Here is a 144,179-nt window from a genome sequence, read left to right as displayed (position 1 = left end):
TCATTTGCCGATGACCTCACAGGTCATTGTGTGTGTGTGTATATAGAGATGTTGGGTTTTGTAAATTCATGCTCATTTTTTGTGTATAACATTTTTGCAATCAACAGACATAATAACATGTCATGTGTACAAGTATCACACCTGCCTGTCTGTGTAATTACATAATGTGACAGAGATCGAACTCGGATGCAAGAGCCATAAATCAATGCGTTTTGTTTATGGTGTATAGCCTGATTGGTGTTAAGTTCAAATTGCATGTGGTCAGTGATCGAAGTTGTGTATTGCATATTGTCATTAGCAGACAGGCAGGCAGACACATAAGTGTCAATAAAACAGGCAATGAGTTTTGTCTGAGACAAAGACATATCTATATCACAGTTAGACATTCTGTCAATGCTAAATAATGACATTGCTTTTAAGTATCGAACTGAGAAAGTGACTCGGTAAGAAGCACGTGTGGTGAAATAGACAAATGAAATTATATAGACACTTGTGTAGTGTGGATGTTCAAATTTACACAAATGAACTACATTGGTTCAAAGCAATTCCTGAGAGGAAAATATATCCACGAGTCCCATATTTTCAGGTATTTACTAATAGCCCCCAAATTGGACAAAACGGTAAATGAAACATATATGGAGATATTATATTTCAAGTTTCATTGTCTAGACTAAAATTGTGGATCAGGTATACATCAAAACATATTTGAAGCATACAAATATACTGGTAACTTATTTTGACGGAGGCGGATGCACCTGATACAAACTGTCTGTAATATCGCTGTCAATGTTTGTTGATGGTTACATTGACTCAGAGGCAAAATAGAGAGACATTTGAAATCGAAAATGTAATTTACCGTTTTTATGTCTGTGATATTTATTCTTCTTTTCTGCTGATCAGCTTAGATTTTTGCTGTGTACAAGTTAGGGGCAAAATCAGGTCTAGACGTCATATGATATCTGTGTGTTGAGAATAGGTCACGTTTTAAATCCCAAGCCTTTCTGTCAGTTTAGCACTGACGTCATGCCAAGTAATCCATTGTCTTCAGTAAATGTACAGCTGCTGAGTGTCTACATCCAGTCCCTTTGACGTCGTTTTCTTTGTGAACGTATTTCTGAAAGACCCACCTGTATGATTTCCTAATGCCAGTTGATACAGGGGCACGGTTGTTCCATCAAATTTGCATTATTTGGTTTGAAAGTCAGATGCACCTGGAAGAACCATGTGTATAGTGTCGACAAAGTGGTCAACATCTATCATTTCTTCCTCCCACTAAAAACTGCCCTCAAGTACGCGTCAACGTATTCATTTTTTCGTTCGTTCTTTCAATCTTAAGCTTTTATCCGTGGAATCATTTTCCTTTTGGTGCAGAGAGGAAAATAACTGAGAATTTTATAAATGGACCATTGAAAATAACTTATGACACCAGGTGGAAGCCCTACCGGAAGCACATTCCGTTCAGACTATTTACCTTAAAATTAAATAATTACAGAGCTTTTAGTAGTTGAGTTTAATTTCAAGTCAAAAGTGGGTGATTTATACTGTGCGGGCACGTGGTGGCTAACAAATCCAGTCAAGTCAAGCAGCGCTGACGGCGGACCGAAAGCGGCACTTTGCAAGTTGAGACCGGATATTTTCTTAGGGTTCATCCTTGCCCTTAGCTGTAGCCATGTAGCAATACCATATGCAAGTGACTTTGCACGAAATGAACCACTGTCTGCCTATTATCAATTGAATAAGCAGAAGAGAGAACTGAAACCTTTGTTTATACCTAACCGACAGCTAGGGTTGAATGCTCCCTAGTGAGATTAGAATGTAAACTAATTGCACACTGCTCGAATGGCGCCTTAAAAAGCACTTGGACAAAAATATGGAATTATTGCATTCACTTCTGCGGTTGTTAACAATCTGAAAATACTCCATCTTACCTTCTAAGCTTCTTATTAAGAGTGAGACGTAACAGTAACGGTTTTCTAAGTGTAATTCAACAGTTACCTATATACCAGCAACTACTGGTGGTCTGTAACAAACTAAGCCTGGACCAGACACACCTGTGACGACTACACAGATTTACTCATGAGGGAAGTCAGAGTGTAAGAAAAATTAGTTACACAGTTTAAATGAAATAACGGGAGGCATGATGCTTTCAAAATAACACCTATGGGGCCTAATGTTTGAATGTCGTCACTGATATCTACTTTGACATCTCACAATATCTTCTTTTAAACCGGTCATAAATGTAATCATTGTTCATACATGAATTAACATGATTCCGATTAAAATGGATTTAATGTAGTAATTTGATAGTGCAGCGGAGGGTCACATTGTATATTCAAGAAAGCGCCATTATCAATTAATAATAGTCAACACAATGAGACTTCACTTTCATTTGGCCACCCCACAATGGCTAAAATCATAGGTAAGTCTAGATACTCAGATAGTTGAGACAGATAAACGATGGCGTGGACACGTATTCTGATGTATCAACTGGAACAATCTCTAAGGGCCCCAGAGCCATATACAGGATAATCACTTATTACACACATGCCTTCATGTATGTACGTTGACTCAGAAACATCACGAAGAACGACAAATCTTAAAAACGAGATGCATTTTAAATTGGAATGTATGTTCAGAAATAGATTCACTTGATTACGTAGCTAATGCAGAGGCCTCATCTCAGTAATCTACTTAATTTTATGTATAAAAAGTATCCTTGATTTTCATTCCACGACTGTTTACATCTTACGCCTAAAGGGAAGGTAATGTAGGCACATTCTCATGAAATTTGAATAGGAACATACTACACCATGTGAAAGAAAGAGGTTTTTTGTATACGTTTTTCTACTTTTACAATACTTAACACTACAGTCCTGTTTCACTACTTGATGACTACCTAAACTGAGCATTTTCTGTAAAAATTTGTTTCATCTGTTTTTTGGCCATTAAGTCAGCTGTTTAAAACAGAGGTGGTTGTTATATCTGAGATTTCATTTTCTCAGTTTTGTGTATTCAGATGTGGTTACAAGGAACTAAAACCTCAAATACACCAGTAAGAAACAAGAGTTTACCAAAGATCAAATTCCCTGTACACTGTATTAAACCTTTCTAAATACAATTGTCCAGAAATCGGGGTAATTGTCCTTAAGGCCCGTACAAACGTTGTGTGAATGTAAAGATGTAAGTTATCCATTTGACTTGAGTCTTTAGAACGGGGATTCATCTGTGAGGTTACACGATTGTGTCCGAGAGTACAAGCAACTGTTCATTATGCAAGACATTGTTGTCATCCACGTCACAGTAGAGGTTGTACCTGGCCAAACTGGAAAATATTAACTCAGGTCTCATTGTTTTGAATATTTCATTTTCAAATATTAACAACGCATTGTCTTTGCTGTGTCACGCTGGTATTCAGTCTAAATGCATGGTTGTGTGGTAAGTGATTTAGCAAGAGCACCTATCAATCCCACAACTTTACATCTGAAACATTGATTGCTGAATTCTTCACTAATTGTTGCTCTGAAATAGAACTAAGGACATATGGAACTAATACCATGTAAAGTTATTTGTTTGGTAAATATTGGTTTCCCTTTGTTGGGTAACCCAGCCGTTGGAATTGTCCTGAAATATTAATGGCGATATTTGTTTGGATATATTCTTTGGTCAACAATACAGCTTAGGGTTGGGATAATGAAGGAATTACTATTCCATCTTGTAGTTAAAGCTTTCAATTAGATTGGAGGGAGCGTTACGTTGATGTATGGTGGAACATATTTTATTCAAGGATTCTAACTAGGCTTTTCTTTGAAGCTATTGTCAGAGTACGGTAAAAGTGTATGTCTTTAATTAAATCTCCCTTCGTCCCGATGTAGAAAACCAAATTAACTTTGTGATCAAATGAGTAAGGTTTGATTTTCTGAAGTAACAAACAAGATAAAGAATGTTTTAATTACCTTGAAGCTCTTTATTGGCAGGTGTACTTTTAAAGCGAAGTTGTTCTACAAACTCGTTTACCTTGATAACAACTATGCTACTTTTGGTATGCTACTATTACAACTGCTACTACTTATTATCCGTGAAGATCCGGGTGACAATTGATCTTCAGCAACCCATGCTTCTCGTAAAAGGCGACTAACGGGATCGGGTGGGCAGGCTCGCACACTTGGTTGAAACATGTCATCGTATTCCAATTGTGTAGATCGATGTTCATACTCTTGATCACTAGATTGCTTGGTCCAGACTCGATTATTTGCAGACCCCCTCCATAAGGCTGGAATATTGCTGAGCACTTACATCACCCAAACAATCTGATGGTACATTTCACATTCTTCATCACAAAAGCAGTTTTGTTCAATTGCAATATGCATTGAAGCTGCCACGTTACGTTTCGTTTTCTTCATGAGTATATTTATTCCGGATGAATATATAGAAACGTGCATCATTTTGTCATAGTATTTCTAAAACCCAATGTGTTACAGTTGATCTGGAATTCCATTTATATCTTACAATCAGAAAATGTTCGACTGTCTAGTTGTCGTGTATTTGCTTCAAACTGCAATATTTTGGGAATTTTTTAGTACCTTGTTGTAGGGATGGCTTAACCTCAGGTTCAGATTTATACCAGATTTTCTTTTGTTCTTTTTCCTTTTCGAGAATATTGAACTCGTATGTAGTATTTTCATTATTCCATTTCCGTCTGAGGTCAACTTGATGGCTTTTTTGCATATGGCCTACGGTTCGAACTATCAATTTGATTCAGATAGGAGCAAATTGACGAGGATGACATTGTTTTAAAGTGGTTAAGCTAACTTCTAAACAGCTTTTAGAACGCCAAGGGTGACTCGAAGTGAGGGACAATAGAAATGGGTGAACCCGAATTGAGAATCGAACCTGAGTCGTGGTCGGGATAAATGAATGCTTTAAACATCAGGCTACATTACCCTATTTGGTGCCCCATCAAATAATGGCGATTTTTTTCAAATTCGAGCTCTTGGATCACGAAACAAATGTAGAAATATTTTCTATAACAAACAAATAAGATTTGTCTTAAGTGTACACACCAATAGACAGACAGATCCTTGTGATGACCTTGTAGATTTAATTTGTCTAGACATGAATGGTGAATAGAACCCTGCTTACCATGAAATGCCTTGGATCCTATAACCATGTATTTTATATCAAACCACCTGTCCGGTGAACATATCCGTCACAGGTAATTGTTTATTAAACATAGCTTTCTTCCCTTCATTATGACACTGGGAATTTTTTGGGTTGCATTTGAAGCTGCATGTCTGAGTGTGATATTTGTGGCCAGATCTTCAAGGACAAAATATGAAAGCGATTGGCCTTAAAAAAGCATCCACAAAAGAGCACGATAGACATGTGTATGTAGGGTTCGGGGGACCAGGCATGTGCGTGGGTGTGTAACCTTGTGTCTGGTAGGTCTTACCCCACAGGCACGGGCATTGATGGGACAGACAAAGAACCTATGACTTGGTTTCAGTATACTTTGTGGAGTATCCATATCCACCTGCTTGTATCTCATTTGGCTGGCACTATAAAATCGGAATTAATACGGATTCGTACAAGCACATACACACACGTGCTCACGCACACAAACACTAAAGGCACTATTCAGTTATATTGAACGCGATATTTCAATCCATTTCAATTGATAAGTGACATTTAAGTTTGAAATTACCCAACTGATTGTCGTCGGGCAATACGTGTTTAACAAAACCGTTAGGACAGTCTGGTTATCATTGTTGGTCCCGACAACACGTGTCCTCTCTCCAGACGCACGCTCTGAAACCCACTAATCATACTGAACAACTAAAGACGGTGTACCGAGTTGACACAAGACAATATTTGCCATGTCTATAAAGAGCAGGGTAAACGTGAAGGGAGGGAAATGCGATGCAGAGGAATCTTATAATACGTGGAGGGGGAACACCCCCTCAGTACATGCCTGTATCACTGTGACCTTTACACAGGAAGCAAAGTTACCTTATGTGGTATGCACTGGTTATTAAGGTTTCGTTTCATATTCTCTAAAGGCCTGATTTTGATACCCTTCTTGGGTGCAATACATGAGGTCCTATATCGCTGTCCGCAATATCCCGCATTGTCTTAAGGTTCTTTAAAAGCTCAGTCACTCTTCTTCTTTCTATAATGTTTATACACTTGTCTTATGGACAGAACGTATTCATCTAGTTTGAACACTGCTCAGTGCAGGGTTACCAACAAGCCAAACGTTTGTCGCTCACCGACTCGCACACTGGGGCATCTGATCCACAAAGGATTCGTTCGTTCGATCGAGTGAGTAGAGTTTGAATTTCCTCATCTCTTGCTATGTTTAAATGATAAAGTGTTTTTTAGCTTTTCATATTTATAGAGCCCGAATTGAATCAGGTGTTTGACACTAATCTTTTGGTGATACCTGTGAGGACTGGTATGTGTTGATGACCAATAGCAAGAGCAAATTTGTTATTTAAGTCTGTGATCAACCCATCCTGCTACGGTTTGGAACTTATTTTCCGCTCGCCGACGATTATCGTCCTCTACCAATCTCTCTCTTCAGTATGTAGGACGAACGCACTGTCGATTGTGTTTGCCAACCAGCAGAAAAAAATGCCATTGAAAACACCTTCACATGATTACAAAATAAAACGTGGTTATTTGAACCCCTTGTCAAAGTCGAAACGGAAGGTTTGAGATGGTTGGGTTTTTTTCCATCCCAGCTTGTAACAAAGGTATCGACTAATGACGGAGGAAACTGTACGTAGAAGCGAACATACCTATATCAAAAACACATGAATCATCTCTGTGAGACATGATTGCAATAATGGTGTCGTTTCCTCAAAGGACAGCTTTGATGTGTGGTTCAGTTAAAGCACAGTTTGGCTATAATGATTTAGCATGCTCGTTCGACTCAGGTTTTTACTTCATGTGTTAGTGTTACTTCAGCTCACGCCGGAGTGTAAATGTTGACAGCTTCTTCTTTGTCTTAACGAACGTGCAGGTAATAGGGTATCGCGTTCACAAAAGAAAAGATCACGAATGTCAAGTCATCATTTACAGACAACAGGAAACCAATTACCATTCGAAAGGACATTTAATTCTTGAAATCTAAAGTCTTGCTAAATGATATTACTATAAAAATGGAAAGACCCCAGGAACAAATCCCCCTCACACTTCTTTAATTATGGAACCTGATCAGTCTCTTTTCGTTCTGTGAAATAAGGTCGCACCTGAGAAATGTCAAGATTATTTATGCTGGCAGTGGTGTACTTTTGTTGTAAAAACAAATTGTAGCTTTTTTCAAACAACTGCATCTTCACTTTTATTGTGCTTGATTTGTTCCTAACGATTGGAAATCAGAATGGTTCTGGTGATATTTGTCATATTAATTTGTTTAGCTTCAAAGAGACTTTTAAGATGGCAGGAGATAGATAATGTAACTATTTTCTCAGAGTTGGATGTTATTATTTTGTCATCATTTCCTGAATGAGGATTGTTGTTGCGGTATTTCAGTTTCATTTTGACGTACTCAAGTAATATTGGAGGCAAACCATATCTGATTTTGCTGTAATATTTATCCTAGAGTAAGGGTAATGGTCCTTAAAAAGAACAAAGAAATAAGACTCCAAAAGTCAAAGCGCTGTCTCCACTGTCCTATGTGTTTATTAAATATGCAGCTGTTTTCCCGTCCTGCTCTGGCTTCTCCTGTGTTTAATTCCATTTAGGGTATTTCGTTCACTCCAGTTTTTCCTGTGTCCCAACATACCTTTGCCCCAGTTATTGGCCAGTCTCCCTATTCCGTCGCTCAAGATATTTCTGCCTCACCAATCGTTCTTTTCAGCATTATCTATGTCTCCCTATTCATTCGTTTCAACCGTCTCTCTGTCTCCCTATTCGTTCACTCTGTCTATCGCTCAATCCAGCTGTCTCATTTCCTTCAAACACGACCATTTCTTCCATCAGCAGATAACGTCCACCCGTCCAGGTCAACTCCAAGATGTAAACATGTTCCGAAAAATATATTTTTCAGTATTTACAACGATTGTATCAATAAAAAGCAAACTATCATGAATAACAGGAAGCAATTATGTTTAAGAAGGCACAATCTGAAATAGCTTAAAATACATGTTTGTGCATAATATTATATCGTTTATATTCTCCAGGTTGACACTGATTAAAGATTTCACGCCGGATAACCGCAGTAAACTGCACTGAAACCTTGCGTGTGCAATGCAATTGGAAAATCGAGGAAGCCATTCTACTACGTCAAAGATCTCTATCAGACCGACCAGACAGTTGGGGATATAATGCATGTCATTTTGTTATTAACAGACCATTGGCGGCACCGGTTGTCTGATAGCAATCATAAACACACTATTGTGGCAGTAATATAGGCATGGTTACAATGGGACCTACTGATATATTCATTTATACTTGTATAAGTTTAAGCAGCAAAATACTTAAAGCAGTAAAGCATTAGTGAAAGGAGTAAAAGCTCGTAGCGTGATCATGTTAAAATACAGTAGTTATTGTTTGTATAGTATGGGGCGCTTGAGAACATTTCGAACCAAGGGAAAATGAATGTATCACTTTATTATAATATTACGGGAAGAGTAGAGTGTGCAATAAGAATAATGTCATTATAATACAATAGATGCATTTTTCAGCAACATATGCTTGTCGGAAGAAGGGCTTGTCGGAATCGTGAGGTCTAGTTCCCAGATGATGTTAATGTATGTCATCCTATTTGACTTGCATGTATTGATGCTCAGGATATCACTGGATTGTCAGGTGTCGACATGATTATTTCCAGGTCACTTGAAGCATTACTTGAAGCAAGCATTACTTATATACTTAGGTTCAAAAGAAACGCGAATCTCGCAAAACTGTGATACTGTGGTTAATAAAGATACTGATGTTCTCTTATGAACAGATACAAAGAAGACACAAATTATGTTAATTCATAACTGAATGTGTTTTGTGATGATGGCAATCAATAAGACGTCTTTAGAATGCGCCATTTCGTGATATCACCTTAGAGTCATTTGAAATGGCATCACATTGTGTTGGGTTCGTTATGGCCAGAACACACAGCCGATGACAATGACTAAGCATCGCACACTCACCACCTTGATTTATGCTTCACTTCATCTAATTTCAGACATTTGTAATAGTTATGTTTCATCAGGAATCCAGTATATCCTATCACCGAGAAAGCGCTATCAAATTAAGGCATACTTCCCGACGTGTGAGAGATACACTCTCTCAAAAAAGAAACGCAACCCTTGTTTTTTTTGGTAATGTTTATATCAATTTTAACTGGTTATTACATTTGTATTGTTAAAGATAATGCCATGAAATTTGACATGGTGAACCTTAGGTCAGCACGGTATAAGGTAACAGTTAATGCAGGTCAGTATCGAACTCTCAATTTACGCTAGGGGGCGTTGTCTTCAGTATCTCGTTGTAGAGCCACGAGCTCTAATCACAGCAGTGCACCTCCTCGGAACAGAACGAATCAGACGGCGGATGTTTTCCTGGGGGATTGCTCTCCACTCTTCCTGGAGTGCTGCGGCCAGTTCAACCAACGTGTGCGGTTGTGGTGTACGTGCACGAACACGACAATCCAGCTGGTCCCACAGATGTTCGATAGGATTGATGTCTGGCGATCTGGAGGGCCACGGCATCACGTTGACGTTTGAATTCTGTAGGAATGCCACTGTTGCACGAGCTGTATGAGGGCGGGCATTGTCATGTTGAAACAACTCCCTCTGTTGGGCGATTATCGGCAGAAGATGTGGCTGTAAGACGTCATCAATGTACCGTTGTGCCGTCAAATTGCCACGAATGATGACCAAGTCTGACCGTTGGTTGTAAGACATGGTTCCCCATACCATGATGCTTCCTCCTCCAAATCTGTCGACCTGTCGAACGCAGTTCGGTGCAAAACGTTCATTTGCTCGTCTATAGACACGTTGTCTACCGTCACGTCGTTGAAGAAGAAAACGAGACTCGTCACTAAACCAGACTCTTCTCCAGTTTCTTAGGGTCCATCTCCTTACGTTAGTACACCACCTGAGACGTTGGCGTCGATGTTGGCGTTTCAAGACGGGCCCAACAACTGGTCTTCTTGCACGTAAATTTGCCTCATGTAAACGGTTCCTGATGGTTTGGGCCGATACTCTCCTCAAACCTGGCACCTGTGTTGCAGTGATGGTGGGTGTGGCATGCCGATTACGTAGGTGGCTGAGTCGAATAAAGCGATCCTGAGCCGGTGTGGTGATCCTAGGTCTACCGCTCCTGGGACGATCTTCAATTGCATGGAACTGTGTGTAACGATTCCAAAGTCGTGAGATTGTTGTTTTGTGTACGTTTAGATGACGGGCAACTGTTCCAAAGCTTTCCCCGGCCTCAATGCGACCAATGGCAATATTTCGATTTGCTGTACTCAAACGGGGCATTTTCGAACTTGATTTGCAGAGCAAATTATGACATAAAAATTACAAACTACGCGTGCTTTGAAAACCCTCTACATGAACTGTGTTTTCAACGATTTGCACGTGCAACAGGCTTTTAGCATTTTGTACATGACAATTTCGCACTTTCTCAAATAACACGGATACAAAGGTCATCATGTGTGAAAATGGTTCCGTTTGGGAGCTTATACTGATCAGATGGGAACGTATTAACAGTATTTTGAAGAAAATTCTCATTTACATTCACCATCTTTATTCTAGAAATGATGTCAGATATTTAGATAGGGGTTGCGTTTCTTTTTTGAGAGAGTGTATGTTCTGTTCCCTCAAAACAAAACCAATGCTTAAATACAGTATATGTGACATAATCTTCCAATTCAAACATGTACATTTATATCATTCCCGAAAGTACAGTACGACAATTATATAATTCAGCAGCTTTATAAGACCTATATCGAAATAGTATCTGCTAATACTAGTATTACCTAATTATAACTATTTTAGGATCGTCGTATTAGATTTATAAACTATACGTACAAATATTGACAGGTTAAAACGATTCATATGCTCTTAAAATATCTAAATTATATGCAACCTAAATATACGTTCGTAATATGTGCCGTCTTTATATTAGTTAACATGGTTCCCTAAATCATCCATCGTTTGAATAATCAAATAGTAATTCTGATAACAGCAATCTCAAAATTAGGTTGCATAATCAGGGATTTTCTCTTTTATACATTTTTAGCAATACAGTTTTGTCTTTCCTTGAATAACGAAGGAAAGCTTTGGTTGTGAATGAAATTCTTTGTGGACTTTAATTTAACCCACAAAGCTAATCACAATTTTCAGAAATAGTATTGCAATACGTATCGTTTAAAAAAACGTACTGCGATATACCTATATGCCGGTAATACCGCACTGTCCTACCATTTGTAGGTATTGGACGCGTAACAACACTACAATCTACAGATATATTGCAAGGCCATGTTGGGGAGATTACGGTTTTGAGGGTTTATTTACAATCATTCAAACATGAGCAAGTCTTTTGCGAAAGCTGATATTCTTAATGTTTTTTTTCGACATCTTCCATAACTTTCAAATTTGGCATCTCGATGGGATAAAAAAATCCCCATCCAAATCCTACCTCGACCGATCAGTCTAGACACCAGTGTCAACTATAATAGAATGTGTTTGTGTCCAGTGATCTTGCCGACTTGAACAGATAACGTTTGACGTACACACGGCAATAGTGTAATACATAGTCCCATTAACAGGTTATTTGTTTTTATAGATACAGAAATGCGATGGCATGTAACGCTACACAGCCAAGATGAGGGTAATCGATTGTTGACGTCTATCCCGTCACAAAGTCATTGCTTTGTCAATACTAACTTTGATTCCAAACAGTTTCCTATAAAAAATACATGAAAATGTTCGAAAATGATTTTTTAAGTCAGACTGGGAGCAGTTGATTGATGAACTTTAAAACGAAGTTCTATCGATTTGAAATACACAAAGTCAAATTCAATCAAGAATGTCAATCAAATCGCTATTCAAGTCTTGTTGAGTCGGAAGTCTTGATGATAGGTAATAAATGGATAAATTCCCACAGCTGCCTTTGATCTTGCACGATCTGCTGGACAGGAATCATTCCTTTTGTCCAATATTTCACCTAGAGTATTCTAAATGCATATATCCAGTCGCAATTCCTCAAAGAACCAAAGCTATTTGAGCCGGTTCTGTATTTTCATAATTCAGTGTTCTCTCTGATGATGCAAAGGGAATATGCGGTATAGCGCTTCAGTCTCATTCTTGACATTCGGTGGATGAGTGGAATCTATCAGTGAACTGTTTCTAGTATTTCTGATGAGTGAAGATAAATGGTAACCTTCCTTTCAGGAAAGGATAATAATGTAGAAAATGTCGAAACTCTCTCGAAACGTTCGAGTTGTTGTCCAATGCAGTGACGTTATACAAATAACATGGATGAGTCATATGGTATCGTTCAGATTATATTATATTGGAGTGAGTGAGCGAGTATGGTTTTCTGCCACTTTTATCAATATACCTGCGATCACACGACGGATTACCCAGTTTCATACATTGTACCTATGTGGGGAATCAAACCCGGGTCTTCAGTGTGACGAGCGGACACTTTAACCATTAGGCTACCCCACCCTTCCTTTATTATATTTGAACCTTTACAAATACAACATGCATGAGAAATAACCGAGTCATACCTTTTCAAGAAAAACACTTTTTCCAATGTCGACAAATAAAATTATAAATGTATGCTTACATCATACTTGTAGCTATGTCATCAAAGAATGGGTGACATCATTGCTGTGAACATGATGCAGTTACGTGTAGATGGAGAAATAGCCTTGACATCAGCGTTTGATGTGTTTTTTGTCAATATTTTCATCTAGTTTGTGAATCTACTCAAAGGTGAAATGTTGACATATCATTATGATGTATATATTCGTATGTGTGTATATGTATATATGTGTATATGGTCGTCGAGGTCAGTAACTAGGTGACCACCTCCGTGGTGTAGTGGTTTGAGTGTCCGCCCGGAGGGCGGAAGGTCGCGGGTTCGATCGTCGGCCACGTCATACCAAAAGACGTTAAAACATGGTACTTGGCGCTCGGCAGTAATGGGTAAAACAAGGACTGGTCGGCTCGGAGTCAGTATAATGTGTCTGAGTGGGATATTCATGCTTAACTGCGGCACGTGGTCATATGAGCAAAATATTCTCAAGTACGACGTTAAACCCAATTTCACCTCACCTCACCTCAGTAACTACGTCTTCGAGGTTCCTTGTTTACGTCCTGTCAGGATGAAACTGTTGCATGTACATATCTACGCCATTAGCATCATCAGCACAGTTAGGATGATGTCATCATTTTTGGATCCATCTTTCCGCTCTCTTATTAACATGAAGTTTAAAGTACCCTGTCTGTTCAGCAGGTTGCGCATTTGTCTTTTATATGTACGACATCTGTCTTATCGGGGTGTCACTGTTTCCCACATAATGTGTGTTTGGTTTGTCTGTTGTTTAACGTCTCACTCAGCAGAATCCCAACTTTATGGCGGCGGTCCGTAAATAATCGAGACTGGACCAGACAATCCAGTGATTAATAGCATTAGCATCGATCTACGCTATTTGGATATGATATCATCTGTCAACCAAGTCAGCGAGCCTGACCACCCAAACCTGTTAGTCGCCCTTTCGAGCAGGCATTGGTTCTTCACGGGTCCTTCCTACATAAACCTCTGCTGGTGCCAAAATTACAGATTCGTGTAAGACGTCTGTCTAGAAAACGTCACAACTGTCTATGACGTGTGCACCTGTGTAGGAGCCACAACTGTCTATGACGTGTGCATCTGTGTAGGAGCCACAACTGTCTATGACGTGTGCATCTGTGTAGGAGCCACAACTGTCTATGACGGCATGTGCATCTGTGTAGGAGCCACAACTGTCTAGGACGTGTGCATCTGTGTAGGTGCGACAACTGTCTAGGACGTGTGCATCTGTGTAGGAGCCACAACTGTCTAGGACGTGTGCATCTGTGTAGCAGCCACAACTGTCTAGGACGTGTGCATCTGTGTAGGTGCCACAACTGTCTAGGACGTGTGCATCTGTGTAGGAGCCACAACTGTCTAGGACGTGTGCATCTGTGTAGGAGCCACAACTGTCTAGGACGTGTGCGTTTTTCTAGGAGCCACAAATGTCTCGGACGTGCGCGTCTGTAGGAGGTCACAACCATCTACGACGTGCACCTCAATCCAGAAGGGAACACTACTGTCTACGACGTGCGCGTCTGTGTAGAAGGGGCCACAATTGCCTACGACGTGTGCGATAACTGTCTCAGACGTGTGTGTCTGTCTCAAGTGGGTGTTTCTAAAACTGCCTACGGCGTGAGGATCTGTCTAGGAGCCTCAATTGTCTACGACATGTGCGTCCCTCCAGAAGAGGCCACAGCCCACTAGGACGTGCGCATCCTTCTAGAAGGGGACCACTACTGTCTACGATGTACGCGTCTGACTAGTAATGATCATAACTGTCTCCCACGTGTGTTTATGTCTAGAAGGGGCGACGTCTACGACGTGCGCATCTGTCTACAAGATACCAAAACTATCTCCTACATGTTCGACGTTATTTCGACGGAAACAAGATTGTCACCTTTATCTACGACGTCTAGCTAATAGGGTTCACGAATGTATCCGTTTACCACATGCATGTACCCCGTCTGCCAAACAGAGGCCATACTCTTTAGCTACAATGCACATGTTCCCCGTCTGTAAGGCATATGTACCCAGTGTTGTCGAGTACATGACCCGTCTGTCTGGCAGGAGCTATGGATGGCACCTTCTTGTACCCGTCTACCAAGCATGAAACATTGATCTCCCTACACTATTTGTCCATTGAAGGTTCACCCGTGCTGTCTTCACCATTATTGCTCTCCACAACCAGTGGATACCGATACTCTAAACACATTATTTCTGACTGAAACCCAAATTAGCCTGTGTTTAAGAATAACCTACATCGTACAGCCACGACTCTAAATCACCTCCAGAGGCAGACGCATGCCGCCTACACCCAGTTCAAAAAGAGATGGAGAGACTGGCCATTTTACGTCGAAATAATTATCATGACCTTCAGACCTATCAGGCACTTCCGTGGGAGATGGGAAAATTGATCAGTTTTATAGAACACCTGGTGTCGATGCTTTCATTACTGTGTGTGTGATAGCAGTGGCTGCCTACTAGTTGTCCCGCTGATTATGTTACAGGTGATCTATTTGTGACTGTAGTATAGTAAGATATATCTGTGTGATGATCAAAGCACTGACGTTGACCCCAGGGCAGCCTATTTGTCCACAGGTCCGTCTGTCTAGAAAGAGTCATAGCAGTTCACTGTCGAGTATGATAAGCTCTATTCTATACCGCCAGACTAAAAAAGGGCATAGCACTCACGCCATGCCCCAAAAGTAGGAAAATGGCTCCTATTCCATCTTACTATGAGAGCCATATTTACCTCTTGGAGACATATACCGTCTGTGGTGGGGATATAGTATTTTCCTATTCCATTTGACTAGAAGAGGCACACCTACTTCTTAGAGGTATAAACAGTCTGTCTTGTTGGCTTATAGGTTTTTTCAATTTAATCTGTCTGCAAGAGTCATATTTACCTCTTGTAGACTTAAGCTGTCTGTCTAGTCGGGACATAAATTGTTTTATTTCTATTTCATCAGAGTCACATTGCCTCACATATATAGATATAGACTGCCGTATGGACATAGCAGACATCTTTTTAATCTGACTAGTAAAGGGGTAAACTACCTCTTGGAAATTATGACAATCTGTCATTTGAATAAATAATTGTGATTGTAAGTGGCTGTACCTTCAAAGGTGGTTGAAGTACCGTCAGATAATTGTCCCCCTGAGAGGGTACGAAAGACCCATTTCATTCAAAGTATTTTTTATTTTCCGAAATTTAATAGCAGAATATTTTTACTTGTAATGTATGGCTAATTTGCTACTCAATCACCAACACCTGAAGGCAAGCTGTAAATCCAGCTAGGGTGCCTGCAGGTAGCAAATGTACTGTAAATCCCCATGGGCATTAGTATGGTGATCTACCTTAAGTTGCTGGCGATCCATAGCCCGGTTGTTTAATCTCTTTAATGATATCATTGTATGACAATATGCTAGCTTTACCTTAATATCTGTGATCCTTTAGTAGTTTTACTGTTCATCGACAACAGGTTCTTAATTTCTAATGTTATTCATCTTAAATATAATAATGAATTATTTTCGTCACGATAATTCTGCAATAATGCTGATGTGACGATAGATGTTAAACCACTCACTCTATTTAATCCAAATTTTGTGGTTTTGAAAGTAATTGCTTATTGACTCTTTTACATACAGAAAATTAAGGTCAACAGTGGCAATCTTATCTCAGTGATCTCGCGTACGGAAAAAGGCGGAAATACGAGTACTTTTTTGTGTTTCTGTTGCTATTTTACAAACTTTTGTTCAATTTCAATCACGGAAGGTGACTTTTAGAATATCCTTTACAATATATCAAAAGTTTTGTTTTCGTTCGGATTCTCCTTTAACAATCTCAAAATACTTCTTCTTACCTTCTAAGCTTCTTATTAAGAGTGAGACGTAACAGTAACGGTTTTCTAAGTGTAATTCAACAGTTACCTATACACCAGCAACTACTGGTGGTCTGTAACAAACTAAGCCTTGACCAGACAAACTTGTGACGACTACACAGATTTACTCATGAGGGAAGTCGGAAGGTATAACAAAATAGTTACACAGTTCAAATGAAATAACAGGGGGCATGATGCTTTCAAAATAACACCTATGGGTCCTAATGTGTAAATGTCTACTTTGACATCTCCCAATATCTTCTTTTAAACCGGTCATAAATGAAATCATTTTTCATACATGAAATAACATGATTCCGATTAAAATGGATTTAATGTAGTGTAATTTGATTGTGCAGCGAAGGGTCATATTGTATATTCAAGAAAGCGCCATTATCAATTATTAATAGTCAACACAATGAAACTTCACTTTCATTTGGCCACCCCACAATGAGTAACAGGGGTAAGTCTAGATACTCAGATAGTTGAGACAGATAAACGATGGCGTGGACACGTATTCTGATGTATCAACTGGAACAATCTCAAAGTGCCCCAGAGCCATATACAGGATAATCACTTATTAGACACATGCATTTATGTATGTACGATGACTCAGAAACATCACAAAGCACGACAAATGTTAAAAACGAGATGAATTTTAAATTGGAATGTATGTTCAGAAATAGATTCACTTGATTACGTAGCTAATGTAGAGGTCTCATAGTAATCTACTTAATTTTATGTATAAAAAATATCCTTGATTTTCATTCCACGACTGTTTACATTTTACGCCCAAAGGGCAGGTAATGTACGCGCATTCTCATGAAATTTTAGTAGGAACATACTACACTATGTGAAGGAAAGAGGTATTTGTATACGTTTTCTACTTTTACAATACTTAACACTACAGTCCTGTTTCAAGATGAGTATTTTCTATAAAAAATTGTTTCATCTGTTTTTTGGCCATTAAGTCAGTTGTTTAAAACAGAGGTGGTTGTTATATCTGAGATTTCATTTTCTCAGTTTTGTGTATTCAGATGTGGTTACAAGGAACTAAAACCTCAAATACACCAGTAAGAAACAAGAGTTTACCAAAGATCAAATTCCTCGTACACTGTATTAAACCGTTCTCAATACAATTGTCCAGAAATCGGGGTAGTTGCCCTTAAGGCCCGTACAAACGTTGTGTGAATGTAAAGATGTAAGTTATCCATTTGACTTGAGTCTTTAGAACGGGGATTCATCTGTGAGGTTACACGATTGTGTCCGAGAGTACAAGCAACTGTTCATTATGCAAGACATTGTTGTCATCCACGTCACAGTAGAGGTTGTACCTGGCCAAACTGGAAAATATTAACTCAGGTCTCATTGTTTTGAATATTTCATTTTCAAATATTAACAACGCATTGTCTTTGCTGTGTCACGCTGGTATTCAATCTAAATGCATGGTTGTGTGGTAAGTGATTTAGCAAGAGCACCCATCAATCCCACATCTTTACATCTGAAACATTGATTGCTGAATGCTTCACTAATTGTTGCTCTGAAATAGAACTAAGGACATATGGAACCAAAACCACGTACAGTTATTTTGTTTTGCAAATATTGGTTTCCCTTTGTTGGGTAACCCAGCCGTTGGAATTGTCCTGAAATATTAATGGCGATATTTGTTTGGATATTCTTTGGTCAACAATACAGCTTAGGGTTGGGATAATGAAGGAATTACTATTCCATCTTGTAGTTAAAGCTTTCAATTAATTTGTAGGGAGCGTTACGTTGATGTATGGTGGAACATATTTTATTCATGGATTCTAACTAGGGTTGTTTAAGCTTTTGTCAGAGTACGGCAAAAGTGTATGTCTTTAATTAAATCTCCCTCGTCCCGATGTAGAAAACCAAATTAACTTTGTGATCAAATGAGTTAGGTTTGATTTTCGGAAGTAACAAACAAGATAAAGACTGTTTTAATTACATTGAAGCTCTTTATTGGCAGGAGTACTTTTAAAGCGAGGTTGTTCTACAAACTCGTTTACCTTGATAACGACTATGCTACTTTTGGTATGTTACTATTACCACTGCTACTAGTTATTATCCGTGAAGATCCGGGTGAGAATTGATCTTCAGCAACCCATGCTTCTCGTAAAAGGCGACTAACGGGATCGGGTGGGCAGGCTCGCACACTTGGTTGAAACATGTCATCCTTATCCAATTGCGTAGATCGATGTTCATACTCTTATGTTTGGTCCAGACTAGATTATTTACAGACCCCCTCCATATAGCTAAAATATTGCTGAGTACTTCATCACCCAAACAATCTGATGGTACATTTCACATTCTTCATCACAAAAGCAGTTTTGTTAAATTGCAATATGCATTGAAGTTGCCACGTAACGTTTCGTTTTCTTCATGAGTATATTTATTCCGGATGAATATATAGAAACGTGCACCATTTTCTAATAGTATTTCTAAAACCGAGTGTGTTACACTTGATCTGGAATTCCATTTATATCTTACAATCAGAAATGTTCGACTCTCTATTTGTCGTGTATTTGCTTCACACTGCAATATTTTGGAAATGTTTAGAACCTTGTTATAGGGATGGCTTAACCTCAGGTTCAGATTTATACCAGATTTTCTTTTGTTCTTTTTCCTTTTTGAGAATTTTGAACTCGTATGTAGTATTTTCATAATTCTATTTCCGTCTGAGGTCAACTTGATGGCTTTTTTGCATATGGCCTACGGTTCGAACTATCAATTTGATTCAGATAGGAGCAACTTGACGAGGATGACATTGTTTTAAAGTAGTTAAGGTAACTTCTAAACAGCTTTCAGAACGCCAAGGGTGATTCGAAGTGAGGGACAATGGAAAAGGGTGAACCCGAATTGAGAATCGAACCTGAGTCGTGGTCGGTATAAATGAATGCTTTTTAAACATCAGGCTACATTACCCTATTTGGTATGCTATCACATAATGAATTCTTTTCAAATTCGAGCTCTTGGATCACGAAACAAATGTAGAAATATTTTCTATAACAAACAAATAAGATTTGTCTTAAGTGTACACACCAATAGACACACAGATTCTTGTGATGACCTTGTAGATTTCATTTGTCTAGACATGGATGGTGAATAGACCCCTGCTTACCATGAAATGCCTTGCATCCTATTACCATGTATTATATATCAAACCACTTGTCCGGTGAACATATCCGTCACAGGTAATTGTTAATCAAACATAGCTTCCTTCCCTTCATTATGGCACTGTGAATTTTTTGGGTTGCATTTGAAGCTGCATGTCTGAGTGTGATATTTGTGGTCAGATCTTCAAAGACAAAATATGAAAGCGATTGGCCTTAAAAAGCATCCACAAAAGAGCACGATAGACATGTGTGTGTAGGGTTCGGGGGACCAGGCACTTGCGTGGGTGTGTAACCTTGTGTCTGGTAATTCTTACCCTACAGGCGCGGGCATTAATGGGACAGACAAAGAACTAGTTGACTTGGTTTCAGTATACTTTGTGGAGTATCCATATCCACCTGCTTGTATCTCATTTCGCTGGCACTATAAAATTGGAATTAGTACGGATTCGTACAAGCACATACACACACGTGCTCACGCACACAAACACTAAAGGCACTATTCAATTATACTGAACGCGACGTTTAAATCCATTTCAATTTATAAGTGACATTTAAGTTTGAAATTACCCAGCTAATTGTCGTCGGGCAATACGTGTTTAACAAAACCGTTAGGACAGTCTGGTTATCATTGTTGGTCCCGACAACACGTGTCCTCTCTCCAGACGCACGCTCTGAAACCCACTAATCATACTGAACAACTAAAGACGGTGTACCGAGTTGACACAAGACAATATTTGCCCTGTCTATAAAGAGCAGGGTAAACGTGAAGGGAGGGAAATGCGATGCAGAGGAATCTTATAATACGTGGATGGGGAACACCCCCTCAGTACATGCCTGTATCACTGTGACCTTTACACAGGAAGCAAAGTTACCTTATGTGGTATGCACTGGTTATTAAGGTTTCGTTTCATATTCTCTGAAGGCCTGATTTTGATACCCTTCTTGAGTGGAATACATGAGGTCCTATATCGCTGTCCGCATTGTCCCGCTTTGTCTTAAGGTTCTTTAAAAGCTCAGTCACTCTTCTTCTTTCTATAATGTTTATACACTTGTCTTATGGACAGAACGTATTCATCTAGTTTGAACACTCCTCAGTGCAGGGTTTCACAACAAGCAAAACGTTTGTCGCTCACCGACTCGCACACTGGGGCATCTGATCCACAAATGATTCGTTCGTTCGATCGAGTGAGTAGAGTTTGGATTTCCTCATCTCTTGCTATGTTTAAATGATAAAGTGTTTTCTAGCTTCTCGTATTTATAGAGCCCGAATTGAATCAGGTGTTTGACACTAATCTTTTTGGTGATACCTGTGAGGACTGGTATGTGTTGATGACCAATAGCAAGAGCAAATTTGTGATGTAAGTCTGTGATCAACCCATCCTGCTACGGTTTGGAACTTATTTTCCGCTCGCCGACGATTATCGTCCTCCACCAATCTCTCTCTTCAGTATGTAGGACGAACACACTGTCGATTGTGTTTGCCAACCAGCAGAAAAAAATGCCATTGAAAACACCTTCACATGATTACAAAACAAAACGTTGTTATTTGAACCCGTTGGCAAAGTCGAAGCCATACCTATATCAGAAACACATGAATCATCTCTGTGAGACAAGATTGCAATAATGGTGTCGTTTGCTCAAAGGACTGCTTTGATGTGTGGTTCAGTTAAAGCACAGTTTGGCTATAATGATTTAGCATGCTCGTTCGACTCAGGTTTTTATTTCATGTGTTAGTGTTACTTCAGCTCACGCCGGAGTGTAAATGTTGACAGCTTCTTCTTTGTCTTAACGAACGTGCAGGTAATAGGGTATCGCGTTCACAAAAGAAAAGATCACCAATGTCAAGTCATCATTTACAGACAACAGGAAACCAATTACCCTTCGAAAGGACATTTCATTCTTGAAATCCAAAGTCTTGCTAAATGATATTGCTATAAAAATGGAAAGACCCACAGGAACAAATCCCCCTGACACTTCTTTAATTATGGAACCTGATCAGTCTCTTTTCGTTCTGTGAAATAAGGTCGCACCTGAGAAATGTCAAGATTATATATGCTGGCAGTGGTGTACTTCTGCTGTAAAAACAAATTGTAGCTTGTTTCAAACAACTGCATCTTCACTTTTATTGTGCTTGATTTGTTCCTAACGATTGGAAATCAGAATGGTTCTGGTGATATTTGTCGTATTAATTTGTTTAGCTTCGAAGAGACTTTTAAGATGGCAGGAGATAGATAATGTAACTATTTTCTCAGAGTTGGATGTTATTATTTTGTCATCATTTCCTGAATGAGGATTGTTGTTGCGGTATTTCAGGTTCATTTTGACGTACTCAAGTAATATTGGAGGCATGCCATATCTGATTTTGCTGTAATATTTATCCTAGAGTAAGGGTAATGGTCCTTAAAAAGAACAAAGAAATAAGACTCCAAAAGTCAAAGCGCTGTCTCCACTGTCCTATGTGTTTATTAAATATGCAGCTGTTTTCCCGTCCTGCTCTGGCTTCTCCTGTGTTGAATTCCATTTAGGGTATTTCGTTCACTCCAGTTTTTCCTGTGTCCCAACATACCTTTGCCCCAGTTATTGCCCAGTCTCCCTATTCCGTCGCTCCAGATATCTCTGCCTCACCAATCGTTCTTTTCAGCATTATCTATGTCTCCCTATTCATTCGTTTCAACCGACTCTCTGTCTCCCTATTCGTTCACTCTGTCTATCGCTCAATCCAGCTGTCTCATTTCCTTCAAACACGACCATTTCTTCCATCAGCAGATAACGTCCACCCGTCCAGGTCAACTCCGAGATGTAAACATGTTCCGAAAAATATATTTTTCAGTATTTACAACGATTGTATCAATAAAAAGCAAACTATCATGAATAACAGGAAGCAATTGTGTTTAAGAAGACACAATCTGAAATAGCATAAAATACATGTTTGTGCATAATATTATATCGTTTATATTCTCCAGGTTGACACTGATTAAAGATTTAACGGCGGATAACCGCAGTAAACTGCACTGAAACCTTGCTTTTGCCATGCAATTTGAAAATCGAGGAAGCCATTCTACTACGTCAAAGATCTCTATCAGAACGACCAGACAGTTGGGGATATAATGCATGTCATTTTGTTATAAACAGACCATAAGCGGCACCGGTTGTCTGATAGCAATCATAAACACACTATTGTGGCAGTAATATAGGCACGGTTACAATGGGACCTACTGATATATTCATTTATACTTGTATAAGTTAAAGCACCAAAATACTTAAAGCAGTAAAGCATTAGTTAAAGGAGTGAAAGCTCGTACCGTGAACATGTTAAAATATAGTAGTTTTTTCTTGTATAGTATGGGGCGCTTGAGAACATTTCGAACCAGGGATTCCCAAGGGAAAATGAATGTATCACTGTATTATAATATTATGGGAAGAGTAGAGTGTGCAATAAGAATAATGTCATTATAATACAAGAGATGCATTTTTCAGCAACATATGCTTGTCGGAAGAAGGACTTGTCGGAATCGTGAGGTCTAGTTCCCAGATGCTGTTAATGTATGTCATCCAATTTGACTTGCATGTATTGATGCTCAAGATATCACTGGATTGTCAGGTGTCGACTTGATTATTTCCAGGTCACAGTTATTTACTTGAAGCATTACTTATATACTTAGGTTCAAAAGAAACGCGAATCTCGCAAAACTGTGATACTGTGGTTAATAAAGACACTGATGTTTTCTTATGAACAGATAAAAAGAAGACACAAATTATGTTAATTCATAACCGAATGTGTTTTGTGATGATGACAATCAATAAGACGTCTTTAGATTGCGTCAATTGGTAATATCACCTTAGAGTCATTTGAAATGACATCACATTCTGTTGGGTTCGTTATGGCCAGAACACACAACTGATGACAATGACTAAGCATCGCACACTCACCACCTTGGTTTATGCTTCATTTCATCTAATTTCAGACATTTGTAATATTTATGTTTCTTCAGGAATTCAGTATATCCTATCACATAAAAAGTGTTCTCGCTGTTTTATGACAAAGTCACTATTTGCATTCATGCTGCCACAAATTGACCCAAACTATGCACGTTTCAAGTTGTCGTCGGTTAGGGGGCCATATAAAAACTAATAAGACAATGTCTGCATGCGGAACCGAGAAAGCGTTATCAAATTAAGGCATACTTCCCGACGTGTGAGAGGTATATTCTGTTCCCTCAAAACAAAACCAATGCTTAAATACAGTGTATGTGACATAATCTTCCAATTCAAACGGGTACATATATATCATTCCAGAAAGTACATTTCGACAATTATATAATTCAGCAGCTTTATAAGGCCTATATCGAAATAGTATCTGCTAATACTAGTATTACCTAATTCTAACTATTTTAGGATCGTCGTATTAGATTTATAAACTATAGTACAAATACTGACTGGTTCAAACGATCCATATGCTCTTAAAATATCTAATTATATGCGACCTAAATATACGTTCGTAATTTATGCCGTCTTTATATTAGTTAACATGGTTCACTAAATAATCCATCATTTGAATAATCAAATAGTAATTCTGAAAACAGCAATCTCAAAATTAGGTTGCATAATCAAGGATTTTCTCTTTTATACATTTTTAGCATTACAGTTTTGTCTTTCCTTGAATAACGAAGGAAAGCATTGGTTGTGAATGGAATTCTTTGTGGACTTTAATTTAAACCATAAAGCTAATCACAAAAACTTCATTTTTGGTCTTTGAACAATATACCGGTTCTCAGAAATAATATTGCAATACGTATCGTTTGAAAAACGTACTGCGATATACCTATATGCCAGTAAAACCGCACTGTCCTACCATTTGTAGGTATTGCAACACTACAGTCTACAGATATATTGCAAGGCCATATTGGGGAGATTACGGTTTTGAGGGTATATTTACAATCATTCAAACATGAGCAAGTCTTTTGCGAAAGCTGATATTCTTAATATTTTTTTTTTCGACATCTTCCATAACTTTCAAATTTGGCATCTCGATGGGATAAAAAAATCCCCAGCTAAATCCTACCTCGACCGATCAGTCTAGACACCAGTGTCAACTATAATGGAATGTGTTTGTGTCCAGTGATCTTGCCGACTTGAACAGATAACGTTTGACGTACACACGGCAATAGTGGAATACATAGTTCCATTAACAGGTTATTTGTTTTTATAGATACAGAAATGCGATGGCATGTAACGCTACACAGCCAAGATGAGGGTAATCGATTGTTGACGTCTATCCCGTCACAAAGTCATTGCTTTGTCAATACTAACTTTGATTCCAAACAGTTTCCTATAAAAAATACATGAGAATGTTCGAAAATGATTTTTTAAGTCAGGTTGGGAGCAGGTGATTGATGAACTTTAAAACGAAGTTCTATCGATTTGAAATACACAAAGTCAAATTCAATCAAGAATGTCAATCAAATCGCTATTCAAGTCTTGTTGAGTCGGAAGTCTTGATGATAGGTAATAAATGGATAAATTCCCACAGCTGCCTTTGATCTTGCACGATCTGCTGGACAGGAATCATTTCTTTTGTCCAATATTTCACCTAGAGTATTCTAAATGCATATATCCAGTCGCAATTCCTCAAAGAACCAAAGCTATTTGAGCCGGTTCTGTATTTCCATAATTCAGTGTTCTCTCTGATGATGCAAAGGGAATATGCGGTATAGCGCTTCAGTCTCATTCTTGACATTCGGTGGATGAGTGGAATCTATCAGTGAACTGTTTCTAGTATTTCTGATGAGTGAAGATAAATGGTAACCTTCCTTTCAGGAAAGGATAATAATGTAGAATATGTCGAAACTCTCTCTAAACGTTCGAGTTGTTGTCCAATGCAGTGACGTTATACAAATAACATGGATGAGTCATATGGTATCGTTCAGATTATATTATATTGGAGTGAGTGAGCGAGTATGGTTTTCTGCCACTTTTATCAATATACCTGCGATCACACGACGGATTACCCAGTTTCATACATTGTACCTATGTGGGGAATCAAACCCGGGTCTTCAGTGTGACGAGCGGACACTTTAACCATTAGGCTACCCCACCCTTCCTTTATTATATTTGAACCTTACAAATACAACATGCATGAGAAATAACCGAGTCATACCTTTTCAAGAAAAACACTTTTTCCAATGTCGACAAATCAAATTATAAATGTATGCTTACATCATACTTGTAGCTATGTCATCAAAGAATGGGTGACATCATTGCTGTGAACATGATGCAGTTACGTGTAGATGGAGAAATAGCCTTGACATCAGCGTTTGATAGAACATGTGTTTTTTGTCAATATTTTCATCTAGTTTGTGAATGTACTCAAAGGTGAAATGTTGACATATCATTATGATGTATATATTCGTATGTGTGTATATGTATATACTTAAACCTCTGCTGGTGCCAAAATTACAGATTCGTGTAAGACGTCTGTCTAGAAAACGTCACAACTGTCTATGACGTGTGCACCTGTGTAGGAGCCACAACTGTCTATGACGTGTGCATCTGTGTAGGAGTCACAACTGTCTAGGACGTGTGCATCTGTGTAGAAGCCACAACTACCTATGACCTGTGCATCTGTGTAGGAGCCACAACTGTCTAGGACGTGTGCATCTGTGTAGGTGCGACAACTGTCTAGGACGTGTGCATCTGTGTAGGAGCCACAATGTCTAGGACGTGTGCATCTGTGTAGGTGCGACAACTGTCTAGGACGTGTGTGTGCATCTAGCAGCCACAACTGTCTAGTGTGCTAGGATCTGTGTAGCAGCCACAACTGTCTAGGCACGTGTGCATCTGTGTAGGAGCCACAACTGTCATCTAGGAGCCACAACTGTCTAGTACGTGTGCATCTGTGTAGGAGCCACAACTGTCTAGGACGTGTGCGTTTTTCTAGGACCCACAAATGTCTCGGACGTGCGCGTCTGTAGGAGGTCACAACCATCTACGACGTGCACCTCTATCCAGAAGGGAACACTACTGTCTACGACGTGCGCGTCTGTGTAGAAGGGGCCACAATTGCCTACGACGTGTGCGATAACTGTCTCAGACGTGTGTGTCTGTCTCAAGTGGGTGTTTCTAAAACTGCCTACGGCGTGAGGATCTGTCTAGGAGCCTCAATTGTCTACGACATGTGCGTCTCTCCAGAAGAGGCCACAGCCCACTAGGACGTGCGCATCCTTCTAGAAGGGGACCACTACTGTCTACGATGTACGCGTCTGACTAGTAATGATCATAACTGTCTCCCACGTGTGTTTATGTCTAGAAGGGGCGACGTCTACGACGTGCGCATCTGTCTACAAGATACCAAAACTATCTCCTACATGTTCGACGTTATTTCGACGGAAACAAGATTGTCACCTTTATCTACGACGTCTAGCTAATAGGGTTCACGAATGTATCCGTTTACCACATGCATGTACCCCGTCTGCCAAACAGAGGCCATACTCTTTAGCTACAATGCACATGTTCCCCGTCTGTAAGGCATATGTACCCAGTGTTGTCGAGTACATGACCCGTCTGTCTGGCAGGAGCTATGGATGGCACCTTCTTGTACCCGTCTACCAAGCATGAAACATTGATCTCCCTACACTATTTGTCCATTGAAGGTTCACCCGTGCTGTCTTCACCATTATTGCTCTCCACAACCAGTGGATACCGATACTCTAAACACATTATTTCTGACTGAAACCCAAATTAGCCTGTGTTTAAGAATAACCTACATCGTAAAGCCACGACTCTAAATCACCTCCAGAGGCAGACGCATGCCGCCTACACCCAGTTCAAAAAGAGATGGAGAGACTGGCCATTTTACGTCGAAATAATTATCATGACCTTCAGACCTATCAGGCACTTCCGTGGGAGATGGGAAAATTGATCCGTTTTATAGAACACCTGGTGTCGATGCTTTCATTACTGTGTGTGTGATAGCAGTGGCTGCCTGCTAGTTGTCCCGCTGATTATGTTACAGGTGATCTATTTGTGACTGTAGTATAGTAAGATATATCTGTGTGATGATCAAAGCACTGACGTTGACCCCAGGGCAGCCTATTTGTCCACAGGTCCGTCTGTCTAGAAAGAGTCATAGCAGTTCACTGTCGAGTATGATAAGCTCTATTCTATACCACCAGACTAAAAAGGGCATAGCACTCACGCAATGCCCCAAAAGTAGGAAAATGGCTCCTATTCCATCTTACTATGAGAGCAATATTTACCTCTTGGAGACATATACCGTCTGTGGTGGGGATATAGTATTTTCCTATTCCATTTGACTAGAAGAGGCACACCTACTTCTTAGAGGTATAAACTGTCTGTCTTGTTGGCTTATAGTTTTTTTTCAATTTAATCTGTCTGCAAGAGTCATATTTACCTCTTGTAGACTTAAGCTGTCTGTCTAGTCGGGGCATAGTTTGTTTTATTTCTATTTCATCAGAGTCACATTGCCTCACATATAGATATAGACTGCCGTATGGACATAGCAGACATCTTTTTAATCTGACTAGTAAAGGGATAAACTACCTCTTGGAAATTATGACAATCTGTCATTTGAATACATAATTGTGATTGTAAGTGGCTGTACCTTCAAAGGTGGTTGAAGTACCGTCAGATAATTGTCCCCCTGAGAGGTTACAAAGTATTTTTCATTTCCCCCCTGAGAGGTTTCAAAGTATTTTTTATTTTCCGAAATTTAATTTGTTCTTGTAATGTATGGCTAATTTGCTACACAATCACCAACACCTGAAGGCAAGCTGTAAATCCAGCTAGGGTGCATGCAGGTAGGAAAAGTACTGTAAATCCCCATGGACATTAGTATGGTGATCTACGAAATGTAATATATATTCCGATGTAAGGTCAGTTTTATGGCAAAAGGCACGCTCTCTTAATCCTCTGTTTAGCTTGATGACTCCTGTCGACCAGACTATTTTTATTATGGAATGTGATAACCTAGTATATTCCTTAGCTGCTTCAGTGTTACTTATTATGTTTAAAAGAAGAAAATTATTATAACATATGATATTACACCATCCATCTTATCTCATTGTTTTATGGATTTTATGTTTCTCGTAGGCCTGTAAAGGCCGGGCAGATGTTTCATATGTGATACAGAAGATTTTATATATTATGTAAATATCTGCATGACACAATAATAAAATACTCGGGGTTTGAAATAGAAAATACGATGTGCACTTGAGTATGTATGTGGACTAGGCGTACACCACAGTACGCTGTAGTACGATACGCTATGGAGTGTTGTGTTTCTTAACCGTTATATGATCTGCCGTGGATTACCAGCTTTCCAGGATATATATGAGTAAAGAGAGAACTTATGTCATATAATTGTTTTGCATTGAATTCAAGTTGGCCTTGACATTGACTTTTCACGGCAAAGACTGGAAAGAGCAATGTTGGGATTAAAAAGGCCGAGAATAGGTAAGAATTGAACAAATCTCTTTTGTTGATCTAAAAAATGTGTGCACTGCAACAAGAGTGTCTATTCATTACCGATAAATTGATAATATAAACTCAAAACACTCTTCGTAACACATCAACATTGTGTGCTGTTGTAAATTCAAATGTAGATTAGGCGAGTTATTTTGCTTGACAACATCAAAACTGGTGAACAAACAAGAACCACACTATGTTGACTTCCACTAAGATAGACTTCTGACAAGTCAGAACCTATCATACTATTTGCCCTAAGTTAGGATATCCTAGCGCTGGTATACTTTTCGAGAATAAGGTAGAACACCTATCCTAGACCCTAGGATCAGAGTTATGATATCCTTTGGAGAATGGGGGCCTAGTTTCTCATCTGAGGAAGAAATCTGCCCAAACCACGCATCGTGATTATCAACTTGTGGTTGACTCTGAATCCAGCACAATTCTGTTTTTGCGCCGGGTTCCTAAGCTGTAAAAGTCCGCACAAAGAGCTGTTTGTATTACAGATTGACAGGGAAAAGCTTCATATTAACACAACGTATATGAGGCTGGTGGAATTAATTCCATGTAGATTCTCAAAACTCAATTATCTCAATACAACTGATGTTTCAGCTGTATTCTCTACTATCCGACAAACTTAACAGAGTTTTGAGATAAGTCAACCATTTACAATTTGTGTCAAATAATGGTGAGATAAATATATTGCAACAAAATATCTTAACGTTATATTGCATGCGTCACTTTTCTACCTCGTCTATTACAAAGTGAAGAAACGAATTTAGCAATCCATTCTTTATTATCCCGTCCAAATCCTTCTTTCATGGGATATGAGTTGACCATACATCACAATCCTATTTTCAGTGATCGACCAAAAACTTAGATGTCATCGGAATGTTTTTCACACTTGCTTGATTTAAGGATACTCCGTAATGATTTTGGTTTGGGTTTCAAGCACTTAAAGGATTCATTTTCCTTCAACGGTCGTCGTAGTCGTTAAAATTAAATGAACTATTATTTTGACCTTTATTTATTGATCGAGCTGGTGGCTGTTTCATTCTTTTTGCCATAACGTTGGTGTTGTGTTGTAATTCATCATTAAATGGTGATCATGTATGTTTGAATCTGTGTCATTTGCCATGAAGATCCCTAAATGAACACCCTGAGAAGGTTTGTATTTATTCGTGCCATCTTAGAATATATGTTCTTTTTGGTTATATTTTCCGAAGGGAGGGTGTAAATCCACCTAGGATGGATGCAGGTAGCAAAAGCACTGTAAGTCCCCGTGACCCCTAGTATGGTGATCTACCTTCAGTTGCTGGAGATCTTTTGCCCATTTGTACAATGTGTTGTTCTTTACCATTTAATCGTTTAAATGTTATCAATGCTTTTCACCAGTTTGATGCATGATCCTCGTGCAATTCATCCACATGAGGTTTGCAGTTGGTTCCCCCAGGTTAGTGGAAAAATTCATCTTCGATGTAACCATATTTATGTACATAACATATAGTGACTGCTTTAAGTCAGTCTAAACTTTTGAAGGGTAGCATAGTTTTATATACGGTCACATTGTGGATGAATATCTCGATTACCAATTGAGTTTCGTTTCATACCGCTTTCAGAAATATTACAGCAATATCCAGAAATGGGCTTCATACATTGTACTCATGTGGGTTATCGAACCCGGGTCTTCGGCGTGACGAGTGAACGCTTAACCACCGCCCCTTTTACCAATTGAACATTTATAACATTGTCACCAAATACGACGTTTTAGTTCTTGTGAAAACTAGCACCTTTCTTCAAAGATGAGACGAAAGGTCTTGCTAGACCATTTTATACAAACAGTTTACTGTTGGACAAATACCAAATTGTATCGCCAAACATCCAGTGACCTTTTGGAAACTCTTGTGATGGTACTTATAACAGAATGCCTGTACCAAACGGGATGGAAATGTGATGTTTAGTGTCAGCCTATATTGCAATGACTTTCAATGATATTTCAGTTGGTTCGGTCGCCTTTTGTAATATTACCTCGTCAACAATTAAGCAATAATTTGTGGTTGGCTGGTGTTTGTGGTATATGCTTGTAGACGTCGTGAACGATGGAACTCTTGCCACATTCCATGCTGACTATTTTCAGATCCCTATCGGATTTATGTATATCGGAGTTATGCTATATTGTAATCGGAGTCGGAATAAATTTCAGTCTGATGCATGGGATTTTTTTCCATTTGGGACAAACACTGATATGAAAAGCGAAATACAAATCACATTAACATTTAGGTTTCTTTGTAAAACAAAACGGCTATCACACCTAGTAGCCGTAAACATGTACGGCAAGAAACATGTATTTTGGAAAATGTTTGAATGGTGATTGGTGCAGGTGGGGACATGCTGGTACATTTGTGAGAATGCTTGTTGTCATATCAATATCAATCTTTATTCATACTGAAGGCCACAGGCCCATAGTATACAAGAACATAGTACACAATATCATAGAAACAAATAATATAGTTACATCACAATATGTCATATCACATCAAAATGTATCACATCATATAACATCGCATTACACATACTTTGTCGTATCACATCATATCATAACACACCAAATTACATCATATCATATCATACCATGTATCATATTACATCATATCATATCATATATCATATCGCACCACATCATATCATATCAAATCAAATAACAATATAAGTACATACATTCTATGATTATTATGTTTATATCTTAGAGACAATGTCTGATAGATAAAGGTTGACAACTGATAAGAACAGTGTCATCAGTACACATTAACAAAGAAAATTTCACCCTATCGGGATATACAGAATAATATGTTGGGACATTTTTTTTTCTTAACTCACAATAGAATGGGCAAATTAAGAGGAAGTGATATTCATCTTCTACACAATTAAGATGACAAAATGTACAAATTCTACTTTCCCTCTCTATTTCATGATATCTCCTTGTTTCAATTGCCAAGTCATGTGAGGAACACCTAAACCGAGCAAATGCCTTTCGAAATTTCTTGATATTTAGTGAAAGCAGATAATTATCTCTGTATATATGGGATTTAAACATTCTATGATAAAAACATTTACTTGACAATGACAGTGCTACAACCCATTCTTGTGTGTGTGTATGTATATATATATATATATATATATATATATATATCTTTGAGCCTATGAGTAACATTATTCACAACATTTGTCAACATTTTGCCTTTGCCATACCTCCCCAAAACCTATTGTATTTAACAATTCTCGAATGTTAGTCACCCAGTTAGTCGTCCCGTTGTTATCGTACATAAACATCATATCATAACACTGTCTAGGGTATCTATCAGATGGCATATATAACAGACGTATCCAATATTTTATTATTCTAGCTTTTGCAAATATGTGTATGGGAAATCTTCCACAATCTCCATATACCATGGCATTAGGTGTACTTGCTTTCACTCCTTGCAAGTATATAAATGTATTTTCTCAATTACGTCAAAATGATTGAAACCCCATACCTCTGAACCATACAATAGAATAGGGAGGATTTTTGTATCAAATATTTTGAAAAAGGAATGATAATCAATACTTACGAGTTTGTGAATGCTTTTGGGAACCCCAATAAGTACAGTTTTGGCTTGCGTGGAACAATAGTTAGCATGTGCTGAAAAGCCAAGACGATTAGTGAAGTAGACTCCAAGGTATTTATATGATTGTGTGACTTGGAGCGGCTCTCCTTTATAATACCTTTTTTACGTTTTAGATAGTTTGCCCCCATTTTTGAATACAGCTGTTCTAGTATTCTCAATATTAACAGTTAATCCTGCCTCATTGCAATAATGTTCCAACTCATGTATATGCCTTTGTAATCCAACAACAGTAGTCGCAAACAAAATCATATCATCGGCAAACAACAATAAAAACAAATGTGTCAAATAGGGATGTAACTGGATACCATGAGTACCATTCTGTTGTATTATCGAAGCAAATTCATTAATGAACATTGAGAACAGGAATGGACTCAAAATACAGCCTTGTCTGAGCCCAACATTGCAATTAAAGTTATCTGATATGTCATGATTATTTCTGATGCAAACTGTAACATTATCATATATCTTCTGTAGCAATCTATTCATCTTAGAGCTAATACCATGTTTTTGCATTACCCCAAAAAACAATTTATCTCTGTATTGAATCAAACGCTTTCTTAAAATCGACCAACAAAGCATACATTTTCTTTCCCTTTGTATTTAGACACTTTGAACAATTGAATTTAGTATAAAGATGTTATCAACAGTGCTGTATCCTGCCCTAAAGCCGGCTTGATATTCATCTATTTTATTCAAGTATTTGTGCAAAAAGTCAATATCTTGTTGATGATATAGACGAAAACCTTTCCCAATATACTTAACATATTTACACCTCTATAATTATCAACATTATTAATGTTCCCGCTTTTATGAATTGGAATAATAATTCCAATAGTCCAAGACAATGGAAAATTACCGCTCTCTAAAATAACATTGAAAATCAAATCAATGTAAGGTAATAAGATATCTTCAGAATATTTAATAAATTCAGGTAAAATATCATCAACACCCGCTGCTTTATTGACCTTTAAGTGTCTTATACTATCTATAATTTCTTGTCTGGTAATAGGTGGATCTAGAATATCATTAGTCAATAGGTCAAAGTCAGTTGGTGTGCTTGTACGTACATTAGTACTCTCGTTGCCAGCACTTACATCCTCCGTTACATCATTGCTAGTTGATGTAAACAATTGTTTGAAATGTTCAAACCACTCACGGGTACTGATATCATGTTTAGTAGACTGTTTACCATTCAAGCCTTGAAGGATTGACCAAAACTCTTTAGAATTGATATGGTTTTCTAGTTTTATCTGTTTTTGTTTATAGTACGCTGTTCTTTTCTGCTTACACTTAGCGTTATATAGGTTTCTAACTAAATGATGCTCATCTAAGTGTTGTGTGTCTTTATAAATTCTGAACTGATTTAATTTCCGGCAACGCTCAGCTTTCAAACGCCTACATTCATTATCAAACCATAGGCTGTTCTTACTAAAATATCTATGTGTCAATTTTCGTTTCATACCCATTGCAGCTAAGCACAAAGCCTCTGCAATATATTCTATACCCTGATTGATATCACAAAGGCTGTATCTAAACATTTATCGAGTAAGTCCTGCACACTATCTGAGAACATATTTTGTCTAAACTCGTCATATTTTTCTTCATTCCAAACAGACTTATAACTATGATTCAAATCATCTCTTATTACATCATATTCCCGCTTGTGTGTTTTAATCAATTTCATCGTGACTGGGAGGTGCGTGGAATCTGTGCTTGTTGTCAACTCTGATTATCAGGGGCGGTGGGGTAGCCAAATGGTTAAAGCGTTCGCTCGTCACGCTGAAGACCCGGGTTCGATTCCCCACATTGGTACAATTTGTGAAGCCCATTTCTGGTCTCCACCGCCGCTGGAATATTTCTAAAAGCGGCGTAAAACTAAACTCACTCACTCACTCTGATTATCAGTGATCCATTCATATTCGCTGCCAAAGACGTAATATATTTCCAGTCAAATACATGTATCGAATATTGATGCGCCCAACTAGCAGTTGTCTCGAAGTAAAAATTTGGTCAATGCGTATTGCTTCATTAATCATCAGCATTGTGTTTGTGTCGAATATAACTCAAAGTATTTCCGTAGGTACCTTGAATTTCGTCCCTTGTATCTGTGAATGTCAAAATATAAATTTAGCTTGGTCACACGACCGCGTTTAGGCTTAGGACAAAACGATTCCCGTAGGTTTCATCGGCGTTTTGGTTGGTTTAATTGGTTTGTTGTTTTACGCCGCACTCAAAATTCTAGCTCTATGGCGGCGGTCTGTAAATAATCGAGTCCGGACCAGACAATCAAGTGAGCAACAGCATGAGCATCAATCTACGCAACTGGGATACGATGACATGTGTTAACCACGTCAGCGAGCCTGACTATCCGATCCCGTTAGTCGCCTCAAGCATGCATAGATTTCAGGCGTTGGTTTTAAAATGGTCACTGATGGCAAGGTTGGCAACATAAGGGCTAAAGTTATTAACCAAAGCAAAGTGATTCAATTCTGAATCGTGGTTTGTTTAACAGTAAATTACCTCTAACCACTTTTAATCCACTTGGAATGCAGCGACGTCATCAAATGATGAATAGCTTTATCTAACAATGGATAACTTAATATTTCCATAACTACCGAGGCGCCTGTTTGGCTGAAAATAATGTCAAACCTGACCAAAAAATCATCTGACTGAACAATTCCAGCTATACTTGTAACCAATTATAGTATTTCACAACTATATAATTTTCATGCTGTAAAGGCGAGTATGATTTTTTTGCAAAATTCAAAGAACATAATTCAAAAACTTCTAATCACGTTGCACAATTATGTACCGTATCTATTGCAGGGGAAATATCAAAGTGTGTTTATTCCAGATCATTAGAGAGTTCATATACATTTCAGGGATTAATATTTAATTGGTCTGATCAATATACAGATATCAAACGAAGAAATTCGAGAATTATAAAATGTTTGTTCTTTCGCAGTGTTTGTGTTCACAGGTATAACACGACATGAAAAGCACGTGTTAATTGATTCTATTTGCTGTATGGTGTGACGGGAAGATGAGTTGTATGTCCTTGGCCTGAGAAAGATGATAGCTTGGAGTCCAGAGTGCATAACAGAATGGATTGAGCACGTCAACGATATGGACAACGCCAGTCACTGTGGTATCTGTCACGACTGCGGTGTTCCTCGTCACACGTGATTCTTGGGGTAAGTGGTTATACACGCCAGAGGCAACTGTGAATAATGAATGCTGTGCATTATCCAGAATAGGGTCGAAATATTGACACACTGCAAGAACACAGCCTGTGCAAAGGTTGTCTGTCACCTTCTTTTCAATTTGTCGTCATAGTTTGAAATTGTAAAAGGTTATTTGTGTCAAACACGATGGGCAATGAATAATGGTATTTGAAAGATGTCTCCAGAAGATGGCAGAACTCAAAGAGTGTATCCAATTAGTTCACTTGTGCATGAATATGATAGCCCTGATGTTTCCGACAATGCAGAATGTTTTGTCACATGTGCTGCAAACGACCTCATTGAAATGAGCTGATCTGTTTCTAGATTAATTCTGGCGCCTTTGGCTCAGTCTCTTCATTTTCATCGTTTTGAGACAGTGCCTTCTGTCCTTCCGTACCTGACGTATCTGATGATAGTGACAGCTAATCATGTTGCCTATGCCCTGACAATTCACAGTGCAGAACCGCCATAAGGCTGGAATATGGCTGAGTGCGGCGTAAAACTTAACATAACTCACAGTGCAAGAATATAATGGCATTAGGTTCAAACCCACGATTCGTTCAGATTACTATATTTGCGTTAGAATTTAAGTTTCCTTCCACAATAAGCTGTGGCTTTGTGGTGTTTGTGCTATACTAAGGCATTCTAGACGGCCCTAAACCAGTCACTTGTTGGTTCTTACGTTTAATGTCCCCGGCCTGGTGATCGAGCGTAGGCCCCAGAGCGTAAGGTTGATCAGCAGCCGATCAAAACTAAAACATGGCACTGGCGCCCTACATGAAGGTATGTGTAAACTTGGTCTGTCACTATATTGACTAATCAAAGAAGCTGTGATGTACAATCTCAACTCACTCACCCAACTCACTCTGCATGACAGGGAGAAACAATAGTGTTCGGCTGGAAGTAAGTTTATTTGGTCACATGCCGCGGTCATACGTAAAATACAGAAGCTGTCGTACAAGATGGGATAATGTTCTTCAAGCTCAATACAATACATTGTATAGTCTGTTTGCAGTGAAAACGTACAGATTTATTTCACTCTATACAAAAAAGTAAATCGATTAAAGCGAAATTAAGATTGCGAATCCTCATAATTTTACCTTGCCAATTGAACATTCAAATCTCAGAATTTTATTTAACTTAGGATAAAAGTTGTTTAACAAACGATCATAGTTTCCAATCGCTGTTATTGGTTTGTATTACAAGGGGGTAAGAACATTAGATGAAACACCGAGAACAAGTAGGGCTGGTCTAAGTTAACGCTCATCACCTACCGCGCGTGCATTTGTTTCACTGTTCCATCTACTGCAAACAGACTATAATTGAGCCGTACTTGTTGACGACTCAGCTACATGTAGATAAGATCTACACTTGGATACAACTCCCAAACGTCTTATTATATACTACCAATCTAAAGTTTAGACTCACTTAAAACACTCACTATATGTTATGTATATATGTATGGTTACATCGGAGATGAATTTCTCCACTAAGTTGGGGGAACCAACTGCAAACCTTATGAGGATGGATTGCACGAGGATCATACTGTAAAGCATCTGCAAATATCGTGCACGTGGACAGCTGCGTTTTGGTGTGAAGTTTTGTTACGAATTCGAATTCGTCAATTTTCAATGGGTTTCATGCTTTATTGAACTCATGACAATAATCTTTACAACGTTACAAAAAAAATTTACAATACATCAGTTCATGTGTAAACAGTACCTTTAAACAGCAAGGAAAATTTTGCTACATTTATTTTAGAACAGTTGACTTAAATAAATGGCTACATTTACACTAGTGAGTCTAATCTTTTGATTGGGAGTATATCTTATTTTATCTCATAAGCCGTATCTAAAAGAAAACTATATCATGTATATAACGGACGTCAGCTGTCTGTTTCCAGTGATCGTATCCATTTTACACCAATGTGTAGTCAATCCTGGGTTACTGGGTGTCAGATGGCTGACGAGGTATGTCTTGATGGGCAGAATGAATGGGTGATTTCATCCGCCAGCAGCTTTTAGAGGCACAACTGGAAGTTGTCCGGACAGCCCCTGTCACCAGGTTAGTTTGGCATTCAATCACTTTCAGTCACGGCGTTCATTACGGAAACAGTGACGTCAGTTCTTGTCGTGGTACGTCAAACGTCGTTCGGGTAACCCGGTTGTTTGTAAAGAACACTAGTTCTGGCGTGTAAACCTTTTAACTCAGAAAAAGGCTGGTATGGCTAGCGATAGCTAGAAACATTATGCTTGGTGGCCACGTCTGTTTTTAATGTCGCGCTCGGAAATAATCCAGTCCTAGGTTAATAATCGAGATTGGACCAGGTATCCCAGTGATTGACGTCATGAACAACGCGTTACAAATTCATGCTTGTTAATTAATAGAATGTATACATTGTTGCGAGATTTATAAATAGAAACGTTAAGGTTAAATCAGGAATAAAAGCAGTTTAAATTAACTCACAAGATCAACAATCCATAAAATTACCATTTACAAGATTAGCATGGAAAGTATATCAGTAAATAAACACATCGGATCAGTGAATAGTCAATGACTTACAGTTAATGGGGCAAAACACTGAAATCCGGTGGGTGGTAACCTTGTAATTAGTGATAGTTAGTGTTGGGAATTGGTTGAAATCTCACAATTGATGATTGCTTCATTACCAACGAACAATCATCGAAAGAAATTGGTTAGCGTCATTTTTCAGATTTTCCTACCAAGGTTGTTATTGTAGATATGCATAACATGATGCAACTTGTTACTTTAAAGTGATGAGTAATATATCATGAACATAAACTTTCTGGAGTCTTCAAGAAATATTCAGTCATGACTTTTCAGTTAGTGAAGTGAGTTTTCTAAGAATTAAACAAGTTTTCAGGCCCTGACAACTTCGAAGATATGTTCCATCGTCAAGTGTTTCAAACACTAAAACAGCAGTTCCAAAATCGTTTGTGTTCGATTATGAGAAAATGTGATCGATTGCTTGATCCTTTTGTCACTTCGACCAATCTTCGATTATTTCAATTAATCCGAACACCACTAGTGATAGTACACTCACGAGTGTCAACAAGTGTGTCACTTTCGAATGTCTTGAAACGGGTATTCCTTCTGTTGAAACCAGGATAGTGTTAACGCAGAGAAGAATGTGATGTTTATTAATACGTATCCAAACCACTTAGTAAGTACATAAGACATCTCGTCCAAAAGAACGACATTCGCCTTTATAAGGACATAGCCAGCATTCCATAAACTGTCCAGCTCTGAAACTTCTCCAGAGATCACGTTTGCTGCGTCCATGTTCGCAAAAAGGGGCAGATAAGTCAATTTATGTACTGTGAATAAATGTAATTATTAAAAGCTACTCTAAATTGTGTATGTGATTTGTGATATTGTGTGGGTCCCAGCTCATGTGGGTCTGCATGATAATGAGTTTGAAGATAAGTTGGCCAAGATTGCTCTACCCACAAACATCATACAGTTTAGGGGCGGTGGGGTAGCCTAGTGGTTAAAGCGTTGGCTCGTCACGCCGAAGACCCGGGTTCGAATCCCCACATGGGTACATTGTGTGAAGCCCATTTCTGGTGTTCCCCGCCGTGATGTTGTTGGAATATTGCTAAAAGCGGCGTAAAACTAAACTCAGTCAGTCAGTCATACAGTTTACGCCATATCCAAGAGATTCGAACAGTACTATTACGCAGCTTCGCTTTGGAGCTTCATGTGCACAAGTTAATTATTGGCAAGTGTGTGATTTTCGCCCAATTTATTCAGATTGTAAAGAAACCATTCATGAAAGATTATTCATTATTTTGCTTTTGAGGGTAGTTTAGACGTACAATTTTGAAGTTTGAAAAAACGTTTTTTATTGACATGGGGTTTGGACCTTGTGCTTTACGAGAAATTCTCGACGTTAACACTGTATTTACCAATTATGAAATTAGTAAGCACTGAATCACTGTCATATATACTGAGTCAAAAAAGCAATATTCCAGCAATATCACGGCGGGGGACACCAGAAATGGGCTTCACTCATTGTACCCATGTGGGGATTCGAACCCGGGTCTTCGGCGTGACGAGCCGACGCTTTAACCACTAGGCTACCCCACCGCCCACTTTCTTCAGGGCACTATAAAAGAACAAGAGATGGTAAGATGGTTAAATTGTTACTATTTCATTGCTGAGATCTGTGTGATGTACTCGATACACTGACAGTGCCATAATCAGTTCCATTAGGCTACACCGCCGTTCCAAAACATGGGTATACAGAATGTCAAGTCACAAGAATAAAAATGCGAAATTTCTCAGTTCAATATCGTGTATGGCCGCCCCGCGCATTCACCACTGCCAAACACCGTCTCGTCATCGACTGCCTGATGCTTGTGAACACGTGGTTGGGGATTCTGCGCCATTGCTCTTGCAAGGCAGCGCCAAGTTCCTGCAAATTCTGAGATTGGTTCCTTAGACCACGAAGCCTCCTCCCAAGTGTATCCCAAACGTGCTCTATTGGATTAAGGTCAGGGGACCTCGATGGCCAGTCCATGACGTTGATTCCAGCGTTTTGAAGGAAATTTCGTGTCAACATCGCGGTATGCGGCCGAGCATTATCATGCTGGAACTGTAGACCTGGGCCATGAGCCGCCATGAAAGGAACGAGCTCAGGGGGTGAGCACCTGGTCGCGGTGAGCAGCAGCTGTGAGGTTTCCACGGATGACCAGAAGTCGGGAACGGTTGTTCCCACAGAAAGCACCCCACACCATGCAACTTCCGCCCCCGAATCTGTCGACTTCCTGTACACAACATTGGGCATACCGTTCACGACGTCGTCTCCAGACTCTATGCCTGCCGTCCGCGAATCTGAGGGTAAACCTGGATTCATCGCTAAAGACGACTCGATTCCAGTCTCTCTGGGTCCATCGGCCCACAGCAGACGTTGACGTTGATGAAACGGCGTCAATATTGGCCCACGATATGGACGTCGAGAATGGAGATTGGCAGTCCGCAACCGATTTCGAATGGTCTGTGAGGACAGTCGACCTCTAAACATCTCAGCCCTGGCTCGTGTAGCCGGCAGAAATCTGTCACGTAGGTGACGTAGGACGATTTGACGGTCTTCTGCTCGTGACGTCACACGTGGACGACCCGACCTTGGGCGATCAGAAGTGGTGCCAGTTTGTCGTAGACGACCTCGCAAGTCATACACAGTACGATGCCTGCATCCCATTGCTCTTGCGACGTCAATAACTGATCTTCCCGCTTGCAACATGCCAACGGCACGTTCACGTTGCACATTTGACAATCGTGGCATTTCAAGTACCGTTAGAACTGTGGTTTAAAAGTGTTTTTTCAATTCTTGAGGCCAATGCAAACACGTTCATATGAAGAAAACTTCGATGCGAAGATCACATGATCGACTGTACGTGCAAAACCTGATTTGGCACTAACATCATTTGCACGACGAATGGATGGGTTTGAGTGGGTTTTGCTAACGTTTTTCTAGAGTCGAAAGATAGGGATCCCATTTCGGATACATAGATGTATCCTCAGAGAAAAATTATTCATTATTTTTCACAAATTACATTTTGTGAAGTTTCTTTTTTGACTCAGTATATGTCAACGGGCAAATGAAATCAGTCGATAACTATATTACAAAATAATTTAGGTTTACAATAATTAAGGTAAACACAATAGGTTAACACATAGGCTGCAACGAGAGTGAGTATAGTTTTACGACGCTTTTAGCAATATTTCAGCAATATCACGGCGGGGGACACCAGAAACGGGCTTCACACATTTTAACCATGTGGGGAATCGAACCCGGGTCTTCAGTGTGACGAGCGAACGCTTTAGCCACAAGGCTTCCCCACCGCCCCTGGCTGCAGCGATAAGTAACAACCCCACGATTTAATGATATGCATTCACAGATAATCAATTTGAATGAAGATTGTCTTAATTCTTACATCAGGAATAGTGTTGGGAACTGACAGGACTTTACAAATAAGTGTCAAAACTGAAAAGTACCAAGCTAGTTGAAGCCTGTTTACGTTCACCAGGATCATGTCAGTTGCATCAGTGGAAGGCTTAAATGTTTTTTCAATAAAATGTCAAAGATATTTGTACTTGTTGGCCCCTACATTAATTCGTGGGGCCCTTACGTTAGAGAATTGCCTTTGTTACCATGAATCTTATATAGGTTCTTTTCTGTTTGACGACAATGTCTAGACCGCAATAGGCTCAACTCCTGCATTGATCGACCGACGTTGAGTTTGATCTGAGAACACACTATGTTTCCGAGCAAATCCACACTTGTTTTTTCAGGTGAAAATTTCAGGTGATCACTAATATATCTGAAGGTTAAGGGCCAAATTGACTTGTTTATGTTTTGCTAATCCGAAATTCTTACTCATACGAACAAAGAAACAGATCCGGGAAAAATAGCGCACAATTACTGCCCGTGGGGATATCGCCTTTGTGCCTGGATGTTTTATAGCTACGTTTTGCAGCAATGTTATAAATGAAGGTGAGGTGAGGTGAAATTGGGTTTAACGTCGTGCTTGAGAATATTTCGCTCATATGACGACGTGCATGCGTGTGTATGTGTGTGTGCGGCTGCTTGTACTAGCCCTGGTTTTATAGTGCTAGCCCACTGAGATACCATGCCGCAGTGAAGCATGAATACCCCACTCAGACACATTATACTGACTCCGAGCCGACCAGTCCTTGTTGTACCCATTAATGCCGAGCGCCAGGCAGGGACCAACAATTACCATATTTTAACGTCTCTTGGTATGACGCGGTCGGGGATCCAACCCGCGACCTTCCGCTCTCCGGGCGGACGCTCTAACCACTACACCACGGAGGCGGTTTATAAATGAAGTAGTCCATTATGAAAATATAGTTCTCCGGGTAAAATGCTAATGACATATGCTTTCAGTTGTGAAGATTTGTCTTGAACCTTGAAATTTTCTCATCTTGCACAGTTGAAACAAAGCTTTTGACATCGTGGTGATTCCACTTTCTCCAAGGTCAGTCTTTAAGACAGTAATTCGTGGGTACATTTGCTGAATATATGTATCAATAGCAAGATGTTGCTTTCTGAGAAGGATCACATGGAGCTTAGGGATCCAATATAACAGACTGGATTCATTCTGGTTATGGCTTCACGTATCATTTACAAAAACGCAGGTTCAAAAAGTCGAAAAGTGTCCATGATCGTCCACACGAACTGGCTGCTATCACATTCACGCGATCGATTCTTACGTGGAACCAAAAACTGTATAAATGTCGTATGGGACTCACATTAGAACCTTCAGTTCTAGTAAAACAGTTCTGTGTAGGTCTTATGAGGAACACAACGTTTCGGAGTATATCCTTACTCCTTCGTCATTCACTTCTGTTTCTTTTCCTTTTCTTAATGACGTTCATTCATTTGCGCTTGGGTTCTCACCCGTGATCTCTCGAAAACACGTCCGTACCCGACGAAGCCCAAGCCAAGTTGGAGAACAAAAGATGTTTCTTGTGATTACAAGCATCTTGGGTCTGCAGTAATAAAAATACACTGGTCCCATACTTGGTTGCAGATTTGCAAACCAAGCTTTCAAGATTTCAAGTGTAGCATTAGAAATACTAATTTCATTGTTAAAAATTGCTCAGCTTGAAAACTGAAATGTTTTAATACATGTCTATGGAAACATAGAAAATAATGTTGATTGTGATAAGCAGCTACAACTGAGTTCTGTATCTGTCACATTATGTAATTACACAGACAGGCAGGTATGATGCTGGTACACATGACATATGTGATTATGTCTGTGGCTTGCAAGCAAACTGCATCCAATTTTATTGGATGACTGGATTGGACGGAAACCGGTGCAAACTCAGATTGTCAGTTTCAAGTTCTGCTTTGTACTTGGACTAACGACAGTTTCACCATCTCAGTATTTGTTGATTGGATCAGGGATAATCCAACAGGGATAGGTCATGCTCCAACACACAGTGACTTGGTCCATTCTCAGTGCAATGTCGGCTGCGTTTAACAGCCAGTTTATTGTATCAGTCGGAATTTTACAATGATAAATGAAGAGCAAGAATTATATGTGAATGAATGAAAGAAATAAAGAAAAAGAACAATAGAAAGAAATACATATGTGAATGAATGAAAGAATAAATGATACACCATGGCCATCCCTCCCCAAACATGTTAAAGAACGCAAAACTATTGCTAGAACACATGTGTTAACATCACCTGTCTTTTGTTTTAAAAAACCACTTTGAGACATTTTTTAAATTACTAATTAATTCAGATATCTTATTGCATGTGTGGAAAGGCATGGGCATTGACAGAATGTTAACTGACACTGCCACAGACCCCTCAAAAACAGAAAGTTTAGAACTATCACAAAGCGTTGTAAACACCTTTCCAGTTTTGTCAAATACTGACATCAACAAGAAAGAAAGAATTTTTAGAACTATAACACTCAAGCATCACAAGCATCAATGGCGGATCAGAACAGATCGGCGATCAGACACATTTTTCACACACCTCAAATACACCCTAACAATTTTTAAAATTATAAAACTATCACTATTACTTGCAAACACCTTTCACCAGATGGTACATTCCCCTCATAAAAATTAAAGGTGTATGTGAAAGATGTTTTAGAACAATAACTAGAAACACTCAAACAACGCCCTGTAGTATTTCAATGGCAGATCGGCGATATGTCATATTTTTCACACACCTGAATTACACCCTAACGATTTTTTTAGTTATAAAACTATCACTATTACTTGCAAACACCTTTCAACTAAAGGAATATTTCCCTTCTAAAAATTAAACGAATATGTGAAAGAAGTTTTAGCGATGGAATTTAGTCTTTCTTCGCTGTGTACCGAGAATTGAAGCCAGTGAGCTACAACATGCCGACTTGAAACTTTACTACAAATCTGCTGTACTAATACTGACACTAATAACAATTATTTGACTTAAAATGAAGTGACAGAATAGGTAACTTATCTTCTACATGTAGGTTTTCAGTTGTCACAACACTCAGCGAATGTAATCAGCTGTTGAAAATAAACCGGGCTCAATCTTAATACCTACGCTTCCGCCATATTGGCTACACTGGTCACGTGACGAGCCGAGGCATACGGTAAGGGGCTTTTCGAGGAGTGACCACTCCCCGTTATATAGTCTCCCTGATTGGATCGAACGCAAATGCAGAGAGCATGTATTTACAAAACGCAACATTATATACATTCTTTATGGATAGCAACTTCTTCTGTTGTTACAATGTATATGATGCGACGTTTCGGTATGGATTCTTATACAAGAAGTTGTTATCCATAAAGAATCTTACTTTCTTATTACTCACCATACTTCTAAAATGCCAATCAAACAGATCATCTCTATATACACACACACACAATGAGCCCTCAGAGTATCGGCAAATGAACCAGCCAATGAAAAGACTTCGTTACCCTTGAGTGCACACCCACCCGCTCTGACTAGGTTCGGTCTCCCGGGTGCTTCGTTTCGAGGGAAGTACACCCAAGTACAAAATATTGATCTTTTGATTCGCGATTGTACGCTTATAAGTTTGTTTATTTGTTTTGTCACAATCAGCAATGTATATTAAATGTCATGAATAAGTGATAATTGTGTTTTAATTATGTTTGTTGTTTTGGTTGCATGTGACCTTTAAGATTAGTCTTCAGGGGCCGGATTCACTAAACTTCTAAGAATTTTCTTAGTTTTTATGCTTAAGTTTCCTTAAGAATTCTTAGCTGAGAATTTATTTTAAGTAGCAATCCACCATGCAACTAAGCATAAATCTTACCTGAGATATTTTTAAATTCTAAGAAGTTTCTTAGTGAGAAACGCATGGGATTATGGGATACAAATTTATGCTAAGAATTTTCTTAGATGACGTATTGGAAATCCCCGTATCTATTAATAGCATAGTTGAACTCTCCTCGCGTGGAGATAGAAAAAAAGTTATGCAGAATGTTCTATCGGTGAATGCATTGGCGGCCATCTTTGTTTACTTTAAGAAAATTCTTAGTGCTTAAGTAACCTATGTAGGATTCTTAAGTTAGGAAAAAATCTTAAGCACTAAGAGGTTTGATGAATATTACTTAAGCAAAAATCTTAGTTTTAGATAGGTTGCTATGGAAACTAAAACGTCTTACCAGACTTAAGAATTCTTTAGGCTTAAGAATATTCCAAGAAATTTAGTGAATCCGGCCCCTGAGCCTAGACTCGAGGTCACGGCCTTGGCCTACGTCAGCCCAAAAGGACCTCAGCTAAGGCCCTGGTGGCGGGGTAGCCAAGTTGTTAAAGCGTTCGACCGGCACGACGAAGATCCGGCTTCGACTCCCTTGTGCTTATATATTGTCCCCGGACTTGATATTGTTGGAATATTGCGAACAGTGGCATAAAACCACACTCAGCAAGGGCCCAAGTAACTCAAGAGTGATTTGAGACGCGGATTGTGTTGAGCTGCCTTCACCTCCAGTTAACTTCCTTCCTGACAATGACAGTGACAGACGCGTCAAATGAAGTTCCATTTCATCATAAATCTTTTTTACTCAAATCCAAGACGATGTACAGCAGTACTGCAAGAAAACCCAAGTCACATCCGTTGTTAAATGTGATTCAAAAGACAAAATGTATCCTTTTAAACATCCTGTATCAATCCTGCTTGACGTTAACGAAATGCTGACATAAAATGAAATGTGTAACTCGGGGCTTGTTTCTATAGAAACATTTCTGTTTTATATCAAGGTGTTTATAACACTTCAAATTCACGAAACAGTCTTCACTTTTCTTTGGGAATTGAATGTTTGTATTCAGTTGATATCATCACTTGTGTCTAAATTACTAATCATGTACATAAGTCATATGTATGGAAATGAAGGTAACTTACATAATGAGTCAGTACATTTCATTTATACGATTTGTTACTTTTGTGTTTAAATGTGATAAGAATTCATCGCCCACAGAAGCATGCCGACTTCAAGTTAGACATACGAGCACCAGCTATTTATTGATTGCTGGTATAGCGGAAGGTCGGGCTATCTTCACACAGAGAGTGTCTAATTCAAGTCCATACATTTATTGTAAATGAGTGAGTGAGTCAGTTTAGTTTTACTCCGCACTCAGCATTATTCCAGCTACATGGCGGCGGTCTGTAAATAATCGAGTCTGGACCAGACAATCCAGTGTTCAACAGCAGGAGCATCGATCTGCGCAATTTGGAACTGATGACAAGCGTCAACCATGTCAGCGAGCCTAACCACCCGATCCCGTTGGTCGCCACTTACAACAAGCATGGGTTACTGAAGATCAATATTCTAACCCGGACCTTCACGGGTGACTTATTTTAAAGGTTTGAAAAGCCTGTGTATGAGTGTATTAATACACATGTCCTAGTACCTCATTCAAGTCTCATTTAAGTCATTTGTTGTTAACAGTTTGTTATACGCGTGGCATCTCTCAACTAAATTGACAGATACATCTTTGGGCGGACAGTCATTAACGGAAGAGCGGGTGTCAGTGAACATTTATTTTGCACTCTTTTTACTGCCTATACAAAGAAAGCGGCGATGCTGCAAATGCCCCGACCATCACAAATATTGTCCATGTACCTTTGGAACAATCATGTTCCTTTAAGTATGGATCTTGTGGCTGAAGAAAGATTATGACATTTAACTTTTGTTAGTTGGTGTAAAAGAGAGTTGGCTTTTTCCAGAGGTAAACACAAGTATCATACATTATACCAAGTGCAAGATATTTTATATTACATACAGTAAACAGTGCTTTGCGTGAAATGTGCGCCGGACGAAATCGACGCTGGCTTGTTCCTCATGGGAATCCAGTGAGCGAAATAGCCACTGGCCCGCTAGCCCGTGTCTAGTAAAAATCCAGTCGGGCCAGTAAATCTCTATAGTGACTGGCTCAATGAAAACTCAACTCACTCACCCACTCTGAGGCAGATATTTTAAATCTCAAACAGCTTCCGTGGTGTAGTTGATAGAGAACGTCTGCATAAGGAACAGAGCCAGGTGGTTCGATCCTTCCAGAAAGATGACATCATGAAACTTGTTGCTACCGCGCCTGAATCTGACTCCCGATATCCAGGACTAACATCAGGACTGGACCTCTGTACAGTATCTGAGTCGGATGTCTATGTTAAATTCCCGTATGGTATTACAGTAGGCTGGCAATGTATACAAAGCATGTGTCAGAACCTGTCAGAGTAGCTACACACACATGTGCATGCACGTCGGTATATAAGAGAAATTATTTGAAGCCCATTTCACCTCATCTCATTACATTGCTGAAAATGCATTAATGTAATTATATGTAACTGGGCTGAGCTCCCCTAATGCTTTATAAATTGCAAATGCTTAACCATTTCAAACTCTATCTGAAGAATGCACTGCCTATTTGACGCCAATCTGGGTATATGGCTGCTGTCTTTACCCATTATGGGGCGGTGGGGTAGTCTACTGGTTAAAGCGTTCGCTCGTCATGTTGAAGACCCGGGTTCAATTCCCCACATGGGTACAATGTGTCAAGCTCATTTCTGGTGTCCCCCGCCATGACATTGCTGGAATATTGCTTTAAAACGGCGTACGATCATACTCACTCACTCACTCACTCACTTATTCACTCCCACCTTACACATGATCACAATGGCGTCTGGACTTTGTTAGGACGGTCTCGAAGTTCATATCACCATGATAATTATGAATTTCCAGTATCAGTAAAATGATATGATCAGAAATTATTTTGTATTTGATGTAACATACATGTATTTACACTAAGATGTCAGATTTGGGCTCACAACTAGCTTCAGAGTCTACAATGACAGCTACTTTGAGACTGTAATCTTAGTTTCGGTGCTCGACGTAACTGGTGGTAGAATCTACAATAAATGGTACCTTGAGTCAGAGATCTATTCCTGGAACACACCGGCGGGAGCTTTAATTAAGTAGAGTATAATGTTGCAGGACACCAGACACCTGATACCATGTCCACGGTAACAATGAACCAAGCAACATGCAGTGCATATGAACAAATTTACATGGTAATGAAACGGTTTCAAGTGACAGTCATTAACTCCTTCGGTTCCGCATTCGGTGTGTTCTTGAAGTAAACTTACTGAACTCACACCAACGAGCTCTCATCTTCAAAGGAATGGAAGCATTAGGTTAAATCATCAAGCTAATTAGGCATAGAGTGTCATCATTTTGTAAACAATCCTAACAGCGTCTTCCCCGTTTCTTTCCTGTAATCTAATACCTGTTTTGTAGATACTCCTTGGAACTTGTTTTCAGAAACCCATACATCGAAGGGGGTTAAAGTATTATAAAATTATTGTGCTACTGAGAGGGTACGTAAGTCCCAAAACATTCAAAGTTAATATAAACCTACTACTATTTTTAATCGTAGCATATGTGTTATTTCAATTATCTAAAATTGCTAATAGCTGTAGGGATGGTGTAAATCCAGTTTGCTAGGGTCCATGCAGGAAGCAAATGTACTGTAAGTCCCAATGATCCCTAGTATGGTGATCTACCTTCTGTTGTTGGCAGTCTGTAGCCTGTTTTTATATTGTATTGTCTTATATAGTTAAAATGTTTTAAATTTAATTACTAGTTTTTAAATTTACTACTGTGATAAACTTTTGTTTTACTGTCCGTTGACAGGTTTTTATAATTTACCTATAATTATTATAAATATATAACTTGATATAGTCACGATATGACTGAAATACTGCCAATGTGACTTCAAACTTTAACTCTCACTCAGAACCGCGTGGTTCATGCATGGAATCATACCCCGATTGCGTAGAACGATACTCGTGATATCAATCAGTAGATTCACTAGCTCAGACTCGTCTGTTTACATGCTGCCGTCGTATAGATAGAATATTGCTGTGTGTGGCTTCAACAACAAACAAACGTATTCCTGATGTCTTGCAGTTCGTCTTTGCCATGGTCCTGAGAAGAGAGGTGGGGTAGCCTGGTGATTAAAGAGTTCGCTCGTCACGCTGAAGACCCGGGTTCGATTCGCCACATGGGTACAATATGTGAAGTTCATTTCTGGTGTCCCCCGCCGTGATATTGCTGGAATATTGCTAAAACGCCGTAAAACCAAACTCGCTCACTGACTCATCTGCAGTGCAGCAGGAATGGCGACGGAATTGTCTACTGAGAAAAATATGAGAGAACCGCCCCCACTCGCACAACACGATGGGAACTACTATGGTCATCACCAGCACAACGATCTTAATGTTAATATGGTCATCACCAGCACACATCGCTCTTAATGCTAATATGGTCATCACTCGCACACAGCGATCATAATCCTACTATGGTCATCACCAGCACACAGCGATCTTAATGCTATTATAGTCATCACCAGCACACATCGATCTTAATGCTACTATGGTCATCACCAGCAAACAGCGATCTTAATGCTACTATATGGTCATCACCAGCACACAGCGATCTTAATGTTACTATGGTCATCACCAGCACACAGCGATCTTAATGCTACTATGGTCATCACCAGCACACAGCAATCTTAATGCTACTATGGTCATCACCAGCACACAGCGATCTTAATGCTACTATGGTCATCACCAGCACACAGCGATCTTAATGCTAATATGGTCATCACCAGCACACAGCTATCTTAATGCTAATATGGCTATCATCACCAGCACACAGCGATCTTAATGTTAACATGGTCATCACCAGCACACAGCGATCTTAATGCTACTATGGTCATCACCAGCACACAGCGATCTTAATGCTACTATATGGTCATCACCAGCACACATCGATCTTAATGCTACTATGGTCATCACCAGCACACAGCGATCTTAATGCTACTATTGTCATCACCAGCACACAGCGATCTTAATGCTAATATGGTCATCACCAGCACACAGCGATCTTAATGCTACTATGGTCATCACCAGCACACAGCGATCGTAATGCTAATATGGTCATCACAAGCACACAGCGATCTTAATGCTAATATGGTTATCACCAGCACACAGCGATCTTAATACTAACATGGTCATCACCAACACACAGCGATCTTAATGCTAACATGGTCATCACCAGCACACAGCGATCTTAATGCTAATATGGTCATCACCAGCACACAGCGATCTTAATGCTAATATGGTCATCACCAGCACACAGCGATCGTAATGCTAATATGGTCATCACCAGCACACAGCGATCTTAATGCTAACATGGTCATCACCAGCACACAGCGATCTTAATGCTAACATGGTCATCACCAGCACACAGCGATCTATGGTCATGCGATCTAATATGGTCATCACCAGCACACAGCGATCTTAATGCTAACATGGTCATCACCAGCACACAGCGATCTTAATGCTAATATGGTCATCACCAGCACACAGCGATCTTAATGCTAACATGGTCATCACCAGCACACAGCGATCAGCAATCTCAATGCTAATATGGTCATCACCAGCACACAGCGATCTTAATGCTAACATGGTCATCACCAGCACACAGCGATCTTAATGCTAACATGGTCATCACCAGCACACAGCGATCTTAATGCTAACATGGTCATCACCAACACACAGCGATCTTATATGTATGACAGCAATCTCAATGCTAATATGGTCATCACCAGCACACAGCGATCTTAATGCTAATATGGTCATCACCAGCACACAGCGATCTTAATGCTAATATGGTCATCACCAGCACACAGCGATCTTAATGCCTAATATGGTCATCACCAGCACACAGCGATCTTAATGCCATATATGGTCATCACCAGCACACAGCGATCTTAATGCTACTATATGGTCATCACCAGCACACATCGATCTTAATGCTACTATATGGTCATCACCAGCACACATCGATCTTAATGCTACTATGATCATATCTTCCAAACTCTCACATTGACTTACGAATAGTCGTAGCTCTGATAAGATCGCTTTGTGCAAGCCAGCACAGGACATTCCTATTTCGATAAAGGAGAGAATTTTATTGATCTCAACTTTCTATTATAAGGAACACGACGGGTTTTTTTAAATCGTATTCCTTCATCAGGTGAAAATGAATGTTAACTTTATTTATTTCGAGGAACAATCGGAATCGTCGTGTTCCACAAAATAAAGAAGTTGAGAATCATATATTCTCGCCTTTGTGTGCATCACTTCTTAATGCCGTTCAACGAGCCTTATTTTGGATTTAGTCAAGATTCGAGTGGCAAGAATTAAGAAACGATAAACAACAAACAAAATCAGTGCCCGTCCACGTAGAAGAACTGTTTGCTAAAAGAAGGGATTCGTATGAGACATTTTGTATTTCCAAAAATATATAGGTTTTGGCATCATATTCTTGTGTTCTGGTTCTGAGAGTTACTGGAATTATATGGATGACTGGTGGCGTGTCCTGTTACCATCATTCGTCACGTGGAAGACCCAGGATCGATTCCCAACACGTGTACAATGTACGAAGAATATTTCTGGTTCCCCGCCGTGATATTGCTAGAATATCGCTAAAGGCGGCGTAAAACCCAACTCACTCACTCACTCCCATAGTCTGCCTTAAATATTCACCAGCTATCAGTAATTATTACCAGATGATGCTGACTTTGGCCACTTACATAACGTAGACAGGCAGAAGTTCTATTATTGTCATACCGAAGACCTGAGATCACTTCCCCGTAGGCACACAACTCGTGTATAATTCTTCTGACTGACACATTACTTCCGTAGTTAAAGGTACCCGTGAAGATTCGGACAAATGGGATGCTTGATGGGCATTTAGAAGTTGGATGGTAACACAGCAACGTATGGTATGGATTTACAACTTCTTTATTATGTACAACAAGACGTTTCTGGGCTACGTCTTGCCCCTTCATCGGGTGAATGAGGTAGGCCAGAAACGTTGTGTTGTAAATAATAAAGAAGTTGTAAATCCATACCATACGTTGTGTCGGACAAATGGGATCGTGTGGTCAGATGAGTGAGTGAGTGAGTTTTAGTTTTACGCCGCTTTTAGCACTATTCCAGCAAGGGCCTTCACACATTGTACCCATATGGGGAATCGAACCCAGGTCTTCGGTACGAGCGAACTCTTTAACCACTAGGCTACCCCACCGCCTCCCGTGTGGTCAGGCTTGTTGACATTATCTTCCCATTTGCACAGATCGATCCACATAATGTCAGTTATTGAATTGTCTGGTCCAAACTCGATTATTTACAAACAGCTGTTACATAACTGGAAACTTGAAATATAAAGCAATCAAACACATAAGCAAACAAACAAAAGAAGTTCAAGACGAGATGGCTCGAGTTCGTGATACGTGGGTGGGTAGTATCATATAACGAGGTATTATCAATGGCCAATTTGGAACTCATGATGATCAAGTTTCCTGTGCCCAGGGTATTGGAGATAATTAAACTTGCGTGTCAAGGCTGACAAGATATTGGCAGGTGATCCACAGGCTAATTATAGTCACCTCCAACGCATTGATCTGGGGACATATATGTGAGCATACCATTACACGTATCTATTACAAAAAGGTACAGGTGAAAAAAACGATGCTCATGATATCAGTCACTGGATTGTCTTGTCCGGACGTGATTACTTACAGACCACCGTCATATAGCTGGAATATTGTTGGGTGCGTAGTTAAACAAACAAATCTATGTAAGACTTTTACGTCAAACCCCATCCTTATAAAATATTAAACGATTGTTGATCCTGTTGATCTTGTGTTTAAGAGTACTTTTGACAAAACTACTTTTAAACTTTTATAAACGCCTTTATTTTTCTTATGCCTTTATAGATGTGTTATAACAATGACTTATAATATCGGCATCTATATCCATGATTACTGTCAGGGCTTAAAGGTTCAACTTTTGTAGACCGCCTCCGTGGTGTAGTGGTTAGAGCGTCCGCCCGGAGAGCGGAAGGTCGCGGGTTCGATCCCAGACCGCGTCATACCAAACGAGGTTAAAATATATCTTACTTGTTGGTACCTGCCTGGCGCTCGGCACTCATGGGTACAACAAGGACTGGTCGGCTCGGAGTCAGTATAACTTGTCCGAGTGGGGTATTCATGCTTCACTGCGGCATGGTATCTCAGTGGGCTAGCACTATAAAAACAGCTTCAGTCTGGGCTAGTACAAGCCTCCGCACATACACATACACACGTCGCATGCACGTCGTCGTATGAGCGAAATATTCTCAAGCACGACGTTAAACCCACTTTCACCTCACCTCACCTCACCTCACCTCACCTCACCTCAACCTTGGTAATTGCATTTTTTCATTTTAGATGAAAATTCTGTATTAAGCACCTGCTGCGTGATCTACTCAATTGGGATACGATGACATGTGTCGTCCAAACATATTGTTGGTTGAATTGTATTTTGGGGCGGAACCATAATGTATACAGGTCAATTCCATTTAAGGTAATTGGCATCATGTCAACCAAGAATACCAATACCTTGACACAGCACAATGACACACTGGCCCTAAATAGGTATAGGTATTGGTTGCAGCGACACGGTGATATTCGTTTAAGTAGTACTTTATATTTAGTCATCCATAGTCATTTACCCAACTTATGTTCATAGTGCATTATGCCTTCTCTTACATATTAATTCAAAACAGATTGTTTTATTAATACACAATAAGTATGCAGCTGATTGTCTTATTGCATATATAATAGGTTTAGTTGATGAAGACTTCGTGGTGGCTATACTATTTTCATGTTATGCATACTCACTTTGTGGTGGCAATTTTGTGTACGTTCTAAGTACATTCTTCGTGATGACGTTACTATTTTTTTTCTGGGTTAGCGATATGCTTCTATGTCAATTAATTGATGTTTCGGTGTACATTGGCTCATTGTGACACAACAATTACATCTACATGTAACAATTGAAAATGAAAATGAATCATTTTATATAACATTCAACTAAAAGTATGCAATATTACTTAGCACTTCATACATAAAACCAGTTGTAGTTCTTCTTTAGTTTATCAAAGACGGTTATTTGAATCAACTTTCAACATCAACTGACATTTACAAAAAATCATTCTTGACATCTTAATTTCTAAAGCTCACAAGACTAACTTGCTAAAATAAATCTCATTGTGAAGTACAAAGACTAGACAGCTGACATTGACTTCTGTCTAAAACGTATGTAACTTACGTGCAACGAAGCAACTTTTATACAAGGACTTAATCGAAAGCTTCCTTGAGAGTCCCGGAGATTAATTAAACAGAGTTAGTGTTTCAAGATGACAGCCAGTTGTCCTGAGTCTTCGGCTCAGGTACCACATATACGCATTGTTAATTTTTGCCTCGGGGGCTCCAGGGGCAAGCAAGGACTTTCATATCAAAGACTAGACGCATCAAAGACAGTATATCTGTTCTCTTCCACACTGAATGCTTAAAGGTCTTCCAGTTGCCCATTCTGATATATCGGTATGCTTTATATACTCTCTCACACAGACATAATGAGAGAGAGAGAGAGAGAGAGAGAGAGAGAGAGAGAGAGAGAGACAGAGACACTAACATTAAAGCACTAGTAGTCTTTTTTATTGATATTTTACTTATATTGAGAATTCGAATTTACCTCTTGAAAGTATGAAAATAAGTATGTTACAGTAACACATATTACTGTGCATACTGTCTCTCAGAAGATAAGACGGAATCATGTGGAATATTACATGTCGTGTTATTTAATTTTAAGGTAAGAGGCGACTGATGGGATCGGGAGGCCAGGCTCTCTGTCTTGGTTGACGCCTGTCAACGTATCCAAACTGCGTAGATCGATGTTCATGATGTTGATCACTGGTTTGTCTGGTCCGGACTCGATTATTTATCCCCCTTATAGTCGGCAAAGTGTTGAGTGCAGCGATAAACAACAAACAAAATAAGAATTTGATTGTTCTGAACATTGTGTCGCAAAATCCGATACTTGCACCGATGCTAGAGACTACCAAACGCATTTCCATAATAAAGCATAGCCTATTTTGTGTTGTCCCAATTCACCATATAACGGAGAGCTTCATTAAGTGAGTGAGTTTAGTTTTACGTCGCTCCAGCAATAATTCCAGAAATATAACGGAATGTGTAGTCACCTTATACCACAGGATTGCTTGTTATTGTTATGTAGGTGTATTCTGAAAGCAAGGAATTAATAAAATTATAGTTAAATATATAAGGAAAGTTACTAATCTGTGACAAGAACGAAACACGTTCAATTTTGCATTATGAACGAACACATTATTCATTGTTGTTAATTCGTTCATGAATAACGTGTATCAAACGCGTTGAGAAGGATAATATAAGAACGCATTTCTTCCTTGAGTGGCATGTCTAGAAGTTGGAGACTCAGATGAGGACAAAACTTTATGGATGAACAACTTCTTTATTTGGATCATCCGAATAAAGAAGTTGTTCATCCATAAAGGTTTGTCCTCATACGAACGCATTTGTAAAGAAGATAAACGCATATGAACGCACCGTCACGCACTGTAGATGAGCCCCGAATCTATGTCTAGACTATTCCTGTTCCTGTACATCTTCGTAAAAACGCAGAAAATGATTAAAATATTATGTGCTGAGAGAACGAATCTAGTGATTATACAAGCTTACATTGTGGTCATTTGTAGATTTGTTGCCTGTTTTCATCAGTTTAAAGGTCGAATATTTTTATATACTACCTTAAGAATTGTTGTTAGGGCAGATCGATATTGACACCTTAAAGAGGAAAGGTCACGATTATAGAATCTGAATGGATGAGATGTGGTTTAAACCCTATTGGTTACCTATTACTCAAATCTGACACCTCTTGACAAATGCCCTTATCATTCTGTAAATGGCGGACACGATATACACTATTAATGGCAATATAATGAGGATTGAAATCTTTACAAGGCAGCGACATTAATTAAAGGTCGTCCAGATCCAATTATGTGCTCTTTATTCATATTAGAAAGCCCCAGATTGCAAGGGATTGATTCGACATTGGCAGAATTGCATTTTTTTCTTTCATTTTTTTCAAAGACCTTTATATTGAGCTCTTTGGAGATATGACTCACATGAACGTGTTTTTGTTTTTCCAAAAGTTCAAGTACCCTCGATGTGCATCTGAGAAATGAAGACACGCAAACCAAAGAGCCATCAACGATTTAATGTCGCCTCAGTCGAGAGCGTTTAAAGCTACATTAACATGACATGAGTGTATCGGGTGATTCAGTTCCTACGGAAGTGGTGAAACAGGCATTACCATTTCTTGTGTCAAAGAATACTCCAGTGTCATCCTTGGACAAGCCCATCTGATATTGCCGGCGGGTTGAGGCAGGCTAGGACAACGGGCAGTAATTAGTGTAGGGTTCCAAACACATATACCACTGACCCCGAGGTCATGCGTCATGCCCCTCAATCGATAGTCGAGAGTTTACATAGAAAATACCGTTGTTAATTGGTTCATGTTATTATGGTCATTATTTGATCATGGTGAAGAAATAATGTAAATAATACATAAATGTATAATTGGAAGAATTATGGCGTTGTTATATTTCTGCAAATGAAATTATATATGAAAGTATGGAATATATTAGTGTTAATGGTTTTGTGATAGTATTTCCATAATCACCCAACCGAAGGGGATTTTTTAAGTCAATGATGTGAGCGATCCATCATCGTGAGGGCTTTGGGCAGGTTGTGTCCTTCTGGGGTGATCAGTGTGTAACTGAACGCTCTTTGTCGCTTTGTGAAATAAAAGAATCCTTCGTTCCTGATATATTTTTAGTTTGCCCTTATCCTTCAGATGACACTATTTATACGTTTCGTTTCAAGAATCCATGACAAAGGTGCTGACATCGGACATGCTGATGTCCAGCCTCAACAACCGTGGACAATATTGACCGAGTAGCGGAAGGGTTCAGCTATTTGATATCCGGGAGATCGGAGATATTTCCGTAAAATCAATGTTTCAAAATACATGTAATAACTTTACCAAATAAAATTAACTATTTTTAGACACCATGGCTTTTCTGGAAATTGATGTTTTGTGGATTTGCACAGATGCCTCGGACCTGCTTTTGGACAAACAGGTGGTATGAATGCACAATAGCAATTAAACAGTGGTAGATTTTGAAGATCTGATGGACCCAAAAATAGTTCTGCCTCTAACAAGAAAACCGGTCTTGTATGAATGCAATAGTGTTATTGCTATTGATAGCTTTTGCTTTGCCAGTTAATGTCCATTGAAAGTGTACATAATTTGTTATCAACAATCGAAAATGTAATCATAAAATATTTATACAAATGTTTTTATAAGATGTCATGATTTGATTTTATCTATCGGAATCAATGTTGAAACCATACCATATGTATTTGTGTGAACCTCATCTCTGATAACATGATCCATCAGAAAGACGATAGAAATTATGTGATTTCAGTGAGTGAGTGTAGTTTTACACGGCTTTTTAGCAATATTCCAGCAATATCACGGCGGGGACACCATAAATGGGCTTCACACAGTATACCTATGTGAGGAGTCGAACCCGGGCCGTCAGCGTAACATGCGAACACTTTAACCACTGGGCTGCCCCCACCGCCCCACGTGATTTGAAGTACAAATGCGCTTACAGTTTCTTTCAAAAATTGTACCAATAAAAAGAAATAAATACCTCAAACCTAGAATGAATGAGCACATGTTAAACTGCCCGTGCGCTCACGACAGTGTGAAAAACCCTCCTTTGTGGGGTTTAGATCGATATGAAGACATTAGTATATACGCGAGACCCCGTTTTCAATAGTATGGTGTGAGCGTGTTAACAATGAATAAGAACTACTTTTGTGACTTAAAGCTTACTGTACAAATCAATGAAGAGCCCGCAATATAAAACATCAAACGTTATGAAGTGTTTCGTTGAGTGACTAAAGAAGAACGCCTAAGTGTTTGTGACTTTTATTCCTTTCAGAAAAATAAAACATTTTCTATTCATTTATTATCATAATAGTCCGATTCCTATTCAAAGGCCAAGATGCGACATGCATGTTGCATTACAGCAAATTAACTTCATCGTAATCTGATAATTATGTATCGGTACTTCCGACACGCCACGACATAATGACGATTTCTCTACAATAGGCTTACGCTTTATTGCTCGCAGTTGTTTTTGAAATCAGAAATAACAGCACATTTACAAAGAACAGACTGATATAGTGAACTCTTTATGAGAGAACCGTGGTCTAGGCAGTATCACAGGTGAATCACAGTGGCAATGATTAAGTCAGATGACGTCACGAGCGGCTGATCAGACTGTGTTTGATTGGACCATATAAACATTAGAGTCTTTGCAGCAATGATTAGACTCGCTAGAGTCCGTGCACTGAGATAGAGTTCACTTCTATAGAGGACTGACGCAACGAGATCGTTAGGGACTGTTTTTCAGCAATGGCTGGCTGACGAGACTCTCGCAAGTTTCACTAAGTCTCGCGAGACTGGTTCATGGATGTGCTGCCATGTTGTTGAGTGAACTCATCCAAGCCAGAAAGTTCCCGAGTTCTTTGGTGTCAAGAAAGCCATCGCCTGGAACAGAAAAAAAATAATGTATAACCAGGAGTTGACAGACCGGGAAATTGAGATCTACGTAGGCAAAGCAACTCAGATTGCATAAATAAACCTGGTTAATATTCCAGTCATCTACAACGGCTTATAAAACAAGGCTTGGCTATTTTACATATGGGACACATTTGGTGTAAAATGAATACATGGCACGTTTGATGGATAACAACTTCTATTTATACTTTATCAAAGGAATTAAAAGAAGTCGTTATCCATAAAATGTGTCATGCATTCTTGTTCGTCCAACTTCTAAATGCCTTTGAAGAACTTGGTGTAGAATGGTCAATATTTTCAATGTTTTGTTTAACATCTAGACGTACATGTAGATCAACAAGAAAGGTGAGGTGAGGTAAGGTGAAATTCGGGTTTACGTCGTACTTGAGAATATTTCGCTCATATGACGACGTGCATCCATGTGTATGTGTATATGCGGCTGCTTGTACTAGCCCAGACTGAAGCTGGTTTTATAGTGCCCACTGAGATACCATGCCGCAGTGAAGCATGAATACCCCACTCAGACACATTATACTGACTCAAAGCCGACCAGTCCGTGTTGTACCCATGAGTGCCGAGCGCTATACAGGGACCAACAAGTACCATATTTTAACGTCTTTTTGGTATGACGCGGTCGGGGAACTCAACAAGAAAGAGGTAAGTTTATATTGATTTTAAAGTAAGTTCATTTCTCTGAACCGAGTCAGCTTCTAGATAACTTAGGACGAAGAGGCACCGGTGTCATCTGTTTCCCTTATCGGCTAATACGCTGTTCATGCTCTGCCTCGAACCGTGCCCCTGTCTTAGGAAACATTGTGGCTCTCGTTCATACGCCAAACTGGACCCGAAAAATATTTGGTGTTTGGTTTTTCAATGGACTATACTTCCTTTTTCACAACATTTAGTTTTTTCGCTCTTTGAATTGGAAAATATTTCTTCGAGGAGATTCCGTTCAACATTGAAGCGTTATGTCGATATTCCGATATGCATGCATAAGGCTGAATGAGGAGACCGTAGGCTATTGAGTAGGACAATGAGACGGAAGGAGAACCGGAAATAACTGCTGCCTCGGCGCTCTATTAGTATTATATCATATCCGTGAGTGAGGTGAGGCAGCTGTATCTACGAATCAAGAAACATCATTCGCAAACTTGATCTTGTGGAAGAATGATGCTATTGGTTTTACGCTTAATAAACAATTCCATTGTTTTAACACTCGAATGTACTGACTGTCGCAGAATCATACCGTCCATTGCTGCCTAACTACATGTGACAAATGTAACCCTGGGATATGCAGCAACTGGGAAACAATCACACCGTCTGGTATATACGCTACAAGGAGTCAGTAACTCAGGACAAAGTCCGGAATTTATCGTTCAAACCTCTGTTTCACTGGATATATTGCTTGTTTGAGATGAAACGATATCTCCTTGGATGTATGGTTTAGACAGTAGAGTTTGTACAATGCCCTGACGTCATCAATTACATGTCTCACAATGCTATGACGTCATTAACTTGATGACGTTACAATGTTATCACATCGCTGCACTGCAAGTCTAATGGCAGTACCGTGTTCAGTGTTTTACATGTTTCATTGAAAACTAATGAAGGTGATTTTGTATGATAAATAGAATCTCACCCTCGTGTCTTCTGATTTCAAATATATCCACATTCGTTGACAAAGTTAAAAATATCGTCGGCAAGCCTCGGATATTATTAACTTTACCAACTCGGGCCGATATAACTGATATCAGTAGACACTTGGGTGAAATTCTCTATATACAACACAATAGGTTTGAAGCCCACTATAACGCCTGTGTAACGCCGAGCATATTCCATGAGATGTTGATAATTCACAACGTCGTCTGGGTTATACTCCTAAAATATGTTGGTCACTCTCTATACATCGTCTGGAATGAGTATACTCCATAAAATCTTAGCGACTGCCATCGATGTATCGGGTTTCCCAGTAAGATTTTAGTGACTCCCTATTTCGTTTGGAGTATACTCCAGAAAGATGTTGTGACTAACTACATCATCTGGAGTATACTCCATAAGATCTTGGTGACTCCCTTCATCGTCTAGAATATACTCAAGAAGTATATTGATCACCCACTTCGTTGTCTGTAGCATACTCTATAGTGAGTGAGTGAGTGAGTGAGTTAAAAATTAAAGTCACATCGGCAATATTTCAGCCATATCTTGATATACTCTATAGTGAGTAAGTGAGTTTGGTTTTACGTCGCTTTTAGAAATATTCCAGTAATATCACGGCGGGGGACATGTGAGGAATCGAACCCGGATCTTCGGCGTGAAGAGCGAACGCTTTAACCATTAGGATACCCCACCGCCCCAGATTATATTAGGAATTGTGACATAATACGTTGGGTGGAGTAAATTTCGTGTGCCAAGGTAACACTGATTGGACCTGAAGAAGGTTCTCTCAAATTTTATTTTCCGTCTCCCAGACATGTTATTGTATCACCACAATCTTCGTCTAAAAGGGAACATGCATCGATTACAGGAAGTGATTGATCATCCTCATCGTAACGTTGAGGAGGAAGTTCCTACGGCAGGATAAGACATTCTTTTTCTCAAGCAACCCATTCATCTATATTTACCTTGGCAAGGCTTTAAAGTTTCAAAATATGAACATTTATAAACTTTTTGGTGTTTGTAACTCTCTTTCACATTTATGATGTCACTGCCTTCCGGGAAATCAACTATATCATTTGAAAGGGGGTTAACAACTGTTATGAGAGTGGGTTTTTTGGAATTTGTAATATCACATTGATTGAGTAATAGTTGTTATGGGTCACAATGTTTAGAGTTTTGGGTGTGGGTTTTGTCTCGCATCTCGCACCATATATGTTCAATGGCAACAGTATTCTTAGCGGTACGCCTTTTGAGATAGCGCTTCAGAGTTGCCTCCCTTGGCAATCTTGTTTATTTACGCTTTCATCATGCCGTGGAGTTTTCCACCGATTTCGACAACATTCTGAGTGGATAATGGTGCTGCCTAGCTTTGCTAGAATGCTCGAGAACTGTGTAAGAGCTATATAAAGGCTGGTTGTTGTGTTGTGCGACGGACTTTTCATATCACTGGATTTATGTACATCTGTCTGCCATCGTCAACATCGTCAAGACCGATCGTTCTTGCCTATTCGTCTACTGTCATTGTAAACTACCTTCAGTTAGTATATCTGCTCTCACTGTGAATGTCAAGACTCTGGTGAGTTGATATCTAATATTTGTGACCCAATATTTTAGATTTGTGACTCAATTGCATTGTACTAGAAATATATATTGTCATTCATTGTAGTTTGCTCATTGTTCAATACATTATTGAATATTTTAGACTTGTCTGTGTTCTAATTTGCTTGTTCAAAGGGGACTTTTAAACCTTTTGTCACGGCAAATTGTTAACCATAACACAATATACTGAGGATGGACAGCGAAAACAAAATAACACGCTGCACGTCGTAAACATTGACAAAAAATATAAATCTCATCTTAACATTACAACGCCTGAGATAACAAGCCGAAACACTTCAAACTAAAGGTCCAAAACATAACTGTGACACCCGTGTCAAATTCATCATCATCGAAAAAATATTTCTTGTTTCATTGATTTCCAGCGACCATGACGTATCTGTACTTTCATTTGTTGAGCTGTTTACAGTTTTTTGGGTCGATAGTGAAATAATACGGTCTAACTGTAACAAACATGAAAACCTAAAAACCTAAAATGTACCAGAAAGAGTGGTGAAAACAAAATACATAGCATTCCAAGTGCTGCCTTGTGAGACAGCTTGTCAGGAAAACGGTCAGCCATCTCATTTTTCTTTTTACATCTGGTTTCTGTTGGAGTTTAACGATTTAACCTTTGCTGATTTCTGTTCGAACATGTTACTGAGGTTTGATAACGATCCATGTCTTAGACTGTCCACATGGACGCCAGGGACGACATGATGCCTCTTCACGGGGGTATAGTTTGACCTGTTAGAGTCTCCATGTCAGCTGGTGTTGTCAGGCGCTTTGAGATGATCAGTGTACAATGGAATACCATAGGTTAGCAGTGTTTGAGGGATCGGTGGATGGCTTTCAAGTAACGCATGGTGTTTCATCGACCCGGGGTTTGTTTTACACCTTTGGTCTTTCAAGAAATAATGAAGGTAATTTTACTAAAACACCTTCAGCCGGAGATAATCTGTGACGCCCAACCATAACTTGCCTGTGTTAGACGTCTGTTCAACACATACTATCCGTGTTAGAAGGTTGTTCAACCATAGATTATCCGTCTTAAGACAACCAACTGTATCTTTCCTGTGTTAGATGTATGTTTAACCATAGATTATTCCTCCTAGACGTATGTTCAACCTAGATTATCCGTGGTAGAAAGCTGTTCAACCATAGATTATCCATCCTAGACGTATGTTAAACCTAGATTATCCGTGTCAGAAGTTTGTTCAACCAGAGATTATCCTTCTCAGGACAACCAACTATATCTTTCCTGGCTTAGATGTATGTTCAACCATAGATCATCCATCCTAGACGTATGTTCAACCAGAGATTATCCGGGATAGAAAGTTTTTCAACTATAGATTATCCGTCTTAGAAGGACAATCAACTACATATACCTTCCTGGAAGATGTATATTATCCGTCCTAGACGTATATTCAACAACATAACTTTAACAGAATAATGTAGGGCCCGATCACCGAGGAAAAACCGAAAACGTATTACCTGTTAGGGATGTAAGAGAAGAATGCCAGAGAAAAGATTATCTGTGAGACAAAAATATCTGATATTTTGGTGACAACAGGTTTCCTTTCTGGAGAAATTGGTAATTCACTGTTTTCGGTTTTTGTTTTGCCGTAATTACGCAATCTCGAATTATATATTAGAATAGAATACTTCTTTCTGCTATGATGCATTTCGTCTTGTTTTACATGCGACAAAACCTGTTAGTATCAAATTTCATTGTTAACATCAAAGAATACTTATATTATAAATTGTCATTTCATGATGTTGTACGGTGCACTTATGATTTTATTTTTTGTACACCTGATGTATAACGGACATGTGGCCCCTTTACTGAATAAAGTTCTCCCTATTTACTGGAATGCAATAATTGCAAATTAGAATTGATGGACTAAAGAAAAACGTTTAAACGTAAAAATATATAAAATCAAAAGGTTATTTGTTAAGCATATCATGTATTTGAAGGAGGGCTTAAAGACATCATGGCTTTTGAGATTCATGTCAGCTTCCTACGATAACCTTGGCAACAATAAACATCATTAATATTTATCCCTTGATTAATAACTATCATCATTGCCTCCCATGCTTCATTGATTTCCTTTTGTTAAGTTTCACACCGTTGTGGCCATGGAACTGCTTTGCGTAAACTCATATAGAAGACAATATTTAACCTTCATGTATGCATTTTTGTCAATATTCCCAGCTTATCTGAGAATACAAGCCTTGCGTTTATTTTTCACCTAGGCTCCCATCGTGGACACGGATTTTCTATTGTTGAACGGACCAAGATGCTTTTTTTGTCTTGGCCCAGGGGAACACTTCTTGCTTGGGAGGCGGGAGAACGACTCAATTGGGCATTATTAATTTAAATAGACTGCTTCAAGACACATGTGAACCCAGCTATGAAAAGATGCTGTTAAGGGTAAAAAAATATCTTATCGATTTAGCTGAATATTTAAGGAAAAGCATTATCCTAACATAATATACAAGTTAGTAGGTATTCTTGGTATGGGGTCCATCATTTCCGCACACCCAGGACAAGTAATTGCGTCGATCAATTGAATTCTTGGGAATAAAAAATCTAAAAAGCTCATGATAAAATTACCCCGGGCAGTTATAAATACCGCCAAATAGTTCATTCACACATGTTGGTAGCTGCAGCATGAATCTTGATCAATCGTTCTTTTCATGGTTATGAAGTATGCGCCTTTAGTAATGCCTAAAGTGGGTAAACATTCTCTGAATCGCATTAAGATGCATGTTCAGCTTGGTGATAAGTATTTTCCTGGAATATTTTATCTTAGAATTTCAATGCCTGTCCGATTTTTCAGATGTCCATTTGAGATGCAAGTTCCTTCCGATACAATCCATGTGACTAACAAAATTTAGGAAAGTTTTGCTTTAATCTAATGTGTCTATATTTCACAAGTTTGAAAGTACAAAGGAACATGCTCTTCCTTCGAAGAAATCAGAGAGCGTTACACGACTCTTGTTCAAAAGTTGTTTGATTAGGATTACAGTAAAGCTTACTAAAAGTTACCAATGGTTTCATGGTAGACATGTTAAGAAAACTCTATATTTGGCGTATAAGTAACCAGTTCCCTAGTTTGACATCTCTATTTGCAGCGACGGTATTTCAAGGCCTGTCCAACAGCTTGAACTCGGAATTTCATGACCTTTAATACTCACTGAGACTTTGATGTTTGATAACACAAAGAGGAACAAAATCACAATGTTTGAGTCTTAAAAACGTCCTGAAAATTAACCTGACGTTGAGTGGGTTCTTTCGTCTATAGCGTTCCTTGACACGTAAGAATGTCTGGAAACTGAAACAAAGTGTCGCCTCTGTCATATTGTCCTTGCATGTGTGCATATAAAGGCCCATCGATGACGTCAAAACTTTGACAGGTGAGCCAGCATCGATGGTGCATGTTCAAAAGACCGTCGCGTCAATCAGTCAGTTCTGATTATATTCGTGCAGAACAGGGTGAATGAACTACAACACAAAGACTAAAAACTGGAAAACAATCAACTTCGACGTTAGTAAAATCTTATAACAAGAATCACACAACAAAAGTCGTTGTTATTTCGCTACATGCCCTTTCTGGTATGAAACAGGACCATCAAACTTGCACTCGAAATCGGAAAGAGCAAAGAAGTTGTAATCGAATAAGAACAAAAAATATAACCATTAATCTGTATGATGAAGAAATTGCGCTGGAAGTTTATCCTTTCCTCCTTTCAATTACAATTTCCCAACAGTGGATTACCTAGATAAAGGAACCACTAGTGGTATGCATCTAGATATACTGGATACATAATTACAGCTTGAAAGGCTGCTCGACCTTACGTCTCGAATGTCGAATTAATGTGAACGTGGTCCACAAATTCCTATTTTGTTCATTCAATTACTTGCGCGAGGAAATGGAGACAAACAAGTAGCAGATAACACGAGCAAGTGGAGTTGATCTCTCATAACCCTCACAACGACCCTCTCAACACAGAGGGAGAGAAGACAAGCCTGCCCATTGACTTTATGTTACCGTCAGTCTTGCAAACGCCATTGTAACCGCGTTACCGTTAAGCACAGCAATTGAATTAGACCGCTAACAACATGAGCAAAGGAAACTCCATTACTTGAAGGAAATGAGCATATTTTGTGTGTCAGACTTGACTCTGAGTATTGTCATCTAACCAGCACTGCCGCGTTGTGGGAATTCCCACACGTGGCCTAGCATCACGATACACTTGGATGGGACGTGCGATAGACCCCTGGTGGCCAGCTCTCGGATTCACTTACTAAGATCACGGAAATGGCTAATCTCTGGGACAGAGACCCATCTCCACGAATTACTTAATCAAACATTTCTTCATCTCTAGATGTGGCGGGTATTTGTTACTAGAGGCATAGAGAGAAACCAAACAGAACGGGAGACTTTCTCAGAATTACGTTTGAACTGAGATTTCCTTCGAACGAGTCCATTTTTCTTCCACCAAATGCCATTTTAACCACTGCCTTTTATTATACCTCAGATAAGGTTTCTGTTTGATCAATATTTAATTTGTGTTTAAAAGATAAAATTCTTCTAATACTTCAAAATTAAATGTTTGAAATCAAGCTCATGCGATGCAGTTACTTTGCACTGATTGTGTTCAGCATTCGGGAATTGCTGTCATTATATCTGTTTTTGACAGCTCGCTGAACAGGCTCCAGCGCTTCACCTTCAGAACGATCACGGCCTGCAATTGAGTCCTGCCATCAACGCAAATGACATCTTCTAATGTGCAATACCATTCGCGAGTTGTGATACATTACCAGCTGATACAGATATAAAGGGGACCCAGGCTTGGGACAACTATCAGTCAAAGCAAACTTAATTCAGTTGCTTCAGTCACCTCTCTTTGTCCCTTATCTCAAATCCTGTGATAAATAAGAAATTAGCATTGGAAAATTTATGTATAACGTATCGTCTTATTAAAGTGAATTAAAATGTTCAGCGTCACAAATACCATACATTTATACCAAGGTTGAATGGAAAATATTTCCTCTAAATATTTCTCGCTCCATTAATTGACAAGAAGACTGAGGCCACATAACATACATCTATACATAGGTTTAAAATGGAAATAAAGTACTTCATCTAATTCTTCTCCCCATTAATTAACACTTACATTTATACATTTATACAGCATACATTTATACTTGGAATGGATAACACATGAATATCTTTGAGAACATAGCTGGGTAAAAACCCTTTTCAATAGTTTTCTTTAGAAGAACTGTTTATATTCAATTTCAAATTATCAAAACATGCTTTTATCAAACGCTTAATTGAAAGTTTCTTAAAGAAACAACCATGAATAATTCATTGAATACAAAGTAAGCGCGTGTCAAATTTCCCTCGTGATGATTATGAAATGATGGATATTTGTTTTATAGGATGATAAATCTGAACAACACAACATAACTTTAGATCTTGCCATTAAGTGCGCGGTATTAGTAGATCATCTCCACCGTTGCAGAAATGCCCTTAAGAGGTCCAATATGGATCCAATCTTTATTAATGGACCGCGCTCTTTGCATGTGCTCATGGGCCCACAAAATGGCTCCAGAAATTGATTTTAACAAATGAAATGACGTTTCCATCTCCACAAACCGAGAAGCGTGCCGCAGACAGATATTGCGCAATGGTTAGGTCGGAGGAACTATGGTATTGGTTGAGCTGAAAACCTCTCTACTTCACCATCCGGGTTCTCAATGTCGGCTGTTCAAATACTTGAGCCGCCTATTGGGCTTATGCACGCCTTGCCCGTGCTTCTGCTGTCAAAAGGTGACAGGTGCCCGAACTCAGTAAATATAATGAGTGAACGGAGCAAGGCTAATAACACACAAAAACACCCTTAATATCAGACTATTTGATCACACGACACGGCTCGAAATGAAAAAAGTTAATTCCAATAACAACTGCGTTGGTATTAGCCACACGTCAAGAATGGCATTGTAAACTAAAAACGTGATTTGTGAACAGGTCGTTTTGATCACTGAAGGCTATATTACCATATTAAAGCAGTTATATAAAAATGATTTTACTTCATATTGTAAAGTAGAATATATTGATTCATTTTTTCTCATAGCAATAAGTAAGTACATTTTGTCCAGTCAGCATGTTGTACATTCGTATTTTAGACGTTAATGTTATCAGAACGGACATACATTTTACCATCTATGCATTCGGTTAGCGGGAGAAAAATCTGCCTCTTTCTTAACAATATTCAGCATCATATTCAATCTTAAATCATCATGCGCGTGTTGTCTAATCATTAAATGTTCATTGCTATTTTGCCTTTTTGCAAAATGGAATCTGTTTTGGGCATAATCGAAGTTTTGGAAGTGAATATATATTTCTGTATGATTTTTATGTTTGGAAAAATGCTGGTTAACTCTTGTCTTCTTTTGACACAACGTGCAACTGGTGCAAACTTATCTCAAACAGTCATCCACTTTAGCGCTGCTAACAAATACACGATACATTGTCTATCTCCACTCACGAACATCTGGCACCACTCTTCAAGTTCAAGCCTGGCTAACATGACTTTGGTTTTTCATTTTTTTCATTGCAGACATTTTATTGCTTCTGGGGAACATCGAAAACTTGGAAATAGTGTGTATTTTGCCGATATTATTCAGCGTTGTGCACTGGAGGATCAGCGTATTGGGAGCACTGACCACCAGTAACTAACAGACAGACGCCCCAAATCCCATCACGCCCTTTCATCGCTCGCAAGGTGGCAGTAAATTTAATTCATCAAAAGAATGGCCATCAAATCAGGTTTCCTCCAGTAAGTGGGAGAATAAACGGGAGTCTTCAGTGTAGACAACGAACCACGTCAGATCAGCAGGGTCATCTACAAAACAATGGCGTCTTAGATCTGAGGCGTCACGCTTACCACAGGACCCTCGCGACAAATATTAACATTTACGTTTCTGTTTTAGTCCTTGGAGATAACAAAATCGCTTTATGTCTACATCACTGTATTTGTTACCTGTTATGGAATTCCAGAAGCGCTCAGTGACGAAATGAAAATGATTCTGTGAGTAATAGCTCTTGACTTGGGTTCAACTAATTAATTTCCAGCGTTCTAGAGCATATTGAGGTGCCCTTGCATGTGTTCGTCACTTTTTCATGAATACAAGATATTTGATAATGATTCATAAACACATGTTCATGAAGTTATCGGAATGGTACAATTACTCTGCTTTACAGAGATATTAATTATGATTATGGAAAAGGTTCTCTTGTGTACACCTTAAGATTAAAAAATAGGCTCCATGCATGATATTTGGATGTCCCTACAAGAAACGTCTCAGCTTCGTTTGACATACATCACATGGATACACAACTACCAATTCAAGATTCATGACACACCTTTCTTCTCAAAAAATCCGTGGGCGACATCGAATAGAAGTAGCCCCTTAAATAGAGTAATTGTATGTGTAGCTTGTCACATAGTACTAACGATTGCAATAGAATGACTGCGGACAAGGATACTATTAGGAGTGGTTAGTCGTTGTGAGTAACGATTAATCGAACTAACGATGGATTCTAATACCAAATAAGACAATATATCAGAATATAAACGAAGGTCGTATTAACAATAATCATAATTGTGCTTCTTCATATCACCCAAGAGATGAAGATAGACATATTGTGATGGAGAACGCAAGTCAATAACGTACTTACAGTAGTCCAAGCATCTTCGAATTAGACAATTATACATATCCATAATACGGAAAGCAGAATGCGAATTTGTCCAGCTGATAACTATCCTTCAGTAAGAGCTCCTTGGAAACGTGTCATACTGGTCGTCCGTCTCAACCCCGAAACAAAAACAGTATGATAAAGCGTCAGGTTGAACAGCTAAATGCAATATGTAAATGCCACACGACCAGTATTGGGACAAGGAACAGTTTGCCTCAGTATTATCTAGGTGCAGACCAAGACATGTGTTGTTCTCGAAACAACAAAATGGTAACCTGTCATGGCTATGTAATTTTGATGCCAAGATTCAGTGTCTTCCCAAGTGTAATCCTTGAAGCTATTACATTTGAATGCAAACCCATACAGTATTACAGTATCAAAGGTTTGACCTATATAGCACGTACATTTTATAGACCTTCTTGAATGTTCTAAATGTTTTGCTATGAATACATTCCATTGAAGATATTTTATATATTTTTCATTTGCTTAATTTCTGACACATCCACACAATTAAATGAACATATTATGCCACAGAAATTATTTCCGTTTGCGTATTTCATCTTTGCTTACATTTGTTCTACGGTTCCAATGTTAGTTGTCGAAATTCTACGGAGAGCTATCGATACGTTCACTTGTGTGAAGTATCGTTTTACCTTTCTTATTCTGTCATAGTGGTAGATGTGTATATGTATGTGAAGAACACCGAAAGGCGTGTATCTGAGTTAGCGTGTTTGTTTACAAAGTCCAGTCAACTGCCATGCAAATAAGCCTGTGGTAGTAGTGTAGTATTTAAGTCGTCACTACGGATTGTGTGTTGCTGCATGACAATAATTAGAACTTAAATATTAATAGTTAACACCGATGTCACGACAGTTCGTCAATACGTGTGTACTCTCGAAAGATACAGCTATACCAACATGCTCTTTTCAATATATAGATTTTCAGCCAGAATATCCAGTTTTCGGTTATTCGCCAAATGATTCATTTGAGCGAAAAAGGTAATAGCGATAAATCAATGATGGCATATCGAGAAATATCGAGCTCTACCGGATGCATCTTCAAATCAGGCAATTGGCATAAAAGAAATTGTTTGTTGCCTTAAGCAGCACATATACTCAGGCTACATTTCAATGTATTTCGTTGGTGTATGAGTACCATAAATTTCCCATTGTCTTCTCATTATGCCACGTAACGATGGCTACGTGGAAATCAAATATCTCTTCCTGATAATCGGATCTTTTAATGAACACGAAAGAATAATCACATAATTCATAACGAACCATAATTTCAAATTTGATGTAAAAATCAACGTCTAATTATTTACATACATGAATGTGTGTAATCTATCACCTCATTTATGAGATCTACTTCTTTTAACAGCCACGTTTTATCTTAATGTATCCACGCAGTGTGATTAATTTCGGGCTCTGTTTTGTCTTCATGTTGAATTACGACTGGCATGTAGCGCGGTACTTTGAACTATGATTCTAATTGATTACAACACTGTAACAGGTGTATCTAAGCAATCATAACATTAATCTTAACTATGACAACCCAATGACAATAAAGAAACAGCTGACATATTGATTTCAAGTTAATTCTGTGCGGAAGAAATGGAGACCCGTTTGCACATGAAGAAATCTTTGTCGTCATTCATAATATATTTCCTAAAATGTCATGGCACTCGTGAAAATGTCCTTCACAGTCGCCCAAAGTTAGGATCCTACAACGGGTGTCGTATTTAGAAACCAACCACGTGGCGCTACGACTGTCGCACGCCTATGTTAAGGTACGGGAATCACGATCAAATATCGCTTTGCATGTAATACTTCATAATTCCTGTCGTAAATCTGCGTTCAGGTATGGGAGTTACGATCACGCCAGCGCTACGATCGCTTTGTAGGGAATACTTCAGCCTTACGACTGTTGTAAGTCTGTTTTAAGAGTATGGCAGTTACGATCACCACAGCGATAAGATTGCATTGAACGCAATGCCTCAGACACACGACTGTCGTAGATCTATGATAAAGTATGGGAATTTCACGACGTTCGCTTCGTACAAAACGACCTCGAGCCCACGACCGCTCTGCAAAACACATTTCTTCTCGATGAACAACATTGGTAATGTCGAAATAAAATAGACCCAATTGGCAGTCAAGTACTGGGTACATAACTGGTCAAGCTTTCACAGAGTACGAAGGATGAGAACAGAATCAACGGTCAGTGATATTATTTGGACTGTTTGCGTTTTGTGAGTAACGTTTAATCAAACGTTGGATTTCCACACCCAGTAATGCAGATGTTACTATCAAAATAGAACCAAAGGTAATATTAACACTAAACGGTAAGGGTTAAAGATACCATGGCAGAGAGACTAAAGTCACAGACAGCTACATGTACCTTACGATCTGCATTGGTTCCTCAGCAAACTTCCAAACAGAACATTCCAGGCATGGTAAAACTGATTGGCATCAGTAAAAGAAAGGCTCATCAGCATAGTAAAGCCCCTAAGGACAATGTTTGCAGTGATTTCGATATTGTGTTTGCCAATAGAGCAACGCTGTAGCAATTATCGTTCATGTTCCTACAATATTTTAGTTCGCACAAACTGCTGGCTCTGGCTTTTTGTATAAAGTCAGTTTCACCCAGTTTGGCGTGAAAAAATTGCACTCATTTTAATCACATTTGTTTTGGCACCGCTTTCAAGCGTTGGGGTAGCCCAGTGGTTAAAGCGTTCTCTCGTTACACCGAAGTCCCGGGTTCGATTCCCCATATGGGTACAATGTGTGAAGCCTATTTCTGGTTTCCCCAGTCGTGATATAGCTGGAATATTGCTATAAGCGGCGTAAATCCATACTCACTCACTCAAAATTAGTTTAGGCACGTTACGTCATGAAAGTTAGATGCAAGAGGAGTGATACAGTAGACGTTTATGTGTTATGAGATATAACGCCGAGTATAGCGCTGAATTAGACAGAAACGTAATGAATCTGATGTCTGAACCCATGATCATTGGATTCTGGCAGGCCTAACAAGCAACTCCTTCCACGACGAGGTCACCCATTTCGCTTGAATAATATTTACTCCATCTTTCAACTCACTCGAAGGAAAGACCTTTGTGCCTAGAAAGTAGTGCTGTGGCATTGAACATAGAGATCGGTAACCTTTTCTCGATAATGTTCTTATTGGCGGTGATCTAGTTTCACGTGTTTGAGGGCTACCTGAGAACCAACATCAAGATGGCGTGACAGTCAGCTTGTGTATAATCTTCAATGAAATGAAGGCCTGTCTTTCTGAGTGGGACTGGGACAGGGCGAGATGAAACGCCTTCAGTGAGTGGCAATCAATATGAGGTTCACTTGAACTTGAAAGACTTCAACATCGACATCGACATCTTAAAGTTATGTAGGGTTTAACTAATAAGCCTTTGGAACTACTGTTTGATAAAGCAGTGTTGTGTTGGCGGTGATTATAGGGTGAATGAGTGAGTTTTACGTCATACTCAGCAATATTCCAGCTATATGGCGGTGGACAATCCAGTGATCAACAACATGAGGATCGATCTACGCAATTAGGATACGATCACATGTGTCAACCAATTCAGCCAACCTTACCACCCGATCCTGTCATGGGTTACTGAAGATCAATTCCAACCTGGATCTTCACGGGTCTAGTGATTTTAGAAATAGTGTGTACGCCACATAGATTATATGCAGTTGAACACTGCAATACGGTTGCAGTTTCTCGCGAAACTACACTGTGCACTACAACCTCGTCTTGGGTTGAACGACCATCACGGCTACCTCTTACTCCTTTTTTCTAAATATACAATGTCAACGCCAGAAAATAACCACTCTCCATTATCTGTAGAAAACAGAATCCATTCGGCGCAAAAGGCAAAACAGCAGTGACAATTATTCAGACGGATCACTAAAAACCAGTGATGACACTAGGATGCTTTAAGTGCTTTAAGTGTTTGCATTAATGTTTAATAGTTGTGTTTTATTTGAATACTTAAAACGGACACGCTTTTGTTACATAACATCAAGATTTCGTTCAAATAAAAGTTTGCAATTATTTAACTTGATACAATGAAACCCATGATGTGCACTGTTATTTATTGAAATTTATTCAATTTAGCTAATAGAAATGTCTGCCTGTTAGTCCAATCATGTGTGTTATTGAACTGTTATAGCCCAGAGGTGTTACAATACGTTTACGACGGAGATTCAGAACGTTGTGTCAATACGCATTAGTTAAAGAGAAATATTTAGACAGCAGATATTTTGTCCTTACACATAAAGGAATCTTTGATTTTGTATTACACACCGATGTTTCATAATGGAAAATATGCACACTGTCACGTGTACCATATTGTTCTCATCCGATGAATGACACATTTGATTTTTTTTTCTCAATCTCGATATGGGATGAACATTCTGCAATTCCTGTACTTAATTCATTCTTCTATTCAGTTTTCCCAGTGTTGGTTAAGTGGGAGCTGAGATCGAAGATTTGGTAGAACTGTGAATCCGATGGGGACTTTTCCGCAAAAGCAAGCATATCTTTGGCTGTCGTAAGCAATTACAGTTATTGGCTGCTTGAATGAACTTGGGGCGGTGGGGTAGCCTAGTGGTTAAAGCGTTGGCTCGTCACGCCGAAGACCCGGGTTCGAATCCCCACATGGGTAAAATGTGTGAAGTCCATTTCTGGTGTCCCCAGCCGTGATGTTGCTGGAATATTGCTAAAAGCGGCCTAAAACCAAACTCAGTCAGTCAGTGAGTTGAATGAACGTCATCAGCACTATTGTGGAGATGCTGTAACTAAGACCCATCCAACCAGGCAACTTAGAGTGGTATGCATTGTTTGTCAATGTTACGACATTAAATCATGTTATCACTGATTTGTAAAACTCGTGTGATGTCACGAGTAATGGTGATGGCGATATAATTTGAGTTTTGAATTAAATTTTGGTGGGTGTATGTAACAATGAATGTAATTTGAATTCGCTTTACAACACTCTCGCCCGTGCAGTGAGTCAACCCTGTTTCCCGGCGCCATGAGTCAAAGTTTCAGCATCAAAGCCACCCCACCTCCCATGTAGATGTATAGTAAGATAAAGCATTACTTACCGCTTTCATCGAACAATTTAATCAACTGGTCCCTAACATCGACCTCGTCGCGTTTGCCCCATGAAGCGAAGCCATTGTCCCAGCCTGCCCGTTTGCCCCAAGTGGGAAGAGTGTTCCATTTCTTTTCAGTCTTGTCCTGTGAACGTTTGCCCCATGAAGTGAGAGCGTGCCAATTCCTTTTTCCCCAAGTGATAAATTGGTTCCAGTTCCTTTTTTGCTCCTCTGGAGAAGCGTGCCTCTTGCCCCAAGACGTGAACGATGATCCGGACCATCGTTTTCCCCAGGCAGGAAAGTCAGACGATGCCCATTTCTTGCCCCATGTTCCAAAATTGCCCCATCGTTTGCCCCAACTATGGAAATTAGACCACTGTCGTTTGTCAGCGGCACTGTCACTGTCCTGTAAGGATCTCTGCCCTGCCTCACTGACTGGCTTCACCCCTTCCACCAGACTGGGGTCCTCTGCCAAGGACAACTGGAGGGTGGCGAGTGTGGGGAGGATAAGGCAGAAGAAACTTTTCAGATCCATGGGGCAATTGGGTTCTGGAACAGAGATCAGAGAACATGTCAAAGATGATTCCTTTTGTAATGTTGAATAGTTACATGTTGAAAAGTTTCTGACCTACTGGGAAGGTGTTTTGTTGGTTTCGTGTTTAACGCCGCACTCCAGCTATATTCCAGCTATTTGGCGGCTGTCTGTAAATAATCGAGTCTGAACCAGACAATCCAGATATCAATAGCATGATCTTCGATCTACGCAATTGGGATACCATGACATGTGTCCACCAAGTCAGCGAGCCTGACCACCCGATCCCGTACGACAAGCATGAGTTACTGAAGATCAATTCTAACCCGGATCGTCAAGGGTTCTTTGTATTGAAACACCTGATCCTGTCAGTCGCCTCTTACGACAAGCATGGGTTTCGGAAGACCAATTTGAACCCGGATCTTCACGAGTCACTGGGAAGATGAATAGTGGAGAAGAGGTCACAAAAGAAATATACATGTAATGTAATATCATCATTTATTACCCACGTGGTCAACGTATGGGTAGTTGCATACTAATCTCGTACGTCACACGAGTGTCGTATCGCGTTGACCTGTGTCGTAACGACTTGACCTGAGATTCTAACGATTTGATTGGATAACCGATGACCTCTCAATTAGGTCACATTCTGACGTAACTATTTTTTCATTCATAACAAACACGTGAATTCATTCATTCTACAAGCTTATATGCATTATGGGAATGTAAACATTGCGAACGTTGCCGTGTCGCTGTTTAATTGTGAGTCGAACTGAGACATTATATCCGTCGAAAAACATAAACGCAATGTTTCCACCAGTGATGTTAGCCGAATGAAGCAACGGGGTGCTACGGAGTAGTTTACTGTAGGAGGCTGTATGAGGCGATGACAACTGACATGCATCGTGACGACGGTTACCAAGGCAGTGACGTCATTACAGTGTGCAAATATTGTACTACAGTACAAAACTCTTCTGCAACCAATTTATCAAACCGGTGTGGGTTGGAAACCATAAAAATAAAAAAAATTCGCTATTTTGTCAATCTAATGCTTGTAAATACGTGGGCAATAAATAAAATACCACACTCGGTCTCATTACATACGAATTATACAAAACTCGGGACCTTCCTATGGTTTCTGACCTCGCTTTCGATCGGTCAGATACTATAGGAAGGACACTCGTTTTGTATAATTCGTATGTAATGAGACCTCGTATAATATTCTCTATAAATATTCCAATGGTTTGGGTTGTTTTATTTGTATTTCCTTACAAATTGGATTAAATGATGACAAATTCGCTTGCACAGATAAACTCCATAAAACAAATACGTAATTATTAGAATACAGGCAAAACGGTAATGGCCACATTAGAACACTATAACATTGCAAACAATGATAATGCCTATTGAAAGTATTCAGATACATTATGTACTCGTGGCAATTGTGATTCAGATACTGAGTGAGTGAGTTTTGTTTATAACCGCTTTGAACAATACCTTCGCTCGATTATGACAGAGCGGGTTTCAGTGTTAGTACATCCTGATTGTCAGTCATCACAAACAGTTACTCTTTAGTCAGCTCTATGATCAGATGGTGCGAGTTTCATGACCAAGATAAGAAAATCTGGGATTCGATACTGGATCGTCACTTGTGATTAAAGACAGCGTGGACACCTGTACTCTTGTGCTATAGGGAGGTGGAGACACTCGTCAATATATTTTCGGCAAGGTTCAACAGAATGAAATACTGACATGAAATAAAAAACGACATACTGAGCTTTTAGATTGACAGAAATATGGTGTCGTTGGTGGTACGTCCCAAACTATCTCCTGACCTGTTACACCAGATCCAGACTACTAATCAAATCGCATGGGTACTAGTATTCTGATATGAATCAAATCATGCTTTAAGTCCGATTGGGACGTTGTCTGTCTGACCATTGTCCAGAACCTCGGGTCACGGCTAAGTGACGCAGAGGCCTGGATCATGACCTTCCATCTGATGACCACTAGCCTGGCTATATCGCTGTGAGGGGTAATGCAGCTTTATCTGTCATGAGACAATGATTGGGCAGATTGACGAAATGATGTCCAATTGCAATCATTTCCCCGTAGCGATCGCCCGTGCAACACAATGACCAGTCTTTCAATGCGATTTCTCATTTAATAATCTGACAAATCCTACACCCGCTAGTACATTTGGAGGGTGCAGACAATGAATTAATTTTCTTCTGCATTATTCCAGTGGGAAGGTGAAGAGTTTCAGAAAAACAATCATAACGACGTTCAGTGTCGGCCATGAAAGTGAGTGAGTGAGTGAGTTTAGTTTAGTTTAGTTATACGCCGATTTTAGCAATATTCCAGCAATATCACGGCGGGCGACATCAGAAATGGGCTTCACACATTGTGCCCATGTGGGGATCGGACCCAGGTCTTCGGCGTGACGAGCGAACGCCTTAACCACTAGGCTACCCCACCGGCCCCGGTCATGAAAGTGTTTAAGTGCTATATTAAGTTTTACCTGGTGTCATCACTGATGTTCAGTGTTTCATTATCTATTTTACCGCTGTTTTAACTTAAACTCTCAAGGTAAAGACTTGTTATACTTCGGCACTGAAGTTTAACGTTAAGTTTTATGAGTGGAGAGTTCCAAAGTGTTTTCCAAAATATCTACACTTACTACATGAATATTGACGTAGGAACAATGTATAAAATATATCATAAGAAATACACTTATGCACACATTGTTCTTTAAACATTCTACAATACAAATGTCATTTTGGTTCAATAGCTGTTCAGAGAACAATGTTTTTCTTTTTCACGGTTTTTTTTCACACGTGATTTTTGCATAAATCAAATACCATGAGTAGTTCCACACACGCCCCACGCGTGACAGTCTACGTAATAGCACCTGCTGATAACAACGCGATAAATATTGACCATGGCATAAGCATTCATACACTGTTGGTCTCTAATTAGATTGAATATTCTATGAAGCAGTTACTATATCCGTTCACTAATGCACAGAACTAAATGTTATGCAAGTTATTGACAATTTCCGTACAGATATAGTGACACTAGAAGAGAGATGGGCAGCGTTCCCAGATTCACCGGTGCAAGGTTTTTGGGTTTTTTAAATATTGCGCATGCTCAATAACACTTGATGATCAGATTGGATTGTTTCGTTGTTCTTAACGCTGCATTAGCAATACTCCATCTATATGGCGGCGGTCTATAAATAATCGAGTCTGGACCAGACAATCCAGTGATACACAGCATGAGCATCGATCTACGCAACTGGGTTACGGTGACATGTGACATCAACCAAGTCAGCGAGCCTAACCACCCGATCCCGTTAGTCGCCTCTTACGACAAGCATGGGTTGCTGAAGATCAATTCTAACCCGGATCCTCACGGTCCTTGATGATAAGGAAACACATATAAGGTTCATCGACTTTGTTAATACCACCCTATGAGTAATTTTAAATAACTGGTTCTAAGTGTGAATCCAGAGTGCTGGAGAAATCATATTTAAAAATCACCTTGCTGTGAAATGATTACGGTTATCACTTAGTAGACGTATTTCAACGTATGATGACGTGTAAATAGGTTCAGTGAAGGAGAAAAATAGCACTAAAAGTGTCAATGTCATGTGAAAGCCCCTGGGGACGTTCGCTTCAACGACGTTAAAAGTCAGTTAAGGATATAAAACGCCAACGTCATAAAGATTCAGTTCCAATTATCTGAAGAACCAGATTCAGTCAGGTGTAGCGGTGAAATTTATCAATCAATCAAGATCAATCTTAATATACACGTATATAAACTGGCTTCCAGCAATACATTGCTGCTCAAAAGCTTTTCGAGTCATGGGTACTGGTGATTAGCAATAATTCAAAAGTTCATTTTTCGATTTGGGTTGTGGTCGGACAGTATTCCACAGATGTGGCGCAGATGTCTGAGAGGCTCAATCGCCAAATGTTTTTGTACAGGATTTAAAGACGATTCTGATCCTTTAATCGCAGCGATCGTAAATTATAAGAATGTATCACTAAAATCAATGATCGCTCCATGTGTTGGGGGAAATGGCGTGCAGACAAGCGTTTAGTGCAAGTTTATACTTCCGCTGTCAAAATGCACAGATACTAAGATGTAACTTTCAAACATGGGATGATGCCATGTGTTTTGGCAACATTGAGAACAATACCTTAAGTTGGTATTACTGACATAATATATAATATCAGTGATACTCACATTTTGTTTAGTGTGTAGACTCACAACCTGTTAGGAAGAAATGAACATATTTACATATTTTACAGAAAAGAATAGTTGATAATAAAAAATATCAAATATAATGGAGAGGAGCCCTGAGAATTTCTTTATTTTCAGAAACTGCGGAAATCTAGAATTTGCCACAACCCTACATGAAACTTAAACTGTTTTCATCTGAGACTATGTATTTACAAAGAAAGAATGAAAGGATATTTAACACGTGCCGAGGACACTCCTCGATATATACACGAAAGCAAAAGAGAATGTAGTTCATACATAAGATCCTTTGAACGAAGAAAGAGGCATTAACCGGTCTATTAGTCGATTTACTTCTCGCCAGTGAATGGTTTTGTATGTAACGAGCGGCTAAATGTGCTTATTGATACAACTATAATCCGATTCAGGACATGATTCCATTTCAGGGACATTTGTGTTGAGCCTGTAGAGATAGACGTTCTCAGAGAATGTAATAGCGTCCTTTGAACGTCTCACTTTCCAACAGAAGGCTTGATATGGTAAACGTATTGATCAAGGGTATTACTTCTGATCCATTGAGCATATATCAATCATTATCTGTGTGGGCTTAAGTATAGAGGATATAGTGGATAAAATATTTTGTAGATCAATATTTGATAATGTCTTTGATATGATTGATAAGCATCATCCTCTGTTTCGGCGATCGCGGGAACCGTTCCACACAGCGAAAGTGTTCCTTTGGCCAACAATACGAATTACTCCGGAGTAGCAGCTTCCCCACGGAAAACGAAACCATTGTTAAATACTCCGACTATAACAAACATGCCGAGGCTATGTAATGTGTTCATAAACATATCATTTTATACATAATTTACGTCTCCTGTGGTTAACACTGGTTATGCAAACTATGGTTTCCTACGTGAAGATTGAAACATTTTCATTGGTAAAATATCTCTGATAACTTTGCAAAGTTTGATTGGTTCTGAAAACTTTGCAAACATTGATTCGCAGAGTTGGTTATGAGGTAAACGTGTCGCAGAGTTTGTTATGTTGCAACTTTGAAAAGTCAGTTAAGTAGTAATTTTACAAAGTAAGTCATATGGTTACTTTATAAAGTTACTCATGTGTTAACTTCGCAAAGTTAGTTTTGTGGTAACTTTGCAAAGACATATATAACTTCGAAAGGTTAGTCAGGTGTTAACTTGTTAAGTTAGTCCTGCAGTAACTTAGGGAAGTTAGTTAATGACGTTAGTTACTTCTCATAGTTTGTTATATGGTAACTTTGCAAAGTAGATTTTGTGATAACTTCCCAAATGTGGGTTACAAATCTTAGACAATCGTAAATATCCACTTTTGATATGTTAAATTTTTATTGTGTTGGATATGTGGTACCTTGGCTAGTTAGATCTGTTGTAACTATGTAATGTGAGATATATGTTTACTGGACAAAGTTTGAGCAAAGGTGGGCCTGTGGGTAAGGCATCTTTGATAACTCTGTAAAGAGGTATCTTCGGTAACTTTGGAAAGTTGGGCCTGTATTGATTTTGGAAAGTAATACCCGTTGTATCTTCGCAATGTTAGATATAAGTTTGTAACTTTCGTCTTTTTGTCTATAGGCTCATTGGATTTGTAAAGCAATGAAAAGGTGGACATGTGATACCTAGGCTAACGTGGATCTGTGACAACTGTGCAAACTTGTACCTGTGTTAACTTTGCAACCTTGGACATGTGTTAACTCTGCAACCTTGGATCTGTGTTAACTTTGCAGCCTTGGATATGTGTTAACTCTGCAACCTTGGATCTGTGTTAACTTTGCAGTCTTGGATATGTGTTAACTCTGCAAACCTGGATATATGTTACCTATACAAACATGGATCTGTGTTAAATCTGCAACCTTGGATATGTGTTAACAATGAACACATGGATCCGTTTATCTATGCAAACACGGATCCGTGTAAACAATGCAAACATGGGTCCATGTTAACTATGCGAATATGGATCCGTGTTAACTATGCAACTATGGATCAATGTAAACTATGCAGACCTGGTTCTGTAGTACGAGTAGGTTCTAACAATGCCCAAAGGAAAGTCCACAGACAAAGAACGGTGTCTCTTATTGGAGGTTGAAGCGTGGATAAAGCGTGGATAAAGCGTGGATAAAGCGTGGATAAAGCGTGGATAAAGCGAACATGGGCTTGACCTTGTTAATGACTTTAGTAGTCCTTTGTGTTATGCATCAAAGTCTGGCCAACCTTAACAAACAGTCAGATACTAATCTGAAGTAACAGAGTGTTCTTGCCCGGTATAGTCCATTTGTCTGATAATCACACAACGTGACAGAGAACACGGCCAATGTCGGGCCGAGGTGATCCTATCAAAATGTCCGCCGTCATTATCGTTCGATAATCATACGGAAAATCGCGGACGGCTTACAGAGACAACCACTTCCGTAGTAGAAGGATTAGAGGAGGTATGTAGGGGAGCATCCAAGTTGGTGCAAAACGGGGGGAAATCTAAGGGTTATCAGAGAGATTTCACTAATGTAGTCTGAAGATTTCAGGTAGCGGGAAGAGAGTAAGACCAGTGATCAATGGCGCCGCAGACGTGAAGTAGGTTTACCTCTTCCGCTTCGTCTCAGCTCAAACATCCTCATTACGAATAAAGCGAGCTTTGAGAGCAAATCAATTTGTTGAAATTGTAATTCTCTACCATAAATCGTCCCTCTATGGAGAATAGCAATTGCAGCATGGGTTTAGAGACAAGGCCCTTCCTCTTAGAGCGAACTGGATCGATCGAATCGATGCCCCTCCTGTCCAAATCGAACCTGCTCAATACTTTCGCGACAAGTTCTCCCCACGTAGCCAAGAAGAGTGTGAATCCCATTGGTTGAGACAGATACCTCAACGGAGGTTGAGTGGCTTAGTTGGGGCTTCACGCTGAGAGAACCTCTGACAATCAACTCGGTATGCGTGTGTGTTTTCACTGTTCAATTGAATCACTAGGGGGTGGTTAGTTTTACTTTGTAATTGCTTATACGACATAATAAAGGTGTCTTTCATGTGCGAACTGTAGTCCTCTTCTCCTTTTATGTCCTACTATAACAGACGAATAAGGTTTTCACCCTGTTTTATGTCCCATACATACGACTGACTTAGTGCAGGTAGGCTCTCTGTGTGTCAAGACATGCAATTACTGCAGTATTGTCCAATGGCAACTGAACAAGACTTCACGAACCTCATCTGCTCGACTGCTGAATGATTTAAGATCGTTATTTTCAGGACTGGAATCCGATGCCGTGACAGTAAGCTCTGCATTTACCAGAAATATTTCTATGGCGTCGTTTCTGTATCAAACATAACACAGTCTGTTACTTAAATCATCTAAAATAGCAATTATTGTTCCCATAGTCCTGCGTCTTAACGTCTGTCCCAGACTTTCTAATGACGATAAAGTTATTTGCATCATCTAGAACATTTTATAGCTTCGATGTGTTGTACTGACAGACCAGTGTTATGATCGATGGCGTAATTGCTTTGTTAGGATAAAATGAATTATTGTCAGCTTTCTTCCTTTCGAAATATTTCAAATTGGAAGAGGTTTCTTCCGGTTCAACGGACAACATCGACATGAAACTACTTTTCAGCTTAAACCAATTTTGACAAGATCAAGTTTGAATTGAAATCCACAACTAAATTACTGCTATTCTGGTTCTGAATTCTAATACAAATACTTCACTGGAGGTTAAGTGAACTGATTTACCTTAAGATTAAATTTGCATGGTCTAGTTCACTGGGTTATTTTTCATATTGTAATTTGCTCGGGTGAGGGAGGGATAACAAGTAAATAAAAAGTTTTAGTAACTATCATTACTACATTCATACTTATATGCATGCATGCACGCACGCACGCACGCACACACACACACACACATACATACATACATACATACAATTGAGTCATATTTTATTACTTTAAAACCGATGTGTTGGAACATGTTAAGGAAACTGTTAGCCCATTATTGATATAATGACGTCATCAATAATACATGACGTTATATTGTACTGTCAGACATAATGCACTTGTGCTATCGCTTTGACAGTTACAATACTACCGCCCGTTAACGAGAAAGTTTTGAACACAGAATTAGTCAAAAATACTTTTCCAAGTAACCATGGCAAAGTGGCTAAAATACATAGAAGAAGTATTCATCTTCGATACATTTTTTAACCTTTATATTCAAAGTATACAGATATTTAGATATAAAAGAAAACAAGCTGTGTCTCTTCTGTATTTTCAACTTTCCCTATATGACTCACGTGTTTCTGTTTTGTCCCGTACACAGATTAGTTATACCGTTATACCGGCACCGTTAGCTTTTGAGTTTGTAAAACGCTCCATGCACTGTTAAAGAATGTAGGCGAATTATGAAAAGGTAGAACAATTTGTTTTTACTTTTTAGAATGAGTGAGTGATTTGAGTTTTACGCTGCACTCAGCAATACTCCAGCTATATGGCGGCGGTCTGTAAATAATCGAGTACTGGACCAGACAATCCAGGGATCAACAGCATGAGCATCGATCTACGCAACTGGGATTCAATGGCATGTGTCAACCAAGTCAGCGAGCCTGACCACCCGATCCCGTTAGTCGCCTCTTACGACAAGCATGGGTTACTGATGACCAATTCTAACCCGGATCTTCACGGGTCTAATACTTTTTAGAACATTAACAAAGTCCAAAAAATAATTTACCTTTTCAAATGTAGAAAAACATGACACCCAGTAGTGCGCATACAATAGTCAAAGTGTCTGGTGTACCGGAACACAGTGGCGTGTCTTACTGCATTCTGAATATGACCAAAACGCTACAATTCTGGAATAATAGACGAGCTTCAGTTTGCCAAGATTCCCGTTAAGAATGTACGTGGTCAGCCGCAAATCCCTTGGGAGAATATAACAGAGATAAAGTGCACATGGGATATTTGCCTTTACATTACACCCACCCTTGATGAAGCCAATTAGGGCAAGGCTCCTTGATTGACTTAGCATATCCATACATAGCTTCCTACTGGTGTAGTGTACGGGCAGTGATGGTTATAGCTGGATGAAGAAGGTCGGTGACATTGTACATTGCACTCCAACCACATCCGGGTATTATGTGTTGGTACCATTAAATTGTGTGCTGGCGAATAGGTGCCTGACTCTGAGGGTGTGGGTTCGAATCCCGGATGGGACTCAACCCAACGACAGTACTAGAATCTGTACTTTACTAGGAAAGTGTAATCCCAAATATAACACATGTTACATCAAAATTGAACTTTTAAACCAATACCATTTAAAACTGCTCTCTGTTTAAGTTTAGTTCACTACGGTTATAACGAACTTTGTACTTCGTTATGACCGTAATTCGTTACACGCATTTAAACTAAAATGTGCAATAAGTGTAAACAGACCGACATAACAGTTCGTTACATCCGTCAGTTCGTTATAAGTGTATTCGTTACAACGTAGTTGACTGTCTATGCACAACGTCAACGCCAGAGTATAACCACGCCCTGTTAGCCGACAAAAACAGATTCCATAGGGCGAAAGACGAAATTAGCGTGGGAAATTATATCAAACTATTTGAAATAAAAAAACAACATGTCCAATAAAATTGAGTAGTTTTACGAACACCTGCACCATTTGATGGCTGCACTTACACTCTACATATGCTGGTACCCGTGACGATTCGGGTTAGAATTGGAAATGCTGTAAGAGTCGACGAATGGAATCAGGTGGTCAGGCTCGGTGACGTGGTTGACGCATGTCTTCGTAAACCAGTTGCGTATATTGATGCTCATGTTGTCAATCACTGGATTGTCTGGTCCAGGCTCGATTATTTACAGACCGCCGTCATATGGCTGGAATATTGCTGAGTGCAGCGTAAAACTCAAATCACTCACTCACTCACTCTAAAAGTAAAACAAATTGTTCTACCTTTTCATAATTCGTCTACATTCTTTAACATTGCATGGAGCGTTTTACAACGAACAAAACAAAACGCAAAAACAAATTTACAATTCCCCGATAAGCACCTTGAACGGATTACTTTCAAAAACTAACGGGCCAAGAGTTTCTTGGCGGCTATAGGTATGTTACTTCAACGTAGTTATACGTAATTAGTAATTCAACATAAAACTAGGCGAGTTTTATCTAAAAATATTTTTAGGTATAAGATTGACTACTGCAAAAGGAAGGTTGTTCATCTTTACGTTTTGTTAACTGGTAGTTAAACGTGTTACCAGTTCCAACAGGCTGAGCTAAAGACTACTACATAATCAGTAAATAATCTTCACAGCCATCTGACAACAGTACGATCAAAACCTAATTATCTCTCAATCGAAATATATTTAGGGTCGCATGAGTAACAAAATGGTTACCGCTCGAGTAACCAGGTTAATTATCAGTGTATTTGTATTGAAAACATATTGAGAGGAAATACGGTTTGGAACCTAGTGACGCTAAACAACGTTTCTTCCATCGCTAATATCAACAGATCATGGAACGTTCGGCAAGTATGCACTGGTGACTTGAAACTCGACGCAGCGAAGGACCACCGTTGTCGTTGTCGTTCATCAGACGGCCCGCAGTATCAACGTAGCCGATATTTACAAATGATTCTGCCGACACAGACATATAATCACCTTAAATCCTCGTATACCTAGTGTTCACTACGATGAATGTTCCGCTATCCAAGGTGGTCTGTCTCTACTAACACCGTTCTATATCTATTTGTGGTGCAGAAGAAAGAGGAGAGATTAGGGGACATACGTCTTTATTTACATCACTTAATTTCTAGTCACGGCCAACGAAAAGGTTTCCTCTTCCTGAGATTTTTCCTGTAACGTGTCACGCTTATTATGAAGTTCAAGAAAATGGATCACTAAGTTTTGTCAGAATTCGATGAGAGCGTGGTTGGCGTACTTCCGGTACCATCTGTTATTCTAGTTCTGTGACGCCATCTAATGTTGCTCTTGGTAACTCGAGGGCTTTCTGAAGCATTCCAATAAAACAAAGGTTGCCGAAACAGTTCATCATTTTCGCTGACAGTCAGGTTCTGTTGACAAAGCTCGATCGAATTAGCGAAGGGTTCATAATTGTGTTTTATAAATTTGAAAAAATAGTCGTCATCAACATTTTATTTATATTGTAATTAGATAGAATTGGATTCTCAGAATATTGCAGCTGTCTGTGTAATGAACTTTTCACAGAGAAGGATGGTGTTACTTCACAAAAGAACTTTCTTGTAGCTGATCCAAAGTTGTATACGAAACTGTTATTGAAGGCACAAAGCGACAAAACAGTACGTAAGTAGGACCTCGTACAATACAAATGAGCAAAACCATGTCGCGCACCACATTTAATGTTCCTAAAGAAGCAAATGTGACGTTTAGAATTACAAAAAAATACTACAACTCGAAGTTTGATCTCTCATTGTCCCCTCTCAGCGTTTTAAAATGGAGGAAATGATTTTTTTCAAGTCTTTTGTGTAATTAGTTTTTCAGAAAGGTCCATCGATCATGTTTTTCTTAAATTTGATGATTTGTGCGTTCTTCCCGAGTTGAGAGGTATAATTAGCTGAAGTTAAGGACCCTTGAAAAGAGCCATGTCTTTGGAACGACTGCGGGAATTGAAGGCCGGAGACTCTCCGGTGAAGGTGCGATTGTGTACGCGAGTATGCATGGGATGGGGCAATCTCACTACCACGTAACAGGCAGCATTTAGCGTAGGACTACCCCAGGCATTGGTAATTAGTGTTAATTATGTTGGACCATTTGCTTGCCGATAGATCGTGCAATCTCATCGATCCGGTTGTCGTGGTTTCGTCTTGCCGCGGGACATGCTATAATGATTGCGGACGATGCAATCGGAAACTAAAGTAAACTGCGACTGTACGTCGGAATTCAGATGAAAAGGCAAAACTAGCGGGTAATTGCTCGCCAAACAAATCTGCCTATAATTTACTCTCAGTCTCATCCTGTTCGCCATAGAAGCCCCGAGATCTCTCGTGCATCTTTTCACTTAAAGGAGCAAAAAATGGAAATAAAAAACGAAGGTGCACGTTAGGAAATGATCAATTTCTTTGAGCTGTTGCTATAGTCGATGTATGGACAGTATAAACTGATGCCTGGATTAGCGGGGGAAATGGCATCAACGGCGAATTTGCCTGTGAATGGAATAAGCGTTATATGGACGTAATAGACTCTAATAGTTACCCAATATTTGCCGTGTTCGTATCTGCTGTAATCGGAGCTGGTAATAACGGATTTGATAAATGGTATTTTTCAATGATAGTAATGTCTGACTGTTTGCCCTGTGCTGTTTTGGGAGGCAATCGTGTCACTGAACGACATAAATGTTTCATTTGTCATTTGCAATAATGCAGCGGTTTAATATCTCGCCTTGAAGATTCATATGGTCTCCTGTACATCTGCTACATCGCTGATTCTGGAAATATGTTACTGTAGCCTTGTTATTAAAGTGTTCATTCGTGACGCCTAAGGACCGGGTTCTGTTCTCAACCTGGGATTACAAAGGTGGCTCAATGGTTCAGGTGCTTGCCACACGATCTCAGCATTCCATTTGTTTCTCCGTTGTCTGAAATATTACATGCAACTAATGTGTTGTTTTATTTTTCATCCCGTTTTCCGGAGTTTTTCATCTCCATATGCCACAGCGAGAGTGTGAATGATATACACAAAAATATGGTTACATCCAATATCAGTGTTTGCAGAATAAAACTACATTTACTCACTCACTCAATGTATCAATTGTAAATGTATGTTTAATTAAATATATTGGTGAAAAACATACTCAACTGACTCAAAATATTATCATATCAATGCATTTTAAATAACCAATATATTAATGCAAATGAAAGTCCAATGCCTAGGTTTAAACCCAGTCAGAGGTTAAGTGATGCTTATTGTTGTTCAGTAACTGAATAAGAGTGAGTGTGTGAGTTTAGTTGTACGCCGCACTCACCAATATTCCAGCTATATGGCGGCGGTCTGTATATAATCGAATCTGGACCGGACAATCCAGTGATCAACAGCATGAGCATCGATCTGTGGAATTGGGAACCGATGTCATGTGTCAACCAAGCCATCGAGCCTGGCCACTCGATCCCGTTAGTCGCCTCTTACGGCAAGCATTGGTGACTTAAGATTCATTCTAACCCGGACCTTGACGGGTCAACTGACTAAGGCGTTGCATGAGACACGACAATGCTTACTGTATAATACATTTCTGAATAACCAGCTTATGTGATGAATAATGTGAAGAAAGGGACGATTTTGTAAGAATTCCAGGCTTAGCTATACAGTTATAAAGCAAACAGTGTCAACCAACGACACGGATACAGGTTTTACCTCCCTCTACAATACAATACTATACAATTATAGACTGGTGATGAGGTCAATACCTGTTTTGTGGACCCGCAAAGGGATTCCCTTCATGAAGAAACTCGCCGAAGAATATAATACACTCAAAGGAAGAATTCGTGAAATAAGAAATGAATACACATAATGAAGAAAGATAATTCCCTCGATGAAGGCATTCATCACCATGGAATATTTTGAGTCAGTTGAGTATGTTTTTCACCAATATATTTAATTAAACATACATTTACAATTGATACATTTAGGGAGTGAGTAAGTGTAGTTTTATTCTGCAAACACTGATATTGTATATAGCCATACTATTGTGTATATCATTCACACTCTCTCTTTGAAAAATATGCTTACATAAAAATTGATATTTATAATCAGTTGCACATGGTCTTGTTGGTTCCTATTGCCTATTGCCTTTAACGAGGGTACAGTTTGTTCTTAAAGGAAGTCAAGAAATCTTTCAATCAATATTCAGTCAAACGAGAACCCGATACTTCCTCAAAGACGACCTAGGGTTTTACTTCCGTGACAATTCGGATGAGTACTTTCCTTGTATGAATAGCTTACATCTTAAGAGTCAGTGTCCAAGTAGCATCTTCAGCATTTTCCAAATAGAGCATTCATCCAACGCAAATGTATAATCATGAAGGGCGTTACTTCAAAATAGGTTCAGTCACATAGACAAATGAACATAGCAAAGGAATTCACTCAGAGAGAACGGACAAAATATTCCATGTGAAAATGACTCATCAAATAGAGAACACGATTCATTAAATTGGGGAAAATGCATTTGGTAAAGGCATTGCCTCAACGTAGGAATTGGCCTAGAGAAAGGATTTACTCAACTAGGATATGTGCCTAATAACAGGATTTATTATATTCTTATATTATTATATTCTCGATAAAATGCACATAGGAAAGAGTTTTACTCATTGAAGGAACGCACCGCAAAGGCATTCACTTCATGAAGAAACTCGCCGAAGAATATAATACACGCAACGGAAGAAATGAATACACATAATGAAGAAATAGAATTCCCTAAATGAAGGCATTCACCATGGAACATATTTAATCAATATAGGAATTCACCAATTAAAGAGATTAACCATTATAGGGTTCTAGAGAAATTGATATGGTTGTGTGAATATACTGACGAAATGTAATATTCCAGCAACATCATGGCGGGGGACACCAGAAATGGGCTTCACACATTGTACCCATGTGGGGATTCGAACCCGGGTCTTTGGCGGATGAGTGAACGCATTAACCAGTAGTAGTAGTAGTAGTACTAGTAGTAGTAGTGGTGGTGGTGGTGGTGGTGGTGGTGGTTGTTGTTGTTTGTTGTTGTTGTTGTTGTTGTTGTTGTTGTTGGTGGTGGTTGTTGTTGTTGTTGTTGTTGTTGTTGTTGTTGTTGTTGTTGTTGTTATTATAGTAGTACGTAGGTAAAGGAATTGCGTGATGAAAATATAGTTAGGAGTTAGGAGCTAACTACAGTGGTTTATGACGTCTAATGTCTTCAGGTGAAATGCGCCATTAAATACCATTAAATGCCATTTAACGACTTCGACGTCATTAAAGACGGAAGTCGTCTCATCGTCTCCACTTCGTCATCGTTTATTTGTCGCTAAAATATCCGATGCAAGTGAAAGTAGACTTAAATATGCCATAATAGATTCGTTGTCTGGATAGCAAATATCACGTTGGATAAATCAGATAACTGGGAATGGCATCACCTCGTAACGTTTTGGAGTTGACGAAATTAAGAAAGGTCTTAGTAAAATGTCGTGTTGCAAATGGTATTAATTTGATCGTAAGTATTGTTTCATATACGACATCTGATTCTGAACTGACGAGAAATGTGTTTCTGGACATCCTGCAGGGTGTACGTGATTCGTCATCCATTGATTTGGAGCGTAGCTGTAACCTTACTTTCAGAGTAATGTGTTTCAGACAAGGTGTGGCTGTGGGTTAGCCTAGTGGTTAAAGCGTTCGCCCGTCACGCCGCAGACCCGGGTTCGATTCCCACCATGGGTACAATATATGAGGCCCATTTTTGGGGTCCCCGCCGTGATATTGCCGGAATATTGCTGAAAGCGGCGTAAAACCATACTCACTCACTCACTCAGACACGGTTACAAGGGTGAGGGTGTGTTGCCTCACGTGCAAAATGCAAGTGAGTGAGTGAGTGAATTTAGCTTTACGCCGCTTTTAGCAATATTCCAGCTATATCGCGGCGGGGGACACCAGAGATGGGTTTCACACATTGTACCCGTGCGGGGAATCGAACCCGGGCCTTCGGCGTGACGAGCGAACGCTTTAACCACTAGGCTACCCAACCGCCCCTCCAAATACAAGTGAATGGAACATTCTTCCAAAGTAATAGCCCAGCCATTAGGTTGTTTGCGTCGAATATTACATCGAGTTAAGCAGTAACAAGGCCTCTTTCTTAAGCCTTATTGTGTGAGGGAGCATTGCTCAGTGATGCTCATTCTTGTGTTACATGATTCAATCAAGTAAATACGATAATCAGTGTTAAGCACTGTTACACTTAAAGGGATGACTAGGTGAATGACTTCTCTTTGTTAAGCAATGTTACATTTGTATGGGTGAGAGTCATTTCTCTGTGATACGTGATATTAAAGTAACAAGAATGATTGAAATAATCACGTCTCCGTATTAAACAATGTTACATTTACAAGTGACCATTGTCCAAAGCCGCGTAAACGATTTTGAACGATTTTGCTTATATTCGCGGCGATAATGAGTGAGTGATTTCTCTGTGTTAAGAAATATTACACTTACAAGCATGGGCGAGTGAATCCCTTCTCCTTAAGTAATGTTACAATAACAAGGGTTGTGAGTGAATCATTTCTCCGTGAAACGTGAAATTACGGTAACTGGAATGACGAGGTCATCACTTATCTGTTAAGCCATTATCCATTCTTGCTGTCGTTCTATCCGGTTGGTTTTACGTGTCAACAGGAAACGACTTTCCCCAGATCACTCCAAACCCCACTTCAAAGACATTCCTAAACCCATCGTCCTATACCATGAAACCCCCTCTCCATCCAATATTCTAATGCCCACACTCCATCCAATACACCCATATCACTTCAAACCCCACATCGTGCAGACATTCCCAAACCCATCATTCTATAGTCTGAAGCCCCATCTCCATTCTCCATCGAATACCCTGATGTCAACACTATATCAAATACATTTACGCCCACCCTCCATCCAATGTCCTGACGCCCACCCATCATCCAATACCCCGATGTCCATCCTCCGTCCACTACGCTCACGCCCACCTATCATCCAATACCCTGACGCCCATCATCCATCCAATACCCTGATGTCCAACCTCCATCCAATACCCTGACGCCCATCCTCCATCCAATACCCTGACTCCCACCCATCATCCAAAACCCTGACGCCCATCCTCCATCCAATACTCTGACGCCCATCCGCCGTCCAATACCCTGATGTCCACCCTCCATCCAATACCATGATGTCCACCCTCCATCCAATACCATGATGTCCACCCTCCATCCAATACTCAGATGTCCACCCTCCATCCAATACCCAGATGCCAAACTCCATCCAATACCCAGATGACCATACTCCATCCAATACCCTGATGTCCACCCTCCACCCAATGGTATCCTACCGAGTGGAGACCTCAGTCTCCTACAGACACACCACAGATACTTCTGACAGTAGAGGAACTGGTTTCGTGTTTTTATGATCCACCAGATTGACACATCGAGTTCAGATGCCACGACCCCTATCAGATATCCACCATCTAATTGAGCCTCTCTTCAAGTACTACCGTCCACGCCTAATTTCCATCATTCTTTTGTTCTCGAGACCACGAGTTCTTTTACGAGAGCTCTGCTAATTAATTATTTCCAAGCTCCACATTACCACATTCGGTGTCACATAGTGATGTATGGAGCTGGCTTCGATTCTCAAAGGGGGCGTTGTTGTCGCTATTTATGTCGGGGCTTTGGTCGTCGAATGCCACACATGTCGTTTTCACACCCATTTTTATGTCTCTAATTGACACAAATCCGCGAACTGAAATGTCTTTAAATGTTTTCGTATTACAAAACGAATGGGTGGCATTAATTTGCAAAATGAACACTTTTTGCCCCTCAAATACAAACTCCCATCACGTCAGCTGGGACTTATGGCAACAAACATGGCGGCTAAAGGGGGATGAATATTATCATTCCCGCTTCTCGAGAAATGGTAACCTTTTCAACAAGGATAAGAAACTCACACGGTGGAAATAAAGTAAGCTTAATGAGCACTAGAGTGCCATGTGCCACATTAATGAAAACATCTTTAACTTAAACAAAGCACTCGAGTGCAACGGAGTCGGGGAACTCCTTCATGCGAATAGAACCATGTGCGATTTCTTTTGTATGGAAACACGTCCAATCAATATTTGACAACGACGTGTTCAAGCATGAAGCCGCGGTGCTTAACGCCGGAGTTACGCCTCCCTAAAAACAACCTTCCTTGATTAGCTTACAAAGCGTTCTCCATGTTGAAACTAATCAAGATGGCAGCTAGGGGGTGGTCAAGTTACCCGGATGTTGATCAACGACACAAAAGACCAATAGTTAGGATAAAGGCCATACACTCATCCATTTTGTTCCGAGAATCAATGACCACCTCAGAGCTTTCTATCCTTTTTCAAAGATCAGAGCAAACCTCCTGTATTTGCTCTGGTTATTCCCATGCTAGATCTAGATACAGGCCTATCTCTTACAATCTTTCCTTAATTAAAGACCGGAGAGACATAAAGAAGTTGGAGAACTAAGGTCGGTTGGTTGGTTTGTTGTTTAACGCCGGACTCAGTAACATTCCAGCTATATCGCGGCGGTCTGCAAATAATCAAGTCTGAACAAACAATCCAGTGATCTACAGCATGAGCATCGATCTACGCTATTGGGATACGATGACATGTGTCAACTAACTCAGCGAGCCTAATCATCCGATCCCGTTAGTCGCCTCTTATGACAAGCATGGGTTGGTGAAGACCAATTCTAACCCGGATCTTCAAGGGTTGGAGTACCAAGGAAGGATAACTATGTATGGATGAACAACTTCTTTATTGCTGTGAGAGCGATGTTTCGGTGTAGATTCTAACACCGTTATCAAGCAAGTGATGAACAGAATGAGGATAGAGAGGCATATTTTGCTGTCTTCACGTGTTAACGCTTCCATCTACCTCAGTTTATGTGTTATTTTTAACTGGCTTCCATATGCTATTGCAGTACTATTCTCCATTGTCCTGTACAAACATGACCTCACACTTGTATATGTTACAGTCAGATTGTGAAATCAGTCATTTCGTGAAATAACTAAGAGAGTCAGCCATTGAACTATCCCAAATGCTCGTTCTCTTTCTTCGTGGGTTAACCTTGGTAGTCTCTCTGTGTGACTTTATGTGCAGTGATATTGCAGTGTTGGACAGGCCATTTATACTGATTTTTCGCACGATCTTTCCCATGTATCCGACTAAGACATGTATTTCGTGTTTCTGAGAGTCGGGGCCACAAAATGGCTAATATATGCCTCTCTATCCTCATTCTGTTCATCTCTTGTTTGATAACAGTGTTAGAACCTACACGTCGATCACACTGTAATAAAGAAGTTGTTCAGCCATACATATTTTATCCTTAGGAGGTTGTGTGACTGAGAAGAGCGACCTGTCGTTATGGGAGTGCAAGTATTATGTCAATGTGAAGTCATTACTTGGGAATATCAAGCACGACGATTAATTAAGAACAGATCCATGTAACACGACACCAGGGAAGCGTGGTTTATGCCTCTTTCGTAAGATAATTGTACTATCGATGTGATTAAATGTCTCACTATCTAATATAGGATCTGGCACGAATAAATCTCTGCGTATTCGCTCGTCACGCCCAAGGCCCGGGTTCGATTCCCCACATGGGTACAATGTTTAAAGCCCATTCCTGGTGTCCCCGGTCATGATATTGCTGGAATATTGCTAAAAGAGGCGTAAAACTAAAATCATTCACTCATTCACTTGTATCGCTTCGGAATACAGGAGGAACATAATGTTTAAAACAGATGGCCAAGTCGTCAAAAACGTCGCAATTAGCTTTTGTAGAATTTCGTCCCTTGTCATGTCAGAATCTTATAATGGAGGGATCGAATACAAGTTCGAGCGGATAATGATCCAAGGTGCGTCAGCATCATACCCGACCTCATGGATTTCACCAGAGTGAGTGAGTGAGTGAGTGAATGTGTGTGGTTTTACGTCGCTTTTAGCAATATTCCAGCAATATCACGGCAGGGGACACTTGAAATGGGATTCACACATTGTAGCCATGTATCGAATCGAACCCGGGTCTTCAGCGTGACGAGCGGACGCTTTAAACATTAGACTACCCCGCCGCTCCGGGTCTCACCAGAGTCGTAAAAGCATGTGATCCGCATCACTTCGGGCATCCACGAAGTTCACACGTTATGTGAAAATTGAAATACTATTTAAATTCGCATTAAACCGACCCAAGCAACCAAAATAAAAATGGAATAATTATATCGCAGCAAAAGTGTAATACTTATTGCCATTCTCAATTTTTACAACGATGCCATAAACAGATTTCAAAAGTAATTTATGTCTGGAACTCTATATGGCATGACTCTTTTGCTGCGAATTAAAATGTCGAAAGCTTTACGCACATTTGTTCCAGCTGTGATGTAGACACAATCCATAGATCAAAGAATGACATTCCAGACACACATAACCTCCTGCGTGTATTTAGGGATGTAATTGGTAGCGTAATACCGTTAACGTCATAACTTTCTATTTAAAACTATTTATGGTGACAGGAATCCGCATACGGGTGCAAAAAGGGATGTTAAGGATGGCGTACCTTAACTTTAGTAACCTGGCGTAAGATTGAATGGCTCACCCCGAGACCGGTGAACGTTATTGGTTTAATCACGCTTCTGTTTCTTTGGCATTAAGTGAAGTAATTATCGAGGAGGAGGATGCAAAGCAGATAGATGTCTCATTAAAGATGCAGCTGCAGACAAGCATAGTGATATGTCTTACAGTGCGTCAACCATCAGGATGGTACTTTCACACTGTCGACTATGTGGTGAATGTGTGAGGCTGTAAATGTTTAGGAACCGTTGTGAAGTAGGTAAAATGACTGATTACACAGTCTGACTGTAACATATATATTAGATGGGCATGTCTGTGATGGATACAAGTACACACATTGGATGTGCTACTGTAAATGTTTAGTAAACCGTTGTGAAGTAGGTATATATTAGATGGGCAGGTCTGTGATGGATACAAGTACAAACATTGGATGTGCTACTGTAAATGTTTAGTAACCGTTGTGAAGTAGGTATATATTAGATGGGCAGGTCTGTGATGGACACAAGTACAAACATTGGATGTGCTACTGTAAATGTTTAGGAACCGTTGTGAAGTAGGTATATATTAGATGGGCATGTCTGTGATGGATACAACTACACACATTGGATGTGCTACTGTAAATGTTTAGGAACCGTGGGGCGGTGGGGTAGCCTAGTGGTTAAAGCGTTGGCTCGTCACGCCGAAGACCCGGGTTCGATTCCCCACATGGGCACAATGTGTTAAGCCCATTTCTGGTGTCCCCCGCCGTGATATTGCTGAAATATTGCTAAAAGTGGCGTAAAACTAAACTCAGTCAGTCAGTCAGTTTAGGAACCGTTGTGAAGTATATATATCTTAGATGGGCATGTCTGTGATGGACACAAGTACACACATTGGATGTGCTACTGTAAATGTTTAGGGACCGTTGTGAAGTAGGTATATATTAGATGGGCATGTCTGTGATGGGATACAAGTACACACATAGGATGTGCTACTGTAAATGTTTAGGAATCATACCTTAAATTGGCCCCTTTGAAGGACCTGCTTGGAATTGTTTTTCAGCAACCCATGCTTATGATAAAATGCGCCTAACGGGATGGGATGGTCAGGTTCGCTGAATTAGCTGATTCATGTCATCCTAACCCGATTTCGTAGGTGTATGCTCTTAATGTCAATCACTGAACTCTTTAGCTCAGACTCAGTTATTGAGATGTGATATTGACACCACAAGCGCACGCACGCACACGTACACACACACATACACGAACACGTTAAAATGGCGAGTGTGTCCTTTCATACAGAGGTGTGATATTGACACCACAAGCGCACGCACGCACACGCACAGACACACGAACACGTTAAAAATGGCGAGTGTGTCCTTTCTTATATATACATACTCCTCTTTCTGGAATATCCAAATGCCATTACGCTGTTTTCAGAAATATGACAAATGACAAGACAGAGGACTTGTCCATGGTCGAATCTGGACCAAACAAACCAGTGGCCGAAAGAATGAGCAACAACCCAGCTCACTGACACTGTGACACATTCCGCCAAAAATCAGAATCTGACCACGATAAAATCGATTTACACATAAGTTGGGATTGAAACAATTCTCGAGCTTTCACGTCAATAGTCATGATTCCACAAAGTCATTGTTGGAGCATATGAGAGGCAGGAATATTTTCAAAAACGCAATAATCACTTTTTAACTGATATTTTTAACAACGCAAGTCGATACTCTAGCCCGCAAATCTTGTGCTATGAACACTTGCATATTCATTAGCAAGCGTAAAACACGTGAAGTCAACGCCGTGAGACAGTGACGGAGGAGGTGACGGGGAGGAGATGTAACCGTGTCGCGGTTGTCGGAGATTGAACTGTAAACTGATCAACATCGTTAACGCTGTGCAGCCACCACGGAGGAAACCACTGACTGGGAGAGAAAGGATCAGACAGGTAGAGTTACTTCAGGAAGGTCGTGGGACCATTAATCACATTATATTAGAGACACAACTGGACTTGAACGTATAATACAAACCAGTTTCCACGATTAAACTTTTGAACCTACTCTGAATCATGAGTTCATTTCATCTACTCACTTACGTCCCCATAGGATGTATTTAGGTATTCTGAAAGTTTTGACGTTTTGAACTTTTCCCAGTGAAAACAAGGGCGTACTTTATTAGCTGTTGTGTCAAATTCATACTTAAGAAGAGGAGATCTACAAACTGTATTCACCGCTTATTGCATACTTCTATTCAAAGCCGACATTTCTAACAACATAGCCTATCTTCTGTTAATAGTTAACATTCTGACGAATCACTCACTGTGTACACACTGTGAAATTACTCGATTCAAAATACAGGCACCAAATTCAGTTATGTCACTGCAACTTTTCCAGGCAATTCCAAGCAATTCGACAATTCTGCTTTCGGCGTTTCTTTGTTTCGTGTTATCTAAGTATTTGCGACCATCTTGAGGAAGCAGCGTTCTTCTGCCAACTGTTCAGCTGGCATCGGTGTTTTCTTAGATGCCAAAAACAATTCCAAACCTATAAGGTGAGGTGATGTGAAATTGGGTTTAACGTCGTGCTGGAGAATATTTCGCTCATATGACGACGTGCATGCGTGTGTATGTGTATGTGTGGCTGCTTGTACTAGCCCAGACTGAATCTGGTTTTATAGTGCTAGCCTCACTGAGATACCATGCCGCAGTGAAGCATGAATACCCCACTCAGACACCTTATACAGACTCCAAGCCGACCAGTCCTTGTTGTACCCATTAATGCCGAGCGCCAGGCAGGGACCAACAAGTACCATATTTTAACGTCTTTTGGTATGACGCGGTCGGGGATCGAACCCGCGACCATCCGCTCTCCGGGAGGACGCTCTAACCACTACACCACGGAGGCGGTCCAAACCTATAAGGGCAGATCTGAATACATATTACGAAAGAATGGGAGATATCTGGGATAAGCCCAGGTGTACATATCAACATTTCGTGTCAACACATTCGCTTAATCAAACATCCATCATTTGCATTAAACGTTTTAAATTATGAGAAACACATGGGGATAAAATGTTCATCTCAAAGATAATATAATCATTCATGATTGTTCGCTTTTTGAATGTTTCATCACATGGTCATACAAACCAATTGAGCAACAACTTGCTTTTTAACACATATCATTTATAAAGGTTCTGTTCTTATACGGGTGTAGTGGGGTAGCCTAGCGGTTAAAGCGTTTGCTCGTCACGCCGAAAACCCGGATTCGATTCCTGACATGGGTACAATGTGTGAAGCCCATTTCTGGTGTCCCCCGCCGTGATATTGCTGGAATATTGCTAAATGCGGCGTAAAGCTAACCTCACTCACTATTCTTACGCGACTTTTGAAAGGCATACCCATAACTGCTTGTTTGGTTTTATGCCACTTAAAACAATATATCACGGGAAACTAATTCCATTTCGGCAGAAAGCCTGACATTACGTGGTAGAAGACTGTGTGGTTGGTAAAACCTACGACTATGGGCACGGTGATCATACAGTGGTATTATCAAGGCAAATCGTTGATTTAAATGAACCACCAGGGCATCCTGTTGCGACAAAGGGACGCAACCCTGAATCTTAACTCCTTAGATTCCCGTGCTAACGTGCTAAAAGGTAGGGTAGCCTAGTGGTGAAAGCGTTCGTTCGTCACGCCGAAGACCCGGGTTCGAGTCCACACCATTTCTGGTGTCCCCCGCCGTGACTTTGCTGGAATATTGCTAAAAGCGGCGTAAGGCGATCTTTACTTTCTAGTTGGCGTCGCTACACGTTAGGTCGCATAGATTACGAAGACGTAATGGCGATATCTCTCAAGATTTTCGCAACTGTAGATTAAGAATAAAAATAAAAGTATAATTTAAAGTAAATCCATTAAACACATTTTCTGGCTAACAAAACTTTGAGTTTTCCCTCGTGAATCATCCAAACGAAATGTACAGAAAATGTTTCGCGGGAGCCCATGGTGTTATATTTTGTTTTGGTTATTGCAATTATTCCTCTTTTCTTTTTTGTGTATTTTTCGTTCATGTAAGTAGAAAGAAAGAAGAACATATATGTAACAGAAAAGCGTAACACGAGCACGAACCAAGGATTTGATCAAACTAACCAGTTGGACACCCGTCATTAGAAATTATGTTCCGTTAGCCAGTTTACACCGTCTGTCCTCATTGTAATCAGTAGACGAAGTGGTAGACTCCATCAGCAGATTAAGCGTTGGTCTCACGCCGAAATCCTGGGCTCGATTCCCAACTTGGTAATTATTTGTTAATCCTATTTCCGATGTCCCCGTATGTGGTATAGCTGCTATATGTTGGTGTATGGCTCATGTCACTTGGCTCTTATAGCAACCTTGGACTGACTGACTGACTGAGTTTAGTTTTTACGCCGCTTTTAGCAATATTCCAGCAATATCACGGCGGGGGACACCAGAAATGGGCTTAACACATTGTGCCCATGTGGGGAATCGAACCCGGGTCTTCGGCGTGACGAGCCAATGCTTTAACCACTAGGCTACCCCACCGCCCCTTTATAGCAACCTTGGACGTTGCAGTAGGAATTCACAACGATCTCAACCTACAGCTAACAAGTGAGTTGTGTTTTACGCCGCCTTTAGCAATATTCCCGCAATATCATGACGGGGAACACTAGAAAAGGGCTTTACGCGTCGCCTCCATTTAGGGAATCGAACCCGGATCTTCGGCGTGACGAGCGAATGCTTTACCCACAAGGCTACCACACAGCCCAAATATATACAATTACCAAATAAATACAAGTATCATTATATGTACTGACACATCCATTAATGAATATACCATTTAATAACATGCCTATGGATATGGCAATGGATATTAGACGACATGTACATTGACTTATATATTTATTTATAGATATATGGACACGTACCCCAGTGTATAGTCCAATACGAAAAATCAAACCTTTTGAAGAGTAAAACCTGTCGACGATAGACAGGAAAAATACTAGAGTATCACAGATATGAATATAAAACTAGCATGTAAAACTAAGACATTTTAATTATGAAGACAGTACAATATAAAACACGGGCTATAGATCGCCAACAACTGAAGGTAGATCACCATACTAGGAACCATGTATTGGCATAAGAATCTGTATATATATTTACGCTTGGGTATACCAATCTGTACAAATGCACTTACTTGTGTATGCTCGCAAACATATACAAATACATTCAGCAATACATCTCCCCTCACATGTACCAGTCAGTATACCGGTACGCATATCACTGTGTATACTAACGCTATCCAAATAAATATTCCAATACCCCACTAAACATCCCACTACTATCCCACAACATATCCCAGTACATATACAAATGGATTTACCTATTCTCATATCGATTCGATGCCTCAACGTCATGTCTGGGCTGATGAGTTATCTCAAGATTTCAACAACGTCATGTGTGAGCTGATCAGTTATCTCAAGATTACCATAACGTCATGTGTGAGCTGATCAGTTATCTCAAGATTACCATAACGTCATGTGTGAGCTGATCAGTTATCTCAAGATTACCATAACGTCATGTGTGAGCTGACCAATTGCCTCAAGATTACAACAACGTCATGTGTGAGCTGATCAGTTATCTCAAGATTACCATAACGTCATGTGTGAGCTGATCAGTTATCTCAAGAATACCATAACGTCATGTGTGAGCTGATCAGTTATCTCAAGATTACCATAACGTCATGTGTGAGCTGATCAATTATCTCAAGATTACCATAACGTCATGTGTGAGCTGATCAGTTATCTCAAGATTACCATAACGTCATGTGTGAGCTGATCAGTTATCTCAAGATTACCATAACGTCATGTGTGAGCTGATCAGTTATCTCAAGAATATCATAACGTCTTGTGTGAGCTGATCTGTTATCTTAAAGTTTCAAGATTACCATAACATCATGTGTGAGCTGATCAGTTATCTCAAGATTACAGCAACGTCATCTGTGGGCTGATCAATTGCCTTAAGATTACAACGCCATGTCTAGGCTGATCAATTATCTCAAGATTACAACAGCGTCATGGCTGACCTATACAGTTATCTCAAGATTACAACAGCGTCATGGCTGAGCTAGACAGTTATCTCAAGATTACAACCACGTCATGTCTGGACTGATCAATTATCTCAAGATTACAACAGCGTCATGTGTGAGCTAGACAGTTATCTTAACATTACCACGAAGTCAGCTGGACAGTTATCATAACATTACCACCACGTCATGTTTTCGGTGGTCGGTTATCTTAACATCACTACAGCGTCATGTCTACGGTGGGTGGTTACCTTAACATTACCACAACGTCATGTCTCAGCAGGACAGCTATCCTAACATCACCAGAACGTCATGTCTCAGCTGGACAGTTATCTTAGCATTACCACAACGTCATGACTCGGCTGGACAGTTATCTTAACAGTACCACAACGTCATGACTCGGCTGGACGGTTATCTTAACATTACCACAACGTCATGTCTCAGCTGAACAGTTATCTATACATTACCACAACGTCATGTCTCAGCTGGACAGTTATCTTAACATTACCACAACGTCATGTCTCAGCTGTAAGATTATCTTAATATCACCACAACGTCATGACTCGGATGGACGGTTATCTTAACATTACCTCAACGTCATGTCTAAGCTGGACAGTTATCTTAACATTGCCACAACGTCATGTCTAAGCTGGACAGTTATCTTAACTTTACCACAACGTCATGTCTCAGCTGAACGGCTATCTTAACATTACCACCACGTCATGTCTCAGCTGGACGGTTATCTTAACATTACCACAACGTCATGTCTAAGCTGGACAGTTATCTTAACAATGCCACACGTCATGAATCGGCTGGGCAGTTTTTTTTAACATTACCACAACGCCATGTCTCGGATGGACAGGGACTGAGGAAACATTCCCAAGTGTCAGGTTCTCTGCACGTCGTCCAACGTAGACACACTGGTACAACATGTCGTGACCAAAACACATTTAGGTGAAACCTTGAAAAACGACAAAAAAAAGCTGAATACATAAAACCGCCGCACGATTCAGTTTGCGCATCAACAATTACCACAGCCATAAACAAAAACACTTTGTCGTGTTTGTTCCACACGAGTTTCATGAAGCAATATGTCTCGCATTAATCACGGTTCTTATAAATGAGAATTGTCTGCCTCGGTACCTAACAAAATATGAATTGTGTTTGAAACGAGACATTCTGCATGACGTCATATAAACTTGATTTATAAGGCATTGTGGCCAAACTACCAAAAAACACGAAGGTATTAAAGTGAGATAGCGGCTGTTGTTCGGAATTGTAGATGTTGTTGCTCCCCATGCTTCAGGCCCAGGTTCGACTTTAGCAATGCAGACCCGTGAAGATCCGGGTTAGAATTGATCGTCAATAACCCATACTTGTAAGAGGCGACTAACGGGATCGGGTGGTCAGGCCCGCTGACCTGGCTGACACATATCATGGGTTCCCAATTGCGTAGATCGGTGATCATGTTGTTGATCACTGGATTGTCCGGTCTAAACTCGATTATTTACAGACCGGCGCCATATAGTTGGAATATCGCTGTGTGCGGCGTAAAACTAAACTTACTTACTCCCTTTAGCAAAGCATAAGTGTATGTGGTTTTATGACGCTTTTCAATAATGAAGTGGAAAAGATCACAGCGAGGGAAACACTCTTGATAGTGGAGTTTTACACATTAACTCACAGCCCTAAATCAGAATGTTGTATCTCTTGCTCTTAAAGTAACTTTTACACTCGTTAACAGGAATATTTTTATGTTTTCAAAAATCTGAACAGGTTTGACTTTTATTAAACGCGGTAGTAACGTAGTGTAGACGATCTATAAGTACTCATGCATGAACAAACGAAAACTGAGATTGATATTTTGAACAAAGACGTGCGGTGTTGATATCACGATATCATGATATCCCTGGCTAGCCTCGCGGTTCTAAACAAGTGCCCCCAGTAATACTTCTGTCATCAACTTTCATTTCAACGACCTTTAGCAACTGTTAACGTCTTCAGTTGTCTTTTAACAAGTCAATCTGTTCGCGAAATATAATTCCAAGCAGGGCTTGCTTATACAGCTGATAACGTCCAATAGGTTTGCTAACATCATTTACCCATAGGGCACCTCCAGTCGACTTCATCACGTAGCTACAGACGGCTTTATTCACTCAAGTGTGTCAATTGAGTTCCAGATCCGACGTCGGACTTGGAAAATCCGTCTTCTTTCCACCCCAGGCAAATGTCCTCCACCCCCTCCTCTAGAACGACAGCCGAGGGTTGCCAGTGCTATATGACGACGGGAATGTACATCTAAATGCAGCAATGCCTGTCGGCGTTTCTGGATATCTTTACAATGTTCGAGTCAATGGCTGCCAAATATAGCGCACTATCAACGCGTTGTTTTAGTGATAATATTCTTTATTAAATAAGATAGGGAAAGTTGGCTTCTTAAAGAATGGGGAGATGTAATCTTTAAACATTTAGAATGCACCAGAAAAGCAAGATTTATGGATGTCAACTTCTTTATTGTGATACTGTTAATCACGATAAAGTTGACATCCATAAATCTTGCTTTCCTAATGGGTGGGTGGTAAAATGTACGATTTGAGCTCTTGGCTTCTATCCATTAGTTAACCCATAATCGTTTAGGTAATTGCGACTATAACACGAGCATGTGTGCATGAATCACTATAGAAATAGTGATGATACCAGGTGTTCGCGAAAAGGTGTTAACACCGACCATTTGTGACACGTGAGAAAATTTCCAAATTTAACGTATCAGTAACAGAAACAGTTTCTCTATTTTAGGCTTGTACCATATGCTCATGAGGTTCTTCGGTGAACATTTGCCTGCCTTTGCATGTGTTAATGATGATTTCGAGGTTGGGCGGGATCCTCTCACCCTTTGGCGAATGTCTGGTATCATGAGTATTTGATTTGATTCAGAATGCATGCACATAATGCATCTATGCCACAATGTAACTAGCATCGTCCACAGTATACATACTCCAAGAGGCAATAGTTAAAGCGTTTGTTCGTCACATCGAAGAACCGGGTTCGTTTGCGTAAATGAGTACAATAAATGAGGCTATTTCTAGTGTCCCAGGGAAACCGAAAGTACCGTTTTGAGGTATGACACCATCAGAAGATTGAACCACCGACGTTAGGCTCTCCGATTGGACGCTCCATCTACTAGACTAGGTTGCAGTATTTCCAGATAAGAGTCCATTCATACATGTATAACCAAATTAGAACCTCTGATGACAAGATAAGGCCGTATCCCGCACACATCGTCCAATACTCCTGTTCATCTGATACATTCTGGAACACTTCGACATCCATACGCCTGATTCAACGGGTCTACTCTTTCTGATAAAACATACTGTTGATTTAAATTGCCAGAGCCATACCAGGATTTGTAAGTTTCACCAAAGTTATTTGCATCAATTGGTGCTGTCATGTCATTAAGCTCACTCAAGTTAAATACTGTTAAAAACCGCGGTAAATCGAACTCAGTCACTTACACACACAAACGTACATTGCAGGAGAGAGAGGCCTACGGATAATGTCAAGTGGTTGTCATTATATTGCCATAATCCACTGAAAAGTGTCATGAAAGAACGCGGGAGACCCTTAACGACTAAATTTGTACCTGATGAACAAAATATCTGAATGAAACAAAATCCCAAACTTGATGGACATATTCACGGTCATTGGAACTAAATGTATAGGAAGGTGCACCTTTTTCCAGCCATTGCATGCCACATTTGTGTCATTGCAATGAACATGTACAAAGGTTTAACCTGAACGGCGTTGCATGATATTTTTTAGACTTCAGAACCTTCTGGCGCTTGTACACGACATTTGAACCGCAGGAAGCCCGTGATGGATGCCAAGGAAAATGAATCACAAAACCGTAGATGATTGGAATTAAATTTATATTATTTAAAAATTTGAGAATTTCCCTGTCGTGCCGACGTGTTGTAATGATCGTTTTCAATGTTCTTTGCACTGAGGTCGAGAACGTCGTAATGTGTTCCTTCCTGAATAAATGGTGACCTTTAACATTACTCCTTTCGACTAAATCAAAGAAGAACTGATTTCATCCGATCTGTAGCCATTATTTTACGTGCCGATTGATCATAAATTATTCATGGTCTCTGGCGCCGATTCTGGGGGGCATGCGTGGTTTACAGTGGGAAATGTGACTGGCGTCTTGTGACAGAAGGTGAATAGTGAAAATGGGGACATCAGAATGGGAGCGAAGGAACACTTAAATATTGCTGAAACATCCTGAGGTGCCTTCTCGTATTGATCGCGTGTATGGGAATTCAACAGTTGTCAGGTAGAATAACAGAAGGAGGCGTTATCCTACAAAGATATCATCTGTAACGAGTGGCCCCATTGACTCGGAAACATCTAATCTTTATTATGCATACAATCAATTACATTACTGCAACGTATCGCCTAATTACCTGATTTTCTGATTTAAAGTCTTTGTTGAGAAACTCATTACTTGGCAAGTATTGTTAATCTATTGGCAGTTTCCCGTGAAATAATGAGTCAACAATACTTTAATTGGAGGGCAGGTGTGGGCATAATGTATGGCGCGTTGGTGCTGTGAATACCTGTGTAGTCTCTGACAACAAAAGAGCACATACATTCTGACTAAATTCATACGCCAAGACAACTAAGGGATTTTCAATCAACATCTTAATGGAAAACCTTCTTCAGTATCAACATTTTAGACATTTTGAAAAGGAACAGCAAATTAATCTTTAACGTTGTAACGACATTCTGGTTAAATTGGTGTTTGACATGACAGCCACCAGGTGGAACCTGTTCTAGCCTTTATTGTCCTATTACGCGCAAGTCCCAAAGTGGTATATGGGCAAACACTGAAGTGTTTGAGTGAATGGGTTAGGGAGCTTTTTTACGAACAGCTGTATAGCGCATGCTTCGGCTTCTTCTCAGAATAAATTTTATATTCTATTTTTTACATTGGAAACACAAGTGGTACAGCATTGCGACATTTAAGCCTGACACATACTCAATGAAAACTGTGCATTGATTATAGAGGAATTCGTTCTCGAACATCTGGTGTTGAATACATTGCAATGATTTAAGCGACATGACAACAGAAATTGCTTCTTTCAAAATAGGTGCCATTTTCTCAATAGCCTAACCACTAAGCCGCTATTCTGAACATCGGTCTCCTGGCGGCCTCCGGTTCTCCCCGTGGTCTAGTGGGTAATGCAGCTGCCGAGAGAGAGGAAAGCCGGTGGTTCGATTCCCGACCTTGAGTTGGGCAATAAAGGGATAAAACTATGAATAGTCGGCTCGGGGCCGTTACAGTTTTCTGAGTAGGGCATCTATGTTAAACACTGTGGGTTAGCACTATGCAATCAGTGGTAGTCCGGAGTAGTACCAGTAGCAACACACACACCCGTGCACGGTCATCGCTGAATCAGTGAAATAAGTTTGAACTTGACATTAATCCTACTTACACCTCACTACATCAGATCTTTTCACCATTTTCATTGACACCTCATTTCAAAGTACCATTAGAACATGGTGTACATCCCGAGCAAAACGAGATATGCCATGCGCCACGAAGGATCAGTAAGTTAAAGCGACGATCTCATGGATCGAACTCAACTGTTCACACGGAAGGAATACTGGCGCTTCCATTAACCTGACTTGGATAAATAGGAACAGAAGATAAACACTGCTCAGACACAGCTCATGTGCTGTTCCGCGACACTTGTTGTCCATCACTTGTATACAGGGAGACTGATTAATTCCCTGCCAAAGTACATTTAAACTACCTCTCCAGCCCACCACAAAACATGAGTTGTTGGCGGTCAAACCTTCAGCTCGCCATGCGTGGAATGGGTTTCATTCATCATATAGGTGAAAAAAGTGACACCAATTCTGACATGTTCTTCGAGTGGCATTGAGAAGTTGGTGTGATGAACAACGAGGAGAGTTCTATGGTTATACTTGCTTGATAACGGTGTTAGTAGCTACACCGAAACGTCGCTCATATTAATATTTAATTAAAGAAGTTGTATATCCATAGAATTCTCCTCGTTGTTAATTCTGACATCCACTAACGTTAAACAACGGGACAGTTGCCAGAATACCATCAAACAGCTGAAATGTTCTGCCTAATCAATGCTAGCCCCTTGCAAAGTCGACCAAACAAACTGGAACAGCTCACATCAACAAGACGTCCGTGTGCCACGGTGGGTAAAACGAGTAACGTACAATTTCTCCTTCACACTACCCTGTTACAAAGTTCTTCCTGGACTTAACCTTGTACTGTATGTAGAACATCACCATCGCCACATTCACTATCTTCTTAGATGTCTCAACAATAGTCTAATTGATGCGTAGGTTCAAAGATCTACCCAATAAAGAGCCAAAGAACGTTTCAAATCCTATCAGTAAAATCCAAAATAATCACAAAGAAGGAAGACAGTTATTTCTACGACGGTTATTTCATGCCGTTCAACGCGACCTCTAACCGTTGCTGGCAGCGCGATTGCAGTGATTGGGTTGTTAGGAAGGACACTTGAAAAGCGTGATTGACGCTCCCTATCTGACCCTTAATGTTTGAGCAAGACCTCCCAGTGACTAAATCCCTTCATTCCATGTCCCGTCAGCTTTCTCGTCAAGAATGGCATATGCGTTTCCTCTTGCCACATTCATACGATCTAGAACCTGCAGTGCCTTTCTGTGCATTTAAAGACGCTGTGTAAAACGGCTCACATTACATTATAGCATTTCCTATCATATTCAGTTTCCTTACGACAATCAAGTGAAACCTATTCTATATAATCATCGGAGTTGTCACATCCATACGATCTAGATCCTACAATGCTATCTGTGCATTTAAAGAAGCTGTGTTAAGCGGCTCTCATTTTCTATTATATTCCATTTCGTTACGACATTCAAGTCAAACCTAAACCATATAATCATCGGAGTTGCCACATTAATACGATCGAAATTCTGCAGTGCCATCTGTGCATTTAAAGAGTTTTGCTCAGAGGTTTAGTTTTTGTTCTTAACATCACCGATCATATTTCATTTCCTTTACACCGATCAAGTCAAACCTATTCTATATATTCTTGGGAGTTGCTACCTTCCTACCATCTACAACACACATCTGTGCCGTCTATCCTTTTAAAGAGGCCGTGTTAAACAGCTTACATTACATTTTAGCATTTCCGATCAAATGCTTAATGCCATTCTTTACGACAATCAAGTCAAACCGATTTCTATATATACAGCAGTGATGCCACATTTACGATCGAGACCCCGCAGTACCATCAGTGCGTTTTATGAAACTGTGTTAAGCAGCTTGGATTACATTTTCAACATCTATCATGTTCCATTTCCTTACAACACTCAAATTCAACCTATTCTATATAATCACCGGCGTTACCACCTACCATCTGTGCAATTAAAGAAGCTGTGTTAAACAGCTTATGTTACATTTTTTAAATGATCTAACATTTACGACAATCAAGTCTGATCGTTTCTATACAATAATTCCTTCAATCATCGTCTAGATGATTCCGTTTGAAGTGTACGCTTTCATGAAGTCTGACATTTCTCACAGACGTTGATGTGGATCACTGATATATGATGCATAAACACAGCCAATCACTGTTCGTGTTATTGACCGCAAGTGAAATTAAACTTTCTTAACGTTTCTTAATGAAAAGACATTTTGTCATTAGTTCTGTTCTCTGATTCAGGCGAATGCAAGAACAAATATACATTATTGGTCTCCCGATGGGATCAGTTCAACAATTTAATTAGACCAGTCAAGGCAAAGGGCGATATAACAAAGGCTAGACTGTGTACTGACAAATCACAATTTTTCATTAACCAATTACTCTCATGGATTTAACTTTTTTGTTGCAAAGTCACACAAAGCACGGTTGTAATTCGAATTAGAAATACGGATAAATTAATTAGGACAAAATTAATCCGAAGGATTTGCAGCCCCATGAGAAATACGTCACTGTATGTCTTAAGATGACATATACATGTACTGAGATTAGCAACATAGGTAACGTTGGACTCTGTGTTCTATATTGTACTTCCCAACTTCTAAAATGCCACTCAAAGAAGTGTCTATGACAGTTTGACGAGAGTTACAAATACTGTATATATGTCACAATATATAATACAAATTGATGGAAGGAATATGAAAATAGTTCATGACAGACACTGCAGTACAATGCGTTACAATGGTTACTGAGTAGTAAATCTGACCTACAATCGAAGTATCAATGAAAGTTATACTGCTCCTCGTTACGTTGTTCTGTTTATAAAATGAATATGAATTGAGAAAATATATTTTCGGAAACGTTAAATTTCAACTTTGTGGTTAAAAGAACGCTTTGAATGGAACAGTTTCAACTAGCTCCGTAACTGTGGTGTTATGTCTGTAAAAGTTTTAAATTAAATCTATTCTCCAGCTGCACGTCATCGGAAAGCTGCTACCATAGAGTTAAAGCTTCACACTTCCTTATCAGCAGGTCTCTCACAAAGTAGTGGCATAGTGACTCACCTTAAGTGTTAGTAAAGGAGCGTTCTTATCGTCGTCGTCGTCGTTTCAGCGGTATCTCCGTGTCCGCTCTGGCTCCCTCTGTGAAAGACAGAGCAGAGATAAACCCGCGGGTATAGTATGCTACCGGTGGGGAAGGAGGTGGTACGTTAATTACCCACGAGGCAGGGGGCGGGAGGCGGGACCCACGGTGCCACTAACGGCTTCTGATTCGCGAGCGCTCATCCACCACTGGAGGAAGAACTGCGGTGAGGGGCGGCAATCTCTCAGCGTCTTGACAACAATATGGACCTGTTGGTCGCAGAGATACATTGGTAATCAATCGATAGGCGTCTATCGATAAGCACCACCCGACAGCGCCCCACAGGAAGGCGGTGAGTTGAAGTCCGGGTATTGATTGTACGGGGGTCTGAAAGAGCAAGCATTAACGGACGCTCCGGATGCAACGCGGGAAATGGGGATACTTAGAAATGGGGATCTTTCTGGTGTCCAATTGATCTCAGGCAGTTATGACACGGTGAAAGCAGTAATTGCTATTGGCTTGATTGTGGGGTTACCAGACTTGTAAGTGTCTTAAGATGTATGGGACTAACCTTGTTTCTTCTGGAATACTTCCCCTCGCATATACCTGGCAAAGTTTTGGTCATGAAAGGTTCCGATCGAAACGTCTTCAGAGTCCATCTCATCGTGTCTCGTTGAAATCAATATCTTTGGATGTAGTCAATAGAACAGGGCTTTAGAACACGAGTCTGCTATGCCTAATTCAATACTTGTCAACTCGATGTCTCGCCTATATGACAACCTAGAAATCTCTAACTGTGATAGTTTCATTTTCTGCTTGGAAAGTTTGATGCTGGAGTTAAAGTTGAAACATCTATGATGAAAAAGAAATCAGACGTTTGTCGTCTAATGACGTCATCCCCTAAATCTGTAACACGTATCCTTTGTTATGGTTTCCTTCAAAGTACAGAATTTACTTATTATCCCTTCACAGACGCTACCCACACAGACTCTGATATTTCAAAGAAGGTCGACAACAACTGGCCGCGATACTTAATGGCTTACGGTTGTACACACATATCCAATAAAATCACCTTTCAGAAACAACGATATGATTTCTGTCGGGAATTAAGCTTTCTCATTTTACCCAGGCAACATTTTGCTACAGACAGACATCCTTTCTGTAAGATGCCAGAACGTGAAAACAACGACTGCAGCATACATCGATGGTATTGTTTTCCACCTACACTGGTGTGTTCTTCATTCCCCGTGTAATCTCTCGCCGCTGACACGTGGGTTCAAAGCAAGTACACAACGAAGTTGGTTGGTTGGATGGTTGGTTGTTTAACGCCGCGCCCAGCAATATTCCAGCTATATGGCGGAGAACTTCTTTGAGAGGCATTTTAGAAGTTGTATAGATGAAGGAAAATCAAGTTCTATTGATAGTCAACTTCTTATTGCAATGAGTGCGACGTTTCGGTGTAGGTATACCTACTAACACCGTGATTAAGCACTTGCTTGATAATGGTGTTAGTACCTACACCGAAAATCCAGAAATGGGCTTCACACATTGTACCCATGTGGGGAACCGAACCTGGGTCTTCGGAGTGACAAGTAAACACTTTAACCACTAAACTACCCAACCGCCCATACGTATTTGGGATACGATGACATGGGTCATCCAAGTCAGCGAGCCTGACCACCCGATCCCGTTGGTCGCCTCTTACGACAAGCATGGATGCTGAAGATCAATTCTAACCCGGATCTTCACGGGTTACACAGAGATACAGACCATCAGATATACGTTTCTATTATCACCCTCAAAGTGACAAACTTTCTCACATATTCACAAACCTGTTGTAAGGCACAGGTCCGAACGGAGACTTTTAGTGTATTTTAAACCGGTAGTTGATACCCATGCATTGTACTGTCATCATAATGGACCGCCTCCGTGGTGAAGTGGTTAGAGCGTCCGCCCGGAGAGCGGAAGGTCGCGGGTCGATCCCCGACCGCGTCATACCAAAAGACGTTAAATTGTGGTACTTGTTGGTCCCTGCCTGGCGCTCGGCATTAATGGGTACATCAACGACTGGTCGGCTCGGAGTCAGTATAATGTGTCTGAGTGGGGTATTCATGCTTCACTGCGGCGTGGTATCTCAGTGGGCTAGCACTATAAAATCAGCTTCAGTCTGGGCTAGTACAAGCAGCCGCACATGCACATACACACGCATGCACGTCGTCATATGAGCGAAATATTCTCAAGCACGACGTTAAACCCAATTTCACCTCACCTCACTGTCATCATAATCCAAAAGCTTCTCGTAAGAGGCATTCTGCATGACGTTATATAAACTTGATTTATAAGGCATCGTGGCCAAACTACAAAAAACACGAAGGTATTAAAGTGAGACAGCGGCTGTTGTTCGGAACTGTAGATGGTGTTGCTCCCCATGCTTTGGGTGGTCAGGCTCGCTGACTTGGTTGACACATGTCATCGTATCCCAAACACTTATGGGCGGTGGGGTAGCCTAGTGGTTTAAGCGTTTTCTTGTCACGCCGAAGACCCGGGTTCGATTCCCCACATCGGTAAAAGCGAAGTAAAACTAAACTCACCCACTCACCCAATTGCGTAGATCGATCCCCATGCTGTTGATCACTGGATTGTCTGGTCCAGTCTCGATTATTTACAGACCGCCGCCAAATAGCTGGAGTATTGCTGAGTGCGGCGTAAAACAACAAAGAAACAACCACGTTACCTTCTGGAAACAATGCCCATCTTGAACACATCAACATAGGTTTCAGACATACAAACATCATTTGGTTTTGTGATTGGGCTCTTCAGGGGGGAATAGGCTATTGATGGTATTTCAGTTATTTACGACACAAATAAACAGGATAATATGATGTCTTTATTTCCTTGGCATAAATGCCAATATGAAGTGAACTCACTGCTTCAAAGATACGCTCTTCTCATTGAATATACGACGTTTTGTCTGAAAGAACATTGCCTAAAAGAATACATATATCATCTACACAAGTTGTAGAAAATAATGTCCCTTATTTTTGTGTCTGATACTTCATTTCATGGACCGTATTCTTGGTATCATCCTCAGACTTCTATTATTTTGGTTCAGAAAAAGCTCGAACAGAGATAAGAGTTATGTCTCCAGCGAGTTTAAAGCAGCTTGCTTACTGTTTTCCAGTTACTTTACGACGTGTCTGGTTAAGGTGGGAGGGAAAACCGAAGTGATACAGGTTTCGGGTTTTAGCAGTTTGGTGAAACCCAGGAGCGAGGTTGCTGACAGCAGAGGTATGACTGGGAATGGTGTCAACACATTTTTCATCTTTTTCTTTACTCAGACTGTTTTGACAAAAGACGAAAACACAAAAGCTAAATATTTAACATATTAGTAATTTTACTCGCTGCGTCAACAAGGTTCGTATTCCCCATTTCTGGAACTGTAAAAGATTCGTCACTTTACTTGCATCATATGTATATAGCATTCAGTCGAGCTTCATAACAGTGAAACAAAACGCATACAACACTTTCGCAAATAGGGACGGTGGGGTAGCCTAGGGGTTAAAGCGTTCGCTCGTCACGCCGAGACCCGGGTTCGATTCCCAACACGGGTACAATGTGCGAAGCTCATTTCTGGTGTCCCCCGTCGTGATATTGCTGGAATATTGCTAAAAGCGGCGTAAAACCATACTCACTCACTTTCGCAAACAATGCTTTGTAACGATGGCACCAGGTTTTCGCGAAGTACCCTATCTACCGTGAGCACTTAACGGGTGTAGTGATTATGTTACCTTATTCTGCTGTTCACACACATCTCCACAGCCACCTGGGTCCAAGAATTAGTTCTATTTAAGACAAGCGTGAGCAAACAACGACATTCTCAATGGCGAGCAAATCTCTGTGATAAGAGAGGCACGGATGTAACGCTGAGGTCGCACAAAATATGCCAGGAGTTTTACAAACTAGCACGTAAACGAGGTTCTCGAACGCAGACCACGTGACACTTCTTGGAAAATTACAAAATCACCCCATAGCATTTGTCGTGCAAATGATTTGTGTTTGTTTCAATTTTGAAAATAGATTTTTTAATTGCCTTAATGCAGAAAGGATAGCGATTTAACAGCTCATTCCCCCCTGTTCTTTGACGTATGTGCACTGTGCGTATGAAAAACACATGGTGGATTATTTCATCGATTGTGTCGTAATTTCCCTAATGTGTTGTGGTAAGGTGTTCTGGCCAATCAAATATGTCGCACAGGATCCGGCACGTTTTTCACATAAATGTCAAACACCGATGGACATTGTTTCTTTGTTGTCAACATTTGGTTAACAAATAGAGTCGACAATAAAAATATACTTTTTTTATTTTTATATGAATTTTACTTTACCTTCGTGATTAGCTGATGGTGACATTTTCAACGTCATCTGACGTTAATCCTTTAGCGTGCGAACTTTTTTTGCTGCCAGTGTTTATCCATATGACCTACATGCAGTTTATTTCAATGAAGGTTTAACTTAGTAACCTCGGGCAATTATGGCTAATTTGTAACCGGTAAACCATCAGTATATCAGGCAGAAAACAATTAACACCTTTATCGAGAACGCGTAAGCCTTTCAGATTAATAACGTGGGCATATAATTATCCCACCTGAAAAGGTTCGATAATCCTGGATGACAAACAGACAGACTTGCACAGATGGACGGACGGACGGACGGTTACTATATGTTTTAATCTCGCTCCAAAAATATATGAGCCACTACAGACGAGGTTATGGGAGAATGTGTAGAGTACAATCCATATACTTATTTACTATGGGCACACCTTGTAAATAATGTTTATGATATTATTTTATTTTATTCTCGAACCTGTAGACTGATTTCCTCAACGCATCAGAATTTTGCCATTACACTTTACATATCATATTATCATAAAATATAAACATATTGTTGAATGTCTCAGAGACGACACTAAGACACTATTTATCTCGGGACATTTTTTGTGTGACAGTTCCCTACTGTGGACAGGACAATACAAAAGGACATGAACTTCGTCTTCAACTCGATATTTCTTCACCTGGGAGGTTGTCTACTTTACAGGAAGGAGCAGCAGACGCCTGACTTTACAGTCAACCACCAATGTGTCGAATTTGGAGTAAATTGTTCGAGTTATCCGAAGTTCGACACAACCGAAAAACAATGACCATATAGGTTGGTTTGTTGGTTGGTTGTTTAACGAGGCACTCAGCAATATTACACCTACATGGCAGCGGTCTGTAAACAATAGAGTCAAGGCCAGACAATCCAGTGATCAGCACCATGAGCATCGATCTACCCAATTGGGATATACTATGACATGTGTCAACCAAGTCAGCAGCCTGGCCACTCCATCCCGTTAGTCGCCTCTGGGTTGCTGAAGGTGCTGAAGATCAATGCTAGCCCGGATCTTCACAAAGGAATACGCAGGGAAGACGTCTTTACTTCGTGACATCCGTATAATCGGCACATCAACGTTCGACATAACGGTGTTTGTATATTGAAATAAATAGAGATTATTACACCAGCAAATGGGTCATACGACTTATACGAAACGAGTGCGAAATTTGGCACGAGTTTCGTATAAGTCGTGTGGCACACTTGCAAGTGGAATGATTTCTTTATTATCCATTTTATCCATGTGCATTTGTGCACTAAAACACGGTAAGCAAGTGTGACTGCCCAGTTCATTGACGTCACGTTCAATTGTTTAATGACGTCACAGACGACGAAACACAGAAACAATGGTTGCTAGGCAATATATATCATATATTTATGACACTGGTTATGTTTCACCATATGGATAATAAACCAAAATATTCATGCTACTATGTATTTATGTGTGTTATGATGCTATGGAGTTTAATATATTAATGGTTTAACAACAAAACCAAACGTTGAATACCTTGGATCGATCACCAAATTCTGGTTAAAAGTAATCTTTAATCTTAAATGAACTCGGTACTTGTTTAAACACAAATGTCAACAATGGTTCTGCTTCAGAAATAATGTTATGTATATTTAGTCACATTTATTAACTATTTCAAGCTACATTCAGCGAGTGTACATACAAATAAATATTTTGTTCTCTTTGAGTGAAATACTCATTTGTGATGTTCTAAGGAAGCGTTCAAACCTTCTTCGTTGTTTGCTAAATACCAATTCCTGACGGTCAAAAGTTTGTAATTCTGTAATAATTGGATTCACTTCGTAGGTAGGATCAAAGAAGAACGTGTTTCTTGAACGGGTTTTACAAAGGATCTCCTTAATGGTTTATACAAACAGCCCAATGTTACAAGCTCGCGAGAATACCATCATGAGCCATGTGACTCCCATACTTACTGACCATAGTCGTTGGGTATCTTATGATTCCCAGTATGATGTTTCTGTATTACTTTATCCATTTGTATGACGGTGTCAGGCATCTTTATGACTGTTGGGTATCTGTATGACAGCATCGTGTTTCTGTATTACTTTATCCATTTGTATGACAGTGTCAGGCATCTTTATGACTGTTGGGTATCTGTATGACAGCATCGTGTTTCTGTATTACTATAACCATTTGTATGACAGTGTCAGGCATCTTTATGACTGTTGGGTATCTGCATGACACCATCGTGTTTCTGTATTACTATATCCATTTGTATGACAGTGTCAGGCATCTTTATGACTGTTGGGTATCTGTATGACACCATCGTGTTTCTGTATTACTATATCCATTTGTATGACAGTGTCAGGCATCTTTATGACTGTTGGTGTCTGTATGATTCCCAGTATGGTGTTTCTGTATTACTATATCCATTTGTATGACAGTGTCAGGCATCTTTATGACTGTTGGGTCTCTGTATGACAGCATGGTGTTTCTGTATTACTATATCCATTTGTATGACAGTGTCGGGCATCTTTATGACTGTTGGGTATATGTATGACAGTGTCGAGCATCTTTATTACTGTATGATCAGCATCTTGTATGACAGTGTCGGCATCTTTATGACTGTTGGGTATCTGTATGACAGCATGGTGTTTCTGTATTACTATATCCATTTGTATGACAGTGTCGGGCATCTTTATGACTGTTGGGTATATGTACGACAGTGTCGAGCATCTTTATTACTGTTGGGTATATGTACGACAGTGTCGAGCATCTTTATGACTGTTGGGTTTCTGTATGACAGCATGGTGTTTCTGTATTACTATATCCATTTGTATGACAGTGTCGGGCATCTTTATGACTGTTGGGTATCTGTATGACAGTATGGTGTTTCTGTATTACTTTATCCATTTGTATGACAGTGTCGGGCATCTTTATGACTGTTGGGTATCTGTATGACAGCATGGTGTTTCTGTATTACTATATCCATTTGTATGACAGTGTCAGGCATCTTTATGACTGTTGGGTATCTGTATGACAGTATGATATTTCCGTATTACGATTTCATTTGTATGACAGTGTCGGGCATCTTTATGACTGTTGGGTGTCTGTATGATTCCCAGTATGGTGTTCCTGTATTACTTTATCCATTTGTATGACAGTATCAGGCATCTTTATGACTTTGGTGTATCTGTATGACAACATCGTGTTTCTGTATTACTATATCCATTTGTATGACAGTGTCGGGCTTCTTTATGACTGTTGGGTATATGTACGACAGTGTCGATCATCTTTATAACTGTTGGGTATTATGTACATTTGTATGTACGCAGTGTCGAGCATCTTTATGACTGTTGGGTATCTGTATGACAGCATGGTGTTTCTGTATTACTATATCCATTTGTATGACAGTGTCGGGCATCTTTATGACTGTTGGGTATATGTACGACAGTGTCGAGCATCTTTATAACTGTTGGGTATCTGTACGACAGCATCGTGTTTCTGTATTACTATATCCATTTGTATGACAGTGTCGGGCATCTTTATGACTGTTGGGTATATGTACGACAGTGTCGAGCATCTTTATAACTGTTGGGTATCTGTATGACATCATGGTGTTTCTGTATTACTATATCCATTTGTGTGTCAGTGTCGGGCTTCTTTATGACTGTTGGGTGTCTGTATGATTCCCAGTATGGTGTTCCTGTATTACTTTATCCATTTGTATGACAGTATCAGGCATCTTTATGACTTTGGTGTATCTGTATGACAGCATCGTGTTTCTGTATTACTATATCCATTTGTATGACAGTGTCGGGCATCTTTATGACTGTTGGGTATATGTACGACAGTGTCGAGCATCTTTATAACTGTTGGGTATATGTACGACAGTGTCGAGGCATCTTTATAACTGTTGGGTATCTGTACGACAGCATGGTGTTTCTGTATTACTATATCCATTTGTATGACAGTGTCGGGCATCTTTATGACTGTTGGGTATATGTACGACAGTGTCGAGCATCTTTATAACTGTTGGGTATCTGTATGACATCATGGTGTTTCTGTATTACTATATCCATTTGTATGACAGTGTCAGGCTTCTTAATGACTGTTGGGTATCTGTATGACAGTTTGATGTTTCTGTATTACGATATCATTTGTTTGACAGCGTCGGGCATCTTTATAACTGTTGGGTATATGTATGACAGTGTCAGGCATCTTTATGACTGTTGGGTATCTGTATGACAGCATCGTGTTTCTGTATTACTATATCCATTTGTATGACAGTGTCAGGCATCTTTATGACTGTTGGGTATCTGTATGGCAGCAATGGTGTTTCTGTATTACTATATCCATTTGTATGACAGTGTTGGGCATCTTTATGACTGTTGGGTGTCTGTATGACAGCAATGGTGTTTCTGTATTACTATATCCATTTGTATGACAGTGTCGGGCATCTTTATGACTGTTCGGTATCTGTATGACAGCAATGGTGTTTCTGTATTACTATATCCATTTGTATGACAGTGTTGGGCATCTTTATGACTGTTGGGTGTCTGTATGACAGCATGGTGTTTCTGTATTACTATATCCATTTGTATGACAGTGTCGGGCATCTTTATGACTGTTGGGTATATGTACGACAGTGTCGAGCATCTTTATGACTGTTGGGTATATGTACGACAGTGTCGAGCATCTTTATAACTGTTGGGTATCTGTACGACAGCATGGTGTTTCTGTATTACTATATCCATTTGTATGACAGTGTCGGGCATCTTTATGACTGTTGGGTATATGTACGACAGTGTCGAGCATCTTTATGACTGTTGGGTATCTGTATGACAGCATCGTGTTTCTGTATTACTATATCCATTTGTATGACAGTGTCAGGCATCTTTATGACTTTGGGGTATCTGTATGACAGCATCGTGTTTCTGTATTACTATATCCATTTGTATGACAGTGTCAGGCATCTTTATGACTGTTTGGTATATGTACGACAGTGTCGAGCATCTTTATAACTGTTGGGTATATGTACGGCAGTGTTGAGCATCTTTATAACTGTTGGGTATCTGTACGACAGCATGGTGTTTCTGTATTACTATATCCATTTGTATGACAGTGTCGGGCATCTTTATGACTGTTGGGTATATGTACGACAGTGTCGAGCATCTTTATGACTGTTGGGTATATGTATGACAGCATCGTGTTTCTGTATTACTATATCCATTTGTATGACAGTGTCAGGCATCTTTATGACTTTGGGGTATCTGTATGACAGCAATGGTGTTTCTGTATTACTATATCCATTTGTATGACAGTGTTGGGCATCTTTATAACTGTTGGGTATCTGTATGACATCATGGTGCTTCTGTATAACTATATCCATTTGTATGACAGTGTCGGGCTTCTTTATGACTGTTGGGTGCCTGTATGATTCCCAGTATGGTGTTTCTGTATTACTTTATCCATTTGTATGACAGTATCAGGCATCTTTATGACTGTTGGGTATCTGTATGACAGTTTGATGTTTCTGCATTACGATATCATTTGTTTGACAGCGTCAGGCATCTTTATGACTGTTGGGTATATGTACGACGGTGTCAGGCATCTTTATGACTGTTGGGTATCTGTATGACAGCATCGTGTTTCTGTATTACTATATCCATTTGTATGACAGTATCAGGCATCTTTATGACTGTTGGGTATCTGTATGACAGTTTGATGTTTCTGCATTACGATATCATTTGTTTGACAGCGTCGGGCATCTTTATAACTGTTGGGTATATGTATGACAGTGTCAGGCATCTTTATGACTGTTGGGTATCTGTATGACTGTATGATGTTTCTGTATTACTATATCCATTTGTATGACAGTGTCAGGGATCTTTATGACTTTGGGGTATCTGTTTGACAGCATCGTGTTTCTGTATTACTATATCCATTTGTATGACAGTGTCGGGCATCAGTATGACTGTTGGGTATCTGTATGACAGTATGATGTTTCTGTATTACTATATCCATTTATATGACAGTGTCAGGCATCTTATGACTGTTGGGTATCTGTATGACAGCATGGTGTTTCTATATTACTATATCCATTTGTATGACAGTGTCGGGCATCTTTATGACTGTTGGGTATCTGTATGACAGCATGTTTTTTTCTATATTACTATATCCATTTGTATGACAGTATCAGGCACCTTTATGGTTGTTGGGTTTCTGTATGGCAGCGTGTGGTATCCGTATTACAGTGACAGGTATCTGTATGACAGTGTGGAGTATTTGCAGTGCAGGGTAAGGTATCTCCTTGACAACGTTGGGTATATGTATGACAATCTTAGGTAGCCTAATGAGAGTGTCAGGTGTCCGTAAAACAGCTCCTGGTACCTATAAGACAGCGTTATGTTGTTGTTGTCGTTGTTGTCGGTTTGTTGTTTAACGCCGCACCCCGCAATATTCCAGCTATATGGCGACTGTCTGTAAATAATGGAGTCTGGACCAGACAATCCAGTGATCAGCATCATGAGCATCGATCTACGCAATTGGGATACGATGACATGTGTGAACCAAGTCAGCGAACCTGCCCACCCGATCCCGTTAGTCGCCTCTTACGACAAGCATGGGTTACTGAAGACCAATTCTAACCCGAATCTTCACGGGTCAAGTGTCATGTATGTGTATAATAGCGTCATATGTCTGTAGGTGCGGGTATCTGTTTAAAAATTTCAGGTTCCCCTTTGGCAACGTCAGATGTATGTAAGACAATCTCAGATATCTGTATTACATTGTCATATATCGGTATGACAACTTATGTAACCCGTGTAACAATGTGAGTTATATACATGTACATGTAACGCAATGTCAGGCATCTGTATGACAACGTCTGATATGTCTATGCCAAGTTTAGGTATTTATGAGACACGTGGGACAGGTATCTGTTCATCAATGTCAGGTATCATTTTAGTGTTGGAAATCTGTATGACAATACAAGGTATCTGTACGACAGCGTCAGGTGTCTGTAATACAAGGTTGGATGTTTGTATCTCAGTTTCACATATCCGTATGTAGATCCCTAGATGTGTATCTCTTTCAGGTATATGTATGACAATGTAAGATATATGTAAAGTGGTGTATAGTATCAGTATGACACTGTCAGGTATGTGTATAATGGTGTCTAGTATCAGTATGACATTATCAGGTATGTGTATAACGGCGTATAATATCAGTATGACAATATGGGGTATATGTTTAACGGTGTCTGTTATCAGTATGACAATGTCAAGACAATGTCAGGTATATGTTTAACAGTCTCCAGTACCAGTATGTGTCGGAAATGCTAGAAAAATGCTTTTAGCCTTAATATCTTTATAAAGGTGATACATGTACTATGTTGTCAATATATCAACTCGTCTATTGTCTACCTAATTTTTATTTCAACCGATTTAACATTCCCATGCATTTAAAGGGCAGTTTACAGGAGAGAATTTGGTACCAAAACAGCAACTTAAGATTTTTTCAGAGTTCAACAACAGAAATCTGAAATAGTCTTTACATTTATGCTAATAATACAGGTGGTGTAAAAATATGAATTAACGTTTTTCCTAAACAAATAAATGTTGAATGTTTGTGTTACTTTACTTAATTATCGTTTCTTTATTGAAGAAATATTAATATAAATGTTAAGTCTTGATAAATAAGTTTCCCGTCATGCATGCACATCTTTATCACAGCGTCCACTGTGGCCAACGATTTGCAATCGATTGTTGCAAAGGTTTATAGTTTTTTCTGCTTTAAAAAGACAGAGGTAAACCTTTCATTAGTTTAGAAAGGGTTTATTACAGAACTTGTAGAGCTGTTGGCATGTCTTACCAACAAGTTTACAATATTGTAAACAAATCAGACAAGAGAGGGACCGTCTCAAATGCAAAACCGGGACGTAAAACCATCCTTGACAACTTTGACAAGGGAGTGCTTAGACGGGTTGTCTACAAACTTTACGAGAAGAAAAAAATATATATATTCTAAAGAAGCTACACCAGTGACTTCGTTAAATCTTTGGCCAATGTTCACAACTAGATTAAACTGACCGAATTATATCCATATTTTTTCAATGAAATATACTGTTGACATGCAAAACATTTATTAAAACGTTGCACATTTCTACAATCAATCGATAAGATAACACAAGTGATAGGATTCTTTCCAATGTACAGTAATTCGTATGTTTATTTCAAAACAAATACACATACACAAATGATCCCTTACATAACCGATACGTATACTATACGTACACATATTCAACATTTTGCAGAAAACATCTATTGAGATGACCCCTCCCCGAGCGTGTGCTCAGGTGTCAATTTCACCTGTCGATACCGTGCATGCTGATGACGTAACACAGGCAGTTAATGTTTGTATCAAATAACGTCCCACTACCCCTTATTTTTCTAAGTTTTTGGTATTTTCATCAGTAAAATCACATTTTAGAGCATGTCTCAAAATTTATTCCCTCGGTCTACATTAGGTAGATGTTTCTTGAAGTGATATTTGTTATTTAAGTAACTGTAATACCTCTGAATTTTAAATAAAAGTCAAAAAGCATTTTTCTAGCATTTCCGACAGTACTTTAGTTCCCATACGTGACGTTCAAGTACACATCCACACGTAATCTACTCAAGTGATGAGGAATTCCCGTTGAGTATTGTAGAGGACGCACTCATTGTCTGATGTTATCGACTTGTCGTGCCTGAAGTCACTGTAACATGTCACAGAAGTATCAAACCGGAAGCTTTGTACATTGACAATGGAGGTTATGAAACTAAAACTTGACATACCCAATGTCTATTTGTCTTCAGAAATCAGTCTCACAACAACCAAGCTGATGGATTTGCAGCAAAATATATTTGCGCCGATGGAGTCAATTCGACGAGAGATGGATTGTTCGATTTGATACACACATAAATAAAGTTGCCACAGGAGTTATTTTTCAACCATGAACTGACACATTAGAAAAGGTATGAAATTGAACAGCGAATATGCTTCAAAATAGCTCAAAGCGCTAGAGACCCTTTGTTGTCGCAATACAGTTATGTACTAATGGTAATTGATAGAGCACATGAAAGATACTGGCTTTTAATGTTTTTCTTAAATACATTACATGGCAATGAGGTCGGTCACGAGGTGCAACCTTTTTGATACATTGTATATTAATATTTCCATTGTGTTGTAATATGTTCAATACAGCAGTTATGGATGTTCAACTAATATACTGCAGTAAGTCATAATATCGGCCCATTACCAGTAGAACTGGACAATGGTAGCTAAAGCAGGTGCATGATGCACCTGTGATAAATGGGAATTGTTTTGTTTTGTTTTTAAATTTAATTTCAATGTATTGTCTTCTTTGATGCATTGTGGCTTTGGGCTGAAAGCTAAAAAGCAAGTGATGTGAAAAATGTTTTGATTAGAGGACATTAATTCCAAAAGTGCCTCTTAGGCTATAGATGTCCGCGTTTGTTTTTATTCAGATTAAGTCGACACATGTTAGACTTTTGGGGTTTTAGTACGAAACATGAACTGTACAGCGATCCCGCTAATAATCGAGCACCCCATTACAGGATACAGTATATTCATCCCATTAGATCCCGTACATCCTCCCAACTCGCATCCGTACAACCATCTCAACAATAACTCTACAACCACCTCACTCACAAGCCTAAACCCGCCCCACTCCCAACCATACAACCATCTCAACAACAACCCTACAACCATCTCAACAACAACCCTACAACCATCTCAACAACAACCCTACAACCACCCCACTCACAACACTTCAACCATCTCAACAACAACCCTAAAACCACCCCACTCACAACACTTCAACCACCCCACTCACAACCCTACAACCATCTTAACAACAACCTTACAACATCTCAACAACAACCCTAAAACCACCCCACTCACAACCCTACAACCATGTCAACAACAACCCTACAACCATCTCAACAACAACCCTACAACCATCTCAACAACAACCCTAAAACCACCTCACTCACAACACTTCAACCATCTCAACAACAACCCTACAACCATCTCAACAACAACCCTACAACCATCTCAACAACAACCCTACAACCATCTCAACAACAACTCTAAAACACTTCTTACACTCACAACTCTTCAACCAATTCAACAACACTCACTCACAACCCTACAACCATCTCAACATCGACTCTACAACCATCTCAACAACAACCCTGCAACCACCCCACTCACAACCCTGCAACCACCCCATTCACAACCCTACAACCATCTCAACAACAACCCTAAAACCACCCCACTTAGAACCATTCAACCACCCCACTCACAACCCTTCAACCATCTCAACAACGACCCTACAACCATCTCAACAACAACCCTACAACCATCTCAACAACAACCCTAAACCATCTCAACAACAACCCTAAAACCACCTCACTCACAACCCTTCAACCACCCCACTCACAACCCTACAACCATCTCAACATCGACTCTACAACCATCTCAACAAAAACCCTGCAACCACCCCACTCACAACCCTGCAACCGTCCCATTCACAACCCTACAACCATCTCAACAACAAACCTAAAACAACTCCACTTACAACCATTCAACCACCCCACTCACAACCCTGCAACCACCCCATTCACAACCCTGCAACCACCCCACTCACAACCCTACAACCACCCCACTCACAACCCTACAACCACTCCACTCGCAACCCTGCAACCACCCCACTCACAACCCTGCAACCACCCCACTCACAACCCTGCAACCACCTCACTCACAACCCTGCAACCACCCCATTCACAACCCTACAACCATCTCAACATCTCTCCAGACATCTCAACAGCAACCCTACAACTCACAACACTTCAACCACACACAACAACCAACTCATTAACCCTCCAACTACACCCAAACAACCCTACAACCATCTCAAAAACAACCCTACAACCATCCCACTCACAACCCAACAATCACCCCACTCACTAATCCCTACATCAATCCCACCAAGAACCATACAATCACCACAACTACAACCCTACAACCATGCCAACAGAAACCTTACACGTTTGACAAGAAAACATTCACATCAGTCAAAACTTTTTCTGAACATTATGTGCATGTACTTTACAAATCAAATTCAACTTATTCTATCTGCACGCCCATGTGTATCCGTCTGTATGTATCTTTATGAGAATATTTTTGCTATTTTACGCGTATTTCTGAAAACAAACACGTACATTACAGCAGCATTTCCAATCATCCACATTATCTTACAATGCCCTATTCACCTGCTATGTTTACGATACTCCATTATCATATGTTTTTAGTTTGATTTTGTTTTAGTCAATTTACATTTCTATTACAATGTTTTAAAACACAATAAATACAATGTCAAAACTAATTATTATATCCTTTTTCACATGATTAAAGTTCTTATATTCTTCTTCAATCCTAAATGTCAGATGCGATTAGTGGATGACATTTAGTGTGAAAAGTTATAAACACTGTGCTGGAGAGTTCTGCTGGGTTGTAATTATGACAGGGATTGCAGGAAGTTCTTGAGTATTGACTGCTGAGTCTTGAAGTTTGGGGCAAGGATTTGTCGTCGCTGCAGTTAGCTGTGTGGATTTGCCTCCCTTGGCCACATTCAAACACGATAATTGTGGGTTCAAATCCCTGTTCTTCCCAGGGATTTTCTTCCCACATCACACTATATAACTGGAATACTGTTCAGAGCGACGATAAACTCACTCACTCACTCATTCACCCAAATCCCATCCCCCAAGCCATCACCAAGCCACTCGCATAAATCCCATCCTCCAAACCACCCACCAACTCACTCACACAAAATCCCATCCCCCAAACCACCCACCAACTCACTCACACAAAATTCCATCCCCCAAACCACCCACCCACTCACTCACGCAAACTCCCATCTCCCAAGCCACCACCAACTCATTCACATAAATCCCACCACCAAACCACCTACCCACTCACTCACGCAAACTCCAATCCCCCAAGGCACCACCAACTCACTCACATAAAGCCAATCCACCACACCACCCACTCACTCACACAAATCCCATCTACCAAATAAAGCATCAACTCACTCACGCAAATCCCATCCACTAAACCACCCACCCACTCACTCACACCAAATCCCATCTACCAAATAAAGCATCAACTCACTCACGCAAATCCCATCTACCAAACCACCTACCCACTCACTCACACCAAATCCAATCCACCAAATAAAGCATCAACTTACTCACGCAAATCCCATCCACCAAACCATCCACCCACTCACTCACACAAAATCCCATCCACCAAATGAAGCATCAACTCACTCACGCAAATCCCATCCACTAAACCACCCACCCATTCACTCACACAAAATCCCATCTTACTTATCACCCCCCACACACACACACACACACACACACACACACTCACTCACACAAATCCCATCTTACTAATCACCCACCCACTCACTCACACAAATCCCATCCACCAAATAAAGCATCAACTCACGCAAATCCCATCCACCAAACCACCCACCCACTCACTCACACAAAATCCCATCTAACTAATCACCCACTCACTCACTCACTCACTCACACAAATCCCATCTACCCAACCAACTCACTCATTCACACAAATCCCATCCAGCCAACCAACTCACTCATTCACACAAATCCCATCAAGCCAACCACCAAACCTCACTCACTCATCATGAAGTTAAAAACGTCTATGACTTTAATTCGCGCTCATGCTTACAGATTCCTGTTGCTTTCTACGCAGTCAGATAACGATGCTCAGATGATGGTAGCAATGTGACAGTTTACCTGCACAGAGAGCATTATTATGTCAAGCCGCGGAAGAAGCATTTCCGCTTTAATGTCCATACAAAAAGCTTCTTTAGCCCTCGACCTGGTCGTCGGACTTGTCACAAATCAACTCGCATTCCGAAGAATGTACTGACACTGTTAGTTTGAAAAACACCTCATTATCTTAAACGCTAAAATCCCTAAAACCTCCTTAATTCTAATAGCGCTACGCCTTATGTCTAATAGCTCAGATACATTATATTTCTGCAATGTCGTTATAGTTCAGGAACGGTGGGATGGCCTCGCGGTTAAAGCGTTCGCCGGTCACGCCGACGGTCCGGGTTCATTCCTTGCATGGAAGCAATAGAGTGAAGCCCATTTCTGGTCTACCAGAAATGGAATGACTGGAATATTGCTACAAGTGACAAGAATGCTCGCTCCCTCTCTCTCTCCTCCCCTCCTCCCGCACCCACCAACCCATCCATTTACTCACTCACTCACTCATTTCTTACTTCAGACATCGCTATTCTGGTCAATGCGACCGTCTCGACAACTATGACGAAAACCTCTTCAGTTCATTCACGTAATTCGTTCTTAGCTTGTTTCTCCGGACACCTCGCTAATCCGAACACTGTTATGTCCGACGCGTAATACATTGTGGTTTACTCTACAGTTTCCGACTTAATGGTGACTTATAACTATTCTTCTCTAGACCAGACACATCGGTGATTAACATCAAGAGCAGCATATCCTTGGATTAACCAAGTCAGCGAATCTGAACAGTCGCCTCTCACGATATTTAATATAAGTGGCTGAACAATTCTTGTATTCGTGACCTTCAATTCAGATACTATTTTATCCACACAATTCCCATATTTTATTCTAAAAATATCCCATTCGTTCATTCATGTTCGGTCTATGTATGAATTATACGTTTGTGACAGCGATGGGCATTAAATCGTCGTTTTTAACGTGTCAGAGTATCATTTACCCGTCATGTCTTGTCGCGATGTACCACATCAGTATTTCTCGCGGCAATGGTCTTCGTGATGATCTCAAGCAATTATAGCAAAAACGCTGTACTTGATTTTCATGAAATTGGATAAAATGATCGGAAATAAATGCCAAATTAAAGAGCATCGGGGGTTTGAACATTTTTTACTTGTCAGAAATAATGACGAAGATAATATTCGCTTGCGACCAATATCCGAACAAAATACGAGTTCACCGTAATTCTTAACATTTCCTCTCAAGTCAGGATGCGTGCCATCGTTTCACGTGATCAGCTCATATGCAAGGATAGGCAAGCCTTTAAACTGATGGAAGCTCACAATTATTCTGGGAAACAGAGCTTGCTGTTTTTCTATTCAATAGACACATACATTAACCTTTCGCCCAGCTCTGTAGTTTGTTTTATAACTGAAGTTGCGATTATAGAAATAAAGTACCCCTTGGATCCCGGTGCTGTTGAAACACGGTTTTGTAATCCGGACGCCGCTTATCTGGACGGTTGTCATGGGAACCCAGCTATCAATACAGGCAGCATGAAAGAGCATTCATTTTATTAGGTTTCATCTCCTCTCCACCGTGAGTACAAATAGTCTTATGAACTCCTAGGTGCCGAGTTATATCGTAGTCTAGTGGTTAAAGCGCTGGTCAGTCATGCCAAAAGGTACTGGTTTTATTCACATGGGTATAATGTGAGAAGCCTATGGTGTTTCCCACAGTTATTTAAAATGTTGCTTTGAACGGCCTAAAAACATCCTTACACAAGTACTAAATACGTGTGGAGATGCTAAAGCGTAGTCCACACGCTACAAGCGGTAGTGAAGTACACCTTGTGACCGCAAACGGTCTCGACTAACTTAAAATTGACATTTCGGAATCAGTATTGCGTACGACCGCCACAACTTGTCAAATATTAGTTCACTCGACGCATCATACCGCCTCTGATGAATCTGTCTATAGCCTTTTAAGGCAGTTGTCCCACTCCTCCTGCAGCGCCTTGCCAAGTTCAGCCAAAGTGGTCTGCGACCGATGATGTTCCAGACGTGTTCAACGATGTTACGATCTGGCATCATTGCTGGCCAAGGTCTTCTATGGATGTTGTACTTATTGAGGTGAGAACAGGCATTGCTGCACGGTGACACGGGCAAAGCGACGACCCACGAACGAACGGGACAACAACAGGTGTCAGAATGTTCTCCCAAAAGTACTCTCTTTTGACCACTCATTAACCAAAGTGGGGATCACTCAGAAAAAGGTGATAGATCCACCGTCAAATGTGTCTTTACGACTCAGTTTGATACTGGCTTGAATATAATCGTCAGACACATCCATGTCTATGAAGGCAGTGTTACCCTATTTCGCTGTTGCGTGCACCACCGACGTCTGTTGCAACACGGCTAATTGTAAGGGGCGTCACAACGCATGTCCGTCCAGTATGGAGATGACCGGCATGCGGACGATTTCAAATCGTCTCACCCGTAACTATAATCTAGGATCCTGTTGAAAGATTGCAGCAGTTTCATTCGCCGTTCGAGCTCAGTTTCGTAGAGCCTGGTTTCCGATAAATCCTCCAGACATATCCATTGACACGGAACGTCCTCAACGGAGTCGATTGTCTACATTTTGGTATGGTACCTATTCCACAGTCTGCTAATCACAGAAATATTGAACGTGCCACTGCACGCATAGACTTCCAGCATGCCAATAACACATAGACGCCCCGCTTGGCAGACGTTAGATCGCAAGTTTATATACAAAGACTGAATGTATATAGCAAGCGTATAATAAACAGAATCAATACGACTGACATGATGGTCCAGAGACATTAATCGACTTTAGTTCGAACTGTAAAAATCACGAATGACACCTAACGCTCACCTAGCGCCACTGAATGTCCAAGCTAAGGGATGTGCGTATATGCGGTTGTTGTACGTGGAACAGTTGATGCACTGCATACATATATATTTGTTTCAGAATGTGCAATGTTGAAACAAAAACATCAGCTTACCAAATGGACATTTACATTCAAAGTTGTACATGTTCATAAATCTTAGGGTTTCTTTGTGTCTTCATTCAATAATGTGTTATATTAAAGGCCCATTGTGTAATGTAGAGAAGGCACTCATTGTCTGATGTTATCGACGTGCCTGAAGCCCCTGTAACACTTACTGACTGAGTTTGGTTTTACGCCGCTTTTAGCAATATTCCAGCAACATCACGGCGGGAGACACCAGAAATGGGCTTCACACATTGTACCCATGTGGGGATTCGAACCCGGACCTTAGGCGTGACGGGCCAACTTTTTAACCACTAAGCTACCCCACCGCCCCCCACTGTAACATGTCACAGAAGTATCAAACCGGAAGCATTGTACATTTACAATGGAGGTTATGGAACTAAAACTTTTAAACGTTCTCGAAAAGATTGTTTGTCGTCATAACTTTGTTCTAACACTTGGTATTAACATTCATATTTAAAGATCCCCAAAGTTATTGAGGAGTTTATTTAACCGAACGGCAAATATTGAAGTCGTGCATCACGTCCTGCGTTCCTGATACTTCAGTCTCACATGACATGATGCAATAGAAATTCTCTCAAAGCGGCGAAAAGCACAACACACTCACTTTTTCGAGCATTGTTCAAATGCCGGTGTGAATTTTTCAGAAATCTCTCCAGAAGCGGAGACCTAACTTGACCACATGGCAGGTTAATTAACAGATACTAAACCCAGGCACTGGTCTCCTGGATACAACTGCAATGTTGTTCTCCCCTCAAAGGGAGAAACAGTTCAGTTGTTATTAACTGAAATGGGTTAATCCTCTGAATTACCATTCTGCCGTACACATAAACATCCGGGGTTGAAAGGTATACACACGGTACAGTGACTGAAAAATAAAAACAAGCAAATCAAAGCGACAAAACCTTCTTCACGGCAACAAGAAATCCCTGCCAAAAGTAGAACCGAGGGCAATATAAAACGCATCGTGAGAAACAAAGAGTGAGTGAGTATGGTTTTACTCCGGTTTTAGCAATATTCCAGCAATATCAGAGCGGGGGATACCAGAAATGAGCTTCACATATTGTGGACAATCGAACCTTGGTCTTCAGCGTGACAAGCTTTAACCACTAAGCTACCTCACCGCCCGAGAAACAGTGACAACATCCGAGAGGAAGGTCGTTACAAACACATGCAAAGGCATGCCAACCAGTCACCCGAAAAACACAAGAATACAGGGTACCTTCGGACATAAACAGAAAAAAGTTATTCGATTGCGATGCATTTGATACGGATATCATGCTTCTGTTTTGATCATTTAGTTGAATGTGATGCGGCAATAGCCTAGAACCGTTTTGATCACAATTATATTTGTTTGTTCCAACTCAATGTTCAAACGTATACTTTGCCCTTATGCGAAAATATCCCGTTAGGTTTTACTATCAATAATATACCTTTGGCCAAAATGCTAACAATACGACAGCATGCGAGCAACTTGTTACAGACGAAACACGTATGACCGTAACAGTTGTTCTAGAGTGCCTTGTGCCACCTATCTTCTAACCTTATGCCACCTAACTTCTGATATTATGCCACCCATCTTCTGATCTTTTGCCACCCATCTTCTGATCTTTTGCCACCTATCCACTGATCTTTTGCCACCTATCTTCTAACCTTATGCCACCTATCTTCAGATATTATGCCACCCATCTTCTGATCTTTTGCCACCCATCTTCCGATCTTTTGCCACCCATTTTCTGATCTTTTGCCACCCATCTTCTGATCTTTTGCCATCTATCCTCTGATCTTTTGCCACCTATCCACTGATCTTTTGCCACCTATCTTCTAACCTTATGCCACCTATCTTCAGATATTATGCCACCCATCTTCTGATCTTTTGCCACCCATCTTCCGATCGTTTGCCACCCATTTTCTGATCTTTTGCCACCCATCTTCTGTCTTATGTCACCCATCTTCTGATCTTATGCCACCTATCTTCTGATCTTTTGCCACCTGTCCTCTGATCTTTTGCCACCTATCTTCTGATATTTTGTCACCTATCGTATGATCTTATGCCACCTCTCTTCTGATCTTATGCCACCCATCTTCTGATCTTATACCACCTATCTTCTGATCTTATGCCACCTACTGAATACCATAGCGGCGACATTGGTACAGTTGTACCGTGAATTTCAACTTTTCATCATTAATGGTAAATACATCTGGGATTGCATATAGTAAAATAGTTGTTGCGTTGAAATTCTCATCTACATTCTAGGCCGGTAACAGTTCATCGCAAAAGTGTTCTAACCATTACCTAAACATAATTCCAGTACTCAGTAACACCGAGACATGTGAGGTTCATCTGGGAGGAAAGTCCGAGGTGATGCAGTTCTTTGACTTTAACCTCTATGGTGAAATCCACAGATACCGTGCTACCAAACCGAGCAAATAACTGGAGCAGACCGGGATTCTAACCACAAGTCATAATATTATATCGTGCCCTACGGCTGCCCGAATTGCGGCTTTTCAGTCGACTTACCTACCACTGCCCGCTTGTTTCGCTACGCACGCGCGCACGCACGCACACTTACATACATGCATGCATACATACATACATACATACATACATACATACATACATACATACATACATACATACATACATACATACATACATACATACATACATACATACATACATACATACATACATACATACATACATACATACATACATATCCTAGTGTACTATATTTTTGCAACGATTGATATGCTTTGATTCAACTTCGATTTTCAGTAACATGTGAAATATGTTTTGTCAGCGTTGAGTCAGATTCTTTTATGCATGCCATTGAACGATAAGGTGAATGAGAATTAGCCTAATACCCATAATAGAGGCTGTATCGGATATCACGTGTCCCTGTAAAGACGACCTGCTTAAACGTGGATTTGTACCGTTTTGATTACTCTATGTTTGTACTGAAGAATTTAAGAGCAAGATGCGCTGTTTAAAAACGAAAGTAAAATAGCTTCAAAGCCGTGCTACTATTACGTTTTTTCAGATAAATCATTATTTGGTTTGATGTTTCGGCATGGAAGCAATTGAAATGATCTAAGCATTGGCCAAATACTAAACTAAAAACTAATTTGATTGCGAACTAAACATCGCAAGTGGCTAGCTTTAGGGCAAGGTTTTTGTGAAGTCTTCAACCTCGTTCTGTAATATCATTTAAACGTGCTGAACGCTGATTGGTTCAAATATCGATTGATGTGGGTGATCAAAGATGCCGACAATGCAGGTGTGCAAAGGTAAGGAGTAGGATAACCCTCACAGTGGCAAGTTAGTTAGCTGCTTCAAATATCAAAGGTTAGCTGCGACGGCGACCGATGCAGCTGAAGACGATGTTAAGTCAAGCGGGCGTTCCTCGGCTTGAGATGGCAGAACCCTTAAACGTGTTACGGTTTTGTCCATTGAACACACTTGACGGTATGTGCACTAGTCAAAGCAAGATGTCTCCAGAGCACTCGACTTATCCGATCAACAATAATGCTGTTTTATTGCATGTCATAATGTTCCCGTTCCGCCCTGTCACTAACAACTGATGCAGTCGTATCCATCAATTCAACTTGAACGTCATCTTCTTGGAGTATTAAGCACGTCAACTTGTGCTTTGCGACAAGAAATGGCCAGAACTTCACATTTGCCCTCATTTGAACCGACTACGTAAAACACAATCGTATGACGCCAACAAACCTTGAAATGGCGTCATTAGATAATGCTTGAAAGAAAATCCTCAGGAACTGATACGATGTGCGTTAAAGACAAAAGGTGAATAAACATCTGATCTATGTAATATACATTTTTCCTATATCTTATTTCAGTGGACGACATATTCATGATAATGGTATCCGTTAAAACGGAAAGTCTTCCACAAAGAAAACACTACTATTTAAACTCCTCCCGTGCACGTCTGTCTCCCAATGGTAATATTGGGTATTTAAGTTACAGTTAACGATCTTAAACATTTCTTTGCATAATCATAAAGCATGAATTTCCCTGAAAATGCAAATTCACAGAGCTCAAAATTATATTTAAAAGAATAATGTCATTTAAATACAATAACGATGTGTAAAAAAAGTTCTGTAAGATAATAGCTCGTATTCTTTTGAAATATTAACCAATTCTATGCTATGACCACCAGAAAGTTGCGGCAGCATTTTGTCATTCCCCTTTAAAGGATTCCAAGAACATAGTACCAAGCTATGGCGTATAGACATTTTTTTGGTAATTATTTCAAATCAACTTCACGGATTCCTATTATCTGTACAGCATTATTCATAGGAAAATGTTTTGCGAGCATTTCACAAAACAGCCAAACTTACTGCGTATTTAGGCGGGGGCTGTAACGTGATACAATATTATAGAAATGATATAGCTGCAGTTCTGATGTATGTGTCGGAAAGTTGTGGCTGTATTGAAAGCCGAGCCAGGCAAGATTACAACAGCCTGATGAACCTTCCTGCTCGCCAGTAGGTAAATATGTTTTGCGAAATGGTCATTGTGAATGTCTTGGCAAAACTACATACGACTTCAATCAAACATGCATTAAAGCATTGTTGTCGTGTTTTGTGGATGTGTAGATACATCCTGACCTGCCCAGCAATTGGTGGAGGGGAGGGGAAGATGCAATTTTAATTTCCAGTTTTACCGTACTTTGTTATCCCGCTCAAAGAGACGCGATACAATGCCTATTGTGATGTTGTTTTGAATTAATTGCTTTTGAGTACAGCCTTCTCTGCTATGGTGGACCCGTGAAGATCCGAGTTAGAATTGATCTTCAATAAAAAATGATTGTGGTAAGAGACTGACGGGATCGGGTGGTCAGGCTCGCTGACTTGGTTGACGGTCATCGGTTCTCAATTGCGTAGATCGATGCACATGCTGTTGATCACTTGATTGTCTGGTCCAGACACGACTATTTACAGACCCCCGCCATATAGTTGGAATATTGCTGAGTGCGGCGTAAAACTAAACTCACTCAATCACTCACTCACTCTGCCATGGTGGTGATGACACAGCAGTGGAGATCCGCAGGTTTAGACCGTGGATTTAAGAATCTAAACATCCCAAACACTTTATCAGGATGACGTGGACCAGAAGGACGTGTTCCTCTAAATTCTTTCGTCTTTGAATCAGGTGGAAAATGATATTAATCAAAGAGTTAAACTATCAAAGACCATCTGGATCTGGCTCAGTGTCATCGTTTGAATAATTGAAAAGTTGAACAATCTGACAGATAGCAGTTGTTCTGCTGCCGTGTAATCTGTATGAACTAGAATTGAAGTCTTGCTTCTCGTACGAGTAAATATAATGAAGTGTAAAGGATCATATTTATCATCTGTGTCATAGATAAAGATACTGACAATGTCAGCGCGGTTTAGCAAATCTGAAGAGGTATTAATTATCATGTATCGAGCCTTGACAAGATAACAGCTCGTATCGTCTCCATAATTAATGTAATTACTAAAGGACTGTTTCGGAGTATTAGCAAAGTTGGTCACTCTACCATAGAACCACACGGGACAGTCGGTTTGTGACATTGCGTGACAATACGTGACAATGACCCAGTGATCGAGGGTTCTAATGACAGGTATACCCTTAGACGCCTTCCCAAAATCTAGTTGTTTGTCCAAAAGGTAAAGCTTCAGGATCTGCTTCTTTTTTGACATGCCGGGATAATATCGAAATACTGTGCAAATTGGCGTTAAGGCATATTGGGGTCTTTGTAAATCATTTTGTTCGTTCACTCATTCACCACATGTGAACCTGTTGTCTAATTCACCGTGAGTCGATTTGCACTCTTGCGTCCTATAGCCACAGTAACAGTTGGTGGTTCGAATCCCGGTTCCTCGTGATTATGTTTTAAGGTTTGTCTGCACCATACTCGTCCCGATACGTTTCACCAAAATGGTGCATACCTTACACATCCATCACATTGGGCCCTACACCGTCATGTGAGAAACGTGCGTCCCATAGTCACAGTAACAATTGGTGGTTCGAATCCCGGTTCCTCGTGATTATGTTTTAAGGTTTGTCTGCACCATACTCGTCCCGATACGTTTCACCAAAATGGTGCATACCTTACACATCCATCACATTGGGCCCTACACCGTCATGTGAGAAACGTGCGTCCCATAGCCACAGTAACAGTTGGTGGTTCGAATCCCGGTTCCTCGTGATTATGTTTTAAGGTTTGTCTGCACCATACTCGTCCCGATACATTTCACCAAAATGGTGCATACCTTACACATCCATCACATTGGGCCCTACACCGTCATGTGAGAAACGTGAAATAGCTTAAAGGTTATAGCTGAAAGTCTAAAAGTGACATTCAACCACACTCACTCACCCTACAAAACTAAGAACACCAGTGGGTTCGACACAGTATACTCAATATACTCAATACATATGTTACCCAAAGAGACTAGTACTATGATTAACATCCGTAGAACAGTACACAAATTAACCCAGTAGACAAGTACTATGACAAACATCTATACAAGAGTTCACTAGTTTACCCAGTAGACTTGTACTATTATTAACATCCGTAGAACAGTACACAAGTTAACCCAGTAGACAAGTACTATGACAAACATCTGTACAAGAGTTCACCAATTACCCTAGAACAGTAAACAAATTAACCCAGTAGACTTGTACTATGAATAGCATCTGTAGAACAGTACACCAATTAACCCAGTAGACTTGTACTATTATTAACATCTTTAGAACAGTGCACCAATTAACCCAGTAGACTGGCACTATTATTAACATCTGTAGAACAGTACACTAATTAATCCAGTAGACCAGTACTATGAATAACATCTTTAGAACAGTACACCAATTAACCCAGTAGACTTGTACTATGAATAACATCTGTAGAACAGTACACCAATTAACCCAGTAGACTTGTACTATTATTAACATCTTTTAACATAACCCAGTAGAACAGTGTACAAATTAACATCTGTAGAACAGTACACCAATTAACCAAGTAGACTTGTACTATTATTAACATCTGTAGAACAGTACACAAATTAACCCAGTAGACTTGTACTATGAATAACATCTTTAGAACAGTACACCAATTAACCCAGTAGAGTACTATGTACTATGAATAACATAGACTTGTACTATGAATAACATCTTTAGAACAGTAGAACATTTGTACTATGAATAACATCTGTAGAACAGTACACCAATTAACCCAGTAGACTTGTACTATTAATAACATCTGTAGAACAGTAAACAAATTAACCCAATAGACTTGTACTATGAATAACATCTGTAGAACAGTACACCAATTAACCCAGTAGACTTGTACTATGAATAACATCTGTAGAACAGTACACCAATTAACCCAGTAGACTGGTACTATTAGGAACATCTGTAGAACAGTACACAAGTTAACCCAGTAGACCAGTACTATGAATAACATCTGTAGAACAGTACACCAATTAACCCAGTAGACTTGTACTATGAATAACATCTGTAGAACAGTACACCAATTAACCCAGTAGACTGGTACTATTAGGAACATCTGTAGAACAGTACACAAGTTAACCCAGTAACCCAGACCAGTAGTATGAATAACATCTGTAGAACAGTGAATAACATCAGTGTAGAACAGTACACCAATTAACCCAGTAGACTTGTACTATGAATAACATCTGTAGAACAGTACACCAATTAACCCAGTAGACTTGTGCTATGACTAACATCTGTAGAACAGTACACCAATTAACCCAGTAGACTTGTACTATGACTAACATCTGTAGAACAGTACACCAATTACCCCAGTAGACTTGTACTATGACTAATATCTGTAGAACAGTACACCAATTAACCCAGTAGACTTGTACTATGACTAACATCTATAGAACAGTACACCAATTAACCCAGTAGTACCAAAACCATGACTAAACTTTGGACAGGAGTGCAATAATTACCCTAGTAGATCGGTACATTTACTAAACTATGTACAACAGTACACCAATTACCCAAGTAGACAAGGACCATGACTTGCCTCTGTACAACTGTACACCATTAACCCCAATAGACCAGCACTACTGTGACTAACCTCTGAACGACAGTACACCATTAACCCCAATAGACCACTACTACTGTGACTAGCCTCTGTACAAGAGTTCACCAATTAACGCCAATAGACCAGCACAATGCTTATAACATGTACAAGAGTTCACCAATTAACGCCAGTAGACCAGCACTATGCCTATAACATGTACAAGAGTTCACCAATTAACGCCAATAGACCAGCACTATGCCTATAACATGTACAAGAGTTCACCAATTAACGCCAATAGACCAGCACTATGCCTATAACATGTACAAGTGTACACCAATTAACGCCAATAGACCAGCACTATGCCTATAACATGTACAAGTGTACACCAATTAACGCCAATAGACCAGCACTATGCCTATAACATGTACAAGTGTACACCAATTAACGCCAGTAGACCAGCACTATGCCTATAACATGTACAAGTGTACACCAATTAACGCCAGTAGACCAGCACTATGCCTATAACATGTACAAGAGTTCACCAATTAACGCCAGTAGACCAGCACTATGCCTGTAACATGTACAAGAGTTCACCAATTAACGCCAGTAGACCAGCACTATGCCTATAACATGTACATGAGTTCACCAATTAACGCCAGTAGACCAGCACTATGCCTATAACATGTACAAGAGTTCACCAATTAACGCCAATAGACCAGCACTATGCCTATAACATGTACAAGAGTTCACCAATTAACGCCAATAGACCAGCACTATGCCTATAACATGTACAAGAGTTCACCAATTAACGCCAGTAGACCAGCACTATGCCTATAACATGTACAAGAGTTCACCAATTAACGCCAGTAGACCAGCACTATGCCTATAACATGTACAAGAGTTCACCAATTAACGCCAGTAGACCAGCACTATGCCTATAACATGTACAAGAGTTCACCAATTAACGCCAGTAGACCAGCACTATGCCTATAACATGTACAAGAGTTCACCAATTAACGCCAGTAGACCAGCACTATGCCTATAACATGTACAAGAGTTCACCAAGTAACGCCAATAGACCAGCACTATGCCTATAACATGTACAAGAGTTCACCAATTATCGCCAGTAGACCAGCACTATGCCTATAACATGTACAAGTGTACACCAATTACCCCAACAGACCAGTACCATCACTAATTTTCATCGACTATAGCAGGGGACTTTTAACATGACTGTCCAAAGGTCCATAAAACATTCGAAGTGGCATCGTGACGACATTTCTGTACATTGGCATAAATCCGATTTAATGTCCCCCTCTCCCTCTATTGACCCTCACTTCAAGGGGCATTTCATCGTCTCTGAAGTGGTCAGCGGGTCAGGTCAGCTGTAATCATTATATGTCTCTGTCCTGTTGGTCGTAATCCTATGATAGGCCAATTCTTAAGCCGGCGGCTCAAAGTGCCAACAAGCTTTGATAGGATTATCCTTATTAATATTAGGCCCCAGACAATGTGAGGCAAAAGCTTCCTGTTGAAATCAATGTGATAAGTCAGAGTATTTCGTGTTAATTGACATGTAAGCCGAACAAAGAAATTGACAAGAAATTTGACAGATGTGATATAAAATTTAATTCAACCTTCATGAACATCCCACGCCTGTGAGGTTTCATGTTTCTATCAGCCTACGGCGATGTTAATTACCATAAGAACATACGTCAGCATAGATACCTGCAGATGATTTAATGGTTAGGTCCGGATTGATTGTTTTAAAAAAAAGCATACGATAATGCACTTCATTACGCCCAGTAAAAATAAAAATAGCGAAATAACAAGTAGGTGAGTGATTGAGCCAGTTGATCTTGACGCCTCTTGGACGAGCACTGTAGTACTGACGTTTTGTCAGCTCCAAGAAGGAGGAAAACCAAAAGCAGAACAGACCTGAAACGTCACTTCTTTTGTAAATCTGTTCAATTGAAGGTTACGAATTTCAATTAATTACACAGAAATGTTCAGGCCAAAATGTTTTGCGATGTTTCACAAAATGGCAAAAGTTATTGGAAACTTAAATAATACAAGAATGTCAAATATTTGCAGTTCTGGCATAATAGTTGTAAGTTTGCTATGTTAAAGGCTAAAGACAGTGTCAGACAAGATGGCTTCAGCCTGGTAACCGTTATTTCTCTTCATTAGTAGATAAATATGTTTTACGAAATGGTCATTGTGGATCTTTTTAACTGCTGGAGGTTTCGATCGACACATTTTTGTTGTGTTTCATGTATGTACGGAGATATGAAGTGCCAAGGAGCTATTGCCTGAAAGAGGAAGACGAACTAACAGCTTCCAGTTTTGAAATACATGATATTTCACTCAAGCAGAAGCGATATTGATGTAAAGTAGGTTTCTCGTTATTGTGATGTTATTTTTATATATATCTTCGTCTAGGCTTACTGGCTCTTTTAGCTTCATGGCAACTTAATCATAAATGTATAGTTTTGAATCATACGTTCAAGAATCCAACATTGGCGAACGAGTGATTTAGTGGACATGTGGTAAGAAAGCCAGAATCGGTGCAGGTCTAACATACTTGTCTCTTTAGTGGACACAGGAAACACAATTTATACGAATGTGAGATTCGAACACACGATCACGCACATGAGAAGCAGCTCTGCCTGTTGGACTTCGAGGACGCTTGTATACATAGTTGATCACACCAGGAAATCTACACATCAAGTACGAAGGGTGCCCCACTTTCTAAATGGAATTGTGTTGTCAATTACGAAGGGTGTCCTCTGCATCCAGTAATTGGGGTGTCCTGTACATCAAGTACTAAAGGCGTCATAGTTGGGGTGATCTATACATCATGTAGTTAGGGCGTCCAGTGCATCAAGTAGTGGGGGCGTATTAGACATTAAATAGTTAAGGCGTCATAGACACCCAGTAGTTAGGGAGTCATAGACACCAAGTGGTTAGGGCGTCATAGACATCAGGTAGTTAGGAAGTCATAGACACTAAGTAGTTAGGGCGTCACAGACATCAGGTAGTTAGGGCGTCATAGACATCAAGTAGTTAAGGCGTCATAGACACCAAGTACTTAAGGCGTCATAGACATTGAGTAGTTGGGGTGTCATACACATCAGATAGATAGGGCGTCATAGACAACAAGTAGTGAGGGCGTCATAGACTTCAGGTAGTTAGGGCGTCATAGACACCAAGTAGTTAAGGCGTCATAGACACCATGTAGTTAGGGCGTCATAGACACTAAGTAGTTAGGGCGTCATAGACATCAAGTGGTTAGGGCGTCATAGACACTAAGTAGTTAGGGCGTCATAGACATCAGGTAGTTAGGGGGTCATAGACATCAGGTAGTTAGGGCGTCATAGAAATCAGGTAGTTAGGGCGTCATAGACAACAAGTAGTTAATGCGTCATAGACTTCAGGTAGTCAGGCTCGTCATAGACATTAAGTATTGAGGGCGTAATATACAGTCATCAAGTGGTTGGAGCGTAATAGACATCAAGCAGTTAGGGCAGAATAGACAGTCATCAAGTAGACCTCAAGAAGTAATAGGCCTCAATATACAGTCATCAAGTAGTAAGGGCGTCATAGACATCAAGTGGTTAGGGCGTCATAGACATCAGGTAGTTAGGGCGTCATAGACACCAAGTAGTTAAGGCGTCATAGACACCATGTAGTTAGGGTGTCATAGACATTAAGTAGTTAGGGCGTCATAGACACTAAGTAGTTAGGGCGTCATAGGCATCAAGTGGTTAGGGCGTCACAGACACTAAGTAGTTAGGGCGTCATAGACATCAGGTAGTTAGGGGGTCATAGACATCAGGTAGTTAGGGCGTCATAGACATCAGGTAGTTAGGGCGTCATAAACAACAAGTAGTTAAGGCGTCATAGACTTCAGGTAGTCAGGGCGTCATAGACAACAAGTAGTTAGGGCGTCATAGACTTCAGGTAGTTAGGGCATCCTAGACAC

General features: G+C 39.9%; 1 protein-coding gene across 2 annotated transcripts; it reads right to left on the bottom strand.

Moving 5' to 3' along the window:
- Positions 1 to 59,181: 59,181 nt before the first annotated feature.
- On the bottom strand, positions 59,182 to 111,927 carry LOC124289424 (prothoracicostatic peptides-like). Of its 2 annotated transcripts, XM_046726042.1 has the most exons (4): positions 111,805 to 111,927; positions 80,782 to 80,808; positions 76,008 to 76,547; positions 59,182 to 59,821 (listed from the first exon to the last, which is right to left on the bottom strand). In XM_046726042.1, exons 3-4 carry the CDS (start codon positions 76,531 to 76,533, stop codon positions 59,739 to 59,741), a joined length of 609 nt encoding a protein of 202 aa, XP_046581998.1. In that variant the 5' UTR covers positions 76,534 to 76,547; positions 80,782 to 80,808; positions 111,805 to 111,927; the 3' UTR covers positions 59,182 to 59,738. The 2 variants fall into 2 exon arrangements, with proteins under 2 accessions (XP_046581998.1, XP_046581999.1); XM_046726043.1 differs by lacking the exon at positions 80,782 to 80,808.
- Positions 111,928 to 144,179: the final 32,252 nt, after the last annotated feature.

This window comes from Haliotis rubra, unplaced genomic scaffold, assembly GCF_003918875.1.
Source record: "Haliotis rubra isolate DU_JTF1 unplaced genomic scaffold, ASM391887v1 Scf440, whole genome shotgun sequence".
Taxonomy (NCBI): Eukaryota; Metazoa; Mollusca; class Gastropoda; order Lepetellida; family Haliotidae; genus Haliotis; species Haliotis rubra.
The sequence above is the reverse complement of the archived record's forward strand: the minus strand, read 5'-3'. Positions and strand labels throughout refer to the sequence as shown.

What these genes read in the sequence shown, in the direction of transcription:
- LOC124289424 (XM_046726042.1), bottom strand. Translation starts at nt 76,533, where the DNA reads ATGGATCTGAAAAGTTTCTTCTGCCTTATCCTCCCCACACTCGCCACC. An exon ending in TAAATTGTTCGATGAAAGCG is followed by an intron (nt 59,822 to 76,007) that starts GTAAGTAATGCT and finishes TTTCTGTTCCAG; the next exon opens with GCGATGGCTTTCTTGACACC.